At 25.1% G+C, this 144,179-nt stretch overlaps 4 protein-coding genes, 1 non-coding gene and 1 pseudogene across 7 annotated transcripts; 2 read left to right on the forward strand and 4 right to left on the reverse strand.

Moving 5' to 3' along the window:
• Window positions 1-33,825: 33,825 nt before the first annotated feature.
• Window positions 33,826-40,873, reverse strand: LOC145838270 (uncharacterized). 3 transcript variants are annotated; one of them, XM_082945836.1, is made up of 10 exons: window positions 40,652-40,873; window positions 40,029-40,224; window positions 38,661-38,898; window positions 37,986-38,398; window positions 36,096-36,268; window positions 35,942-36,012; window positions 35,678-35,783; window positions 35,306-35,470; window positions 34,551-34,672; window positions 33,826-34,434 (listed from the first exon to the last, which is right to left on the reverse strand). In XM_082945836.1, the coding sequence occupies exons 1-10, from the start codon at window positions 40,739-40,741 to the stop codon at window positions 34,350-34,352; spliced, it is 1,659 nt and encodes a 552-aa protein (XP_082801962.1). In that variant the 5' UTR covers window positions 40,742-40,873; the 3' UTR covers window positions 33,826-34,349. The 3 variants fall into 3 exon arrangements, with proteins under 3 accessions (XP_082801962.1, XP_082801961.1, XP_082801963.1); XM_082945835.1 differs by having other exon boundaries at window positions 35,678-35,789; XM_082945837.1 differs by lacking the exon at window positions 40,029-40,224 and having other exon boundaries at window positions 35,678-35,789; window positions 38,661-38,725.
• A 2,588-nt stretch (window positions 40,874-43,461) lies between these two features.
• On the reverse strand, window positions 43,462-43,786 carry LOC145838950 (uncharacterized; annotated as a pseudogene).
• An 8,627-nt stretch (window positions 43,787-52,413) lies between these two features.
• On the reverse strand, window positions 52,414-55,270 carry LOC145839468 (adenylosuccinate lyase-like). Its single transcript, XM_082947037.1, has 4 exons — window positions 54,408-55,270; window positions 53,501-53,718; window positions 53,102-53,245; window positions 52,414-52,887 (listed from the first exon to the last, which is right to left on the reverse strand). Exons 1-4 carry the CDS (start codon window positions 55,258-55,260, stop codon window positions 52,657-52,659), a joined length of 1,446 nt encoding a protein of 481 aa, XP_082803163.1. The 5' UTR covers window positions 55,261-55,270; the 3' UTR covers window positions 52,414-52,656.
• Window positions 55,271-68,887: 13,617 nt separating this feature from the next.
• Window positions 68,888-81,471, forward strand: LOC145838331 (cell adhesion molecule 2-like). The gene is made up of 10 exons (XM_082945905.1): window positions 68,888-68,959; window positions 72,132-72,315; window positions 74,045-74,184; window positions 74,445-74,553; window positions 75,025-75,233; window positions 76,001-76,159; window positions 76,805-76,939; window positions 77,867-77,908; window positions 79,587-79,718; window positions 80,380-81,471. Exons 1-10 carry the CDS (start codon window positions 68,899-68,901, stop codon window positions 80,511-80,513), a joined length of 1,305 nt encoding a protein of 434 aa, XP_082802031.1. The 5' UTR covers window positions 68,888-68,898; the 3' UTR covers window positions 80,514-81,471.
• A 3,064-nt stretch (window positions 81,472-84,535) lies between these two features.
• Window positions 84,536-91,598, reverse strand: LOC145838951 (chymotrypsinogen B-like). Its single transcript, XM_082946569.1, has 10 exons — window positions 91,535-91,598; window positions 90,800-90,905; window positions 90,651-90,722; window positions 90,318-90,475; window positions 89,980-90,078; window positions 89,562-89,737; window positions 88,745-88,901; window positions 88,140-88,279; window positions 87,126-87,255; window positions 84,536-84,669 (listed from the first exon to the last, which is right to left on the reverse strand). Exons 1-10 carry the CDS (start codon window positions 91,596-91,598, stop codon window positions 84,536-84,538), a joined length of 1,236 nt encoding a protein of 411 aa, XP_082802695.1.
• A 7,877-nt stretch (window positions 91,599-99,475) lies between these two features.
• On the forward strand, window positions 99,476-99,637 carry LOC145839635 (U1 spliceosomal RNA). Its single transcript, XR_014370083.1, has one exon. It is a non-coding gene; the product is annotated as a U1 spliceosomal RNA (small nuclear RNA).
• Window positions 99,638-144,179: the final 44,542 nt, after the last annotated feature.

A 144,179-nucleotide genomic window follows, 5' to 3' on the forward strand; every position in this document is an offset into this window, starting at 1 on the left:
ACTCAGCTCAATATTGTTTTCTACTTTGTCGTTAAAGCGTTCAACTAAATTGCAAGCTTCAGTAGCTTCGGTCTGGTTTGATGCAAAATCATCAGGAAATTTTGCCTTGATTTCAACTAAATTAACCACTGAGTTGGTGAGATCAGATATTTTTCCAGTTATGATACCATCCCTACTATGTGTCATAAAACTACTAATGTTGTCTCTAAGATTCAACTCTGGACACAACTGTTTTCCTGAACATGACAAGTTTTGTTCAGAATTGTAGCCAGTAGGTTTTTCTACTGCACTGATGTTTTCAGAAGCTTGAAAATTTACAGCTTGGAAAAGGTTTTTAACATATTGATTAGTAGCTTGGACAATTTCATTTGTGCATTCTCTTTTTGCTTTTATTTCTCTTTTTATCAAACTTGTACCTAACTGATGTTTAACCTCTGTTAACTTTTCATTGTTTTCATTAAGCTTAACGTTCGTTTTTGTAATATTGTCTCCTCTTTCAAAACTTTCACTGTTTTCAATCAAACTAGTATAGTATTTAGAATCTAAAACTAGTTTAGTATCCTTATTAACATCTAAGCATTTTTCTGTTAAAGTTTCATCATTATCAATGACACTTTCAAGTACTTGAGATTTTGTGTCTCCCTTGTCAAAGATAACATCATTTTGACCAACGTTCGCTTTTGTAGTAGATTTTGCAACGAGTTTAATGTCTTTGTACATTTTTAAGTCACTTTTTGCTGCGCTAGAGAACTGTTGTATTTCTGAGTTGAAACTTTCAGCTGTCTTGCAAACTTCAGTGGCTTTATTAGTTTCGTTTGACACAAAACTTACATCAGAGTTTTCGTAGAACTCGTCAGAACTAGTTTCTTTATATTTTTTATTTGATTTGAGTTCAGTAATAAAACTATCCGTATTGGAGATCAAATCAATGCAACTGTTGCTTTTTAAACCTAGCTCTGAACGCAACAGATTTATTGTGCAAATTGAACTACCAACTTCTGAGGTGAGGTAATTACATTCTGAATTTTCACTTTCGATTGTGTCTAACATTTCACCCATAAGACTGTCAACAACTTGAAAGTTTGTTTTATTGACAAAATCTAAATTAGCGCCATCAAGTTCAAAGCTTTCACATTTTCCATTTGAGCTTGTTTTACTTGCTGATTTTTTCAATAACTCCAAGTCGTTGCTTTCTTTCAAGTTGTTGTACACTAAGGTGGAAGATGGTTTCATTCTTGTTTCAAGACTTTCAAGTTGCTTGTAAGCTTTAGTTAAAATAGGATTTACAACTTCAGAAAATAGTAGACTTTCTGAGACCTGCGACTTTTTCAATTCTTGCTGATTGCGATCACTATCTGAATTTTCTTTTTCAATAATGGTGTCTAGCATTTCACTCATGAGATTATCAATAACTTGAGTATTTTCCATGTTATATTCTTCTAAACGTGCATTTTAAAAAGAAAGATAAATTAATTTATACAAAAATAAACCAACAATATTCGACTGACGTAATAATTGAGACTAAATTATATTTTGTTTTTAAAATAATTTTTGTATAAAAATCTAATTTTATCAGCGTTCGGCAAGCTACAGTAAGAAAATAAGACAAATAAAATACTAATGAACTTTGAGTTGAAACACGTTTTTTAATTATTTTGTTAACCTTGGACAAATATTACTGCTATTTTATAGTACACACTTAAAAAAAATTAAGTCGTTTTATTAGTTTTATTGTATTTTAGTTTAAACTTTGTAATTTTTGTTAAGCTACTTTAAGAACTTATAGAACGAATAATGAGCGAGAATCAATCAAAGGATAATTAATGACAAGTAAGATAACCAAATGCATATATTTATTTTTAATGACAAAACTTTATTTATAAACGTTCTAAGTTTCTTTTAGTAAAATTAGAATTAAATTAAGGTTTACTTATATTATTTAAGACTAAAATTTTTATTCGATTTGCATTCAAACTATCCCTATCGAAACTACGTTGTTGTTGTTAAACTTTGTAAAAGTGGAATATAGAATTGTTAATTATATTTTAATTTACAATTAAACCAATTGATGTTTGGGACCTAATCAATCGAAAAATTTTGGAGCATCGAAATTATCTGTTACAAGGTTTGGTTGTTATTATATACCAAACACTTTTTATCAAAATCGAGGTAACAAAGTAATACACTAAAAAATACATAAAAGAAAATCAACTTCAGTTGTTTTTTAAAGTAAATACTGTCAGCAATTTTTTTTAATTTTCAATTATTTTAGTCCAATCATTTAATGAAGACGGTGTAAATCAACTTCAAATGAGACAGTAAATAGGAAAAAGTTAAATTCTTCATTAATTTGTTAAACAGCAGAAAAAAACAGCGTTTTAATTACTAATTTGTATAATGAAAATATAATAAAAATCGATCGAAACTATTTTGAATGTGCTCTTTAACTCTGGTTTTAAGGTGCCAAGAGGTTTGACCAATATAACTGTTTGAACAACAGATTTGAAACGTGTAAACCACGCAACTTTCATGCTTGTTAGATATCAGGTCTTTACCTTTAAAACTCAAAACAGAACTTGATGAAAATAACTCTAGGTCTGGCAGCACGACATACTGAAGTGATAAAAGTGTTAAGAAGTTAACAGAAAAAATATATCGTGCTGCTAAACCTAGAGGTATTTCAACGTCAAGCTCAACATCTCAAAGACAGTTGAGCTTGTCTCACGGCATACGAAAGTCCAGGCTTCTCCTCTGCAGACTTTCGCCGATGTTTTTGTTGATTTAAAAAAGATACAAATATATTTTACTGATTTTAAATTATATAAAATGATTTTAATACAAAAAGTGATTTATGAAGAGAAACATATAATAGTATTAAGTCAAAATCTAAGTTATTAAATGTAACTTTCAGTAAGTTATTTAAGTCTTGCGTCAACAAAACCAAAATCACATTTTACTTTTGTAGAAACTTTTTATTCAAAAATTTGTTTGTAAACTACTGAAATGTTGTCTTAGATAACTATAAATCTTAGATTATGAGCCTCCCTCGAGCATACTTACTAAGTATCAAAAAAAATACTTAGCAGTTAGTTTTTCTGCAAATTAAAATTACTGGGTTTCCAGTAATTTTTTCACAAACTTCAAAATTTCTCAATCTCGACGAGTCTGTTGTGAAGGTAAGTTTATTGATAATAAACATTAAGTTGAGACTAATTATAGTTTAACGACGTTAAAAAGTTTTTAACTGTCAAAAATTATGTTTGTATTTTTGTTGTTTTATTATTTATTTATATTTTGTTTTACATAAAAACTTTTTTAGTTTACAGGATTTTCTTGAGGAAAATAAGTAGGCAAGAAGTTATCTTTCGATTTATCCTATTTTTAAAAAACTATTGAAAATATATATTTCTAGCTTTGTACAATGATCCTTTATACATTTTATTTTCTTACTATTTGTTGTATCGTTTACTTCAAGTTTTTTGTTCAGAGGATGGAAAATATAAGACCACTTATTAAAAATGTCCTGATGTTTTTTAAAATACTGTTTCACATCACTAAACAAACTTAAATTATAAATAAGCGTAATTGATCGGTTTATAATAAATAACTACAACACGGTTAAAAAGCAAATAAGTAAGCATTTTGTTAAGGATTAATCTAACAGTTTAAAACATAAAGTATCATAATGTTAAACTAGCTGTTAGCAATATAAAAAGCAACAATTTAGTCAACAACACTTTATTCTAAAATTTAGTGATTTTAAAACGACATTAACAACAGAATGAAAAAAAAATCCTTTTTTTACTCAAATTAAAAATAAATTAAAAATAACTTTGAGAAAAAAATGAGATTGCTACTAAATGTGATACTCATACAACTATATTAGAAAAAAAGACCTGTAAAAAAGAATTTTTGAGTCAATTTTGGTGAAAAAAGTAAAAAATAAATTAATCTCAATTAATTTAAATTTAAAATAACTCTGAACAGTTTAGTAAATTTAACGCAGTAAAATTTTTACAAAAGCGTTTAAAAAAACTAAACACCATTATCAATAAAGCTAGTTCTGTTTTACTTAAAGAAACATAATAATTATAAAAAAGATTAAAAAAGTAACATCTTGCTTAATTAACTAAAATCTAACTAGTGTTTTCTGTAAAAAAACTAAAAAACTAAATAAATTTAAAAAACTTACTCTAAATAAGATTTTTACAAAAATTTTTTTTATTACTTAATAAGAAAATCGTTAAAGTTTTATACTAATTACTTTAAAAAAAAACACTGAACTTAAAAACATTACTACTTTTAAAAACTAGTTTCAAACCAACTAAATATTCATAAATAGCTAACAATTGTCTCTGTTTTTTTTTAATAATATTAGCTAATTTTTGTTGTTTTTAAAGTTGATACCAAAAGTGTGTTCGATCAAGTAAACAATGTCACAAAAAAAATTCAAGTTAAAGTTGATTACTAGCTAGAATAGATTTGATAACTTAGAATTAACTAACTGAAACCAAAGTATTGTTGCAAATGTTTATAGTCAAAACCAAAAGTGTTAGTTAAAACATAATATAACTTTAAATTGTAATTTATTACTAAGAATGTATGTTCTATAAGATAAGCAGAAAATATCTAGGCTAGAGTAAAAATTTATATTTAAATATCTGGTATTATCTAAATAAAATAAACTGTAAATAATTAAGAAAATTATTTTTATAATCTTTAAAGAACTTGTACAAATTTGAGTTAAATTCATGATTAATAATTAAACTTAAAGTCAGTAAAAAAAAAAATATCACAGGCAGATAATACTACTTATGAAAATAAAATTACACTTTTTAATTTTAAAAGAATTAAATTTATTTATTGTCTAGCTAAACTATTTGTACTCAATATTTTCTTTGCATTAAAGAAAACAAATATTAACTGAGCTAGCTTTTAATTAAACAAAAATGTTTTTATTCTCTAAAAACAGTTTTAGTTTCAACAGTTCGTTGACTTTTTATTTTATTTAAATTACTCGCCTAACCTTTAAATTTAGTATTATTAAAAGTCAACTAGCATTTCTAATTAACCTTAACTGTTTTTATATTAGTGAACTATAAACTTTTTCCTTTTCAAAAATCTTTTTGCCATCGAAAACTTTTAGAAACCTTTAAAATTAACATAAATAAGTGCTACTGCGTTATTTTTGATTTGAATTAAAGTTTTTGATATACATACCCAAAATAAAACCTTATAAAATATAATTAAAAAGTTAAGCTTATTTACTAGTATTATAGTTATAAATAAAGATTGTTGAACTATAAAAAACGCTCAAAATATTTGGTTCTATGATCTGGTGCAAGAAGAACCTTACGGTTATCGAGTCGCACACTACGGATACCTTTTAACGTCTTGTTCAGGAGACCTATACTTTTCAAATATAAAAAACTTCAGAAACAGTTGTAAAATTTAAAAAGTATAAAACTAAATAAAGCAACAAAATGTCCACAGTCTCTTAGTACATTATGAAAAAAAATATTGATAAAACTTGTACAGCTCATAAAATTAATTTATATAAGGGTTGAACTACAACGGTTCATGTAAATTTATATGAACATAGTTTTGAGACTGATGAGGATTTTAAAAGTAAGCAAGTTATAGCTATTTTTTATGTATATTACTAAGATTTTTGACAATAGTTAGTACTAATTTTTGAATTCACATAGTAAACTGATAAATGTTACATATAAAATGTGATCAAACGCCAAAAAAAATGTAATTAAACAACCTTGCTTAATAAAATACTAAAAAATTAAAAAATGATTACAATTTTTTGTTTTTTATAAATTTAAAATAAACAGCTAAAAAAGTTTTTTTATTGTACTTTTAATGGGCTTTATTATCTTTACCAGTTCTTCCACTTTAAAAGTTAAGCATTTTTTTTTTGTTTTTTAAGCACAACTCCTGAATATATAGTGTAAGCTTAAATTTATGACCTCATGGTCCCCAAGGTGGTCACTTGGCCAAGTTTTGGAAACCCTGGTATACATAAACTGAGTTTTTTTTTTTCAAATAACTATGTTATACATTTTAACAAAAAAGGTATAAAATTGTTAAACAATTTGTTAAATTTGAATTTAATTAAAGTTAGTAAAATACAACTTTTATTAGTTACATTCCTTTTGACTAACAACACATACAAAAAATAACATTAAATATAAAACAGCTATTTTAATTAGCTTTGTTAAACCATTTAATCCTGTTATTTTAAAAACAAGCTATTATTTAATAAAGCTAAAAAAAATTAAGTTCTTATAAACCACGAGGTGTGTACAGAAAATGTCATAAATATCTTAATTTATTTCGAAAAGAAAATGTTAAAACTAGTTAAAGTAACTATATCATAAATGTTTTTAGAATCAATTTTTACTCTTATAATCTTGATTTGTTATATTTTTACTACAGTTACGACGTCATATAAATGTTTTAATCGTTTACTAAAATTATTTAAGTTAGGTTAACTAACTGAATTATCAAATAAAAGTATACTTTCTCTAGCAATTTTGACCTCTTTAAAGCACCATATTTAAAATAGTAATACAATTCGTTATTTTTTAGCAGTGATTGTTAAAATTAATTAAAACTTTAACTAAGTTTGTTTCGTAGGTTTTAGTATTAAAATACATATGAGTAGACCAGCAATTTATACTAGCTTTGACTGGCGAACGGATGTAATGTGTGTAGAGGACAAGGGTCGTGAAGAACTAAGGAGATCTCAATTGGCACAAATAGATGAAGGTGACTGTGATGTGGGTAAGAAGACAAAGAAAAGAAGACAAATTGCACGTGATGCAGAAAAATGTTGCGTTCGGAAGCATGTTTCAGAGGAAGATTTCACTGAATGGATGGAAAATTTATCTGAAGCGTTTTGCGACTTGATTTATGATAGATTAAAAGATATTGACAGTCAGCAGGTACTTGATGGTTACAAGGAGAAAGTTAATGAAGCTGCTTGGAAATGTCACAATCAGAGAATATTTCCGGACGATTTCGCTCATTTACGCAACTTGCCGAAAGATCCCAGAGAAAGTCGACAACTTCTAGACAACATTGCTGTTGTTTACTTCGCAGTTTCTCAGAAGTTTATTTTAATCAAACAAAATCAGCTTGCAAGCCAGGAGTAAGGCTCTGAAATTAGTATAATTAATGTTGTAAAATTTTAGTAAAAAATGAGAATATTGGATGTTGAAAAGCTTATTTTATTTTACTTTCAGTTGTTAATTAGTTACACTTGTGACACATTCATTTTACTCCAAACTTCTGCGTACAGTTAAATTTAAACAAATCATGTAGTGTAAGTAAAGGTTTTGATTATAAGTTACTGCTTTATCAATACTGTTTTGTTTTATATTTAGGTTCCGTAATATAGGCAACAGCATTATATTGATGATAATTAAGATAGCAAGTTACTTATTTGTTTGTTAACTATGAATAAAATGTTTTTTTGTACTTACTAGTATAAAATAAATAAAAACCATTGTTTTGTGTTTTATTTTAGTTTTTTTTGTTTTTAGTATGTTATTTGACTATTTATCGTATCTTAAGTACCTTTAAGTTCCATTTCAATTAAATTAGCATAGTATTTAGAATCTATGGGTCATTTTTGTATCCTTCTTTTCATTATGGCACTTTTTTGTTAAAGAATCATCTTCCTCAATGAAACTTTCAATCATTTTTGATTATAAGTTTACCCAGGTAACATAATTTTATCTCAGGTTAGCTTATGTAACATGAGCTGCAATGAATTTAATATATTTATTCAATTTTAAGTCACTTTTTGCTACGCTGGAGCACTTGCGTTTCTGAGTTGAAACTTTCAGCTGTATTGAAAGTTTCACTGGACTTATTTGTTTTGTTTAACACAAAATCAACAAAACTTCTCATAAAGTTTGTCAGAACTAGCTTCTTAATATTTTCATTTGACTCGAGTTGAGTAAAACTAACCGTATTGGCGATAACAGCAATATTATTGTTGCTGGTAAGGTCCAGCTCAAAACACAACAGTTTTATATAACAATAAAAATGATATATATCTTTAACTTATATTTAAAATAACATAGATTAGTTGAAAGTAAATTAAATCAACTCTTAAAATATTTTTTAACCAATTTTGAAAGTTCAACAGTATATATAAATGATGCCTTTCCTGTTTTTCTAAATGTTTTTAACAAATAAACAATAAAAAAATATTATTTAAAATTAAGCATACTGGAAAAGATATTTATTCAGTTGGAAACTGCTTTTAGTTTGAAATTTAGCCACTTTTGTCATTTTTTTCTGTCTAAGAATTACCTTTCATCAAAGCATAACTATAATATAGAGAAAATTGTAATGTAAATTTTTATCTCCATACTAAACTATTTATTACAATATAAAACTGATTAGGTTAACATAATTTTTTTATGATTAGGATAAAAATACCCTTTGCACATTTTAAAATGTATATTGTGTTAAATTAAGTAAAGGTATTAAATCAAGCGATAAATTCACTGCTTTAAAATTTAAAACCTAAGTCGTTCATTTAGAAACAAATTTTCCTATCATGAGCGTTGAATAGTAAGGCAAGGAAAAAAATTAAATAATTAGTAAAAGGACAATATCTAATAAATGGATAATTAGTTATTTTAATTTTTGTTAGTGGGCTTTTATGAAAATAAGCTTGGAAATCGTGTACTAGTTAAAGTTTTGTATTTTATCTTGTTACATTTACTTATTAGCTAAAGAGTGTGTAATATAAATTTGTTTGTGAATTGTAGATAAATTTTTGGAGAGCGCGATCGCTATTCCCCTAGTGAAATCAACAATTTGTTTTTTTTTAATCTTATCAGGTCGTTGGCTAACACTTAATGATTAAAAACAAGGACGGTAACTTATTACCAAAGATTATGATTAAGAAAACGATGTTAAAATAGTCCCATCGAATAATGTGTCATCATATAGTAAATATACTGGTTTTGAAATTTAATTAACTGCTCTTTATTTATAATAACATAAAAACATACAGGGGATATCTTTTAGCTAGTTGTTTTTATATTTACCTGTATAAGTGTTAAGGATACCAAAGAAAACATTTTGTTAACTTTACTTGTTGTTTTCATTAAGAACCATATACTTTTACTAGTTTTGTATTTATTTTCAATAAAGATAACTTTACCTAGAAATTTTCTACTTTATTCTTAATATGTATTTCACACAACTTTTAACCGCGCTTGTTTCGTTATGTACTTGCTTACATATTTTAAAATAACTATAAGTCAAAATATTTATATGAGGTTACTTATACCGATAAAAAAGAAAACTTTACAATTTAGCAGTTGAGTCATAATTTATAAATTTATTGCATTTAACAGAGTTCGGAAACACATTAACAGATATAACTAAATTTAATAAATTGAAACACGAAAGTAAAAATAACTTAAGGCATTAAATTAATTAAGAACAGTTTTGAGTCTACTGGACACATTGCAAAAAATATTATGTATTAAAAAGTTTATTGTTAGACAAAAACTAACTGTTACTTATGTGTTATTGTTTGTAATCCTAAACACAGGCTAATGGTCTGAACAAATTTCCATAATTTTCAACATATGACCAATTGTCTCGGTCTACATCATACATGTATACAGTTATGGATTTTAGGCCGGTAAAGTTCTCTAACAAAACTATTTTATTTTCAGTAGAAAAAGCTTCATTGTTCCTACTCATTCGTCTAGGTAGGTTAGGTCTTGGTTTTTAAGCTGTAAACTTTCTTGATAAAAAGTCAAATACTTCGCAGCTTGGGGTATTTTCTCCACCAACAGTAAACATTTTATTACCCATGCTAACTGCAGCATGTGAAAATCATTTTTCAATCATATCAGGTAAATAAGTCCATTTATTTTCATAATAGTCGTATGCTTCTACTGATGTTAATCTTAGACTACTTACACCTCAAGTAACAACAATTTTGCCTGACAAAAACTGTATAAGCTGCAACTACTCTTCCAACATTTAAATCAGCTATTTTACTCCATCTATCTGCTTGAATGTTGTAGTTATAGCTGAATTCTAAGTCTTCATAATTTTATTCTTTTCTAACTCTTCCCCCAATAATATACAGTTTTTTAAAATACCAAAAAATACAATAACCCAGTGGTCGGCACGCTATTTCGAATCCGTGAACCCTAAATCACAAAATTAAAATTCTGTGCACCCCAATTTGAATTCTTTAGCGCTGCTAGTGTTTAAGAATATGTAAACACTTTTAATCGTTTTTTTTACTAATAATTCGGTAACACCTAATTAATTTTTACACGCTAACTTTAAATTTACCAGTTTACCCTATCCATTTCAATAAACTTTTAATATCGATTATCTAATTTTTACAACAACCAGAGTTCTGGTATTTAAAATTTAACAAGTAAGTTTGACACTATTACATGTTAACCACTTTTTGAGTCAGAAAATAAGCCTGAGTGACTAAAGACTAGACTTAGTACACAAGCTAATCTTTAAGGGTGATATATATAAGCAAAAACTAATTTAAACTACAATGAAAATTAGACATTTATAAATCTTGAATTAGTTAAATATTAATGATTAATTACAAACTAAAAAATTTCAAGTAAAGCAACAGTTGAAGATTTTTAAAAGATGTCAAAATAATCCTTTTTGGTTACAATATCTGTTTTCATACAAAACTTTTGGTACACTTTAAAAAAAAACAGTTTGTTTGTACTCATGTTGAATCTGAACTATGCTACTAAAAGTTGTATTTTATATTTTAATTAGAGCTTTATAAATACAACAAAGAAGTTACACAGAATGGTGTTTTGTTAAAAAAAGGGCTTCCATGTTAGAAAAGTTATATTTAGTCAATTAATTTACAAATGAACGTTTTAATGCTTTACATTAGTTTATTATCTTATTACGATTGTTTGAATTTAAATTTTTTAAACAAACTGTTAATATTTTTTTTAAATTTGACTTAAATAATCATAAAAGTAAAATCATGTATTTTTACTTTCCTGTCTGTGTACCACGTAGATCCTTAAAAAACAAATAATTCACAGTAAATAGTAACAAAATTATTTTGGTATTAAACCTAATTCGTTAAGTTTTTTATTTTTATGCTTTACTTCGAATAAACTACCAAACATTTTAAAAACGTTATTACAAACAGATTTAAGTAACTAAACCAAACCGTTATCAGTTTTTAAAAAGTTTCGTTGTTCAGAAAATATTCTTTGCGTAGGAATAATACAAAGTTTATCTAATTTGAACGAACTTAAACTTTGTATTTGAAACTTTTATTTCGTTTGCATTAAAAACTTTCAACCTTAATTGTTTTCGAAGATAAAAAGCATACTGTAGTGTTTCCAGCAAGCATCAGTGAAATTTATTGATTTTAAAGGTTACTTGTTCGATGTAAAAATATGATACACATAATTATTGTTTAAAATATGTTTTACGAAACTATTCAATAAATTAAATTGTTCATATATAGTATGCATATTGTATTATTGCGGTATTATTAATTAATTATTTAGCTTTTTATCAGAATAAAGCTGTTCACAAAGCAGTAATTTTTTCAAAATATGTTTTTTTTTTTGCTTATCTAAACTTGATAATGATGCAGCAACTAGGTTTTTTAATTTTGTTGTTATTTTAACTCTTTCCATATATTTACTTTAAAGTTTATAAATATAGTTTAGTTTTTTACTAGAAATGCAAAGCAACACAAGGTGTTAAATTTTCAAACATAATTTTAGAGGTTCTACTTTATTTTATGTAGCTTAGTTTGTACTCTTTAAACACGTAGAAGTTTTAAAACCGTAAGTATTGAAGTTCAACAAAGATTAGTTAATTTTAATGTAACATTTTATTAAAAACATTAAAAATAATAAAGTAGAACAAAAATAGTTTAATCTAAGATCGCGGGCAGCCTGTCTATTTGGCCTGCCTTGTAAAAAATTGGCGTACTTTTTATACTTTAAACTACTTGTGTAAAAAGCAAAAGTTCGCCTTTTCTCAACAAAAACTTTATAAAATTTCTTTTTGTTTGACTTTCCATACTTCTATAATGATTATCATCAATAAATTCATCACAACTTAACCTTAAAGGGTTTTTATTTTACATATACAATAGCTTTTCAAATTGAGATGTCTTTGAATACTTTTTTTAAACAAATTTGGCCATGAAGACTTATTTGATAATTTAGCCCTTAGCATGATGATTTTTTTTTAATGCAAGTAGTTTTATTTCGATTCAAACTAGCAAATACACTTTTTGTCTAAACCGCTTTTATTCGCAGTTTTAAAAAAACTCTGATTTTTGAAGCAGTTACGTAGGCTGTATTTCTACAGTCTTGTTTAAATACATTCAATATATGTGTAGCAGTATATTAGGTTGTGATGTCAGCAAAAAAAGATAGAATTACATTAAACTTTCAAAATAAAAAAAAATTAATGTTTTTTTACGATTAAAAATCCAAAAAAACTTAGTTATGATGAATTACAGAGCACAATTTTTTTATTGAAATTATTCTTAAGAACAACCATAAGAAGAATAAAAAATATGATAAAAAAATTGTAATTATTATCGTTTAACTTTTAAAGTTTTGTAATAACGTAAATATTTGTTTATTTTTAAGTTCTGGTGAAACTAGACTATTTATTCAAATACTAAACTCATCTTTTTCTCTTTATTTGATAGAACTTCTTGACATTTCTTTCATTTAATCACATTTTAAGTTAAACTATTATCTTAGTTAAAAATTTTATTTTTAGCGACAAATGATAAACAAAAAAAGCTAAGATTACAGTAGAAATTTAGATACTGATAAAATTATATTTCAAAGATTGTTTAAATAAAGTTAAGTACTGATTTAAAAAATACTCACTTTTTTATCCCGGAAAACAAAACTTTCGGAAAAATCAAAATAAATTTTAAATTTTCATATTTTTTTTATAAAAAAATTGCAAAAAAGTCAAATAAATGTAGTTATTTTGATGTCATATTCGATAGTAACTTTAACAAGTCTATACGTTAAAAAACTCTTAAAACTAAACTTAGTTACTAAAAACACATGGTTTTTGTTACCTTGTTGTTTATTGAAAAAAAAGCGCTCAAAATATTTGGTTTAAGAACCTGGTGCATAAAAAACTTTTCGGTTATCGAGTCATACTCAACGGATACAGTTTAATGTCTTAGGACAGGACTTTTTCATAAAATATATGATAAAGTGTTTTTAAATGAAGTACTTTTATTTTAATTTTTTATCTACTTTTTATAAGAGAAGTAGTTTATTGTGTTGAGGTAAAACAAGAACGACTATAATTATTAAAACAGCTGACAACTTTTTAATTAATTATAAAAGTTACACATTGAAAAGTAAAGTGAAAATGCAACTAGCTTAAAAATAGCAAAAGTAATAACAGTTTCTTTAAATATTAGTTGGATCTTTCGAGACATTAAACAAAATGAAAATTTTTAAACATCAATTTTAATTAAAGATACAATATACAACCGTCTACCAGGCGTTTAAAAGCAACTTTTTAAGTACAATTTATAGTAAATTTTGTCATTAGTCCCTAGCTTTCAGGGTAGTAAGCAACGCAACAAAATACTTATTCATATCAGTTTTTTAAGAAAAATTTTCTAAAAAATAAGAATACAAAATCTTTTTTTTTTTGTTAGATAGACGTTATTTATATGCTAAGTCTAAGAGTAATTGTTATCCTAATCTAACCTCAGAATGGTTATTATTGAGTTTTTTTGTCCAGGTTTTTATAGCAAAGTTTTGGTATAGGCTGTAGTAATTTATATTAGTCCTTTAATACTGTTTTGTTTATACAGCAAGTCCTTTTATTTTATCATATCATTTATATTAGTGTAAGTAAACTTACCTACAATCGTTATGGTGAAAATTTTAACTAGTAAAACTTTTAGCTACAATTTCAGATTAGATATAAATTAGTAGTTTTTTTTAACAACTATGCTGCTCATTTTAAGCGGTTATGTTGTTTTTATCTGGTTACTTTTGAGTTTTAGTTTTCAAACGTTCGTAAAAATTGATAGCTTTAAAACAAAAAAATAAATGTTCTTTTTAAAAGAAACCTTAATAGTCTTATTTTTTAAAATTTTCGTATTTTATCATAATTACAAGTTAATATACTTGATTTTAGTTTTTCAATTAAGTTTTTAATACCTTTTTTTTATACAAAAAAATATTGTATTAAACTTCCTAATTTTTCTTTTTTGTAATTGTATTTTTTTGTTTAACTTTAAGATTTGTTTCTTTAGAAAAAAATATTATTTTAATGCCTTAAAGTTGTCAAAGAAAATAAGCCGTAACTTGATGACAAAAATGTCTTTTTACACACCAAACACATTGACTAAAATTTTGATTTGTTCAATAAGTTTATATCTAAATAAGAGTTTCATAAATTTATATAAGTATAAAACTTGATAAAAAAGTTTTTGTAGAGAAAACCAAAAACTTATATTCAAGTAAAAGTTCATTATTTTTTTTTTAAACATACCACAACAGACGACACGCCTTGTTGAACTAGTGGTTATAATTCCGTTTACAGAAAAATTCCTAGATTAGTTTTAAAATGTAGACTGTAAACTGATCTAACAGTTTATTTTATTTTTTTATTTTGAAAATTATTTACCTGGTTGTCTTCAACGTTTGATTAAACAAGTAGTGTGTGTTTCTGAATCAAACCTAGTGCAATATATGTTCTATTTGTTAATAATTACTTTAGCTAAATTTGAAAAATATTCAGGTTAACATTTTAAGCATTATATTCGTTAAAGAAGTTGGTTTTAATTTAGTTACTGATAAATATTAGACAATGCTTTCATTGTTTTAATTTTAAAGTCAATAAATAAACTATAAGTAATTAAATTTATTGTAAAAATTTAAATACTAGAAAACGAAATAGCTTTTATTAAAAACTTAATGATTTATTTTAAAAATTAAATTTCTATTTATAAAATAAACTAAACTTGCTCTAATACAACCAAAGTCGTATAAAAGTTAAAATTATTATTATTTAGCTTTATATATTTAATTAATGATACTTTAAACTAGAAAGCATATAAAAATATAATCATATAACTCTTATACGACAATAGGTATTTATAAACCTTTCATACAAATAGAGTATTTTTTTTAAATTACATAATAATTGATTTTAACTAGTTGTTTTTAAAAAAATATTTTTTTTTAAATTTCGTAATAGTACGTATTTAACTTTATACACAGTTTTTCTTGCTTTTTATTGTATTGTTTTATTTTAGACAAACTTCCAAATTTTCCAGACCAAAAGTATTTACTTTAAGTAATTGTGAAAAACAAAAACTTTACAATTATTGGTTTTGGTTACATTAAACAATAAACCTTGTTGTTAAATTCAATCTTAGATGCTTTAATTTGTAGAGCTTTAATTAAAAAAAAAGTTTGTGATAAATTATATTTTGAATAAAAAATGCTTCTATAGTTTATCATTATCTTAAAATAACTAAATTAAAAAACAAATCGCAAATTAAAAAAAAACTTTAGTTAAGATTAAATTTTAATTGTTGAACATAAAAGCAAAAACTTTATCTTTAGTAGTTATTTATAACATATAAAAACTTTGTTTTATAAAAAGTTTCGAAAATGCATAATCATCTTAGTGAATCCACTGAAGATATCTTACCCAGCGCTAAAATTGAAATGCCTTCATTTCAAAATGTAAACGCTCAACCTTCTCCAGTTAAAAAAAACACAAAGTATTTTAAGAGTACAGTCCGAGGTCTTGGGGTTAGAAATAAATAATAACCAGAACAAATAGTACTTTATTTGTCTAAAACTTTTAACTTTTTTTTTTGAGTTTTAACAATGATCTTTGCTTTTTTTTGCAGTTTACAACAATAGCCCACTCTGTCGTTTTGTTTTTTATGAGCATTGCTGAAGTTTTCATAAAAGCATGCAGGAATGAACGTTTGTATGATTACAGTTTACCCTACAACTATGATGATTATAATTATACCATTTGATGCTATTCTTATACTTCTTTCGGCGTTGGTATTTGGTGCTCAATTTTAGTAAGTTTTAAAAATATACACATAAAAAGTCAGGATTAAAAACTTTATCGTTATTTTTACAAAATACTATAAGTTGATATGTTTTTATAAGTAATGTTTTTGAACTTTTATTTAACTTTTTTTTTACCATATTTGATTTACGATACTTAGAAAAAAAATATTTTAGGTTCAAAGTTATATAAAATTTTAATCTACTGTACTACTTGCTTATAACTTGAGCTGTTTTAATTCTTAACAAACTTGATTTGAAGCTATTTTAGATTATGGTTCAGAAAAAAAAGATCAATTCTAAAAGTAAATTTTCTTAGTGTCTTTTATTCAAAAAATTTCATTCAAAAACTAATATAGTTTTTATTTATTTAGTGATTTTGAATAAAAATATGTATTAATTTTTAATATCAATCATAAAGCTTTTATTGCGAACTCTACTAAATTGTTTTCTTCTCTTTTAGTAACTATTTTCTTTAGCCGTTTATTGCTGGAATTTTCGGAGTTATTGCTGGATCAAAGTCGTCATCGCAATGTAAAGTAAGTAAAAAAAAATTATTCACTATTTTATTTTCTGTTTATTATTCTGCTGTTAGCTTATAAAATGCGAAATATGCGGCAAACTAATTGTCTTATATTTCTATTTAAGCTTTTCTACAATATTAGTGTTTTACTGTATAAGTTTTTGTAAAAAAAATCTTGGATCATATTTTTTTGATTGATAAGATATTAATTTTTAGAATGGATTATTAATGGGATTTAGAATCGTAGGAGCTTGTATGTCGTTTATTTTAATCTTGCTTCAATCAATTCTAGCTGTAAACCATAGATGGGTAAGTAGCTTAATTTTAAGTCATTAAATGAACTGAAATTTCCTATTGACTTTTATCTCAAAAAAGTTTTTTTTTTTTGACTTTTAAATCTGTCTGTATTTTAAATGAAAATAAAAACTTGAAAAAATAAAACATAATAACTGTTATTCTTAAAACTAAGTATAAACTTATTAGAATGACTGAAATCAAATTCAGTAAAGTTTTCAATAATGCTTAGTCTTTATCTATATAATAATAACTTTAGCTAATTTTAAGTCGGTTAACTTATCAATCAAATCATATTTAGCATATAAAAAGTGTCAGCAATAAATTGTCAAGTAAGTATAAAAACAATATTTAAGTATTTATATATTTGCAAATTTTTAAGCTCAAGCTTTCAATCATTTTGCTTTAACCTAATTTTTTAAGTTTATGTATCTTAGTACAAACATTTTTATCGATTGATTTCAAAAAAAATCAGAGGCCAATAAAAACAATCTAAACTTTAATTTGTTCTTTTTTCACAAATAGCTCTGTTTAAAAAAGGTAAATATTTAAATGTAAACAAGTTTTTCACAGAAAACTATCGAAACACCCGCAAAATACGGAACACAGATAGCAATAATGTGCACAACTGGTATAAATTTCATTTTGTTGATAATTTCTTCTGCTTGCAGCTGCTGCCTGTGTAAATCATGCTGTGGACAGGTATTTTAACTACTTTCTATAAACATAAAAAAAAGAACGCTTAGTTGTAAAATTTTAAAAAGGTTTCCAAGTTAATTATTTATAAAAGATGCTAGTATTTTTAACACAATGCTCAGAAAGTTTAACTTGCGTGTCTTTTTTTAACAATAATGCTGGTTTTTAAAGATGATAAAGAGTAAAAAAATTAGTTTTAATCTACATTAGTTATAAAGAAAACAGTTGTAAACAAAGTATTTTGTTGCATTATAAAACTTGTGCAATGTTTATTTTATATACTTAAATTTTTACTATATAAAAACTAAAAATCTTAAAAGATAAATATAGAACACTTTAAAGTTTATATGATAAAGCACAGTTTTAATAAATAACCATTTAATAAAAAGTAATGTAAAGTTAAAGTGATTTTTTAACCTAAAAAGATTAAAAAAAAATATGTTTTATTTGTTTTGCATATTTTGCTTTAAGTTGAAAAAAATGTAGGCCAACATTGCCGCCCATAAATTAAAAAACAACTGTTATTTACAATAATTATTTATAAGTGTAAGTGTTTGAATAAAATTAACTTTAAGCATAGCTATTTGATGCTCGTAATTTTCTAAAAATAAATTGAACACCTTACGCTTAAGTAATTTTTTTTAATGCCAAACTCGCGTTAAAAAACTGTAGCCTACTTATTTTATTTTTTGTTTAAATGTATCATTTCTTTTTTAGTCAAGTTTATTTTAACTAATTTATACTAAGAACATTTTGTTGTCAAAAATTAGGCCAAAAGTATGGTTTTTAAAATTTTTCAGACCTTTAGTTTTAAATGTTGTCGAGGCCTGTGCTTTAGCATAGTAGTAAGAGTAACTACTTTATAAGAAAATAGATACTTAAAGTTATTTCGTAGTTAAGTTAGTTGTTGAAGTTTCGATAACTTTTATATAAATAAACCTTTAGAAACTTAGATTAGTAAGTTTTTTTTTAGTTTGCAATATTTGTTCTTTTTTCAGTGATTAAAATATTTCATGAACAAAAACTCAAGGAAACTGTTAGGGTTTTTAATTTTTTAAGTTTACATACGATTTTTTATTTTCAAAAGTATTATGGTTGAAAATTGTTATACTAAAACTTATTTTTATTTGAAATAATAAGTTAAACAATTTTTGAAATCATCTTATAACCAACTTAGTGGTTTAAATTATTTTTATAAATACAAGTGACAACTTCTCAAAATATTAAATATTATGAATTACTCTAAAAAAGGCAAAAACTTTAAATAGTTCTTTTACAATATTTTGGAACAAAACTTTGAAAAAATACTAATAAGACTTTTTTGACAGCTGCAAATAAATGTTTATAAAGGTTTTTTGGCTACACATTATTATAATAATATTTATTCTTATTTGAAACAACAATAACAGTCAAGAAGGCCAATTGAACATCGTATTGTATACACATATGTGTCAGGTAATCCGAATCAACAAGTTGCCAACCAACCTATAACACCAAGTAATTCATTTTTTATGTTACATATTCAGTATTACTCGTTATTAGATATCCAGACAAAAAACAATTTAAAAGTTGTTTTTTTAATCGACTTTTAGAAATATAATAGTTTTTTTATTTTGATTAATGTACATAAAAATGTAAAATATACTTTAAGTTTTTAATCTATAAATATACATTTATAGTTTATAACTAAATGACTATTTTTTTATAACGCATGATAAATAATTTATAGATAATTTTAGGCAATTTTATTCAAACTTATTCTTTGTTTTCAGACAAACTAAATCAAGCTATTTACTAATTATAAAGCTTTGTTAGTTTAAATAGCATATCAAATTATCTTCGAGAAAACAAAACAGTTTTACTCAATCAACAACAAGCGATGAGGAATTTTTAACGAAAAATACTAACTTTCTTTCACTTTCCAAGCTCAAACAAACCATCAAAATCTTCCATTGTTTAAAAGAAGATCACCTATACTGAAAAACACTGTTGTAACTTCTTGAATATTTTTTGTGCTATTTGTTTTAAACCATTATACAAAACATTTATCGTGAATAAGTAGTCGTACACATTTATTTTTGATAATATTTAAAAAATAATAACAAAACTAACATATCTTTATGAAAATTCAAATCTTGATTTGACAAACATAAAAATTAAATAGAGGTAGTGTAGTTAGGCTAATATCAATTAGATATTACATTCTGTAACCTAAAGCACATCTCAAGTTTATTATTTAAATTTTCTAACACTTTTTTTTTATCGTCTGCTATCAAATAATTAAAAAAAAAAGTATGATGCATTACTGAAGTTTAACTATTGTTACTGTATTTATTGAAAAATAACGTTAATATTTTGAACAATTTTGAACTTTTTTCATTTATTGTTATTCAAATGTACAAAATTTATCTTTAATTTTTTTTATTGTTATTATTTTATGGTAAATATTTTTCAATCAATCAATTGATAGAACGTCATGAATTTCTAATCTACAATTTTTGAAGAGCTGTGTATTAAGATTTAGTACAACGATTATCAATTCATGTGTAAAATTATGATCATCATATCTTATTAAAAAAAATTATTTTTATACTTCAACAAAATCGTAATTAAATTTATTTTAAATGTTTACCAAAAGTTTTGAAATAATTTTAGTTATATATTATGAATTAAGCTCAACCTAACTTGATAAAAAGTATAAAGCAAGGATATTTAGTCGTCATATCTGCATAATAATAAAAACTTAAACTAAGTTGCTTTATCAAAAATACTTTAGCTTTTATCTTTTCAAAAAGTAAGGGTTGCAGTGTTGTCTGAAGTTTAAGCTAACAAAATAACGTTTTTTTTATTGGTTGCTTCTTCTAATTTCTTATTTGATTTCTTTGTATTTTGGTTTGGTTAAAAGTTTTTTTTTTATCAGTTTATGTTATTAAAAGTATTTCTAAACAGTTGTATTCAAGTTACCTAATGTGCTATAATCAAACATACCTTTGACAAGCACGTGTTTATAAAACTTGATATCACGTGGTCAATAAAACGCGCGTCACGCATCAGTGATTTGTATTTAGTTTGAGTACAATTTTTGTAAATTTTAATGTGCCTGTAGCAATTTTTAATCCTAATGTTAATCAAACTTAAAACTATGTTTTAAGTTTAAAACGAAATAAATAAAAATATGTTTTTTGAAACTAATATGTTTTAAAACTAACATATAAAACACGTTAATTAATTTATATAGAACTGTATAGAAGCATTAATATGAAATAAAAATGCATTATTTTTGATCTGTTATAATGCTTCTAAAACTAAAAAAAAACTTCATTTAACAGATGTGATTAATGAATAAAAATTAAGTTAAAACTTTATGATATTTAATCACAATAAATCTATAACAGTTTGTATAATTAACTTTAAATAAAAGCAATTAAATACATACACTTTGTTAACTGGAAAAACAACTTTTACATACATTTTAGACAAAATAAAAACTCTAAGTACTATCATTTTATAACAAGAAAGTCAAACAGCTTTAAGCAGTATGCGAAAACAATTAACAAACAACTACGTCAAAAAATCACAATTTTACTACATATTTACCACAAAATCTCTTAATCAACATCCACAAAATAATCAAACTAATTTTAATACACACCTGTAACTTTTCTGATATTTAATATAATTATTTTTAATAGCATCTAAAAACTCTTTCTGTCAATTTAGTGGTAAAAATTTATTTTTGACAATAACTTGAATCTAAAAGAGTTGATGGATTTAACAATTTAAAAAAACTAAAAAAACCGCTAAAGTTAGTGCAGTAAAATTAAAATCGGTGCCTAACGTATATTGTAGTCGTACACAAAAATAACTACGATGAAAGTTCGAGTTTATAAAGTTTGAAAACTTTACAAAACATATAAAATATTTTAAAGTATCAAAATTTCTAGTTTTTTAGTTAAAAATCAAAATAAACGAAATTTTTATAAGTAGAAGAGTAGTTTAACTGTTAGAGATGGTTATATATTTTTTAGTTTGTAATATATTTTAAGTTTTTTACACAGACGTTTACTCTTGTCGTACAAAATATAAGTTACTTTATTATTTTTTATACCAAACACTTCAACGAAAAAATTTATATTAATCTACATAAACCAAGTTTTTTATTGCATTAAAACTATTAAATAGTACTACTTGAGAATTTTTTTGTACAGTAACCTCTCGCTTATTTACGCACATTGTGTCCACAGAATAAGTGCGTAAAGATATGAAAGATCGTAAAGAAACGAGAGGTACCAAATATACTCACTAAAATGGCTGTTTTTTTAATATTGCTTCTAGTTAAAAGAAGACTGGGCACTTTCCCACTTTTAACAATTTGTTTACTTTATTTATAAATATGAAAACAACAGATAAAACTATACATATATTAAAAAAAAAAAAGGATTTGAATTTCTATAAAATAATAATTCGAGTAGAAATAATTTTACTATTTTAATAAAAAGTAGAAATTATCTTTATTTATATGTGACATTTGTATTCTATTCTACTTAGCAAATTCAATTTATAATTAAGCATTTCTTTACAATTATAAAATGGTGTTTATTAATATATAATGCAAGACTGCTGTATAATTTCTTTGTGTTTTAAACTCTCATTATTTCATTATACTTTCATCATTAAAAACAGTCATGTTTATTTCAGAATTTTGATTTAATCTCTTATTGTTTACAAAATTTCTGATATACTGAGGTATAACTAAATGTTTATCAATTAGTCAAGGAACATAAATTTACAAAGTCTAAAGATATAGAGAGGTGTGTTAGCATTCAAAAACATATCTTAATTTAAAAATATACATTAAACCTAATTTGTGCAAAATTTAAAAAAAATGAAATTTTTATTTTCTGAATTTTATAGAATTATGAAATGCGTAACTAAACGAGAGTGCGTAACGTCACGAGTACGTAAAGATCCGAGAGGTTACTGTACTATATTTTAATCAATATCCTCGTGTTAACGGCAACTTTCATACTGTAGTCTGATTTAATTGTAAATATAACTAAAAAGCACTTGACTTTTTATATTGTCCTTTGAAAATCTTAAGCTGTGTCTAACTTCTATGTTTAAAAAGCATTGTTCTACATTTTATTGCTAGCTATTGTAAAATCAACAAGTTTTAAAAGTACAGAAGTTATTATTATGAACTACATTATTCAAACAATAGAAAGGTTTAATAAAAGTTTTTTTTATCTTAATTCACAATTGAAATATAACATTTTTACCGTTATCTAACAAACTCTAGAATAAGTTATATCATGTTTGTTAAATTAAGTTCAATCTAACGTTGTAAAGAAAATCTTTTAAGGTTATAAAATCGTCATATATTATTACTTAAAGTAAAAAAAGTTTTTTACCAGCAACTGTTAAAACTTTTAACATTTGATTGTTTACAAAATTAAGGTTTCAAATTATTGACTAATCTTCTTGTTGGTAACATTTTCTTTTTATTTGAATTTATTACTTATATTTGTAAAATTAACGTTGTAATGTGTTACGTTAATAAAACTTTTATTATAGTTTGTCTCTGATTTTTAAAATTATTGATCATTAATTTAGAAAATCGCTAAAATTTTAAACAGTAAGTACGCTTAACTTGAATCTGTTTTAATTTCTTTTTAATTTATCTTGTTTTTTTACATGTTGTTTTCTTTTAACTGACTTGTTATTCCTCTTTGAAAAATTCAAATTTTTTGTTTTTTTATTTATAGCTATTAAAAGCACAATATGTATGTTCTATACATTTACACTGCATTTTAAAGTTTTTTATCAATCCAAACACTAATAAAACAAAAAGTAATATATGTTAATAAACTTCTATATGTTTTAAAAATACCTTTATAAGTAGTTGATATCTTAAAATGGTCATTACTAATTGAATATGTGATTAGACTAAAACAATATAGGCCAAGTTTGTATTCTCGTAATACCTATATCTTTTTTATTGTTTTTGTATTATTGTTTTGTATTAAACATTTATATTTTCTTATTGTAATTAAGTTGACTAAAGTTTTTGTTTATTTTGTATATTAAAAATAATACACAAATATATTTTTCCTTTATTTATTTATTAAATTTACTTATTAGTAAGTACAACAACGACTTGAAGGCTTTTTTGTTTGTGTTTACGTTCTTTATTTCTTTACAACTATGCTTTTAGATTTTTATTTAAATAAAAAATCCAAAATTGAAAGTTTTAAAAGAAAAAAAAATGATTGACATCAGATAGTTTTATTTCTAATAAATTATGCGCTTTTTCAATGATTGGGCTTAGAAGAAACTAAAATTCCTGAATTTGAATTTTAAAAAGTTTGTATAAGCTAAATACATTTTTTAGTCTCATATAAAACTGTTTTTGACTTAAGTGTCGTATTTTGACGCTTTCTTAACTTAATTTATGTGTTCTTTCCGCTTTATTTTAAGCTTTTTACATTGTTAAAAATCATAATATAGCTGATTTTGAGCATTATAGCAGAACATTTTAAAACTAATTGTGTGATGTCTATCTCGATAATCGAAATGTCTTTCACTCACTAGATAACTAAGCCAAATTGAAGGCGTCAATTTATTCCATGCTCATTAAGCTTAGCTGATAAAAAAAAATTATTAACTTAATATTTAAAACAAGAGTCCAAAAAGTATTTTTAGAGAACAATAAACAAACTTATATTTTAACAGGCGTGGCGGTAAAACATTGTGCGGCGGTAAAAAAAACCGTTTTTATATTGTGTGGTTATTAATCCGTTCACAGAAAAACTTTTACAATGATTACAAAATCTAAAAGATGATGCCATACAGTATATTTTTTGTTATTTTTAATTTTAAAGTTACCTTTTTGTATATAGTTAGATTAAACTTAGAAATTAGTTTAGCTTTTAGGTGAAGGTACTTTTTAACATTATTCACCGCTTAAAAAGTTTGTTTCATTTCGTTAACAAAAGTCGTTAACAAATTAACGTTTATTGATTAACAATATATTTTAAATAAAATTTTTAAAGAACTGTTTATCTGGTATATATTATTTTTTTAACAGTAACAAACTGTTTGTAACTCTTTATGTTATATATAAGTAATTTCTATATTTCGCATTAAATATAAACAATATATTTTGAAGTTTTGAACAAATATATTCTATATAAAATGCTTTTTTAAAAACCAAGTACATTTAAACACTTGCAAATTAAAATAGCTGTAAATTTTATTATATTAGTGTATTTATGAAGGAAATACAGGAAAAGGTACAAACTTGACAATTAACTATTGCATTAGTTTTAAGTAGGTTTTTTTAATTCCTTTTATAATTATATTTGTTTCAAATAAAAACTTTAAAGATACAGAGAGTTGATAAAAATTAATAATAGTTAAAAATTTAAACAATAATACATCAGCGTTTTATTTTTGTTAAAAATTTGATTTGTATTTCAAAAATACGACTTAACAACTTGAAAGGTACATTAAGTAGTTGTAACTTAAGAGACTATCTATAAATAATATCATTCAAATAAATTAAATTAATTAAGTATTGTTTATAAAGTAATAAAAAGCATTTGCTTCAAAAAGTTAAGCAACTTGTTTTGCTTCACATCAAAACTATAAGATATGCTTTTAATTTCAGCAGGGGCGTCGCGTTGGGTGTTGCACTACCGCAACTGCACCACCTTGAAATTTTGTAAGAAAAAAAAAAGTATCTATAAGGTTTTCGTTATTTTTTAGAACGAAATCTCTTTTAAAATACCAATTTTGAAAACGACCATTTTGCCCACTTCACTGCCGCAAACTCTTAGCTGACTGCCGCAAATGAACTCAAAAAAGCAAAATTTCTTCAAGAATTACCGCAAAATCAATATCTTGCGGTAAGTAAGTTAAGTTGAAAATTCCCTAAAACAGGACTTGCTTAAGTATCATCTACAAGCTATTGTAAACATTAAGTAAAAACAAAGCTACTGCAAAGTGCAAAGGATTAAACTTAAGTTTATGTACTCACATGATATTTTAAATTCAAGAGATCTCTTCTATTAAAACGAAACAATAAAAGAACAAAACTTGTCATAAATTACATATTTAAAAAAAAAATAGGTAAAAAACCTAAATCACCGTAGTTTTAAAAAATTTATTTTTTATTTTAATCTGCATACATAAACTTAACTATAACTTATTATTGTTATCATAAAATTAATAAAATAATTAATTAAATAATATTTAAATGTAAATTTTGAGTTCTGAAAAAAAATGTTAAGAAGTTTATTATAAACTTCTAGTTTACTCTTACAGAAAAATAATTTAGATTTATATTAGATAAAATTAGTATTATTAAAACAGTCACATATTTAAATAAAGTAAATAGCCTTAACTTAGAAACTTTGATTACTTAGAGTAGTTTAACATTTTAGGAAAATTTAGTCTACTTTATATGACTTTTGGTTCAACTTTTTCATAAACAAATCAAAAAATTTATCTAAAATTATTGAAACATGGTTGCCTTGCCTCATAATCAGGATAACTTAGATATAAAAAAAAACTCAAGATGACCCAAGATAAATTAAAACAGACCAAATTAGAAAAATATTCAGGCTGACTAAAGCAGTTTTAGTTTTTTACTCTGAAAATAACAAGCTTATTTAAAATTAAAAAATAAGTGTTTTACCCCTATGGCCACATAAAAACTAACTAACCAATTTTTTTACTGCTATAATGGTTACATATTTATAATTTATCTTTAATTTTCTTGAAAAGTTAACAGCCTCACCAACTAAACTTAATAAAGTTGAGCACCTGAGAAAAGTACTTTCATCAAAAGGAAAAACAAATTAAATTTGAATAAAGAAAAGATACCCTTAAAGAACTATTGAATTTTAAACCTCCAACAAAAAAACATTAAATTTAGAAAAACAGTTAATAAAAATTTTAATTTTTGTAAAAAAAAATTGTGCAAAATAGTGAGGGGTAAGGAGAGGGGGGTGTATAGGCTCTTTTTTTTCATGTTGTTCTTATTTTAACTTTTTCAGAAAGCTAATAGTTACTTTATAATAAACTTGAAATTTCCAATTAAATTTTTAGATACAAACGGTCAAAGCCAGAGAGTACAATAATTTATTAAACAAGGAGTAAACCAAAACAGCAAAAAAATACAGTTTTACTGAAAACCTATATTCTCCATAATTTTTAAAGCAATTTTTATCAAACTTTTTCATCCTACTTTTTATAAAATTTTATACTTTTGTTGAAGAGAAGTTTTAAATTTTTAAGTATCAATATATATTTTTATATATACAAAAAAAAATTACTCTTGTTATAATTTTTTTTTTATTAGTGTTTTAAATATCTATTTTAGCAAATTGTTTTGTTTTATAAAAGATACATCTAAAGATTTTGAGGCCAACTTATAAAAATAAATATGATTATAGTGATTTGATTTATTTGTTGTTTGAGTTTGTTTTATATTAATAAGGATTCTTTTGTACCTCTGACTGTGAATTACCATATCTCAAAATTTAATATGAATTTTTTATATTGATAAAAGATGACTTGTTGTTAAATTAAAACTGTATGAAATAATTTCAGTAAACTAATTCTAAATTTTGGCTGAAATTGTTTTCAGAAATTATGCCTGCAGTTGAAATTTTGTATAACATTATGCAATGCACAGACTTAACTGTTCAAAAAGTTAAACAGCATTTGGAAACATTTCAAGCTGCAGTCAACAGTATAAGGAATTCAAGTAGTACAGAGAATATTAAAAAAAGCCTTTCTTCTTCAACAAAAGAAGTCTGTGATAGTGTCAGCTTCAACATCACTGAATGGTTCAAGTTTTCAGGCCATTTAAGAATTTTGCAGTTATTTTTGGCAAAATATTTTACTGTTTATAAATCTTGTTTTCCTTTAAACTTATAGAAACAGTGAAGAAGTGTTATCCTATAGTTGAATGTAAACAGTTAGAAAGAGAACTGAAAACATTTTATTCACGTGAAGAAATGCATCAGGATGGTTTAGTGAAAATACTGTTATATCTTGAAGAACATAACCTGACTAAAATATTTAACGAAACTGCAAAGCTTCTTAGAATTTTGATATATATTCCCATGACTAGTGTAGAAGCTGAAAGAACATTTTCATCTTTGAAAAGGATCAAAACATTTTTGAGAAACACCATGGGTCAGTCAAGGTTAAATTTTTTAAGTGTAATTTCGATTGGTAGGGATTTACTTAATAACTGTACTAGTTTAAAGGAAGAGGTGATGGAGAAATTTATCAACCAAAAGGAGAGAAGAATGAATTTCAGTTACAAAGGTGAAAAGTAAGAGTTTAAGTATTTATGTTTGCAAAGTTAGAACTTAAGATTTATTTTTTTAGGTAGACATTCAGTAGTAACCATTTCTGTACTAAGAAAGTTTGTAAATTTGGACATAAAATTTTCTTTGTTTGTAGACTTGCCAAGTATTTTTAATTTACTTACCAAGCTTCATTATGCATTCCTTTTTTTGTTTAGCTAAAAATAAGAAAAAATATTATTTTTAGTTTGGTATTTAATCCAAAACTTTTCAAGTAAAGTTGAAGCTAAAATGAAATATTATTATATTTGCTGTGTTTTCTATTAAAAAATAAGTCTGTTATATCTAAACTGTAAGCTACTTTAAATTTTAACTTTAGAGCCTTTGTAAAACTTAGTATTATTTAGTTTGCTTGTTTTACTTTTGAGTTTTTTACTTACTCAAGCTTTTTTTTTAAATCTTAATTGTATTTTAAGATTCTTTAAAATTTCTTTACTGAGTAATGTGAGTTATTCTTTAAAAAAAATTTAATTTGTACACAACATTTTATTTGTTTGTAGACTTTTTAATTTACTTGCCAAGTATAATTAAATATTTTTTTAAATTAAATATTAGTAAAATAATTATAAATAGTTTGATGTTTAACTAATCCAATATTTTTTAACTAAAGTTGAGGCTAAAAGAAATATTATTGCATTTGCTGTCTTTTCTTATTATAATATTAGTCTGTTTAATCTAAATTGTTAGTTAGTAGTGATGTACCGGACTCACTATCCGGGTCCGGCCGGATATTGCCATTTTTGTCTGATATCCGGATCCGGCCGGACTCTAATTTGAAAAAATAGTCCGGATCCGGTTCCGGCCGGATTCTAATTTGAAAAAAAAGTCCGGATCCGGTTCCGGCCGGATCTTTATTTGAAAAAAAAGTCCGGATCCGGATCTAGTTAGTAAAAAAGAGCATACTGAAAAGTATTTTTTCAAAAACAAACCCTGTGTAAATTAATAAGAGTCATTTTCGTCAGTTAAAATTAAAAACCTACCGTGATTGGCTCATTTTGTACACGTGACTAATTTACATTTGTTTACATTTAAACTATGAAATAAACATTTTAGAAATGCAACTCTTTACATATGTTGTAAAATTGAAAACTTTGGAATGAATACTTGCATTATTTATTGTTTAAAGTTGAGCTCAGAGAATATTTAGAGTTAATACGGTTGAATGTACGAGCCAATGAGAATCATATGACGAAATGTTTAAAACTAAATACTGATGCAACAAAACATCAGAGCATGACAGGCAGTTTATATGTAAGCAGTTAGTTAGTTTGGTAGGCAGCTTGAAGCAACAAAATATCTTGAACTTTTTTGTAAATGCTTATTGTAAGTAGTGTTTTGTTTTAAAAGTGAATATTTCAACTAGTGTTTAATTGTATAAATATTTAAGCCAGGTTTATAGTTTGACTTTTTATTAAAAATTTTACAGTTTCTTCTTTACTAAAAGTTTTATTTAATTTTTAGTTTATTGTTTCAAGTCATTTAATATAGATTTAAATAGCTTCCAGTTTTTAAAGTGTTACCAAAGAAATTAATAATTTTGTATATGCTAGTATTTCTTGTTATGTTTTATATATAAGATTCATCACTCAAAACTGTCGTGTCTGATTATAGAAAGTAGTCTCAGTTAGGATTTAGTATTTGTTAGATATTAATTAAATAAGGTAGGATTTAATTATGATGGGTTGTACTAATAAGTCAAGTGTACCACAATCAGTCCACAACTTTACTACCAAATTGTCAACCTTTGCTAGCTGTTCTACTGATTATTAGATTAAAGTAATTTTTTTCAGTTTTTAAAAACATCATTCTGACTCAGGCTTGTTTATACTCACTCTTGCTAGTGTTATTGACTTTAACGGTGGCAACCCTGCTAGTTTGAATTTTTTTTGGAATTTTAGAAAATCTTGGACTGCCTCAGGCTAGTTTAGTTTTTTACAAAAACTCTGGCTAGTTTTCTTTTAAATTTTGATCGAGTTTGAGCTGATCCAGTTTTCAATATTTGGTAATTTTCTATTGTATTTTGTTCAAGAACTTAATTTCATATTTTTAAGTGTAAACAACACCTAAATTTGTAAACCTTGTGGCTAGCTGTTCTACTTATTATTAGATTAAAGTTCTTTTTTTTTTTTTTTTATAAAAACTTCATTCTGACTCAGGCTAGTTTATACTAATGATGTAGCGGACTCACTATCCGGGTCCGGCCGGATATTGCCATTTTTGTCTGATATCCGGATCCGGCCGGATTCTAATTTGAAAAAAAAGTCCGGATCCGGCCGGATTCTAATTTGAAAAAAAAGTCCGGTTCCGGCCGGATTCTAATTTGAAAAAAAAGTCCGGGTCCGGTTCCGGCCGGATTCTAACTTGAAAAAAAAGTCCGGGTCCGGCCGGACCCAAAATTGTGGGTCCGGTACATCACTATTAGTTAGAGACTTCGTAAAATTTGATATTTATGAGGTTGCTTATTTTACTTTTGTGTTTTCAACTTAGTAGTCAAACTTTCAAACATCAAAAGTTTTAATTAGTTATAAGTTGATACTCGTTAATTTTATCAATATTTAGAAGTAAATAAGCAATTAATTTCTACTTAGTAAAATAAATTTTACTCAAAATAAACTTGCAGTTTGTATAAAACATTTTTTTCTTTGTTTGTAGACTTTTTAATTTTCTTGCCAAGTCTAATAAGACATTTATTATTTTGTTAAGTTAAATATTAGTATATTAACCATTCTTAGTATGATATTTAATCAAATATTCTTTTAATAAATTTGAGGCAAAAAAAAAAAACAAATAAAGTTGCTGTATTTTTCAATATAATAAAAGTTTGTTTTGTTTAAATTATTTCTACTGTTAGTTTAAATTTTAAAGCCTTTTTAAAAATTAATACTCATAAGTAAGCTAACATTTTTTGAGTCTTTTAAATTATTTATTTTTTTTTAATATTCCTATATTTACTTTAATTTTCAAAGTACTTACCTTTTTTTTAAAGTTATTTTCTTAATTATTTTTTTTTTTGAAAAAATATTTTTTTTACTTTTTAACAAAATTTCCCAAGTTACATTAGCAATTTAATGTAATTGTAATAAAAAAAAGTCTTTATTAAAGATAAAAAAGAGTTTTAAAGTAGGGGATTTTTTTTTTAATTCTGCACCACCTAAAAAAAATACCACGCGACGCCACTGAATTTCAGTAAAAAATGCTTCAATTCACCGGTGTTAGTGCTTTCTCAAACATGTTACTAGTTTTTATGCTAAAACGTGAAACATTTTTGCCTTGCTTGTTTATAGCTTATGGTTATGAGCTTTGACGAAATTTTTCAGATTGAATCAAATTTTTTTTTAATTGTATATGAGTGATTTAGGTTAGATAACAACTAATTATAATCGGAATGAAAAAACTTTTTATTTTATTTGATTAGGATCAATATACTAAAAAGTTATATTTAAGTAGATCTACTTAAACCTTTATCAGTGCAACTTTTGATCACATTAACTTTATATAAAAAAGCTAAAATTTGAAAACGTTTAACAGATAAATTAAAGTAGTGTTTTTTAAATGTGGACACTAGACAGTAAATTGTGCAAACAAGTTTATTGTTTGCTATTTATACATTGATAATCTTACTATTTCATTACTAGTTCAAAGAAAATCGTTATACCTTTTTGTAAGTTTAAATGTTCCGTCTACTACCAAGTATACTAAAGTATAGGTGCTATAGATGTGTTCTTATAAATCAGTTATAGATCTCTGTTTCATAATAACAGCTAATTTATTGTCAACGTTATAAAAGTATATTGAGAAAGCTTACTTATGCGCTATGAGCTCGTCAGTGACTCAAATAATTCTACAAGACGTGCAAAAGTTTAAATTAAACTGTTATTTGTTATTTCGTACACTATATAAAACTTTTAAATATTTTTATTTTAGAATTAAGTATTAAATCACTGACGAGCTAAATTAGAAGTCAATAGTTAAAAAATAATAACTATGTTTTCTAATCTGTTGTGCCGATACTGTCCAGATTTATTTTTTGATAACTTTTAGTTCAACTTAAAAACATTTAAAAAAACATTAAGGTTAACTCAAGATAACGTTAATTCAAGTAAATTGAAATAGTTTTATACTACTTCTACTGAACTAAAAATCTACAAAGTTGATAACATAAAATTTCTAAAAGTAACTTATTGAAAGTTGTATGTCCAAGAAATACTTTTATTATTGTCAGAACTTTTTTCAAAAAATTTGTATTCTAACATGTTGTTATATTGTCACATACTTGATATTTTATACAGTTTAAATATTAACATATTTTGAGACAAGCACGATAAACTTACACAATCATAAAATAAAAATAAAAAACAGGAAATCATAATAGGTTCTTAAATAAAAAACAACCTATCTTAATGAACATAAAATTTGTTTGATAAAAACCCCAATAAATATTGTTATTGAATCCGGTATGGAGAATAACATTTTGGTTATTAAACTAGAAATATAATCTTAAGATAGACAACACTTAATGCATTTCTAACTAAAACTTAACCACAAACTAATTTGTGTTTAGCCTGTGGTATTCTTGAACTATGTTTGAAAACAATCTAATAACAAGTAGAATACAAATTAATAAACACCATAAAAACACTTTTGCAATTGTTTCACTTTAAGCAACTTCTAACTCCCCTTTTATCAGGTAGAGAGAGACTTCAAATTTAATACGTTATGTATTTGTATCTTTTAAAAATGATTTTTGTAAAAAATTTAAAATGGTGCAAGTAATAAATACTACAAATCAAAAAAGTTAATAAATAAATATACAATTTTAAATCAGAGTTAGAGTTAAAAAAAGTTGTACTGCAGTTTACAGTAAGCTGCCGCTTAGTTACGTATTTAGAACACGGCTCAAAAGTGCACCATAACAGTCTTTTTTTTTTTTTTGGTTCTGTTGTTTTGTTAAACACAGCAAAAATCAGACCTCATTTACTAAAAACCTGCAAACTAGTGCCAACCTGTGCCGTGTTCAAAGTGCGTACCCAACCGGCATTGCGTAAGTTGAAAATTTTAGTCTTCAGTTATCTACATTAAGCTTAATACAAACAAGTTTAGAGCCACTAAAGTTTGCAAAGACTATTGTACAAAAATTCAATCATACCTATATTACAATTATTATTTACTAATGTTATTTTATATACTGATTTTTTTTACAATTATTGATCATTATAATTTTAATATGGACTTTTATACCCTTTTTACAATTATAAAAAGTTACATAGAAAAAGAAAATTTAATTGAGCTGTTCATTATTTTCTTATATCTATTAAAATCTTTTTTATTCCTTTGCTTTAATGATGGCGAATGCAAGTTTAAGTTGCACTGTCTTTTATTTTATATAAATAAACAAACTATAGTATGTTTGTTTTAAATATTGGATTTGATATACAGTTTGTAGGTTCACGTCATTTTTTCTAGTTCCTTTAGTTTTAACTTGTTATATTTTAGTTCAACTCAACAGTTAACTTTTTTTTAAATAAAGATTTTTTGTAATACTAGTTTTAGGCTTTTTTTTATGCATATTGAACTCCACACTTTTTTTCGGCTTTAAAGTGCCTACCAAACCGGCAGTGCCTACCTAAGCGTTAGGATACTGTAATTAGAAAGTTAGACATGTGAAAGTTATAAAAGTTAGTAAGTAAAATGCTAGTTTTTAAATGTACAAAAAATACTTATTTTATTGAATTGTTTGTATTACGTACTAATCGAAGCAATAAAGAAACAACATGAACCTAATATTTCTTAAAGTTTTGTTAAATCTTTTATAGCCATACAATACAAAAGTATATAAAATTTCAAGCTAATCGTTGGTTGTTAAAGATCCTAGCGAAGCAAGTTCGCTGGAATATAAAAAAATAACTGTTTTTACAATACAAAATAATAAAATTTTAAAGACTAACAGCTCTTAAACAATATTTTTGATAAAAAAAAAATATTAAAAATAAAGTGAAAAATTTAAGTAAATCAACAAAAAGGAATAAAAAAATGTTTTTTTGTTTGTACTGTGAATCACAAACTTATAATATTTCATTTCGTATTACTAAATTTGCCGTTTCTAAAAAAACTTTAAAAGGTTTTAAATCTATGTAAAGAGGCTTTAGTTGAAAAAAGAATTTGTTTGTTTTATAACATAATTAATTGACGAACTATTTTATAGAAAATAAATATACTATATATTTTATTTGTCAACAAAAAATTTATATCTAAATTAACAATTTTAAAAAAAGTTGTTATTTTCAATTTAGATTAATAAAGTAGTTAACTTATCATAACTACAGCACTTATTTAGTTTACAGCGGTTTATACTTCAACAGAGCTTCCGAATTCGTAAATTGTGGCCAAAAAGTTATTGATAGCTTCTCTGTTAACAAGGTCTTGGTTTCCACTATTAATGAGAAAGTATTAAATTACTATAAAAGATTGTAAAGGATTAAACTAAAAACTAGCTTGTTTTGATAATTAAGAAACTATTATAAAGAATCAAATTTGAGAGTTACTAACTCAGATAAAAGGATGTAGACGACTAGAAAATTCTTTCCGGTTATTCTGAAATTGTTATGAAGATCATTAGTTGATGTTCCGTGCGAAAATGTAGGAGTTCCAATTATTTGAGAGTTCCAACTCTAAAAAAAGTAAGCTCATAACTTAAATAAAACAACAAAATCTTAACAATTGTAAAGTAAAGCTATACACCTAATTGCCACAAAAAAAACTTATTCTGTAAAGTATAAAAAATTCTTTAAGACTAGTTTTTAATAAAACATAGCAAAAATAGCTTTTAGCTTTTTTAAAATTTAAATTAAGTTTGTTGAAAACTGCCTTAGTTGAAAAACTTGTTACAGATTTGAAAATTTATATTGAAACACTAAGACTGTATAAAATCTCAATAAAAAAAAAAATATTTTTTTTTACGATAAATAATGCTGTTTGTAATGTATGAATGTTTTGTTAATTATTCTAAACAGTTCAAAAGGTTTAAAAAAGAAAAAAATTATACAATATTTCAAGAAAAACATTTTCTGACTCTTACTGATATTTAAGTAATACTTACTTTAGTAAAGATGAATCAAAATAAATTCACTTTGATTATTTGCTTAAAAGTAAGAGTTTTTGAAAGTTCAAACGTAAGCACAAAAGTTGACTATACAAATATTATAAAACTTTAAGGCTGCAGGTTTTCACTTAAATTTTCTAAATAAACTTTACTTAACTAAACTTCATTAAATATTAGAATAATTAAATAAACATATTTCAACCTCTCTGGCTATCACAGCGTAAACTTCACAAATGCTAGGATCATTGTATGGTTCATTATAAACTTGAAAATTAGCGGTATGCAACGTTGAATTACCGTAGTACAGTTGCTCAGTGTTTTGTGCAGAATAAGATCCTTCCCCGTCAGCTCCTGCATTGCCTGTGACCTTATAAAATGTGTAATTTACTATTAGTAGCTGTATTTTAACACTAATGTTAGACTAAATTATAGTAGTAATTATTATGTAGAATAATTTATCTTGTTATTTTTTAATTATTAATAAAAATAGTTAGCCTTGTCTTTTTTTCATATGATTTTTTTCTCGTTCATTGTTTATAACTTTATTTTAAAATCTAGAAAAATGATTAAAAACCGTTAAAGTGGCATCTGCAAAACTCTCATTTAGATTTGCTTCTCCCACCCATAAAAGCGAGATGAAGGGATGACTCTTTATGGATGTGTATGCAGCATCTACATCTCTGTTGCTTTTAGTTTATTATTATGGTTACTTTGAATTATAACGTACCAAGTTTTATATATTTATATCTATCAATGAAAGAGCTAAAATTTACTCTTACAACTAATTGAATGAAAAATACTTTTAACTATAACTATAAAAGGCAACAAAGAAACAAACCTGTACAGTTCGCCATATATAGTTGTATTTTCTGAATAAGAATGTCCATCGTTTATCACCGAAAATGACACCTTTAATAAATATAACTTTAAATAAATTAAGAAGACTTGAAAACACATCATACAAAAAACACATATAATTGTTTTATACTTACTTTGTTTCCTAAGTCATACATATCCCGACCACCGTCTCGAATCTCATAGTTTGTTTCTCCATCGTAAATGTATGCATAGCTATCAAAATTCAGTGTATTGTTATACTTCTCCCAAATATCTGAGCTTAATACATCACGACGTATAGCTTCCAAAACATTACTTGCGTTTCTCGCTGTGTTTTAGTAGTATTTTTTTAAATACACTTTACAAGAAGTCGTTATATTTATATATAATACTATTTGTTAAAACCCTTTTGTAGTAATATTTTGTATTTCGGTTTTTTATTTAATCTGGCTAAACTTATAAAGATATTAAGCATACAGATTGGATTAATAAGATTATATAAAACATAACTTCTGATTTCTTATTCTCGGTTCAAAAAGAAAATTAATCAAGCTTAAAAAATTTCTTAATTGGTTCAAAATAAAAAAATAAAAACAAACTGTAAGACTTAAGGATTTTTTATATAACATAAGTTATTATTTTGATAAAGTATTTTAAATATTTTTAGTTTGTACTTTAACTTACAGAATATGAGCTACTTCGGTACGGGCCAAATATGAACGAAGGGTCAAATATGTACGAAGGTACGCTTTTGCAAGAAGGGACATTTTTACACGAAGACATTTTTGAACGAGGGGTCACTTTTGCACAGAGGGTTACTTTTGCACGAAGGGTCATTTTTGCACGAGAGTAAAAAATAACAAAAGTTAAAAAATTAAAACAAGAAAAAATAACTAATTAATAAAAAAAAAACAAAAAAAAAGTTACCGTCCGAGGGTAAGGGTTAGGGACACAAGTGATAGTAAAATTGAAATAGATAAAATAAAAAGAAAAAAATTATAAATTATAAAAATGGAAAAACTTATAGGAAAACAAATAAAAACAATAAAGTTACCGATCGAGGGTAAATATTATGGGTAACAGTGATAAAAAATATCTAATAAAATTAATAATAATAAAAAAATCAGAAAATTAAAAATTAATTAAAATATATATTTGAAAAGTATAAAAAAATACCCACAGAGGGTAAGGGCTAGGGGTAATAGTGATAGTAAAAAAAATAACAAAAAATTAAAATTAATATAAGAAAATTAAAAAATTTCAACGCGTGCAAAACTGTATTTTTTAAAAATTACCCCTTGTGCAAAATTGACGCCGTGAAAATGTGTCTTCGTGTAAAAGCGTCTTTGTGCATATTTGACCTTTCGTGCATGTTAGACTCCTACCCGAGCTAGTTAGTTTTGATCTTATATATCTTTTTTTTTTCTTTTTACTTACAACTAAAGAGTTTTTCTCGTAGCTGAATAAAATCCTTTAAAAAAAACTAACTACTGAAAATCAATAAAACTTCTTCTAACAATCTTATATAACTTGAAAAATTACAAGAATTATAAACTTCGGTATATTTATCACTGAAACTTAATACTTAATAAAACAAAGAAGCTTAAATACGACTACTAGCCATGCATAGAAAGTATTATTTAAAATGTAAAAACTACGAGTTATTTAAGTTTATATATTTAACAATTTGATTTTATTGGCTTTAAAATGTTTGCTCTATATAAATAAATTTAGAGAGCGAATGTACAGACAAACAACTGTTGAAAATTTGTTGGTCCATTAAGACTCAAGTTTCTGATAGCTTCGAAAGCTGTCGTTTTCATTTAACAAACCATGTTTTGTTGCCATTAGGAGGCTTATATATTAAAACATACTGAAGCCTTAAATTAACACAATAAAAGTTTGAAAAAAAACTATGTTTTCCACTGATTCTGTACTTAAATTAAAGTAAAATAACTATACAATTAATTTTTAGCTTCAGAAAAATAGGATTTACGACTTTCAATAGCTGGGTTAATACTTTTTAGTTAATAAAAACTTAAAACCTGGATTACGGTCGGTATTAATTTCGGTAGTTAGTTCGGTAGTTGGAACATAGCTAGATGTTGATGTTGGTGTAATTGTTGTTTGTTCAGTTGTTGGAACATAGCTAGATGTTGATGTTGGTGTAATTGTTGTTTGTTCAGTTGTTGGAACATAGCTTGATGTTGGTATAACTCTTTCAGAAAATTCGACGATTGCTTGGAAGCCTTTGCCTGTGACTTCACAGTCAGATTTAAAAACCAAAATAAGTTCACTGCTCGTCGTTGCAAATTCGCCCAATGAAGTAATTTCTCCTACGAGACTGTTTCCGCCGTTTGTTGCGTCATACAACAAAACTTCTTCAAAATTTCGCTCTACTTGGTAACTTGTGACGTTTAGTTTTATGAAGTATCCTGGTGGACACCTTATTAGCCATCTATAAACAATTATTTATAAATAAAAGTAATATAAAATAATTACAAGTTGTTAAACAGCGTAAAATGTTTTCCTTAATCAAATATGTAAGTAGGTATGTAATCATAGTTTGATTTTTTGCATTTTAAAAATAAATCATCTAAAAGTTTCAATTTTTTTTAGTAATTTATTATTTTTGCTTTTTATATATGTATCAATTTTATATAACTATTTATGTCATCTTCTTAAACTTATACCTTAATTTAATATTTTTTATATTTTACCTGTGTCTAGACTCGTTAGGATAATTTTTTCGGCCAAAATTTGCAGAACTTATTGTAGCTGCTAACTGTTCAAGATTTTCACTGTTCAATTCAATGACAATAAGAAAACTGTTGACTTGTTTTTCTAATTTATCATTATTAACTAATTTGTAATTCGATTGGAATTCAGAAGTTTCTCCGTTGTTGAGATTAATTTTCGACATTCCAGATAATTGTTCGTCATTGAATAGGTGCTCATCTTAGCATTTATTTTGTTTAAAATGTTGAAACAAAACCAGTTTTAGTAATAATGATTTGTTTTAACTTCGTAATTAGTTAAATAATTATACTTAAAGTTACTTTAAAAATTCATTTATCCAAGTACTTTTATTAAAATCATAGAGAAAAGCTCCTATGTTATATTTTTAATTTGTTGTTAAATTCATTTATTTAGAGAGAACTAAAACTTTGCCATACGTTTTATTCAATATTAAGTTAAAAATAAAGAAATACACTGCAGAGCTAAACAAATTGAGCAAAAATTACAAAATAAGAAATAATGAAATATTTTTTGATTAAGTAGCAGACATATCAACACAAAAACTAAATAACTTTTTATATAATTAAGCAAAAAACATAAAGTCCATTAAAGAGTTTGAAAAAACTATTTAGCTTAAAACTATTTAAAACTATAAAAACTATCCATAATATTTACCAAGGTCAAGACAGTATTCTATTTTTCATTTAATTGCAGCAGCTTAATTGCAGCAACATCTAAATACCTCCCATAATTTTGAATACATCACATCAAATTATGGGCATAATTGATTGCAGCAATTCTACCCATAAAATAGTCCCCATAAAATACTACCCATAAAAAGTCCTACCGCTTATAAAAAGTTAAGTAACATGACGTAATAATCTTTATATAGAATTTGATAACGCACTGTTAGTTTGAAGCTTTTTTTTTGATTCCTTGATACAATGATAATCAGCATTTAGTTTAAGACTAGTAATATTTAACGAAGGTTGGTAAAATAAGATCAATTAAAACAGTTTTAGACTAGAGATTTCGACGCTATAAGTAATCAGAGTTCAAATAACTATAATTACCAATATAAGGTTTTTGAATTTTTATGCGTTTTTTATTTTGAAAATCACCATATTTTCGAGTCAAAGAGATCAAGTTTTTTGTAAACAAACATACGCTCTACATAATATTACGAAAAATTTTACAAGCAAAAAACAGACTTGTTTTTTCTTCCATGCACTGTCTGATATATAGTTTATGTACATAACACAGTAGTATATAACATATAAGTACACGTGCTACAATGTTTATAAAATTTACTAAAACTGTTATAACCGTTTAAGCATTAACATACTTACGTGTTAATATTAAAGGTTCTAGAGTTGTTTGGTTAAAAACTTCTCTAATTGAACTAATCTCGCGTTTTTCAGATTTGAAGTTAAGTATATCCAAATTTTTTGGTACATACAAATAATAAGTTATGATTTGAGGAAAAATCCCTCTATTCTTTACTTTTATTTCTATGCAATCGTCAGTAGTTGTTTTATTGAAATGCTATTAACATAAAATAAAAAATTTAAATACGGCTTTTTTTATAAATACGATTTTATTACTATAAAAAAAAGTATAACTAAATTACTTTAATTCCTGGTCTATACATTATTAAAATTATGTAGTAGATCTAACATTATGTTAATAAGTAGTTTGTAATTAAAAAGACAACAATTTTTATCATTTTTTAAAACAACTTTAACATAAATTAATTTTTCTTCTGAATATTTTAACTTTCACTTACAAAATATATGTTAGTTGTTGTAAAAGTGTTGTATTATTGTTGTAAAGTAAAGTAATAACTTGTCTTAATAAACTTAAATTTCAGTTCATAAAAACAGAATTAGTCTTTTATAAACTTGTTTAAAAATGAAAACAAATTTCTTAATGAATTTTCGTCTGTAGTATTTGATACAAAAAATTAACTAACCGTATGAGCTATTCGTTCTACTTCAGTAATATCCATTGAAATTGTCATAGAGACAGAAGCAATCAACAACATGTAAGATAAAATTTTCATTGTTTAAGTAAGTCTAAATTTTGGAAACTAATGAAGTTTTGTATCAGCAAAAAAATTATTAATTAAATAGTCAAAGTGATGAACGTCAAGCTTCTACAATTTTTATTTTGTCGTAAACTTTGTCCACTTCAGTTAATTGATACTTTCGCAAGATAATTCAGTCTTATATACTGTCTTTATCATGATATAAAGTCTTTTTTTATTGTTTTTCTCGTGTAAAAAAACTTATATGATAAAACAAAATTAAAATTACAACATCAGTTAACGCGTCATTGATCAACAGTAAAATTAATAAATATTTCAACCAGAAACTTTTAAATCTATGCAGTATTTTATCTTTATTATAATATGAAACTTGTATGATAAAATAAAATTAAAGTTACAACATTTTTTAACGCATCATGTATTTACTACAAAAACTTGTATAAATATTTAAAACAGTATACTCTCAGTTGTGTGTAGTAGAAAAGTTTTAAAAATGTTTTTTTATAGTTTGATTATCATACTATGATATAATTTTAATTTCATATAAAACTTCTTGTTGGTATATCAAACATCAAGACTAATTTAGATATTCAGAAATTACATACTTATAAGTTTTAGATTAGTATTTAATAAAAGTAATTTTTTTGTTTCATTTAATTTGCTTGATAGCATATTACTAATTTTATAGTTGAGCGAAGTTTTGAAATAAAAATAAATTCTCAAAAAACACTGATTTTTTTTTTGCATACTTTTGCTGTTAGAAATAGTACTACATAAAAACACTAAATAATATAAAATTAAAATAACAAAATGAGTAATATTTTTTACTTTATTTTTAAATTAGAATGTTGTTAATTATTTTTTATCTAAAATATTAGTATTTTCTTAAGTAATTAAAAAACTAAAAAAGTAAATTAGTTTTAATTATAAGTGTAATTTTATAAACTTAATTTTGCTTTTTACGAAAGTTTTGTACTAAGTAAGAAACTTTTGTTCTAACGTAGCTTTTGTAATAAATACAGATAAACAGATAACTTTTAACGTTATTAAAACGTCACAGTTGATATAAATCAAACAGTAAAGTTTAAAAAATTTCAAAGGTTTTTCATAAAATATCGATTAAAACATTTTTTATTTAAAAAAACAGTAAAAATTAATAAAACTAATGTTATTGTTTATTTTTAAATAGAATACAAACACTATAAAAAAAATTCCTTTATTCGTCAAATTAGAAATTTTTGATAAAAACAGATATTAATGTATGCTTATCATCTAATTTCATCTCTATTTCGATATAGATAACAAGGGTTATTGGCAGACAAAAGCTTGTGTGAAGAGAAAATTAATCGTATTTTAAAAGTGTAGACACAGTTGAATATTAGTTTACTTACATGTAAAATTGATTTACTAGAACTTAAATATATAGAACAAATTCAAATTTTTAACTTGCAAAAGTATTTTTTGCACGGCTTTAACTTGTAAACTTTAGTTCAAAAAATGAAATTAAGTAAAAAACATCAATTAAAAAAATATATATAAATCATAAAAATGTTTTAAACAAAACTTTGTACACCGTACGTTTTAAAAAACCTTTTTTAAAATAGGATTTATTAAATCTAAGTCTATAAAATCAAAAGAGTTTTTTTTATACATATAAAAACATATAATAAGTATTGCAAAGTTTGAGTTGACTTAAGAGAATATTTATTAAGATATTAAACAACGGTAAAAGTTTTAACGTTTTTTGTTTTTAGCAAAAACATTTAGTATTATAATAATACAAAGAAAAAATGTTCAACCAGTTTTTATTTAACAAATTATAATTTTTTTTAATCAAAATTAGTTTATTTACCGAAAATAAACATTTTCTTTTATTAGATAACATTTTTAACTAAACCTTTTTGTATGTCGTTTTAGTACTTCTGTGCAAAGTTATCATTTTCAAATATTACCTAGTTTAGTAATGCTAGAATTACCAGTATTAAATAATGTTTTTCATGAACAAATATAATAAAGAGTATAACTCTACTTGAAATCTTTATACTTAGCAAGTTCAGCTTTGAATAAACTAAAAAAACTGAGTTACTTGTAATCTATATAGTTTTTTTGCAACATAAATATGATGGGTCAGTTTTGTGATTTTTCGCTTTAAAACTGTACTATTTTATATCTTCTAATAGTTTTTCAATTATTTTGTAGCTTAATCACACGAAGTTTAAAAACTGATCAGTGACCAGTTAAAATTTAACTATAACTGTTTACTTATAACCCTTGGCCTGGGTTAAGGGATTAATTTTACTTATAAAATACAAATTAGTAGTTACTGCAAAATGTACATAACACTCTTAGTAGAAGTTGTTCAATAATGTGTTTATTTCAACAAAGCAATACAACATATGTTAACTAAATTTTTATGCAACTGTTAATACAAGTTAAAGCAAACATAAATACTCTTCAGCACCAAATTACAAAATAGTGTTGTAAATATCAAAATCAAAAATAATAAAGGACAATTTGTTACATTTTCCCTCTTCAAATCTTCTAACTGAAGACCATTGGAGGAGTTTTTTTTTTGATTTTTTTACTAAAAGATAAACTTAACGTTTTAAAATTTAATATTTTATACTCAACAAATTTTCATGTACAAATACAAAAAGTTATCAGAACAAACATAAACAATCATTCCTTTTAAGAGTTCCTTTTCTTTTTTCAGCATTAGCTGCTGCTTCCACTGGTTATCTCTCTATCCCAGGACAATCTCGGTCTCCGAATCCCAACAAGGTGCGTCCTTGACGCCTCAATGCGTATACAACATCCAAAGCGGTGACTATCTTACGCTTGGCATGCTCAGTATAAGTCACTGCATCACGAACACAAGTGAACTTTCAGCACACTACCAGTTTCTTCGTAAATCAAGCCTGAAATACGCTCGACACCGCCTCAGCCAATCGGCGAATGGCAGGCTTGGTGATACCTTGGATATTATCAGGAAGGACTTTGCGATGACGGTTGGCGCCTCCTTTTCCCAGACCTTTTTTCTCCTTTACCATGACCAGACATGATTGTGTAAAATAAACGACGGTTAAACAAATTGAAAATATATTTTCACATATTTTGATATGATGTTTGAGTATTTTAAATAAAACCGAATTCGTAATGGTTTTGTTCTCAAAAAAACTACCTTTAAGTAGGCATTTTACGATAAGTTATCTTTTATTAAAAAATAAACAGCTTGAGCTTGTTTTTTTTTACTTGTTAGTATAAAATAGTGTTCTAAAACTTAAATTTGATTTTAAATCGTCATTTTTCAAGTTTAAACCGTCAAAAGATTTATGCTTATATAATTATATAATTGTATATGGCTTCAATGTTGGTCAGGTCAAAAATATTTTTACAACTTCTTAAATTCTAAATGTCATTTCATTGTAACCTTTTCCACAAATGGGATTTTTAATTAAATGTTCTGATATTGAAGATCTATCCATTGCATTTGAAGTTGCAATTAAAATGTGTAAGAGACCACATTAGCAATCAGCCAAAGACAATTAGTATCGCATCTTCAAATGCAATGAATAGATCTTCAATATCAGAACATTTAATTAAAAATCCCATTTGTGGAAAAGGTTACAATGAAATGACATTTAGAATTTAAGAAGTTGTAAAATATTTTTGACCTGATCAAAATTTAAGCCGTATGCATTCATTTAAATAAACCAAAGCTATGTAAGCAGAGAGAATTTGACTATTTATTATCCTTGTTTAGTTAATTAGTTCTATTATGTTATTTTTAGCTGTTTTTATTAAGAACTTTATTTACTTTTTTGTTTTAAGTTTTGCTTAATTAACTAACTTCTGATACAATTATAAGGCTATATGAGTTTAAAATTTTCTTTGTTTAGTAACAATCGTAACAAACTGATGAAAGTTTGTTGAAATATATTTGTGCATAGTACAAGACCTTGTTTGTTTCAAGTAAAATAGCAGACTAATGTTTAAAACTATACATACATATGTGTTCCAATACAAATAGCAAAATATTCTAAAACTAAATAAGTACTAAAAGGAATAAAAAAAAGGATTTTGACAACATGCTGGTAATATTAAACGATAGAAAAAATTTTAGTCACTGATCCAGATGCAAGTGAAAATATTCACGGCCCGGATTTGTTAGAAAATCTTCACTGGCCGCGTACTTTTTAAAAAGTATTACTAAACCTATAACTAATTCTTTAATAGCTAAAATTTAAAAAAAGTAATCGTTTAATTAGCATTAGTTTGTACTATAGATCAATTAAGCAGCACATTTAAGATATTTTCTTTTTAGATAAATTTTATTTGTCTTTTACAAATTGTTTACAAACTAAGAAACTTGTCAAGGGCCAGAAATTTTTCTTAAGAGATCGGGTTCGGCCCGCAGACTGTACGTTGCCTACTTCTAACATAGTCATTTAGTAAAATACTAATATAGTATGAGTAAAAATATATAGAAATTTTTATTGTCAAGTTTCTAAAAAGATAATAAATTTGTTTACTTCTAGATATTTTATACCTAAAAACGTCTAAACAAAGTTTTGAATTTCGTAAAAAATATTGTTATAAAATAAATTTTCAAGAAACTCATTTATTAATCTAACAATAGAGACTTTCAGAACGATTGCTTAAAAGCTATTTGAAAATGTCGATTTTAAAACAGTCTCTTTACCAATACTTTTTTTTGCCGTAAATTAATTAAGGGTCTATTTAAAGAAGCCTTGTAAAATGTTTAATGAAAGCTTTTCGCTCTGTCTTGAAATTTTTATTTAATTATAAGTGTAGTAAATCTAAATTAGTAGGTTAATAAAAAAACAAAAAATAATACCAAATTGCAAAGGAAAAACTGTATAGTTTAAGCTAATTAAATAAGATTAATTAAAAACAGTAAAGTATTACATTTTAATTTTTTATGATATTTAAAATATTACTTTTGTATTTGATAAACATAGAATAGATATTTATAATCTAAATATAAAGTTTAAATTTTGATAGATAACAAATAAGTGATAGAATTAAGTAATTTATGTGCGCCTAGTTGCTAGTTTTTTTTGATGGAATGTAAGTATATTTAACTTACAAGTTCACTTCAAAGACTATAATTTATAACTCCTCATTTTGTTTTATTGAGTTCAAGTATACTATAAACAATTTTCTAGACGAAACGCTATACTAAAAGTAGTTCTATATTGTTGGTCAAATTTCTACAAACAAACAAACATTTTTTTATAGACTTGTTTATTTTAATAAATTTAATTAAATATTCAAAAAATCTTAAATCTTTACTTCTTAAAATTTCAATTTATTAAAACTTGTTCTCTATAAAAGATTAAAACTAACAAACTTGTTTAACTTTTGCAATGAACTGGATTCATGTTATAAAAAAAAACAATTACTTGCTTTTAGAACTTATTGTTTATGAATAGATCTAAAAAGCGTAATAAAAATATGAAAATAAATCGGGGCCTTTTATATATAAAGCAGTTCTATTAAACGCATCTAACATAAAGTTCTTTAGCTGCAGAACTAATGTTCAACACCCAGAAAGGATTTCAAAATTTATCAAAAAACATATGTGTTTCAACAAAACAATTGTTTTGTTGCACCTTTGTTATTTTAAATCACAGTATTATTTTTAACTTTAAAATGTAAAATAATAAACTATGACTGTTTAAACTTAGCTGAACTTAATAGTTGAGTTTTTATTAGCTTTTTTTTTATTTGTGACATGAAATTATTTATATAATTTTGAAGTAGTTTCTATGAGAACTAATAACTTATTACTCTTGATTTTTTGCTTATTACCTTTTTATTAAATTTAATTGTTTTGAGAAATAAAAAAGTTTATTTTGTTTATTATTTTCATATTCTCTCATAAAAATACCAAATCTGTATTTTTAAAACTGATATTAATTGGTAGGGGAAAGCTGTGAAAGTAGATATAAAATATATGGGTAGCTGTCAAATTTGCACGGGCGTACAAAATTGCACGACGGCACAAAATTACATGAAGATACTTTTGCACGAAGATAAAAATGCACGATGACACTTTTGCACCAGCAGACAACTTTGCACGGGTCGATTTTTTTTACAATTGTTATTTATCTTTTTATTTTACTATCACTGTTACCCCTAACCCTTACCCTCGGTCGGTATAAAGTCTGTTATCTGTGTTTAAAGTATTCACTTAAACATTTTTTATTGTATTTAACCGATAAATTTAAACTTTACAGGTATTTTATGTGTACTAGAAAAATTAAACAGTATAAAATCATGTAAAAAATGTTTTTTACCAAGAATTTTTGTTAGCCGTTTTTAATTTTTGTATTTTGAAAGTTGTTTCATTGTTGAAAATGTGACAAATTTTTAAAACGCTCATTTTTAGTGTAAACAACATAAAAAAAATTCCCTACATTGTTTAGCTTTTAAAAAACTTCCCAGTATTTATTTGTTGTTTTTACTTGTTTATATAAGTTTTTAAACATTGAACATACAGTTTTAGTTACTATCTAAAGTTTTGAGTTTTTACAGTCATTTTAGTTTTTTTATTTCCTTATAAATAATTTACACTCTCAGCTAGGCTTCTAAACTGTTTTTTGTCATTTAACTTGCTCAACATTTATGATTTAAACTTATACTTTTTTGTATAAACTACTTACGGACTTTTATTTAAGTTTAAATAACAAATTGTACAATAAATGTTCTAATATAAATAAAAGTAAATGTCAAACTATTACCTAAATTTATAAAACCAGAAATAACAATTATAAGCATAGTAAATAAATTTTAATCAAGGGTAAATAATCAATACTACAATTAACAACTTTACTTTATTATTTTCTTAATCAGTATATAACATACTAGTTTAGATTATGTCCTGAACTGAAGTTATTTACATTAATATAGTTAGGTTGTATTTTGTTTGGTTATTACTTAGTTATTAACTATTTAGTAAGATTGTAGTTTTAACTCAAACGCAGTTGTTTTATTTTCAGTGAAGTTAAAAAATTGATATCTTACCATTGTATATAAGAATTAAAATTGTTTTTTCCATTTTTGAAATTAACTTTATCACTCATGTTTGTTGTTTAGTTTCTATAGCAGCTCAATAAAAAGTTGTCTATGCTAATAAATTAAAGCTTTTAATTGTAAATGATTTTTTTAAATAGTATAGATATGAGTTTGAAAAAATGATTATACCAAATCACATTTATAAACCCACACAATGTTTAAAATTCATGATTATAACTATTTCTCTAAAACACCATTTAATTTTATAGAAGATACTTAAGCTGAATACTTTAAATACCCTATTTATATAAACAAACAAAAAATACTATTTTTTACTCGTTTTATAAAGATGATTTTTGTGATTAAAATTAAGGATTTTCAAGCTTTTAAATTTCATTGTGTAAGGATTGCCTATAAAATAAATAAAAGAAAAAGTAAACTAAACAGTACAAAATTAGTTCAAAACTGTTTTTTTTTTTGATAAACTGTGTACAACATTTATTGAAATATTTTTAAATATTTTACGTTTTAAAGTCCCTTCCTAAAAACTATTCTTTACAATCAAATAGTGAAAATGAACAATTAAACTACCTAAGCATGATACTATAAGAACAAAAAAGCCTTATAATTTCAAAACTTGTTTTATATATTGTGTATATTTTTATTAGTTAGTAATATTACAAATGTAGTATTTTTTACGTTATAGGTAAAATAAATAAGATAAGATGTTAAATTACCTGTCTACAGCACCATTTACACTGGCAGCAGCTACAAGCAAAAGAAAATTTTCTGTTAAAAAGCTCAAAAAAAGTTTTATAAAACAAGTAAAAATACTAATTACAGTATTTAATACCAAATCAAGTACATTTAAACTTTGAGAAAGTTTAATACCAATGGTAAACAAACTTGAACAGCTGGACAACAATAAATACAAAAAGTACATAACAATAGTAAGCATCAAAAAAAGCTAATGAAATTTGTGTTATACAACATTCTGTTAAAATTTTTTTTTGAGCACGACATAATTTTGAAAAATTACTGTTTTTTTCAACGTGAAAAATTAACGCATAATAACTAATTACGATTTATTAAAGCTAGAGAATGTATTACATTAAATAAAATTAAATTTGTGTGATAAAACTAAACAATTAAACTATTTTGCTTTTGCTAGTCAATGCTAATAAATGTTATTAAACTAAAAAATAACAACCACTAATTAAAATATTTTAATTTAAAAAATATTTTCTAACTAAAACCAATCACTAATATTTTATATTTTTTAATTTAAAAACCTTATAAAATATGAATCGGATGATGAATTGTTAAAGGATAAAATTATTGAACTGTGCACAAACCGTTTTCTAAAATGCAGTTTGAAAGCAAAACTCTGGAACAATATTGGTGTTGTGCAATGAATATGTTTCCAAGACTTTGTGAAAAGCACTAAGTACTCTTATTCCAATCGCGACGACTTACTTGTGCGAGTCTGGATTTAGTATTCTTTCTTCAATTAAAACGAAATCTAGAAATCAATGAATGCACAGGCAGACATGCAAATTGCTATCAGCAACAAAGAGACACGTTTTGGGAAAGTCTTGTGCAATAAACAGAAACAAAAGAGTCAATAAGTTTAAAGTGGATTTTAAATTGAACTCTTAATCTTTTAAAAATTCATCGTTCTACTTGAAATTATTCTTAAAAAATCACTGCATGTACTGCAAGGGGTGCGAGAAAAAATTGAAATATTTTAGGCGTGCGAGGCATCAAAAAGGTTAAGATGTTTTTGTCTAAAATGAATAAAAATTGTAGGCTTCATTAGTCTTATACGAAAACGTGTTTATACCGAACAAGTGTTTAAAATGCGCGAGTAACTGATAATGAATGTCTGTGAAACTTCAGCTTACTAAATATAATGAACTTTTTTATTACCAAAACTATAGAATAAAACTTTTTCTTTAGCATACACTTTAATTCACAGCTAAAAAACTAAAATAGTTTTGTTTGATTTCAAATAGATAAAAATTAATGTACTCTAATCTAGTTAATAAAAACAAACAATTTTCAACAGTTGAATATAAATTGTCGTCCCAACTTTAAGAAATTTAACAATTAAAGTAGTGTTTTAAACTTTAAACATCAACAGAGCAAAGACAAAAAAGTATACTTGTAATTACTTAATAGCTGTTCATTTGAAACTTTAATAGGCCACATTGTTATAAAAAATTCATCCATACATATTCTAAAGCATTGGTCGGCTCGCTACTTCGAATCCGTGAACCCTAAATCACAAAATTAAAATTCTGTGCACCCCAATTTGCAATCTTTAGCGCCGCTAGTGTTTAAGAATATTTAAACACTTTTAATCGTTTTTTTTAACTTATAATTCGGTAACACCCAGTTAATTTTTACACGCTAACTTTAAATTTACCAGTTTACCCGATCCATTTCAATAAACTTTTGATTTCGATGAACTAATTTTTACAACAATATTTTACATGTATCACCCAGGTCTAAAATACTAACTAGATTAATTTAATACATTGCCACTACCCTAACTAACAATCAGTAGTCTTGGTACTTTTTATTGAATTGTGAATTTAAATATTTAGTTAAAATAATTTAAATTAACATTTTTTTATTAAGCGATAACTATCTGTGTTTACCAAGGTATTGCCACGAACAATAAACGAAAAAAAAAAACGTCAGCAAAAAGTAACGAAAAAAAGAGACTTGAAAAATTATCATAGCTAAATCCGTTTGTTGATCTGGATTTGTGTTGAAGGTGGAAGAATTTTTACATAATGTAACAGAATAGAAATAGGAGAGTACAAAAATGGTCGTTTTATTAACAAAATGGTCAATTAGATATCAAGGTTGAATATGTCTTAAATGTAGAAAGATTTAAAAAAAACTTTAATTTAGTTTCTGCGCGAAAAATATCATGTACCCAAAAATAAGTTTCATGCACGCCAAAAGTCCCGTGCACCCTAAAAGAAATTTAATGTACACTAGTGTGCACCGTGCCGACCACTGTTCTAAAGTATGTCGTCTTTTTTCCTTCTATTATTTGTCTTAGACAAGACATTAAAAAGTACCTGTGGTGTGCGGCTCGATAACCGAAAAGGTTTTTTCGTGCACCATGTCCTAGGGCCAAATATTTTAATCGCTGTTCTGGTGTAAATTAAACAAAAATTCACTTACTTGTAAATACCAAACGTGTAAAATAACTACAAAATATTGTCTCTTTGTATTTGCAAGTATGATGTATATAACTAAATTATTTATTGTGTGGTCTACGACTCGATAACCGAATAGTTTGTTGTACACCAGGTCCTTAGACCAAACTTGTTAAGCTCTTTTTTATCGTTCAACAAACAATGTGTAGGTGATTGAAAATTATCACACAAAGCATATATTAAGTAAGATATGTTTTAAATTTTATCTAAAATCTCTAGTGTAAAATTGAAACTATCATCTTTAATTTTTTGATCTTGCTGTAATACAGGTTTTGAAATTTAGTTAACTTGTCTTTTATGAAGTTTTGAATAATAACTAACACTGTTCTACTATAAAATAATTTTAAATAAAGCTACTACTCTTTATTCTTCTCTCGAAAATAAACTTTAAAACATATTTTTAATAAATCAGTAAATATTTAATATCCTTCTGTTTGTGTTTTAATATTTTAAAAGTTACAGTTTATTTTAATATATACTATAAAAGTTTGATAAGAAAAATTAAACTAGATTTTCCAATGTATATATTAATCGTATCAGATAAAAGCAAAAGATAACATTAAAATGTCGCATTTCTTTGAATTTTTATCTAATATTATCTAATGTAAAGTTTAAACACCTGTTTAAATCTTGTTTTAGGATAAAACCTTTTAGCACATTTATGAAAATTTATAAAACTTTTTGTGTATATATCTTTTACTTAATGTAAGCATTATTAATAATCATAGTCATTTTGATATATCCATTACCAATTAACTTCATAATTAAATGTTTTGTTTTTGTATTTGAATTTCATAATATAAAATTCCTTATATTTACTAGTTCAACCTCTACATTCTAAAATAATTACTAGGAAATTTTTATAAAAATGAAGTAAGTAAGTTAAATAGTTCTATTTGTATTCTTTTTATTAACCATAAAATTAAAAACAGTAAAGTATTTGTTATACATAGCAAGTAGTGCTAACTTAACAAGACTATGTAATATTTTTATAATTGTTATATAAAGTTTTTAGCAGTTCATATTTTAGAAAACAGTTTATAAAAAAAAATTAATAAATTTTTCCTACTGGTAGCTGTTATGACTAATTTGTAAAATATATAACCTAATTAAAATTTTTGTTTTGAATTGTATCTATTTTTATAAAATTACTGCTTGTTTGAACTTTAATTTTGTTTGAAAAGCTCTAAATAATTTACACACATTTTAAAACCTCTTAGTTATAAAAAAATATTTAAACTATTGTTTATGCAAGTAAAATTATTTAAACACAAGTCAAAAAATTTGTGTAATTTTATTTTGTAGTGCAATAATAAAACATGGTTGAAAACATTAACCTATAATACAAAAAAAATACTCAAGTAGTTTACAGTTATTTAAAATCAGTTGATAAAAGTTTGGCTAATTTTTTTTTATATACAGAAGTGTGTTTTCCTATAGAAAAGTGCTATAAGTCGTAGACTTTTAAATAATGTGAAAAAACTAAAAAGTCGCAGAAGCTTTGATTATATTAAAAATGTAAACAATATTCCCAAGTTAACAAAATAGCTAGCATTGATTATTTCCACTAAATAGAACTCAAACTATTGAACAATTGATCTATAAACTTTAAAAGAACCTAAGAAACCGATGTAATAACAACAGCAGAAAACCCTACACGTTGACAACTGCTTCCTGATCGAAGTACTTCTTGTAAGGCTCCACCGCCGGCAGCAGCTCCTCCTCCAGGAACATCACCACCTGCTCCTCGGACCTCCCGATGAAGTTGCTCGGGTGCAGGATGTCCTCCACCTGATCCCGTATCGGCGCGAAGAACTCGTCGTTCCTGATCCTGTCCACCAGGTCGTTCCTCCCTCCCTCCAGCTTCACCACTTTTCCCGCCTCCTGCGACAAAATTACTTTAATTAGTTATATCTAAAAATCAATTAGAAACTCACTGTATGTAATCTTGTAAAACTTCATCTAAATATTTTTATTTAAAATACGGTACAACTTTGGAGCTAAAAACAGATACTTCAAGTCATAACAAGAACTGCAATACCGAATGTTAAACACCAATATTTATTTGTAAACATTTGCTTATCAACAAACATAAAACCTGGGACATGTCCCTGATGCGGTCGTGGACCACCTGCCGGCTGCCACCCTTCTTCACCATGGCCATGATGACGTTCTCGGTGGCGATGAAGGGCAGCTCCTGCTCGATCCTCTTCATTATCACCTTCTCGTACACCACCAGGCCCTATTTGTACAGATTAAAAGTCTTTTAAATTGAAAGTTATTAATTTAACAACCTATAAATAACCACTTAAAAATTCATGTAATAACATTGTTTTTTCTTTTGAATACGGTTTAAGTGATAAGCTTAAATTAGTTTAAAAAGAGTTTTAAAAAATTTCTAAGTTGACTTTTTCTAACTTAACAAAGACTGTGTATTAGTTAACAATCAATACACATCTTTTTTAGCAGCAAATTTGTAGAGAGAAGTTTAAAAAACCTCGCTGATGTTCTGGAAGGTGTTGAGGCAGACGTCGGCGGCGAGGAACGCCTCGGGAATCGTTATCCGCCGGTTGGCGCTGTCGTCCAACGTCCTCTCGAACCACTGGACCGAAGCGGTGTGCATCGGCCCGCTCACGACGGTCATCAGGTGCCTGGCGAGGGAGCAGCACCTCTCACTCCGCATCGGGTTCCTCTTGTAAGCCATCGCGCTCGAGCCTGTGATATTAGAGTGTCTGCCGAAAAGAGCCGAAAGTCGTATGATTTTCAAATAATGTTAAAAACTTAATTTTTTCAGAACTTTTGATTTCCATTGAAATGAGTTGACTTTTGCAAATTTACAAAGGTTAGTTGATAAATACAGATTAAAATCTTAAAACTGACTTGTATACATTTGTCTTTTTATTTTGAAACTAATTTTAACAAAATCTTGAAATACCTTCTACTATACAGTTTTTAGCAGTCCCTTTTTGATGAAACAAAAAAAAATTAAAATAATTCAAACTTTTCAAAACAAGTGAATAAAAAATTAGTTACATTAAAATTCAAATTCTTATTAAAACTTAAAGAAGCCTTATCTCCAAAACAAATTTAAACTTGAAAATTTATTAATAAGCATGTAGGTAAAAATTTCAAGATTACAGTGATAAAACAAATTTTAAATTATTTATTTATTAAAAGAAATATTTCATAACAATTCAGAATTATTAGAATTTGAATCGTTGTGTACCCTGAAAATTAGTACCTAGACACACGTATTCAAAAACATAACTAAGAATTATCAAACTCATGTCATTAACTTTTACAGTTTTATGTAAAGCAAAACTCAAACTTCGTTGAATCAATAAATATAGTACTGATTAATTACAGAAAAAAAGTTACTTTAAACAAATTAAGTTATAACAAACCTATCTGCTTCTTTTCAAACGGTTCTTCAATCTCTTTCATGCTGGCAAGGAGCCTGATGTCAGTGCAAGCTTTGTGGATAGTCACTCCAATACCTGCAAGAACAGACAAAACTTCAAAGTCTAGTTTTCTTGGGTAGGTCTGCCCACATATCTGATAGGAACTTTCAAAGCCGCAAGCTTTTGTCACATAGGCGTTCAGCTTTTCAATCTTGCCAGTGTCGTTTTCAAAAAGCTCCATGAAGCTGGCTTGGGTTCCAGTGGCGCCTTTGATTCCCCTGAAACGCATTTCCCTCGCCAGCCTCTGCAGGCTTTTGAAGTCGCTGAGCAGGTCTTGAGCCCACATGCAAGCTCTCTTGCCCACCGTCGTCAGCTGTGCGGGCTGGAAGTGGGTGAAGCCTAAAGTTGGCAGGTTGGCGTATTTCTTTGCAAAGTTGGCCAGCCTGTCCAGGCAGCAGCTGGCTTTCTTGATCAGTATGTGGATGGCGTCCCTCATCACAATGAGGTCGGTGTTGTCGCCCACAAAGCAGGAAGTGGCGCCGAGGTGCATTATCCCAGCCGCGTTAGGGCACCTCAGTCCGAACACGTGGACGTGTGACATGACGTCGTGGCGCCTTATCTTCTCTTCCTTTGCAACCAGTTCAAAGTCCTCTTCCGACAGCTCCAAGTTCCCCTCCATTTCTTCTATCTGCTTGTTTGAGATGTTGAGCCCGAGTTCTTTTTGACCTTTGGCAAGGGTGAGCCACAAGGTTCTCCAAGTTGAAAACTTCTTTGCATCGCTGAAATTGTACGACATTTCCTTGGACGCATACCTTGAAGTCAGTGGGGACTGATAGACAGATCTATTAGAACTCATTTTTTTTAAATATTACTGAAAGGTATTTCGAGTTTAGTAAACTCATAATTGTAGCCTAAACATTAACTTATGTTATATATCAGTAAACAATACATTTTTAAAATAAATTTTTGTAAAGGTAAATCCAAAACTTAAGATGAAATAAGAAAAGCTGCAAGTTAAATTTTCATATATTTATAAACAGTTTTAAAGTTAGCATCCAAGTCTACAACTATGCAGCATATCATAATATATAATTTAGAACCAAGAAATCAATGCATTGAAAAAAAATCAAATTTAATCTATATCTAAATTATCTTTAAAAAGTTCTTCAAATGGCTTTAAGACACTGCTAAAACTTTTAACAAAAGTATCTCTCTCATTTCTGTTCATAAGAATTACACAGATTTTTTTATGATAGGGCAAAATATAAAAAAAAATTCAACACATGAAATTATAAATAGCATTTTTTAATAGTATTGAAAATATATACAGTATCAAATTAATAAGTATTATGGTTGCTCATCTTTTGAGCAAAATAAATTAACATGAGTAGCTAAATTTGTTCAATTTTAGAGTAGGAATTCAAAAACTTAAAACTTCAGATTTTAGTTTCTGATGTAAGTTAACAATACAAAAAACAAGTTGCAAATATGATACCTTTTATTCTTATGTTTTTAAAAATAATTTTTAAAATTTCTAAGTTTATTCTAATCTAAGTTTAATAAATTAGCATAGAATTATTAAAAAAAAATCAGGGGTAGTATTTTCTTTTTATATATTTAAATTCATTATTTTTGATTTGATTTTAATATTTTAACTAATTTGTTGAAAATCTAAGTATCTGTCAACAAAACTTAAATGATAAATTTAAGTTTTAAACTTAAAGAAAAAAAGTTAACATTAAATTTTTGTACATAAAGCTTTTAACAGAAATTAATATATCTAAAACGCTAATAAATACTTTAATAATGTTTTAAAACTGATATGATGTATAATTTATATTTCTTAAAATAACAGCTAGGGTAAAAATAGCTTTAAAAAACTATAGTATCCTTTTTTCATGACTTTAAACAAATATTTTTACCAATTATTACAACTTCTACAGTGCACATAAAACAAATACCTTTTTTAAAAATTTTAAGGTAGCTACATCAAAGGAATAAAAGAAAAAACTATCAAGCACATTTTTTATGACTAAAAATAAATGGTTCACTATTTGTATACAATAACAAACAGTAAAAGACCAAGATGTATATTTTTTTTAATTACTTTTTTGATAGTTTTTTTGAATGTGCCTCAAATACTCTACAGCTATCTGAATATTTGGTTCCTTTTTTGATAGATCACTAAAATAATAATTTATTCGTAATTCTTTATAGTTGTGTCATGTAGTTTAACAACAATTGAAGAAACTCAAGTACAACTATAATTTTTTTTTCATATTGAAATGTTGAGTTTAAGTATTAATTTTGACTGACATTCACATAAAACTAGTAAATTAAATCAAACAATTATGAGTAGTAAGCATTTAAGATTTCAAATTCAATAGTTATGAACAAAAATCATTTTAAGGCCATAGTACACAAATTCTTTTGGTCAAATATATAACATCATGACTTATTTTTAGGTCAATTTCATAATCTATCCCATAATGTTTTTTAATTCGAAAAGCATTAAGCATTTTTTATATATGAGGTATTCAAAGAGGGTATTGGAGACATATGTAAAGAAGCAACCAAAGTAGACTGTTTAGTACAAATTAGAAAACTTATAACAATTAAACATCAAACTGAAAAAAATTATGTACAACAAACTTACACTTACACACACTTTAAGCCTAAAAAATATTTTATATTAAAATGATGACATCATAGTCATCAATTCCTAATTATACTAATTTTTCTTTTTTTTAACACTTTGTTTAACATAAACTAATCCTCTGTATTATAATACAAATGTATTTAAGTAACTAAAGTAGAACATATAGGTTTTTGAAAAGAACTGCAACTAAAAAATAGATGACAGAAACAATAAAATATCAAAAACTTCTGGTCTTTTTTATGCTGTTACTATTAAGCAGATGCTGCAAATGTTTTGTCCTGGCTACTTTTTTGTGAAGAAGGTGTAGTAGAACCTGGTAGTAAAGGCACATTAAGTAAGTCTGAGAAACTAATAAAAAATTTTGATGAAAATTCCCAACACTGAGTTCATTTGAAGAATTTTACGAATTATTATAATCTGAAAAAACCCAGTACTTAAACATCAGGCAGCAAACCACTTCAGACTGTTAGACAAAACAACATACTTCCCAGCAGTAAAAGAGTCAGTCATAGTAAAGAAAAAAAAGTTCTTTAGCACACTTAAACTATTTCTTTTTTTACCTGCTCACCCTAAGCTCTAAGCTTTCAAATAAGACAGGGTTAATTTAAAAATCTTTCCAAGCTTTCTAAATTTCTTACAGGACTTTGAAAGCACTAGTTTTTTTTTTTTAGTACAAAATAAGGTAGACGGTAAAAAAACTGTACTAATGAGTGTAAAAATATTGAAAGGATGCTGTATTGCTACTTTATATTTTTTTTATAACAAATAAAATTTTAACTGATACAAAAAAAATTGTAAATGATATAGTTTTTGTAATTAAAAATTTCATCATTTCACATGTAAAAGTTGTTTGAAAATACAGATTTTTCTAGGGTTTTTAGAGATTTTGGATCAAAATTCCAATAATTTTTAGGATTTTCTAAGTATTTTTTTGACTCAACGTTTTTGAGGAACCTTTAATAAAAGCTTATGTTAATTTTTGTTAAAAAATATGTTGGACTGCTCCCCTGTGCCTTTATTTTAGTTCTTGTTTATTAGAAAAAATATTGTGCAAAATTTAATTTGTCACAACTTTTTTTGAAAAAGCCTTTAGTTTTAAATAATAGAACTCTTGCTGCAAATTACTCACTTTGTAATGTTTTTTTTAATTTAAACTATGCTATGTTCAAAAATTTATTTTTTGACACAGTTGGTGGTTTTTAATAAAAAGATTTATAAAAATAAAATTTACAAATGTGCAATTTTACTGTTTAATAACTTACTTATAACTTTTTAGACAAAATTTTAGAAAAATTTTGTAAGAAAAACCTTTAAAAAATAGTTTTATCAATATATAATTTAATTATTTTAAAATGGAGTATTTTGCTTCAGGGTTTGGTGAACATTTTATTTCTACTGTCTGTTAAAAAATCACACATTTCAAAATGATAAGTAAAATAGTTAATTTTATCTTCTTTAAATTAGCCTGAAACTTGAAAAAATAAGTTGGTCTGAGTTTTACAAAAAATAAAATAAAACAAGATTAAGAAAGCCTAAATTCTAAAGTACTCTGAAAAACTTAACTAGACTGAGTTTTTCTGAAATTAAAAAAACAGCTAGAGCGGCCTTACTAGCAACTATCTTTACAAGATATACTAGTTTACACATTATAAACTAGACAACTTCATATTTAGATTCTGTAAAAATAACAGAATAAAACAGCAACTTAAATCACTATGTAAACTTTAGGATACACTATTTGATAGTTTGCTTATTTTAAAATACAGTTGTTTATTCATAAATATGCAAGTTTAACAAAGATAAATTTTAGAACTATATAGTAGTTATAATATTGTTTGAAAGTTACAATTTACTTTACAAGTTATTTTTTTTGTCTAAATAAACTTAATAAAATATTATAAATTTATTTTATATTTCCTATGTAATTTACATTTTAAGAATATATTTTGTATTTTATATTTAAGTTTCACTAGCTTTCAATTTGTTTATTTTTTAGTTTTTTCTCATTAATATTACAGTAAAGTAGTTGTTATCAGTTTTAGATAGTTTTCACGGATAGTGTATTTATTATAATACTAGTTTAACTGTTCAAAAAAAAAATGATTATGAGTGGTGACAGTGATCACATGGTTAGATTAGATTTTTGAGGATTTTAGCTTCATAATTTTTTCTACTTAGTGGTTTTAGTGTTGAGACTATAGCCTTGTGTACGTTGTTGCCAAAGATATTTTTTGATATTTTTTTCTTTTTTGAATAACTAAAAGATAAATTTTACTGTGGCAGGTAAGATTACACATAGTGTAACACACTTGCTAATGCATGGAAAATGTTACTTGTTTAAAAGGGCAGAGTAATTGATGTTTCCTTACAATATAAATATGAACAAAAACAATTTGGTGTGTATTTTCTTTTTTTCTAATAGTAATTAATTTAATTATTTCTATTTAAAAAGTATTTCTATGACTTTTTTGTTTTCTTAAGTTATTTAATTAATGCAATGACAAAACTTTGTTTTCTTAATGTATATATTTTATGCATGTTTTGACAAATTTTTAATAGTTTTAAATAAATAATAAATATTTATTAAACATAATACTTATATGTTAACCATATATATAAAAGGCAGAGTTATTTGAAAAAATTTTGGTGTTTTGATCCTGCAATGTTAAACTCAGAGAATTTTTTAAAGCTATCATTAGGACCTCTTTGCCATTAAGCCACATACTTTGTTTAAATAAAATTGAAATTCTCCAGAATTTTAAATGAATTTTGGTAACTACCTAGGATGATGTTGCACCACTATAAAGCTGAAATTATATTGTATTTGATGTGTTTGTTAACCATAATTCTAGGCAAAAAATCAATGTTTAAAGCCTACTAAGTTTAATCTAAAAAGATACTTTGTTTTAAACAAAATATATAAATACATAGTAAGAATTAAATTTATCTATTATATACTAAAATAATTAATTAAATTTATTTTACAATATCGTAATGGATATAAATTATTGTATTGATATATCATTTTATATTGTCAAATAAAAGCAATTAAATATTCAAGTTTTATTAGTTTTTAAATAAGTCTAATTTTATTCATGTACTTTCAAAATATATATTTTTAGATTAAAGTTACGGTTAAAAAAGACATCAAATATAATATAACTTCAGCTTAATATTGGTGCAACATCATCCGAGGTAATTACCTAAATTCTTTAATAAATTGTTCAAAACTTGAGGCTTTCCCATAGCTTTTGTTTAACTTTTCAGGTTTTCTTACGAAGTTCTAATTTCCAGGTTTTTTTAAACTAAATTTTCAAACTACAGGTTTTTCCAGAATTTTCAGACTTGATTGACCACTCAAACTATGAGAAAAGCTTAATAAGCCTAAGTTTTCAAAGTTCCTAAAAAAGCCCAAGTTTTATAAACAATCTGAAAAACTCAAATTAGCCTGAGTTTCAGACAGGGTTGCCACAGATCAAACTGATAAAAAATTTCCTGAATTTTTTAAATATAAACTCTTAATTTTAACTTATTTTAAAATGCATAATCAAACACTGGAAACTATATAAACCTTTTAATCTTATTTTTATACAGGTTAAAACAACAGTTTTTTTTGATTAAATCAAACATCTGACTTCCATTACATTTATTGAACCATCTGTGTATGATTGATGTATTTGCAATAAACAGCTCTATCAGCAAAATACTTGTATTTCCTAACTTAATACAGTTCTAGTTTGTATGCATACATATAATCTTAAATTCTTCTTCTGGGTGTAATAGTTTCTCCTTTCATATTGTTTTCAAGCAAAGCTTTGTTAATACTAAACCCTTGTTTGACCTCAGCCTTTCATTGTGCAACACAAATAATGGTTGCAACAACTTTCCAAGAGAAGATTTGGCAGAAACTTCAATGCTTCAAAATAGAATTGGTCAAAACGATCTTCACTTTCCTTGAAAGTTTTGAACTTAAATGCATTCATTGGAAAAACTTAAGTTCTAAATTGTTCAATGCTAGCATCAACTTCAGACTTGGAACTTATTTTTTACTTTGTTAAGTAGTGCACAATGTTGGAAAAACACTTAACAACAATTGTTACTCCTATTTTTTCTTTGTTAAAATTTAAAACCTTTTGTTCCTCAACTAGGTTTATTTTCCTAAAATTTGCAAGCAAATTGGTTGCAGCACAACCAAGGTAAAGGGAAGGTTTTAGGGAAGCTTGATCATTCAATTCAACCTTGTAAAACTGGTTAAGGCTGAGATTTGTGTCTTTCATAATGATGCACATCAATTTAATTACCAAGCACAAAATGTCCCCATGCATGAAGGCAACAACAGGCTTGATACTCTGGTACAATGTCAAAAAAGGCTGTATGAGAGATATCACATAACTTAAGAAATGAAAGAAAACTTTTGTGTATATATCATGGTTTCAGTATGGAAGTGTCCTTGTCATAGATCATTAATACTAAAAACCATAAAAAAACTGCTTGTTCAAGTAGGGTAGTTGTTCAATATGTTAATATAAAAATTTTGCACTTTAATAAAGGATATTTTATTAATTTTTACCAGATGAAGGCATTTGAAATTAAGCAATTTTGAAAATTTCTGAAAATTTTGCAATTTTAGTCAGATTTTAAAGGACTTTTAATTATTTTTTTGCCACTTGAAGGCTTTGAAAAATAAGAAATTTTGTAAATTTCAACTGAAAACATCTGAGTTTTTTTCAAACTTTGTCAAATTTCCTGACTGTTTTTAAAACCCTCATTTATTCCTGACTTTTGTAGTTTTTTTTTAGTTTTTCCTGTCTTTTTCTGACTTTCCTGACCTTGAGGCAACTCTTTAATGGTGAGTGTGAAAACCAAAAAAAAGTCTGTTTACAACTTTTTTCTGAATGCACAGATTCTTTTTTATATATTATTGTCTATTGACCACACTTGTAAGAGCATTGGTATTTATATTACACGAAAAATAAAAGTTTTTAGTTGACAAATAAGTCTGAAAATGATTTTTTTTTTGTATTTTTCAATTAATATAGTGCATTAATTATCTCATGAAATTTTTTCAAATTTAAAAAAGTTGAAAATAATTGTAAAAATCATTTGGTATTCATAATTTATTCAATACCAGGTTTAAATCTAGACAATGTAAGTCATGTGTAAAAGGTTAACTTTTTTTACAAAAGATAAACTTGATTGGTGTCATTCTGTTCTCAATAAGTTTTTTACTACTGACATTAAAACTTCTAAAAAAGTAGAAAATAAATTTTCTTCAATCAATATAACTTTTATACTCGTCTTAAAGTGTTGATTGCTCTCTTAAATAATGTTTTACGAAATATAGAAAAGTATGTTAAAAAGTTATTTTTTACATAACAATAATTTCAACAATTTTTTTTCGAGTGTTAAATAAGAAAAAAAAAATTTTAAAGTCATCTGCTAGATGTGCTATTAAATTTTAACTTAAAGTAATTCAAATTTAACCTCAAGTAGTACTATTATAAAGTATTAAGAAGAACAATTTCTGATAAGTTTTAAAATTTTCATCAAAGTTACGTCAGGTTAGATTTAGAAGAATACTGCTCTTTTTTTTTTTGTGTATGGTGAAAAAAAAACACAAGCAATTGAAAAACTATTAAACAACTAATAAAAGTAAAAGTTTTAAACACTCTGATTTTTCTAATTTTAATGGTAAGTTTTTAAAAAAATATAAGAAGTAAATTAAAACACCAAATAAAACTTTATTTTATGTTATTGCGAGTACACTCAAGCTAAAGCTTACTTGTAATAAATAATTTTTTTGTTATAGCTGTTTACTCAAGCTGTTTTATTTGGATTGTTTATTAATCGAAAGCTTGTAGTTAAGTATTCTTTTGATAAAAATAGATAAAATTTAAAAACGAATGGCATTCTGGAAATTCTGCTCAAGGTCTAACTAAACCAGATTTTTTGACACGGAGTTGCTGTAGAAGCAATTTCAGTGTTACAAAACAACCCAAATCAATAATCGTTTTAACTTATTAAAAAGCGGTTTTAATCTTCTAATCGAAAATGAACAGTTCGGTAATTTAAAATAGAATACTTGTAAATTCAAAACTAAAGGAATATTTTAAATAAGACTTTTTTAAATAATAAATAAAATGAATGTGCCAAAATAAAGCTTTACAACAAGGCTGCTTATGACAACTAAACTCTTAGAAAGTTAATTTTTTCTTTAACGTCATTTTTTAATAGTTTTCAAAAACAAATGTTAATGAAAATGAAAAGCTTGCTAATAAAGCTTATCAAAATTAAGGAAACATAGTTTTGTAAAAAGTATGATTTAAATACGTTTAATTTTTTTTTGATTGTAAAACGACTGCTCTAATTTGTTCTTGTTAATTGTTAGTAAAAATTTCTTCTTTTTTTTTTGTTTAAACAAAGTTTACTCCTACAAACTTGTTATAAAAACAAATTCCTAAACTAAACAATTAAAACTTTAAGAATAACTAGCTAAATTTGTATTCTAATTTTTATAAACAGTTTAAAAGTTACTTTTTATAACGTAATTTAGTCTAAAAAATAAGTAATTATGGTTTGATTGATTAAAAAATGTATTGAGCAGTTGTTTTTAAAAATAAAAATAAAAGAAGTACCAAAATTCGTTTTTTATCTATTTTAATTAAAAACTTGATATACAAACTTTGTTCGAAAAAGTTTATTTTTACTACTAGAAAGAAATTGGATTTTTACTGTTTAAATTACTTAAGTCGTTTTAGCTTTAAATTAATTCTATGATTTAAAGTTTTGATAGTGTATTAAAAGCAATTTTGACTTAAAAACTTCATTTTACACTTATAACACAAAGGTTAAGTTTAAACAACATTATTAAAGTACTTATTCTTAATTTAACTTAAAATATTATAAAATTTTATTGAAATTCTATTTTTTTAATTAAATTGTGTTAGTTTTTGCTGATTACGTATTATATTAATTTTAAAACCTTAAATTAATCTTCAAATTCATAAATAAACTTGAAAGTTAAGATTTTATAGAGTATAAAATTGGATTTTATTGCTGTTAAACAAAATTTAAAGCTATAACATGTAATTAAATAAGCTTAAGCTGTTTTTACAAACTCTTATTAAGCTAAAAGGTGAATATTCTAATCACTATTTAATACGAAAAAAGTTAATCCTTTATTTTATGACTTGATGTCTCAAAAAATCTTTGTAATAGCATAAATTTAAAGTCTTTATTTAATAAGTTAAACAAAAAGTAGTTAGTTGTATTATTGTTCAAGTTTTAAAGCCATAATAAACTTTTAAAAGTGTAAAATTTAGTATTTTAAATTTTTTGTAGCTGTAAAATTTCTTATTCAATTCTTTTTTTTATTCTTCTAAACGTAAATTACTTTTAGAAGTTGCAGGTTTTATTAAATTTAACAAGAAATATGTAATAATTCTGATTAATAATTTTCACAATTTCTGTATGTAAATTATATTAAACTTGTTATTGTAAAACTTAAAATATTACAAATAATTCACAAATTCTTTTTAAAACAAATTTATTTGTGTAAAAACTAAAATAACTCCGTTTAATTATAAATTAGTTGACAAGGTTGATGTATGAGTAAAAATGGTATTTACTTTTAGCTAAACTGTTTAGATACGGACCTGGTTAATGCAAAACTAAAAAAAAAGTCCCCAAAGATTTTATGAGTAACATTTACTTTAGATATATATAGATGATAATTTCTCTTAAATTAACAAAAGAAAATTAATAATTGTTTATTTAGTGTTGGAAATGGAAAAAGAATGATTAAAACAGTAAGGGTTGAAAAAATTTAAATTATCAATTTTTTTCTTTTTCAGTAGTTTTCAACAACTGTTATTTATATTTTCTCAAGTTTAATTTTCTATTAAAAGGGACAAAAAATTTAGGTAATACCTAGGATGATGTCGCACTATTATCAATTTGAAAATATATTACATTTGATGTCTCTTTTAACTATATTTTTCAGCTGAAACTTTATTTTTAAAAGATACATAAATAAAATTAAACATATTTATCATAAACTATTAAAACTTATATATTTTATTGCTTTTGTTTGACAATATAAAACAATTATATCAATACAATATTTTATATCGATTACAATATTGTAAGAAAAAGTTGATTAAATATCTAAGTTTCTTATAAATAAATTTAATTCTTACAATGTATTAATATGGCTTGCTTGCTTTTGCTAAAACAAATTAACTTTTCAGATTAAACATATTAGAATTAAAACATTGATTTTTAGCCAATAACTCAGGTTAAAAAAGACATATATCTTTTCAATTTGATATTGTTGCAATATCATCCTAGGTAATTACCAAAATTTAATTAAAAATAATGAATAAAGTCTAAAAAACTTATTTTTTTTTTTGAAAAAATCTGTGGTCTACCTGTCATATAAATTTGTTCTTGTTAAAAGGTATCCAAGTAGTGTTAGACTCGATAACTGAAAAGTTTTTTTGTGCACCAGGCCCCAGGACAAAATATTATGAGTGGTTTTATTTTTGTCGTTTTATAAACAATAGTATTGCAATAGTATTGTACTGTTAGTTACTCTTAATATTAAGAACTAAATGTAATTACTTTAAAGTTTTACCAAATGTTATGAAATACTATATTTTTAGATTTTTTTTAAATCCAAAAATAAATATACATATTTTAATATTTTTTGATAGTTATTTTAAAATTATGAGTTTAGAGTGCTTCTATGTAAGTAAATTGTTGGAGTAGCAAAACATATCTAATCTTAAAAAAACAGGTATTTGAAACTATTTTAGTTGTTTTACCACTATTATGGATTCTTAAAGCAAAAAAAAAAAAATTAAAATGGGCCTGGTGGTATAGGGGTCTTGTTATACTTACAATTCTCACCCATGATCAAATCCTACCCAAACTGTTTTTAATTTAATTTTTAATATTTTTTTATAATTTTTGATGTTTTATCAAATGAAAAGGTAATAAATTTATCACATTAGTATTCAGAAAACATATGTTCACTGGTCAATATCTAAATTTCCAATCTTATTGTAGCAAGAGGAGAAAAGTTAGTTTAATTAAGACCTCATTTCACAGAGCTAAGGAAATATGTTCTCCAGAAGTTTTTGAAATTGAACTTAATGTTATAAAATAAATGCTAATTAAGAACGGATATCCTAATCCATTGGGTGATAGAGTTTTAAAAAATGAAATTTATAGATTTCAATAAATTGATTTACCTAAAACCGTATGGTCCTGAGAAATGTCCAGTTCTTTTAATTTTGCCTTATGCAGGTGAAAATTTATCTCAGATTGAAAGACATATAAAGAAGATAATGTAAAAAGTATATTGTGCTGCTAAACCAAGAGTTATTTTTACAGCAAGTTCTGTTTTAAGTCCTAAAGGTAAAAACCTTACATCTAACAAACATAAAAGTTATTTGAATGCTGTTGTTCAAACAGTTATATTGGTCAAACGTCTAGGCAAATTGAAATTAGAATTAAAGAGAACATTCCAAAGTGTGTTAGAGAACATATCAACAATCGGCCAAAGACAATTAGTACAGCAACTTCAAATGCAATGAATAGATCTTCAATATTGTAACATTTGATTAAAAACATCATTTTTGAAAAAAATTATAATGAAACAAATTTTTAATTATTAAGAAGGTGTAACAATATTTTTGACCTGGTTAAAATTGAAGCAATATACGTATATTTAAATAAACCAAAATTGTGTAAGTAGAAAGACTTTGATTATTCATTACACTTGTTTGGACAATTAGTGCTGTTATGTTGCATTTAATTATGTTAATTTAGAATTTTTATTACTTTTTTTTTGTGTTTTGCTCCACAAATTTCTGATGCAATTATAAGACTTTGTAAGTTTAGTTTTTTCTTTAGTTTGTAACAATTGTATCACACTGATGAAAATTTGTTGAAATATATTTGTGTTTAGTATAAAACCATGTTAGTTTTTATTTTATTTTTTACCACCTCTGTTACTTCAATCCTTACCCTTGGTAGGTAAGCAATTCTTGGATTTGATTGGCTTGCGGGTTGGAATTGAGTGGTTCTCAGATGTCCTAATGATGGATTTTGAAACTCTCTAAGTTAAAGTTGCAAGATAAAAGCCAGTCAACATTTATCCAAAAAAAGTTACATGTTTATTAACTTCTTAAAAAAATTGTTTTTTTGTCATATTTCATGCTTCTGTTTTTTTTTAACTTCAAAGTCATGTTTAGGTAATTGTGTGTCAATATGCTCAAAGCCAATCTGGCAACTATGCAACAGAGTATTATGCAAGTATTGTTACTGTGTTGTTTTTGTATTGTATGGTGTTTTTTACATTGTTGTTAATGGTTTTTTTACATAAATCTGTTTTAGTTTCATGTAATTGGTTGTAAAAAACTCATGTGGCATCTATTTTTAAATGAGAAATAATCTGCACTAAAATTAACCAAATAGTAACATTACCAAGAGTGCCACACAATCAGGATTAATCAGGTCAACTCATGTTAGTATTTTGAGTATCTGTTATAAGCATAAACTTATAAATAAAATTGTCATGTTTTCAACAAAGATTTTTATTTTTGAAATTTGTCATGCAACCACTAAATTCCTACTGACCCCTCAATAATAACAACCCCTGAAAAGTAAGACCGTTTTGAAGCACTGAACTAATTTAATTCCAGCATCTGTTTATACCTTCACAATTTTATATTTTCTTTTAATGTAAGAACAATTATAAAGTTTTACAAAACATATTATTTTAAATGTAACTGTTCAAAATATAGTTTTAATTGTTTGTTAACAAAAGATCATAGTGATACAGTAATTAATTTTAGACAGAACCCAGTTGAAGTGTGTTGATTCGTTGACACACAGAAACATATGTTGGTAGAATAAAGGAAGATTACTGTATAATTTGTTTTTATTTTAAATGTATTAATTTTGTTGTATTAATATATTATTTCAAATAGTTGTACTGAAATTATAATTATTTTACAACAAGTTATTTATACTTAAAGAACTTTTATATTAATTTTTATATCTAAATATAAACTGTAAGGAGGAATTTAAGTTATATAACACCTTAGTTTTTACCAATATTAGTACCATAGGGGGGTAAACACTTTTATTTTTACAAAAATTAACTTTGCTTTTATATGAAAGCTTGAAGTACAAACTACAAGCTAGTTTTTATAGAATTCAAAAGTATCATTTAACTTTTGAAATATTTTTTTGTAAAAAGTTTCCAATAAAAACGTATGGATGGCAAATATTTTGGGGTCAATTTTCTTGGAAATTTTAAAACTCACTAAAAATCTTTCTCCTCCTTCATTTTCAAGCAATCTTCTTCAAAATTTTAGGAGATGTTCCTTATAAAAATAAAACATTACTTATGAGTTTTAACGATTTAAAAAAAAAAAGATAATTAGTTTATGGCAAAAAAATAAAAAAATACTTAAATTTTTTCAAATTTCAAATAAGCGTTTTTTTATTTAATGTATAATGATTAGACTGTGAAAGTTTGAAGAAGGTTGCTTGAAAAATGTGGGAGGAGATTTATTTTAAATAAAGTATTCTTTTTTTGTTGTTTTAGTTATCCCTTTCTATAGGGAATCTATAATGCAGCCCGACTTTGACTAGTCATATCTCTAAAAATAAATTTAATTTTTTAAAACAATAAAAAGCATCTTAAAGCTTGAAAAAAAATCTATAAAATAAGATCAACTTGTAAAAACATAGCTAACATATTGCTTAAAGCTGTGTTAAAATAAAACAATTTAATTGTTTCAACTTTTACAGACTTAAATAATGATGCTGCATAATTCTTCGTTCCAAGCAATATTGTTGTTTTTCTGTGTATGTTTTTCAAGTAAGTGTGTTTATTTAAAAGTGCTTAAAGCTGTATGATTGTTTAAAAATTTTTTTTATTTATTTAATGTTTTACTTAAATTGCTTGTGTATGAGTTTCTGTTTCTATAAGTTTGAATCATTTTGCAAAATTTTAGCTTGCAAAGAATTTCCTAAAATAAAACAAGCGTGAACTTGGCTTGAATGGCTTTTTTTGTAACTTTTTTTAAAACCAATTATATTCAATTTCTTTAATGTAACTTGGAACTTTTTTTTTATTCTATAGAACGTTCTTTTGCCTAGCTTTTCGCAATAATTTTTAATCGAATTGGGGTTTTACTTTTGTAGTGGGGCGCCTTTAAAAGATTAATGTTTTTTTGCATTTTTTCGCTTTGCAATGTTTTTATCCAATTTTTTTATTAACTTACTTTTTAAACTAAGTTTTAAGGCGTTTTTAATTTTTTTTCAGAAATATTTTTTTTATAACATATGCTTAAATAAATTTTTCAGAAAAGTTCCAAATTTGCACGGTTTTGGTTCTTTTTTTACATGGTTTTATAGTAAAAGTAAATTATTTTTTAATAAGTTTTATTTTCAACAGACTTATATAATTAAGTTTTATAACGTCATTATATTTTTTCCCAACTTATTATTATTTTTTCAATATATGACCCATACAAGTTTTACCTAAATTTTTTGTTTATGTAATTTGAGGGATTTCTTGATCAAATACTAAGAATTTAGGTAAAGTTAAACTGGTCATATATTTGAAAAATAATAATACGTTGGGAAAAAATACAATATTGTTATAAAACTTAATTATATAAGTCTGTTAAAAATAAAACTTATTAAAAAAATAATTTACTTTAACTATAAAACCATGTAAAAAAAGAAACAAAACCGTGCAAATTTGGAACTTTTCTGAAAAATTTATTTAAGCATATGTTATAAAAAAAATATTTCTGAAAAAAAAAAAACGTCTTCAAACTTAAATTAAAAAGTATGTTAATAAAAAAAAAAAAAATTGGATAAAAACATTGCAAAGTGAAAAAATGCAAAAAAACATTAATCTTTTAAAAACGCCCCACTACAAAAGTAAAACCCCAATTTGATGAAAACTATTGTGAAAAGCTAAGCAAAAGAACGTTCTTTAGAATAAAAAAAAGTTTTAAACTAGCATTAAAGAAATTGAAAATAATTGGTTTTGAAGTTTGGTTTAAAAAAAATACAAAAAAATCCATTTAAGCCAAGTTCACGCTCGTTAAAATAAATCAAGTGTTAAAATTAACAGTTGACAGGTGTTTTTAATCACATAATAAAAATTCAATGTATTATTTTAGTACAAGTATTAAAAGTTTATGTATAAGGTATAATTTAAAAGGGGACATGTTTACACAAGGAGTCATTTTGCATAGAGGGTCAATTTTGCACAAGTGACTATTTTGCATAAGAGTAAAAAGATATTTTTATTTATGACCAAGGGTAAGGTTAGGGGTAACAGTGATAGTAAAAGAAAAAAAGTAATTAAGACTAATTATACAAAAAAAACCCACCAAATGTAAGGGTAACAGTAATAATGATAAAAAAATTAAAATTAATAAAAAGTTTTAACCCATGCAAAAAAGTATTTGTGCTAAAGTGACATTTACTAAAAATAGATTGTTTAAAATAAATGAAAGTCTACCTTAAATAATATACCTTTTAGAGTACCTTGAAAGTTATTGAGAAGGGTTCAACATTGTTTTTTTTTGCAAATACTAGTCTTGGCTTTTACTTAAAGCTTTGAGTATATGTATAAGATATTTTTTACACAGAATAAAAATTTCAAATAATTTATGAAATATAATTATTTATATATAACAAATCTGATACAATTTTATGAAATGAAAATTGTTTATGGCAATTTTTTTATTAGGAATATTGAAAGACTTATTCCTTCATTTTTAAAGCAATTTGTTAAAAATTTTAAGCTAATTTTTATTTCAAATTTATAACCATCTTATAGAAAGTTGTTTTTTTTGAAAAAATTGTTAAAAAAAGTTAATTATTAAAATTAAAAATTGTACTTTTTTTTTTGTTTTTAAGTAAAATTTTAAATGATCTTTTTGCTACAAGTTGTTCAATATTTATTAAAAATAAGACTGTTAAAGTTTTAATACAATTGCTTAAAAACTAATGGAGAAGATAGACTTTAGTAAAATAGTCTGTTTTTGCTCTAAAACATAAAGCGTCTCCCATAAAGTACCTATTGAACTGTTTAATTTGATTGCTTATATTTTAAAATTTACTTAAGAGATTTTATAAAGGGTAGAAAACAACTGGTAGCTTAGTTTTTTATGTAAAAAAAGACAACTTAAAAAAAAGTGTAAATTGCTATTAAAATATTAGTTTATTATAAAAGGTGGAAACCTAATTATTAAGTGTATTTAGTTCATTAAGTTGAAAAATATACACATACTAAACTTTTCGTATTGGCATAGTTTTTGATAACATATATAACATATGATATTTAAATATGCTTATTCATTATAAATTCTATATGTTTTAAACCTTTATACCTGAATTTACTAATAATGTCACATAAACTGTTTTTAAGCAGTTTTAGAATTTTACTGATGCATTTATAAATGCAGCATTTGTGTTTTATAGTTTATGAAAAGCTCTGAATGTAGTTACATGGTTAAAATTAGCAACAGATAAATTAAAGTCGTCAGCTTTAATCATAAGCTTTTAATTTTTTAGTTTTTTTTTTGCAAAAACTGAAAAGTGTTTAAGTATTTTTATAAGTAAATAAAGCTTTTGTAAGCAAATATATTTAATAACATTTATTGAAAGATTTTGAGAATTAAATCAAAAATTATCGTTTAAAAATTATTGACATTCCATTTTTCTGTTTTCTAATAATATTATTAAGTGCTTAAGAGCTTAAACTTTAAGTCTCATAAAAAACATCTTAAAAAAATAATACATTATCATTGTTAGCTATAATAAATATTTTTTACTGTTATAAATAAGCAAGCTAAAGCAAGATATAGATATAAAAAGTAGTCCGGTAGCAAATATTTTAGAATTATCAAAAATGATTATGTAAAATTAAAACAAAAAAAAAGATTATATACAAAAATTTAATACCATAAGACTCAGACACTTTAAAAAAAATAATTAGAATAAACGTGTATATATTAATTATATAGTTTGTGGAGCGTTGGGTGGAAAATTTGACTATGAGGTAGTTGCGGTTCAGAGTGGAATGGCAGAAGGTTCACCAGCAGTCATAAAATTTGAAGATGTAACAGCCAATATGTTTTACATACAGTATGGAAGCAACAATAGTCTTATATTTTATGGTACCATACCAGCTCAAGTTGATGTTAAAAGGTTTTAATTGCTAGGTTTTATAGTTTTAATTCTTTTTTACCATTCTAAAATAATTGGTGTAGTTGTTAGAATATAATTAAATATTATTAGTCTGAAAGATGTTTCCATCAGAATATTTTTTTTAAAATTCATTTAGCTGGGAATTATTAATTCAAAAATTTTTGCAACAAATACGATGAAATAGTTAACTGAAGTATTTTTAGATCTAAAGTTTTTAATATAATTCTGACTCACTATAGTTCTACAGTTTGATCTTATTTTTATATTTTAAACAAGCTAAAATATTTTCCTAAAAATTTACCTCTATATCTATATCTTATCTAACTCAGCATAGTTTTTTAAGGTTTTTAAAAATTTCAGGTCAGTTTTATTCTTGATTTTGAATGAAATTTAGTTGATTTAGTTGCAATGTTTTGTTAATTTATATCAAGTTTTTTCGAAGACCTTGGTTTTTATTAGATATTTTTTTAAAGGATTTGAAAAGAAAATCAAAATGACTCAGGACAGTTTAAGGTCGCTTAGGAAAGTGTTTTTGACTCGAAGAGTGGCAACCCTACTCTCAGTTAAATCTTAACAATATGATGTTTTTTAATTTTAAAGTGATAATGAAAAAAAAAAATATATATACTTTATTTCTTTGTCAAACATTCATTTTTTTTTTAAAACATCTTAGTATTGCACAGAAAGTTTAAAAAAGTCAAGGTATGTTTCTTTAAATTGCACAAAATGATAGATTTTTAATGTTTCAGTCTTATTTCCTGTTTAAGTTGGTGCCTTTTATAAATAACTTACCAATCTCATCAAATTTGATTTGCTCTATTACAAAAGTTGTATAAAAATCATTAAGAGGGAGTTTAGTTAAAAATTAAAAAAGTAAATGTAAAATTATAACTCAAAATAGTTGTGATAATATAGTTTGACCTCCTATGGCCTAAAGTTTGAACTGATATAATTCAATCAAAGTTTGTAACATTTTTATCTTAAAATTGGCTAGTTTTATTCTTAAAATTGTAATACTATCGAATTGAAAATGAAATAACTTTGTAGCATTATATTTATAACTTTACAATGTTAAAATTCAGTTTTAATTACACTGCCTAGCTAGAACTTTTACTTGCTTCTCAGATACAGGTATTAGAAAGAATAAAAAAATTGAAATAAGTTTTATACATAAAAAGAATAAGCCGCACCCAGTGATCCTTGTGATAAAATAATAATCTTTCTTTATTTTGACATATTATTATGTTTGTACCTTGTATTTGTAACTTTTATACTTCAAGTGTTAAATAATTAATCATTAAGAACTTATTTTGCCTTTAAAATTATATAATTTTATGCTTATAAAAGTATTGTTTTGTGCTTTAAATTAGCGGTAGCTAACAGTGTAACATTAGATAGTTTAACATTGGGTTGAATTGAAAGCTTTATATATGAATCATAAATTAGTTAATATGAATTATAAAAAAAATCATTGACTTTTTCAATTTTTATATTTGTAAAAGTTTCCAATAAAAACCTATGGGCTGTAGTTTTCTCATTTTCAATTTTCTTAGCATTTTCAAAATTTACTAAAAATCTATCTTTTTTAAAATTTTCAAGCTATAGATCTGAAATTTTCAGCAAATATTCCTTGCAATGTATCAAAAAATCTGTTAGAACAAACTAAAAACAAAAAAAAAAAGATAAATTGAAATTAACTAATGATAAAAGAGTTATAATATTTTTACAGGTACAATAACACTTTCGAAGACGGCACAAGCACGATTGTGATCGACCCCGTGGTGCAGTCCGACGCTGGTGTTTACAAGTGCCTGCAAAACGGCGATCTGAGCGGATCGAAAACAAAGCGGACGAATCTGGTGGTCAACAGTGAGTCTGAATGTTCTAATTTAGTGTTAAGTTTACCATTTCGTAAAGACATAAATTAGACACTTGGCATTTTACTTTAGGTATAACCTAACAGCATTTAAAGAATTTAGAAATGGAATTGAAAAAAAGTTACAATAAGTTGTGCATTGAGTCACGTATACTAAAAAAGTACAAAATGGGATTGATAAGCTTGTTTACAATTAAAGTCAGTTCAACTAAAAACCCATGAAAGTTATTTTAATTCAAACATATTTATGCAGAGATTCCAGACTACAGTTCTGAAGTTGCGACGAATGTTGTCAAGAGCGGAGATGCCGCTTCAGTGGCCTCATGCTCAGCTGTCAACTCCAAACCCGCTTCGAACATCTCGTGAGTTTATTTTGTAATAATATATTGGGAAAATACTTGAAAAATTTGAATATTTTTTTTAATGAATAACTACATAGTCATTATACTTTGATAGAGTTTTTTATTGTGTTTTACAGCTTAAAAGTTTTTCTCTCAACTTAATTGATGGTACTAAGTTTTAGAGTTCATAATAACGCTAAGTAAGATTTTTGCGTTTTCAGTATGTATCCATAAGTTATAAATTTGGTAAACATTAAGTTTTAAAAAGGAGATGTACACCCGTTTATTAAAAAAAACAGAATTTAGTAAAATCTTTTCACAAAGCTATTTTAAAAGCAACTTTTTAAGCTGAAATTTTTTTAATGGTGCTAAATCGTTAATGAATTGTGTTTTTTTTCACTTATGCTAAATCAAAAGTCTCGTATATATATTTTTTGTGTTTAATAACTTCTTAAAATAATTGATACTAACCAAGAACCACTATTTTAAAAGATTTGAAGACGAGAACGGTGAAGCAGTTGAATCTTTGGAAGAAGAAGTCGTTTCAACTGACGAAAACACTTCGCTCACCAACACCACGAAAACGCTCACTCTCAATTGGGACACCTCTATGGCTGGAAAGTCGTACTATTGCGTCATAAACCACGCTAGCGTGCCGGAGCCGATGAAAAGAGAGCTTGTCAGCGATATCAATGTTCTGTGTAAGTAAGCTCTATGAAAAAGTTTATATACAAATTAATCTTTAAGAAATAAAAAGTTTAATAGAAAACATTAAAGCATTGCCTGAGAAAACTAAACAACACTTGGGTAGCTATTTTTGTCTACATTTATTTTTTAATAAATAATGTGTGAAACTTAAAATATAAAGTTGTACTTTTTGTATCATCTAAGCTTGTTAAATAATTTATTTTTTAATTACATGCCCAAATCTACTAAAAACAAACCTTTTCTTAAAATATGATGAACATAAGTTTTGCTTCAAGTTCCTTAAAGCTAATATTAATAATTATAATTTCCAAATACCAAAAAAAAAAAAAACAAAATTGTTTTTTAAACTTAAACTTAAGTTACAAAGGTTAGTTGATGCACCTTTAAAGATATTACTTGGTTCTCATAAATTTATATGATGCTTTTGTGTTTTTAGTGTTTCATATCTGAAGTAGTTTTAAAACCTCAAGTTTTACTTAGACTTTACTGAATTATTTATCTTTTGTTTTCGCTTTCAGTTTAAAAAAATTTCCTACTGGTTTAGGTAAAGGCTTTTGAATTTATTCTTATATGTTTTATAGATAGATAACTTTTTACATTAATTTAGTTTATAAGAAAATTAAAATTAATAAGCGTAGTAAATACTAAAATAACGAATATTTATATATGTATATATATATATATATTTATATATATATATATGTACTAACATAAACGAATATTTTAATCATGTACAATAAATTGATAAAATATGTAACAGACGAGCCAACAATAGAGATAAGTGTGGGAAACACAACCCTGCCTGCTGGAAGTTATTTCTCTGCTTCCTGCGAAATCGACGGAAACCCGAAACCTGAACTTTCCTGGACATTTACTTCTGATAGCGGGGATTCCCTTAAACCGGATAATTTTGTGACAGGTAATTGAGTTCAATTTCTCAAAGTAGTAAATTTCATCAACAGCAAATTTTTGTAATTTTAATATATTTATGTTAAGTTATATAATGTCTGTATGTGTGTTTAAATGCTATAGGATTACTTGCCTAATTAGGTCATTACATATTTTCATTACAAAGTTTCTCATTTTTTTAGTTGATTAAATTTAGTATGCAGTTAGATCAGATTATTGTAACTGTTTTTTTTTTTTAAACTGTTATATATTCAAACTTTTTAAGTTAAAAACTGTTTCACCTAATAATCAATCTTTAATTTTTTTAAACGGTTAGATATAAAGCGATATTTTTTTTAACTTTTTTTTTTTACAAACAATTCACAATGTACTGATGTAAGATGATTTTGAATTTTCCCAATTTTTCCAACTTAAACATTGGACATCTCTTTTGTCCTTAGAACTATAACATATTTTTTGGGTTAAAATAACTTACTTTTGTCTTTAAAACTTGTATCTTCAGTCACTTAAACTAAATTTAAAAAGTCTATTTTTTTTATTTTTCAAGCCACATAATTTACATAAACTGACTTATTTTTACAGAATTTAATGAAATAAACTATCGATAAAATTTATATGGAATAAACTTTTAACATAAACTAACTTATTTGTACAGAATTGAACGAAGGTGGCAAGCTGGTACTGTCAACTGATTCCTTACTGACGAGCAACAATGGCACTTGGGTGTGTCGCGCCGAAGAATCTGAACATTATCCGGCAGTTGAAACGTCGTTGAGCTTGTCTGTTTACGGTGAGTCTGATTTTTAGTTTTAGTCTTCTTTTGCTGCGTATGAAACTGATATTTGTTTTAATTAAAATTGCCGTTTTTTTATACAAGTTTTAAATTTAAAAAATAAATTCATGATGTTAAATGTTATATTAAAAGAAGTTGGTTGAAATAAGTTTAAAGCTTTTTTTTTTTTTTGAAAAACTCAGTCTAGCTTTTAAATTTTTTTTTATAGATTATTTTAAGTCATATAATTAACTTTATGTACATTTTTGAAGTTTTGAGTACAAAAGATTAGCTATCATTTTTAGTTCCAACTTGTGGCTGCCACAGATCAAGTTACTTGAAATTTATATTTTTAATCTTCAAATTTTAGGCTTTTTATTGCTCAAAAGAGTTGAACCACGTTTAAAGTTGAGCTTTTGCCATATGTTTTATGGTAAACTATAAAAAGTTTGTATGAAGCTAGTTTTAAAAAGTGGCGAGTTTTTAAAAACGAACGGCATCCAATGTAGAATTAGCACGACTATTAAGTATAATAATGTGCAAGGTTGGAAATGCAGTTCTATTGTGAATTTTTAAATATTAAAAAATAGTTATTATTAGTCTGCGTAACAAAGAAACGCATATCTTATTATATTATTTAAAAAAAATATCATCTTAACTTTTATAAACTTAGTATTTTTAGTATAACTAAAATAAAGACAATGTATGTGAAAAGTAAAAAAAAAAATAAATTATTTTATTATACTCAAAAATTTATGAGTTAATTTGTAAAATTGTAGTTTGTAAATTTTCACTTTTAATGAATAAGTCTTGTTTCAGAAAATTAAAGTAATATGTTTCATAATCATAAACAGTCGAATGTTTTTACTGTTTAGATATAATCTTAAAACTTTTTTTTTATTGTTTTTTACTTTAATTGCTTGATGTATATTTTTTTTACTACAGAATTACCCACTACTACACCAGTCACAACTACCACTTCAACAAGTTAGTTTTTTTTTAAATATATTTAAAAATGTTTATTTGTATAATATTTTTATAACACTATTTTGTTCTTCTGCTTGTAGTAACAGTTATGTTTTCGTTTTTATCTTATAAGGTTTTAAAAGTTATATTGAATAAAATCAAAGTTAAAAATATACTACAAACTTCAGAAATAAACTATAAAAGTCTTATGAGTTCATGCTAAAGCAAAATGCTTGTTTGTTGTTTGCACGTGTACAATTAAGTTAATTGAAAGTATTTTTTATTAAAAACATCCGTTCTAAATGATATGTATAATGCAATACTTTTGAGTTATTCGGTTCATAATAAGCTATTATAGATATAATAAAAGCTAAATCTTAAAGTTTTTTTATTTTTTGATTTATATGCCTTTGATTTTACTGATGTTGCCTAAAAGATGTTTTTTAGCAAATTAATATATACTTTATTACAAATGTACTTTACAACATCTAAAAAAGAAATAAAAGTTAAAATAAATCAATTTATAAATGCATCAATGTTAATAAAAAATATTTTTTTTATGATGAAAATATATTTGAATTAGTTTTCGGCGAGTATTTTATTAGTTACCTTGTTGAATAATAACTTAATTTTGTTAAAATGTTTTATTTATAATAAGTAGGTTTTACATTATTTTGTTCTTCTGCTTATAATTCTAGTAACAGTAGTGTGATTTTTCGTTTTTGATTTTATTTTATAAGTTTTAAATGTTTATGTTTGCTACAATTGTTTTGGATAAGATTTTAGTTACAAGTTTACTAAATACTTATATATTTTTTTATAGTTCTAAAATTCTTACAAATGCATGCTAAAGCAAAATTCTTGTTTATTACTTGCACGTGTTCAATTAAATTAATAGCCAACTGTTTATTATTAAAAACATCTGTTTTATATAATATGAATAATGCAATATTTTTGAGTTATTCGGTTCATAATAAGCTAATACATATATCATTAAAGCTAAATCATAAAGTTTTATTTCTTTGATTGATATGCTTTTGATCTTAGAGATATTATCTAAAAATGTTTTTAAACTTAAATTAAATTATATTACAACAACTAATAAAGAAATAAAGCTAGAAATAACTACAATTGTAAGTACATTATTATTTATTAAAAATAATATATTTTTTGATAAAATTATAATTAAATTAGTTTTTTGAGAACATTTAACAGGGTTGCCACTTTACCTGGAATCCTGGAAAACCTGGAATTTGAAAATTTAGGCAAAAAAAAAAACTGGAATTTGGGAAATTTTGAAAAAAAATCTGGAAGAACCGGGAATTTAAACAATTTTAACATGTTCAGTAGTAAAATTTTGATTTGACTCAAAAAATCTACCATAAAAATAACTAAATTTTGTCATCATCAAAAATTTTTTATAATTAAAAATATATTTTATTTAAGTAGCTTTACAGTGTCTTTTCAATGTTTTTATACTATTTAATACAGTTTCTTACCTTAAGCTTAACTTTTAACTAAAAATAGACCCACAAATGTGTACCTGGAAGAAATTTGAAAAACCTGGAAAAAATTGCAATTAAACGAGTGGCAACCCTGATTTAATTAATTCTTTTGATAAGCTGTAAGTTAAATAATTAAAAATTAATACAATTTACCAGAAAAGTAATGATTTTGAACAAATAACTTTTTATTACAGACACAAACGTGCAAACATCCCCATCTACCGGAGGAATGAATCCAGTTTTAATTGCTGTTCTCGTGGCTGCGATTTGCTTCGTTTGCATCGTCGCCCTCATTGCTTTGTTGAGACATTTCGTCACTCACAAAGGTATCATAAAGTTTTACTTTTACTTTGTAGTTTTCAGTTGAAAATAAGAAGAACGTTTTTTAACAGGCTTAAATTTTAAAATAAAAGTTTTCCAATATATTATACTATACTTTTTTTAAAACTCACAGTAAGTCACATGAGAGCGGACATGTAATTTCATAATTCATATTTTATTGAAGTCAGCCGTGAAAATGATAGTTTGCTGTGCTGAATGCAATGCGTGAAATGTTTTAATAAAGCGCTTAACAGTTGATTAAAAGTAACTAACTATAAGATGTTTCAGCTTTTTTGTTTAACTTTGATAATAATACATCAATCTTTTCAATTAAATTGATACAACTAATGTTATTAAACTACTAACTTAATGTTTGTTTTACTGAAACTAAGTTTCTAAAGTATATTGATAGATTTATTAAAAAATACATCGGTAATTTTTACAGTTGAACAATATTGTCAGTTTTTCAAAAGAGTATTCAATTTAATTTCTCAAGAAAGTATTTAATACAACTTATTCTTAATTTAACATTTTTCTATTTACGACAATTTTTAAATATTTTTACTTTTGCAGGAGAGTATTTAATTTAACGTGTTTTTTACAGGAGAGCACTAAATTTAACTTTTATTTTCAAAGAATAATGTTTAATCTAACATGTTTTCACAGGAGAATACTACACAAACGAGTCGAAGCAAACGGAGTCGATGCAAGGAGAATCTCTGCAAGCCCAAGTTGATTCAGACAACGAAACATTGGACGGTGAACTTTTGCAAAGCAGAAAACCCGAACATTTCGTTTGATTTTCATTGAAACTTTCATATTATCAGTTTATACTTTTTGTTTTGAAAGAAAGTCGGTGCTTTTTTAACTATTTGAAACTAAGATAAACAATTACATTTTTGGTCGATTCATTTGTTTGATATTTATGGTACACATTTTTTATGTGTTGAACTTTTTTGAGTTATTTAACTTTTTTACAGTCTTTCATATCAATCGTGTCATATAGATATTTTAAATGTGCTTTTTTTAATCTTAAGTGAAAATTTTAAGCTTTTTCCGAACTGATTGAGTAACTGTTTCAAGAATGTCAGTGACTGTTTGCATTTGTTTTATAGAAAATTTATTCTAATTAGAATCAAGAAAAGTGTTTGGTACATTGTATTGTTTGAACTGTTTTTTATGGTACACGCAAAAAAGCATATATGAAAATTGATTGGTATTAATTGTGACACTACTTTTTTATTACTTGGTAATTTTTTGAATAGACGAACTTTCTTTTTTATCTAGTTTTATCTACACATGTTTTGAACTTTCGATTAATTACAATTTTATTAGTTCACAGTCAATACTTTTTGTTTATACTTGAATCGGCTTTGTTCAGCTAATTTATGACTTTATTTCGTCTGATTTCAAATACCTAGACACTATCAGTTTTTTTTACAGTTTGTATTTTAGAAAATTTTTTTGGCATGTACATTTTAAAAACATAAACTACCTATAAAATCGACAAGTTTATAAAATATTTCTTTGTTACAAAGTTGTAAGTTCTACAAATACTTTCTTAAAAATTATTTTTTATAACACCTACTTTATATCAGAAATAAAAATAATTACTATTTATAGTGTTATTTTTTATGCTTATAAATAGCTTTTTTTCAACGATTTTTTATAGATGGCTGCTAAGTTTAAAAAAAACAAACTTTTGTCATTTATACACAATTTATGAATAGTTCAATTTATTTAAGATTCTAATTTTTTTACCATCTAAGTTTTTATAAACTTTAATAATTATATTTTTGATGGTTATTTTTTAGAATTTCGACTTTTTAACTTTAATAAAACAAAACTACTGCAAATAAAAGTGTTTTGATATTTTATGTAATTTAAGTAAAATTTAAATCAATAAAATTTAGCTTTGTTTTTTGTAATTAAACTTATAAAAAATTATCTATTAGAGCTTAATAATATATAACTCTAATAAATGTATTAGCTGTCATATGAAATGCTCTTTTAACTGAACAAAAGTATGCACATTGATTATGAGTATAAAGCTTATAGTTTGAGCTTTATACTGGACTATATATAAAGTTTTTATTAAGTTTATTTTTTAAATAGACCAGCTAAAGTACTATTTAGGAAAGGAATTAATTAAGATATACCAACTAAATATGATTATTAATAAAGAATCTTAGAGCCAAAAATATAAACTTCAGAGCAGAAAACAGTTTAAATTTCATACACATTGGAAACTTTAAATGTGCTATTAATATGAATCTTTACATAAAATTTATTAATAATTGTTTTGAATTAAGATTATTATTCTTACTCTCTCATTATCTGAAATAAAATACTTTTTAAACTGATAATCTGTACCATAATTGTGATCTTGTAGCTATACAACAGCACAAACAACAACTATAAATACTACTGTTGTTCCTCATATTTCTTAAATATTTGATAGTTTTACGTATAAATTTTTATATGTTTCCCTCTAACTATTTTGATTTTTAGGATACGACAAAGATTTATATATATTTTTTTTTTGTGTTTGAAAATTTCGTTTCCAAAGTCGCGCGGAAGTCAGTAAGTTGCTTGTAAAAGGAATACTTTGTCTCTTAATAAAACAACTTTTTCGTGTTGTTATTACAGCTTAGGAACGCATAAAGGTGATTGCATTTTTTTTGTATGTTAGCATCGTGTTTTTGTTAAGATGCTGACGCGAACATTATTTATAACAAAAAATATCAGTTTAAACCAATGTATTAAGTTTTAAACTTGTCCAACATAATAAGTTCATACTTCTACTAGGTGTTAATGATACCATTAAAATATATTGTAAATATGTTGGTTTAAAATACTAAAATCAAAAGTAAATCATTGATTAGTCTTTTTAAAACTATAAAAGCTTAAATAAAGACTTTGGTAAGACTTTGATTATTACGCTTTTTAAATTCTTAACTTGGTTTTTAACATTATACCTGCATTACTAATTTTTATATAAATTATATTTAAACCACTTTAAATAAACTAGTAGAACTTTGTTTTCTTTGAAAATTAAAGAGCTTTAGATGAATTCACTGAAGCTAACAAAATTTTTCTCAGTTTAAAAATCAAAATGTTTATTGTAACTTATAACCACTGGTAGTGTTTCCACTTGTAGTTATGCAAAATCACTAGTAAATCGTTTTTTAATTTTTCATACGTAAATAATTGTATTACTGAGCTTGTAACTTATAACATAGCTAAAACTTAGTTTAATTTTATGTCTTGATTACATTATTTTAACCAAATTAGTTTAAATTTTAAAAATTAAGAAAATTAGTGAGAACATGTTTTATTTTTATTTATTTAAGAGATTTTTAGTGTACAATAAAACAAGTTATTTGTTTTTAGAATGAAGACCAAATTTTGATGTCAAAACTAAAAAGTAAACTGTTGATGTTTTTTTTGTCAGAAAGTACTTAGTTTTACAAAAAATGTTATCTAACTATGTGTATCTATAAGTATATATATTAAAAAAAACCTAAGATCAAAATACTAAATTATATAATTAATAAAGTTACAGTATTGAGGTTTTTCTTATACATAGCTGGTAGAAATTTAAGCAAAATTTAAAAGTAAATCTGGATACTAGTTTTCTGCAAACTTTTTTTGGAACTATTCATTTGGTTACTTTTTTAATCTTTTAGTTAAAGAAATACAGTAATTCTCAAACTATAATATTTATAGTTACAAATATTATAAACAATTTTGAAAACAACATTTAGCTTTACCGAATTGAATATAATTTAATACTTTTTGTTTATAAATGCTAAAACATTAAAAAACAAAATGCATTTGTTAAGCGCGAGCCCTATGACTATATTTTGATTTACTAAAAAAGGTATATTATTTCAAATCAATGCTAGTTACCACTTTGTTTTTTATTTATATAATTTTTTACACAACTGCATTACACGAGAATCTAGACAAGGGGTCGGCAGAAATAGACTTCCTTTTTTTGCCATTCATTTCTAACCTCAGAATATTCAGTGTGCATTTTGCGGGATGCAGGTTGTACCTTTCATAAGCCGCATCCCATTAAAAAAACATGCTCGCGGGCCTTACTTTTACCCTTCATGGGCCGCATGTGGCCCGCGGGCTGCAGTTTGCCGACCCTTGATCCAAATATTTAAACTTTTAATTATAGTTAGACCGCAATGCGTATGTTTTGATAAACTTAGTGCAATAAAGTATTAAGAGCCTCTACATTTTAGGAAGCTTCATTTATATTGTTCGTGCTATGAAAACAATTTAACATTAGCTACAATACTTTAGCTTATGATCCTAAGCTAAAAATAATTGTTTATTAATCAACAAAAAATAAACGCTCTAAAAGTTTAATCCAAGAACTCACTAAATAGTTAAATATATACTTGAAATTTTGAAAATTCAATTGTAATTTATAAAATGTTTGTTTTTAATTTTTTTCAAATTTAAAAATAATACTTATCAAAGTGCTGAATAAGTAAAAACTTAAAAACAGCATTTCATAGCATTAAATGCTATTGTAAAACTACTCGGCAAGAATACTAAGTCTACAAAAACAGTTTTTAAAAACAGTTTTTTAGAGTAATAAAATTGTACTTGAACTATTTAGCTTTACATAGAATCAAAAAATAAAACGCATTACAGTTATTGATAGTTTATTAGAAGCATACCAAACTAATACAATACAATGTAAAATCAAAGCTTACTAAGTTTTATTTAAATAATTAACATTAGAAAGTTTTAATTTTTTGTAAGACAATATAAAAAAAACTTTCAATAGTTAAAAACAAGTTTAAACTACTCTGAACCGTAACTTAAACCCCTTGTAATGAATACTGTTATCAGTTAAGAAATGAAACCTAAGCGATCCCGTTTTGTTCAAAACACGAATTGTTTTGTTTGCTAAAGATTTTCCACAGTAACTTCCTGTAGAAAAAAAAAACTAATGAGCAATATTTTACATTGTATTTTAAACAAAATCGTGAAAAAAACTAATACTTTATTCTTTACAAGCAAGTTAATACAAATCTAAGTGTTTTTTTTTTTTAAACCTTGTTCTAAGTTTTGTTAAATGTATTTAAATGAAATAAGTTAACAGTTAAAACCTGGTGTTAAAATAAAATATATAGAATACAGTTTAAACAACAAAATGAGTTTCTGCTTTGTACACTGAGAGCCCAATGGAACAGGCTTTTGTGTAGGTTTAACTATAAAGCAAAACTAAAAAATAATTAATACAAATGTTTCACTTTTTCGATCCTCAGCTATCTAACTTTAAAATTGTAAAATTTAATAGATAAAATATTAAGTTCAAAAGTTTTAAAAGCAACTTATTAAAGTTTTGTGGACTTTGTTTGTTAGTCTAAATTTAAATATATTTTTTGCTTTAGAATTCTTAAATAAGTTATTAATTACGTCGTAAAATTTTTAATTTTGTATATCTGGTTTTCTTCTATTTTGCGTTTTTTGAGTCTAAATTTCTAGTTTAAATAGCTAAGGATTGATAACATCAAACATTTGTACTGGTTTTTCTTTATTTTTAGTTTTGAAAGCAACTTGTATATGTTATACTAAATATTTTTATGTTTGTATAATTAAGCATTACTAGATCTTACGTTTAATTTACTCTTACTTCTATTGAAAGCCTTAAATAGATAAAAATGTCTCGTTTTCTGTTAATATACTTGCTTAAAAAATTGTTTCGTATTTTGCATAACTTAAAAAGAAAAAAGATGATTTTTTTCTACTGACTAAAAAATAACGCCTAGGCTATTAGCTACTTCGAAGCATGAATAAAAAACGTGGTTTAACTTCAAGTTTTTAGCTGGATTTTATGTTAATACCTACACAGGAAACAAAGATAGTTACATATATTATGTTTTTAGTCTGTTGTTGTAAAAAAAAGTTTAAACAATTAATATAAACAATAAAAAGTTAAAATTTTGTATTCTAAAAGACATATATCATATACTTCTTGGTAACTTCACTAGCTTCTATATAAAAACATTAAGTTATCATCACTTTTTTAGAAACGGTAACTAGTTTAAAAAATAGCTCTAATTAATTATATTTTAAAGAAAAAATGTTTTAAAAGTTAGTTGAAACAAAATGATAAAATAAAATTAGTTACAACTACTTTTAATTTAACAAAAAAAAAGAAACACATCAAAGTTAAGTTTATATTAAATATGTTTTTAATTAAAGATAGTTCCAAAGCCCACTTAGAACTTATGTAATAAAATGACAGTATAATAATTAAAATCATTTAAAAGTTATTTACAAAAATTAGCAACAGTTTATATCTAAAGCCTTTATAGCAAGAAACATTTGCTAGATTGGTAATAAGACTATTTTGAATAATTTCTAGTGAAAAGGAAACTTAAAAAAATTTAGTTTAAAAAACAAACTTAGTATATATACTTTAAGAAGGTACGAAAGGTACTAACAGTAGAAATAGTAGAAGATAACCTAATTAAACAAATTGTAAGCACACCATAAGCAATTCGTTTACAATATTATTTTACCGTTTAAAATTATCTTTTTTTCTTATTAAAAGCATAAGTTTTACAGTATTTACCTTCATATTTTATAAAAGTTAAGTTCAGTTATTGTAAAAATCACTTCTTTAAAATTCTTAAAAATAATTTACAATAGTTTTTTTAACTGTTTAAATGTAAAATTGATTTTAATGTTCGAGATTAATTATTAAATAAAATAAAAAGTTACTTTTTTAACAAAAATACTTATTAAAAAAAGCTTTCGTAGAAAAAATTTCAGCGTATTACATTTTACTTTCTTTAAAGAAGTTGTAACCTATAATTCAAGTATTCACACGTTTGTTATTATTGTTGTTTATCTACATTTAAAAGTCAATTTAAGGTGTTATATATATTTTTTAGTTCATATGTTACTAAGCAAGATTCATAGTACATTATTAAACATAAAATTCAGTTAACTTTCGTTTAGTTTTATTTTCTTTCATTATTATTTTCGTTCAACTGATTGTTTATCACTAAAGATTTAAATATTTAATTGTTAAAAAAAACTATGTGTAATAGCTCGTAAGAAATTTTATAAGCATATGGTGTATGACTTGACAACCGAAAGGTTCCTTTGCACACCAGGTCCTTAGACCAAACTTTTTGAGCGCTTTTTTTATCGTTGAATAAACAATTAAAAACTACCTTTGTATTAAGATTTAAATACAAATAAAAAAGAACTAAAGGCTTTTCGCAACATTTCAACTGTAGCTAACCTTATGAAATTCACAGTATCACAGTTTTTTGTTATAGTTTTTTTTTACAAAACATTCTGCATTTATTTCTTTTTTATTCCTTTTAAAAATTACGTAATTAAAAAAAAGTTTTTATTTTATTTCTTACCATAAAGCTGGTCGTAGTGTTCTCCAGTGTAAATAGATAACCTATCACGATCACAATCACCTGAGTTTTGCACATCAACCTCAAAACTGTCTACTTTAATTAAAATTTCTCTCCCTCTGTACTTTGATAGCTGTAATATAAAAGAAAAGTAGTTTTAAGATCAATTGGTCAACGTTGAAAGTGCAGAGGCTTTGCTAAAAGAAAAATATAAGAGTAACGATTTTGATAGCTTCCGCATTAAAGATAATTTTTTATAAGTAAATTTCATTTAATACTCAACTATCTTATGATATTTGAAGACAACGCTAATAGTTAAAAAAGTTTTTCTCAAAATAAAAGACAAGCATATGTTTTTTTCAATAAACTATGTAAGACAATATTTTTAAAAACAATTTTTAACTTTTTATACCTATTAAGCTGTTTTCAAAGTTTGATTTTGTTTTTGTTAAACATACTCAACTACAAAAATTATATCTATAGACATATAAGTAGTTAAAAGTTCTTTAATCAAACAAGTTCGATATAACTTTACTAACATTTACAGAATTAAGTAAATAACCCAGTTAAAATTTTTCTCCGTATCAAACTAATCACACGTTTTTAAGGTTTCTGGTACTTGAAAATTTCGTAAGACCGTGTGATAAGTCAAATATTGAGAAAATTTTTTAAGCCTACTAACTGAAGTAGTTTAAAATTTTGTGGCAATAAAAATTTTGAAAAGCTTATTTCATAAGGGTTTTTATCTATTATTGTTTAAAAATTCTATAAGCATTAAAGATTTTTGAATTTAAACAAAGTAAGATATTTTGAAAATTAATAAACAAACACTATCATTTTTTTAAAAACTAAATAATTAACTAAAGTTATTATCTTAAGATAAAAAACGTATAACGTTTTTGCAGCTTACCTATAAAGACACAAGCTACTGATTTTCTAAAAAATGTATTCAAAATAGTTAATAAGCAACAAAATATTCAAAAGTAATACTTTAAACACAAATAAAACACAGCTTACGTCATACCGCCACGAACAATCGCGGTTTCGAGAGTACTTTGATTTTCCGTAGTTCGGATTTTTTATCTCGTCGTTTCGGATGTTGATCTTTACCACTCCTCTCCATTTACAGGGATCATCGTTGTACACAGGTTCACTACCTGATAAGAAAATAGAACACGTTAACCTATTTGATATTTTCCGAATAATACCAAAAGGTTTCAAAGATGTTAATGTTAGAGTTAAACATTCTATTATGTACAAAAACTTGTTTATAAACAAAATAATACTTGTTAGGATTGTTTAGTGTTGTAAAGATTTATGGTGCTACATGTTTTTATACTTCTAACTAAATTCCACCACATATACTGTTGTAAACGCAAGTTAACATACTAACGGCATTTTAGTTGATAAACATTATTTGCATAGACTGTTTAATTTAAAAACACATTTGCTGTTTATTAAAACTTAAATATTTATTGATTTATGACCAATAAAAAGTAGGTCATTAGAGACACCTAAACTCAAACTGTAGTATAACTTTATGTATATGAATGAGTTAAAATATATTTTACGAAGAACTTTGAAGTCAGTTATAATATGCTAATTACAACAAGATTATTTACTTATGATATTGTTGATCCATCCAATGTGACTTTCGACTCTGGTGAATACCGGCAACAAGTTTTCATCCCTGCAAGTTGAAGCGTAAGACACAACTCCTGCTAGAACCTTCTCTCCGCTAGAGGGCCTCGTGCAAGTCAACGGACCGCCGCTGTCACCCTGAAGAATGTTTGAATGTTAAACATTGAATGTTAAATTTATATTTAATGAAATTATAAGAAGTTATTCTTAATTGAAGAAGCTATATTTTTTTATAAAAACTTTAATTTTTGTAAAGTATGAAGTTTTTGGATGACGCTATAGTTTTAGTAATACTTTTAAGTTTAAACTTAAATTATTTTTACATTTAATTTAAAATATGTTACAAACGTTTGCAAATAAGTTTAAGATTTCATTTAGTTGTGAATTCCGTAATCTTAAATAAGCATTGTTAAATACCTTTACAAAGACGTTCTAATTTTATACCTTTTACAAAAATAATTAAAATAATGGTAAAAACTAAGTTTCTTGCAAAATTTAGTTTTTTGAAGTATTACTCAGCTAAGTTGAAATCTTAAAAGCTGTATTTTGTAGTTTTTGATGATTATTTGAAAATTCATCAGCAATATTTTACCATGTAGCTTTTTAAGTTTACCTAATACATACTTTATAAAAATTCAGATTTAACGGTGTGATAACTATACGCCCAAACGCTAAAAAAACTAAATGCTGTGTTTGTAAGTGTTAGTTTAAAATAAAACTTTATTCGATAGCAATACTATAGGCAAGTTGTTAAGTAGAAAGTTCTAAAAGTTTTTAGAGTACATAAACAAGCTTCACCTTGCATGTTTTTTGACGTGACAATACTCTACCAGCGCACATCATCTTGTGGTCGAACCTGCTCATTCTGCCCTCGCGCGGATGGTATATAAGCTCGCAGTGCTTCTGCGGGTGAACTGGCATCTCGAACATCTTCATCTTGTTCGCTCGCGTGTTCCTGTTCGCGAACCCCCATCCTGTTGGTCGGTTAATCGAAGTTCGAGTTTAAGATTTTACGGCAGATAAATTTTTAGTTACATCTATATAGAAAAGCTCATGGACAACCGAAAAGTTATGAATACTTACTTGTTGAACAAAATATTATTTGCAATATTGACAAGGTAATCATAAATGTATTGAGTTAGTTTTGAAATTAAAAACTAACACATTAGTGAGTATTTGAAATATATTTTAAATGTAAAGTAGTTCGAATATTAACCAGAAAATGTGCAGTCTGAAAAAGGAAAAGGTGTTTCGTCAACGTCAGGTAAGCAAGCGGGTCTAACAAAATTTGTTACGTAGAACTTCTCTTCTAGTTCTGTTGATAAAATCATTTTTATGCCAGCAAAACAGTTATGCACTTTGTAGTTTAAGCAGTAATTTATTTACTAGAAAATTTTGTTTTCGTAGTAAATTAAACGTTCGTTTTTTATCACTAAGCTTTTAAAAAATATATAATTAAACTTACCAAAGTCTATCTTATAAAATTTAACTTATAGATTTTTAAGGTCGTTTATATAGGCGCACCATGTAATGTAAATGCATTAGAATAAATACCCAATAAAGCGATGTCGTTCTCGAGGGTGATGTGAGAAAATTCAGGATGGACAACGACCCTGATCGCGCGACGATTTTGTTCGTATTTGTCGTCAGAAAACGCCATAAAGTCCCCTGCTACGAGCTTGAACTCGAACTTCTTGTTGTCGTTTAAGAAGCTGTTCAGAAATGTTGTTATGAGAGTGAAGTTTTTCAACTAAAGGTTTGCTCATTTCATAAATAAAAATATAATCTTGACAATTGCTAAAGATTTCAGCTCAAGAATAATTTTTATAAAATATTTTGTATATTTATAAAAATGTAAAATCTACAATTATGCAAAACTCAATCTACCTTCTGTAAACGCAATGTGCCGCAGTTGCCACCCATTTAGTAGAAACCAGCGTGGCTCCGCATTGCCGCTTTCTGAAGTAATAAATATTTTATGAATAAACTTTTACCAAGTGGAAAGTTAAATTAAACAATATCAAATATTAGCAAACCCGTCTTCTTCCAAAGCGACCATCCAAGGCACTTTTCCGTAGTAATTTTCATCATCTGCGCCTTTTGGAGGTTTCTGAACCTTCACAACTCCACACTCCTTGTCAGCTGGAAAAAAATGAAAAATCTTATAAAGAAAAATTCAATTGAAAAAAAGTCAACCTTTGCTCTATTAATGTTTTGTTTGCTAAAGGGCATTATTATAAAACTTTTAGATTCGAAGAAACAGAAGACTAAAAATTTTCGTATTTATCGAAATAAAAAACATGAAAGTGTTAAAATGCAATAGTTAAATCCCTAAACTAAACAAATCAACAATTTATAATAAAACGAAGTAAATATTTTACACAATTTAGCAATTAAAATTTAAGTATAAAAAGTATACTATATTTTAAAAACAGCTAAAAGAAGCTTAATTTTTATGAAGTTGGATATAGCTTATAGATAAAAACACTGCATTATTTTTTTTGTAAATGTTCACTCGTAGTGGAAAATAAAACCAATAAAATATAGACAAAATTTTGATTTATTGTTTTGTTTATCCTGTAAAGTTTAATAATCTGATATATACTTTTATTTTTTTTAATTTGCTTTACAAAATAAGAAAGTTTTTTTTTAAATACTTTTAAAATGAATGCTTATAAAAAAAAAACAAGTTTTAAAAATAAAAAACATCAAAAAAAAAACAGTTGTCAGTTTTATACTTTTTTCAAAAGTAGAATGTAGTTATAACTTACCTTTTATAGTAGTAAAAGCTAGAATAGCTACTAAAAATATTGCTCGAAATATAGTTGAATTCATGCTCAACGTTCAGTATTTGATAAAAATTTTAAAATCTAAAAATTTTCAAGTAACAACAAAAGCATTTAAAATCTTTATTATAATTATAACTAATGTATCTCAAGCTACTATTAAAAACTTCTAAAACATCTCTGTATATAGTTTCAAGCCACGTTAGCTATAACTTCAAACTATTTCTACATCGATGTAATAGAACGTTTTAAGAAAATCATTTTTTGAGTCATACTTACTTTTACTGATCTTAGTTTTCTCATTATATTTAAAATTTCTAACTTTTTTATTAGATTTATAGTATATAAAAAATAAGTAAGCAATCTGTATTTAGATCTTTAAATATTCTACTATTAATCCCTTACTGTTTATAGATATATTCTGTGTAACTTCAAAAATTACTTTGACTTTGTTGTATACTGCACTACGTTGAAAATAGATTTCATTTTAATTTCGAGAACTGATAAAAAAACAATTGTTTTTGATACTAAAATAGCTCTATAAATTTTAAAGAACTTATTTTTAAACTACAAGAGAAAATATGTAACAGAAACTAGAACTATGTATAAGCTAAATTAGCTACTAAAGTAAAAAGTTCTTTCAGACTAGTGGAAAACCTATGACCCGCGATTATCTTTTAGCTTTTAGACTACTTGTGAAAAACAAATAAAATTGAGCTTTTTTGTCAAAATTTTAAGTATTATCTCAATTAGGTTTCAGGTTTTTTGTTTTTATTAAAAGATCATTTCATTACAATTTTGCTAATGAGTTTTTTTTGTTTTTGTTCTAAAATTTAAAACATTAAAGTATTTATGAATATAAAAAGGTTAAACGTTAAAAATTTTAAACCTTAACAAACGAAAACTATTCCTACATTAAAAAAACTGTTTCAAACTTTACCGTTAAAACTTTAATTTTAGATATAATTAATAACTATAGCTATTAAAACACCATAACTTTTTTTAAAACTTATAAAAAACATACTCAAATTATATAGTTAAGTAAAAAAAAGTCAAGTTTGCTTAATTTCATAATTTTTGATTGTTACTTTGTAAATTATTTTATTTTAAGTATTCATTTAAATAATGTCCTTGACAAGACGTTAAAAGGGATCTATTGTGTGCGACTCGATAACCGAAAGGTTCTTCGTGCATCAGGTCTTAGGATCAAATATTTTGAAATTTTTATTATTGTTGTTCAATAAATTATAACTAATGTAGTTTTTTTGCTAATAAATGTGTTTATGTTTTTTGTTTTCAATTATTTTATTATTCAAATTACTACTTAAAACTTTACAATGAATTAGAACTAAATAAAAGAATTCAGACTATTTATATATATTGAAATATTCTAAATTTAAGTTTTTCTGCTTAAGTAATAATAATGTGTTAATACTTTGACCACTAACTCTTTCAAGTTTAATATAGATGTTTTAACAACTTTGTAAAAAATTATTCGTACTCTTTTAACTTTTCATATAAAAGTATTTACGTTGATTAGCTTTAGATTTCCTAATAAAAATATTTCTAATACAATTATCTCTTTATGAAAAAAAGTTTATTATTTACTATTGATGAACTAACTTTTGTAAATATTAATAACTAATTAACTAAAAAAACTTAACAAAATACGTTTAGAACAAGTTTTTAAGTTTTAGTAACTACAGAAATAATTTTTGTAAAATAAATTTAACCTCTTATAGTAAGATTTGATATATGGTTAACCTAAATAAAATTTATGATTTCTAATTGATAACTTTTAACAACCAAAAAAAAAATATATTCTGTTTAGTTTGTTTTTTTAATATATAGCTTTTTAAATTGTGCGATACTTGTCCCATAGGGGCCAGTATTAACTAAATAGATAGGGACAAAAAAGTAAACGGGCTTTTAACTGATGAGGAGCAATATCTTATAAGGGGGGGGGGGGGATATTATTATAAAATTTCTGCGAAATGGGCGATTACGAAATTTAATTTGGCAAGCCCTGATTTAGAACCTGTTTAGTGCACAAAATTGTTTTTTTTTATTTCTTTTCTTATTATGTTGTCATTAAATTTTGATATCGTGACGTCACCATACCAAAAGAACAAATGATCAAACACAAAAAATATCATAATAAAACTTGCTCAACAACTACTCAACTGTGATCAGGCAGGAAGTTAGTCTAAAGCGAGACTTCACCATTGCAATTTGGTGAAGCTGAATTCTGCGATTGTTCAAAATTGAGCAATTCGGTCGTAAACATCTGTTAGTGGGTTGGCTGCTTTCGCGCGGCTCCCACTCAATTTGCATTGTAAGGACAGTCTTCCACCTGTCCTTTTTATAAAAGCATATTCTCTAAAATATTTGCCGTCTTATTAAAAAATGACATTTTCCAGCCTTTAAAAGTGTGTTTTAAGCACTTAATTAAAGTATGGAAATTTTTCGCGCAAATGAAAGTTTTTCCGAAAGAAAAACGAATTTCTCGAATCAATTCAGCACATACGACGAGTTTAGCTGATTTGGCACTTTTTATGCTCTATTAGTTCTATGCGTTTTTTCGTTAACAGAGCTTCAAATTCGCAAGACATTAAATACGTTTAAAGTCACAGTTTAAAGTTTCAAAGTTATTTTTATATTTCATATATCTCCAGTTCGAGCGATTTGACGGTCATCCTATATTCAGCACTTTTTATTTCAGTACATTTTTTTGGTCAATTGGACCGTGTGATCCGTGTATCAAGATCCGTGTATCAAGTATTGAGTCTAGCTGACTACTTAGTTAGTAAATTTGTTTTTGTATTTTTATTAACTGTTTGAAGATAGTTAGTAATATCGTTACGCTTTTTAAGAATTTTGTAAGTAATTGTATATCATTTTCTAGTGTCTTGCAAGTATTTCTTAGAAGTTTATGATAAATTCGTTAGTGTGTTAAAATTGTTTAAACTTTGTAACATACTTATATTATCTTGAGCTTTTGAATAATAATAAATAAGCTTTTGAGAAAATCACAGGTTTCGAAAAATAGTTTAAAATTTTTAATTTAAGTTAAAATCTGTTTTTTAGCAAAGTCTAAAACTTCCTTTAATAGTTTTAGATTTCCTTTTACCGTTTAAATTAGTATATACTTAATATTTTTATTATTTAGCTTATTTAGAGTTTGCTACGAAGACCTTATATTATTTTATTATAAGCCGATTCACAAGTTATGAGTTAAATTGCATTCATATAATTACTTAGTTTTTAGTAACGCATTAATAAAATTATAACATTGTGGGCTACAGATGTTGGTGGGCCAACACCTAAAGCCTTAGTTGGGTCAGGTTGACTTTCTGTGGGTAGATTGTCAACCTGACCTTTTTTTTTCATACTTTTCCTGCAGGCGGGGTGACCTTCTAACAGGCTTGTGTTCAGGACCCGTTGCAGGCAACTTATCATTTATACTATCTAAGTTGGACATAATAACTTTAAACTAATTATAACTGCTAACTTGTAAATTATCAGTGGATTCTATCTATAAAATACTTAATACTATTCTAGGCTACTTTATATAATCAGGTAAGATAGTTTGGAGTGATGAATCTATTATACAAAGAACCACAAAACAATACAAACAAAATAATGAAAATGTGAATTACTATGATAAACACTTTAAGAGCTGGTAGCTATTTAAATCCATCTCAAATGACTTAAAACAACAGACTAAAAATTAGATAAATCTTTTAGTAAACAATAAACTGTAAAAGGTTTAATAAACTATAAAGCATGTAAATCTGGCTCAAATATTTAAACAATTAAACACTAGTTGAAATATTGACTTTAAAACAAAAAAATACTTACAATTAACATTCTCAAAATAAGTTCAAGATAAGTTGTTGCTTCCAGCTGCACACAAAACTAACTCTAACTGCTCACATGAAACTGTGTTGTCATATGTTTCATTGCGTCATGAGCCTTGATTCTCATTGGCTCGTTTGTATGCGAGTTAACATTTCGTCAGATGCTTCTCATTGGCTCGTTCATACAACCGTAAAAAGCTCTAAATACTCTCTTGAGCTCAACGTTTAAACAATGACAATGCAAGGAATTTGCAACAGTTCATTACAACATTTATAACACAAACTTAACAGAAATTCATAACTTAACAGAAATTGTATAAAAATATCACACTGCTGCACACCAAATGTTATGGCCCTTATAGATTCACACAACAAAAAACTCATGAAAAATCAGATAAAAACAAAAAACTTTGTAATTGTAGATCAAAAACAAACGGCCCCGTGGATAACAAGTGTTGCCTAAATAACGTCATATATCAAGCTAAGGTTTCCACATCCGTAAATAACCACAAAATTTACATTGGTTCAACCAAAAGAACATTTAAGTCTAGATATGTTGAACACAAAACCTCTTTCCCTAAACCTTTTAAAAGCAAACCCAAAAATTTTACCCAACTTACAAATCACCTATGGGTACTATACAGTAACCATATAAAATACTCAATTGAATGGAAAATAGTAGAATCAGTAAAATCTAACTCAAACCATACTAACATGTGCATTTTATGTAACCTAGAAAGACTCCATATAGCCCTAGCAGACAAAATTAAAACCTTAAACAAGAGAAACGAACGGATAACCCAATGCCCACATTACTTAAATGAATATTTATAGTTTATATCTAACATAGGTATACATTTTATTAAGATATTATATTATTTGTACATGCATTATAATAGTATTCCCATTCTCAGCCTTAAATTATATTAAAAAAAAAATATTTTTTCTCTTTTACAAGTCTGTTTATTAGTAAAATATATTTCATTAAGACATTAGACAAATTGTACATGCTTTATAACATACCCATTTCCAGTTGTAAATTATTATTATAGTATTTTTTTTTACTGTAATTCGATTATTAGTAGATTATGCTTCCTTTATTTAATTTTTTCTCAACTAAATATATTTTATTTTTATCTTATTTTTTAGATTTAACATCTGAAATCTAACCATCATTCTATTTTTCGCTTATCAAATATTTTTCACAAAAAGCTATTTTATTCTTTGTTATCATAATATAACTGTGTTAACAACAACAATGCTTTCATAAATTTTCTAATGTTTACTTCCTGATTTTATTTTAAACATTTTTACATTATAAATTTATTATTAGAATTATGTGCTTAATAATATTTATCTACTACTCAATAATTTCTAACTCTGTAAAGGTTTTGTCTTTTTAAATCCATTAGATATCAATACCCCACAATATACTATGGTTTTATTGTTTTTGTTTATGGACTATAATTTAATAGTTTTTAAATTAAAAGTTGTTTAGCATCAATATAATTCTTAACTTATTTATTATTTTTTTTGTAAAAAAACTTAACTCAAACCAATTTTTAATTGTTTGTCATTTTTACCATTATTATTTTACTACAGATTTACAATTTGAAAATCCGCTCTGCGGTGAAACTGAGTAATTGTTTTTTTCTCAAAAATAATAAATTATTAACATTTATATTTCCCTATTCGCTCCCTAACATGTCCTTTACCCCTCGTAACCATTATAGACCTTTTAGTTATAACGACAGTAGACCTGCACCTCATAATAATACTAGGACAGACGGCTACAACGCCAGTAGGTCAGTTAGTTACAATGTCAGTGGGTCAGATTGTTATAGCCGTAGGTTACATTGGTATAACACTATTACAGGTGGTTGCAGTCGCCTTAATAACAGTAAGTCAGATCGTTATGACACTGGGTCAGATGTTTAAAATGACACTAGTTCTCTCAGTTATGACCTTAGTTCAGATCCAGGGGCGTGTCTAGAAATTTTTCATAAGGGGTTCACAATTTAATTTTTGTTCTTAATTTCCTGCTTAAGTACGCATTTCTTAGGTATGCACTGCCAGTTAAATACGCATTGTGTGTACTACGCAATACTTAGCTAAAAAATTATGTGTTTAAAATGCTTTTTTCTGCTTAAAAAATAAAAAAACATTTAAGTAGTAGTAGAAAAACATTATGTTTTTTATTTATTTATTATACTGTATTAAATTTAGATAAATTAAAACTAAAAGAAGCAGAAAAAATTTATGAACTTACAAATTGTATATTAAAATATTTGAATTTTTTCTTCCAATGAAAGGTTTAAAAAACACTTATTTTCTTCTTCAACTGTTACAGAAAAATTAAAACATAAAACATAAAATATAAAAAATTGACCTTTTTATCAGGAAACAATATTATAAAATAATTAAAACTAGAATAAATTTTTGTAAAGAGAATTTAAATTTTCATTTAAATGTTTGTATAGAAGGAGTTCTAACAAATTTCTTTTAATGTTTAAACTCTTCACATTAATATATATATATATATTTATAATAAAAAAAAAATTCATGTAAGAATTTGAAGTTTCACTAATAAAATGTTTAGATTTATAAAATTAAATTTAAAAAAACTTTAATTCATAATTAAATGTTTGCCTGTTAGTGCAGGGATTCTAATGTTGGTTTTGAAGTCTTTCTGAGTTGAAAATTTCAAAAAATCAAGAATCAACTTTGTGGCCAACAGATAAACAAAAATAAAATAACTAAAATAAAAATATCAAAATACCATTAAATGATGCAAGAATAAATTTCACAAAAAAATGTTTAGACTTATACAATTAAATAAAAATATCCTTAAACTATAATTAAACTTTTCAAAGTTTAAAAGCTTCACAAAACTTTATTATATACATAAACTAAGTAAAATAAAACTTTAGTGATCATGTTTGACATTTTTTAACCAAAGTACTAACTGGTTGAAAAACAATACTTAATAAAAAATTATTTAAACTAATTAACAATCTATACTAGGAACTAAGAGCATCTTAGTGAAAAGTTTCCCAAAAAAAAATACTACTTTAAAACTTTTACCTACTATCACGTCACGATTAAAATTTTATTTGCAATCTATTTCAGCTGGGCAAAAACGAGCATTTTTTGTTACGGAAACTTATAATCTTTCAGTGTTATAAATTTAACATTCATTAGTCAAAGTTTATCAAATAACCAAAACAAAGACAATAAACAACGTGTTTAGTGATATTCTAAGAATATATTTTTCTTTTTTCTTTTCATTCTTTTCAGGGGGTTTATAGGAAACAGGAAACCAGTCAAAACACACCCCTGTTCAGATAGTTATACTACTATTAGGTCGGATGATTATAATTTTTTGATCAAATATTAATTCAATTATTTAGTTTAGTACCCCTTTTGTAACGCTGTCGAGCACAAAAATGCGATAAAGCAGTTAATTTTTCGTATAATTATGTTTGTATTTTATTTGTTTCTTCATTCTAACGAGCATGTTTTTATTATTTTAGTTATTATATCAATGCTTTCTAAAAAAATTTTAATTGTGTATAAATCTAATAATTTTTTTTTCTCATTTTACAAGCTACAAAAATAAACAAAGTAAGTTATTGATAACTTTTCTTATTTCTTGTTTTCTAATCTTTTTTTTTATATTGAACACTTTTTAACTTTTTCATAAATGTAATTAACAATAAATTATTGAAATGATTATAAAACTATTTATTTAATAAAATACCTTTTCCTGGCCAAAACTTTAAAGGTATCCGTGGTATGCGACTTGAAAACCGAAAATTCCTTTGTGCACCAGTTCCTAAAACCAAATATTTTGAGCGCCTTTTTTTCGTTCAATAAACTAACAAATATTAGATTTTTTTGAACAGATAGTTATGATAAGTCAGTTCAATTGAGTGCAACAAAATTTTTTTAGTTCTATACTTGTGCTCTCTCATTTTGAGTACTTCTCATTTTATGACCTCACAATAAAAGCCGTAAACTGACGCCCCGTCTTTCTTGGTTGGGTAGAGGCAGCTAATTGAATATTAAACCTTGAAAGGAAGTCTTAACAGCGTTCAGGCAGGCTGTTGACTCAGGGCGAGGTTTCATCATCGCACATTGATGAAACTGACCTCTGCGATTGTTCCAAATGTGAACAACTCGGCCGTACAATTTATCACACGGGGAACACGCGTTATCGCAGTCCCCTCCCAGCAGTAGCGCAAGGTGGTGTTTTATTTTGGAGCTATTTACAATCATTATTTTAAGTACTTCAATTGAAATAGTTTTAATATATAAAAGTTTTAAGTTTGTTTTCAAAAAAAAAAAATATTTTAAAATGTAGAATTTTTTAAACACTATAACTCCTTTTTTCAAATTAATATTTAAATACAGTATTCTGTTCTTGCACAAACATAAACTTACTAACATAAAACTAATAAATAAATAACTAGTAATAAACAACATCTCTTATATTGAAATAAAATATTTTGCGAGTAACAAGAAAAACAAAATAAAATTATTAGAATCTTATTTATTTTAAATTATTAACATGTTATTTATTATTAAACAGCTAAACACTTTTCCAGATAAATATCAAAATAAAAATTAAGTTTTAGCCAGGCTTTAAAAAAAGTTTGTAAAACATACTATAGGTAATAATATATATTATAAAAAAATTATCTAAGAAATGTAATATTTAAAAAAAAATCAAAACAATTCTCAATTCAAATAAAAAAAAATACGAAGTTTAGTCAGACTTTGCTTCGAATAGACAGAATTAACAAATAATACCAAATCTGTTTACTAGTTCCCTAATTGCAAACTTAAAAAACTAAGTGTGTAAAATAACCTATAAAATAGATTTAACTATTTTTTAAATTGATTTATACTTATATATATTCTAATCTAAAATATACACAACTTTTGTAAAACAACTAAAAAAAGAAAGCAAAACTAAGTCAGATTTAGCTTTTAATACACAGAAAAAAAAAGTAAATCAAAACATATAAATTAGTTCACTATTTGTAAACTTACAAAACTAAAAAATTTCAACAACCTATAGAAATTAAAACCTGATAATAAGAAACTTTAATAAAAAAAAACCTTCTAAAAACTTTCTAAAACAAAAAAATTGACATTGAAAAATTTTAATTGTTCATTAGAAGAAGTTAAGAAAACAAAAATTAATTGATTTTTTTTGCTTTATTATATAATATATAGTATCTTTTAACTTTGTTACACTATAGATTTGTAAAAACATGTAGAAGGAAATTTACAGTAACAGTAACATAACGATCTTTTACCATTAAACTGCATTCTTTAGTTATAGAAACATCTGGTGTTGGTCTGCTATTTTAGAACTTGATCTTTTAGCCTTCGACATTAGCTTATTTAAAATATTTTTTTAATTTTGCAACATTCCATACAATATCACTGACACTGATGTCCATATTTGTTTTACTGAGAGATTTTGAAGAAAATTTTTCATTGTATGTTTTGTATACCATAATACAATTTTTAAAAAACAGAAAAATCAGTTTAATTGAAGATATCAGGGTTGCCCCTCTTTAAGTCAAAAAAAGTGTAGTGATTAAATTGAAAACTGCTTTAAATGCCTTTAACTTTCTTAAGTCATTATAAACTTTTACATTTAAATTTTTTTAAATTATTTTCTAAAGTAAAAAACAATTGATTTTATGCATTCATTCTCATTCAACATCTCTAAAAAAGTGTCCTGTAATTAAAAAAAAATTAAACTATTTTTATCTTAATTTCTTATATAAAAATAAACTATTCTGAGTCAGCCTGAGTTTGAAAAAAACGTTAGAATACTGAATTATCCTGAGCTGTACTGAGTCATACTGACAATTTCAAAAACTACAATACATCCTGAGTTATCCCGACTCGGGATTCCCGAGTGTCCTGAAAATCTTGAGTGAGTGAAAATCTTTAGATTTAACTAATTTAATAAAAGTTTCTGATACAAAACAAGGGTATAAAAATCTAATTTTTAAAGATATTCTTAAAATGTACAAAAAATCTTAATTTTTCTTTATTTTAAAATCAACTTATTTAAAACTATTAGAAAGTAGTATTTTCAGTATCACCAACATTTCTAAGAAGGAAAAATTTCAAAAGTAACATTTTGAAAGTTTATGACTAAAATTAAAACAAACAGTTTTTTTTTGTTTTATATAAAAACTTACTTGATAAAAACTTAAAAATATGCTTCTTACAAGTTGTTTAAAATTTATGATTACTCAGCGTTAAATTATCTTATTTCCAATATATTAGTTTGAATAGAATTCAGAGACCACTCTTTTGCACTAGTGGATTTCAAATAACCAAATACTTAGTCAATTATGAAAAAAAAAGTTTCAATCACAATACAAATTTACTAAATTTTTGATACTTTAGCAACCAATAAAAAAAATTCAATATCCTCATTGTCATAAATCACTATTTACTAAAAAAAACATTTAAAGAAGGGTCAATGTAATTGACAAAAAATAAATCTTTAATTAAAATAAATTTGCATCGATAATCATATTTAGAGTTATGCTACAAATAATAAGGTTTAAATTAAGCTTAAAGTAATGTTTAACTTAATTATATTTTTTAGAGCTTGTTTTTTTTTAATTCATACAGCCAAGTTCTATTTGCTTTATTTGCTAGGCACTATCTTTGTCAAAAAAAAAAACAAGCTAAATTAGTCTTGATTTAAAACCGGTTTTCTTTAAAAATATCAAACTTATATAAAAAGTATCATCACGAATTTAAAATTAGTTATAGACTTAAAACTATCTTAAATTATGTTAATGAAACTAAAGTATATCAATTTTTAAAGAGTCTTTTTTATAAAAAAATTGTTCGATAGACTGATTCGATTAAGTTATCATTTTATGCATAACTAATTTTAATCGAAATTCTAAAAAGAGCTTATTCCGTCTAAATCTAAAAATTTTAAGTTTGTACAGTATTAGGGACTAAAGCTAACTTGTTTATAAAACTTTTTTTACATTACTCTAATAAAAGTTTCAAGTTCAACATCTCTCTAAATTTATTGGCAATACTTTTCCTTAACTAGAGTTATACATTTAGTTCATGTTATTAGTGGAAAATATTGTTAGTTTTGTAATTAGTTAGTATCTATTTGTATATTTATCTGTTGGGAATATACTTGGATAACACATAATGGAAGGCTATGCTTTGAAGAAACTATTTTATTGAAAATTTTATGTGCGAGAACAAAGTTTATACTTAAAGAACTTGTTTTGAAAAAGTTATAAAGTAAACTAGTAAAGCTAAAACTGAAAAACTATGAGTACTAATTTGCATTTTAGAATAAAAAAAGCTAAAAAAGGTTTTAAACAGTAAGTTTGGTGAAAACTATCAGTTAACCATTAAATACTAGTCTCTTAAACGAGCATTGAAAAGCTCCAAAAGAAAACAGCAGTTTGAGCGCGTAAACACCTAAAAGAAAAGCATTGTCAAAATGCAGGCAGTGAAGACGTTGAATATTTTCGAAGCTGCTTTAGTTCCTCCGTTCGCTATTCCTTCAGTTCCTCCGTTCGCTAATTTTTTCTCGTGTGCTTCTTGCGCCTTGATCATTACTGAAACTTCATTGTGCTGATTGCACCAGTCCTCGAAATCGCAACAAGCAACTTTGATGTCTCCTCTGTTGTTTAAAATAACAAATTTTATTTGGTTGTTATAGTGGCTCGATAAAGTGAATAAAAAGTTAATAGTTTTTTTTGTTTGCATTTGCTGAAAGCGTAGTTGTTGTTTTAAAGTAAATAGCTTAAAAAATAGCTTAGTAAGTTTTAAAGAATAATAATTATGTCAAAGTAACATTTTTATTAATTTTAAAAATAAATTGTTCTAGTTTTATATAGCTTTAAAGTCAAACTGTGTACAAACATACTTGTAAACAGAACATGTGTTTTTTCAAATTAAAAACTAGCAATGAAATATTTTTAACAGCAATTTATAAGCATAAATCCGAAAAAATAGGTATTAAATATACATGAAACAAAAAAATTCTAAATAGATCAAAACAAAGTGATATAGATTTGATAAAAATAGAAGTTTTTTTTTTGTGGTACTTTAGTTACAGTTTTAAACGGAAGTTTGAAAATATAGTAGCGTTTCTTTTATAAATTATGTATGATAAATGTAAACTTTTTTATACTTTGTAAATTAAAACCTAGAAAATAACTTTTAGTCATACATAAAGTTTAGTGTATATTAAAAGAAAAAACTATATCGCGGTTCAATTTAAAAAAATAACTTAAAGTTTTTAAAGTTTACCTTCTGCGAGTCGTACGTTGGTCGTCTCTGCTTTAAGTAGCATATCTCTAATTAGTTTAAGTAAAGTACAATAAGCTGTTGGTATTTGTTAAAATTTATAAATACAGTATTTATTAACAATTTTAAAAAGTATTGAATGCTAAACATTTTAGATTGTTGTTTGTTTTATTTGCAAAACTCCTATTTCATAACTAGAAGCTACTTTTCCTTTCACTGAAACTTTAAGTAACGCTTAATTCTCTCTATTATTCTGTTTGTAATGTTTGTTGTAATGCCTAACATAAATTTAATGTTTTATCAAATTTAAATTATTGTTAGTTCCTTTTAAACTAAATAATCTTCGTTGTTAAGTTTAGACTGTTATCAAGCAATTATATCAATTTATTGCTTAAACACGATAGTAAAAACTTTAAAAATACTAATGTTTTTAAGTACAATTTTTTTGTTTAAGCTATAAAGTGTATAGCTTAAAAACGAATTGTTTTAAAATATTCTAAAGTAAATAAAAGTAAATACTTGTATAAAATATAAAGTAAAAATCAAACTACTACACATAAACTTTTTATGATCCAAGTATGCAAAGCATAAGCTGATAAAGAGCAAGTAAAACGGTTACATGACAATTCAAATTCGGACAACTCAAATTCCGACAATTCAAATTCTTAAAAAAATATCTAAAAGACTATATCTCAAAAAGTAATATAAATTTGAGAAAAATAAAAAATGTATAAGTAGACCTTGTTAAAATCTACAAGCAACTTTTTTCTTTTTTGCAAAATCTTAAATGTTTTTTTAAGATATTTTGAAATTACTAAAAATAACTATGTGTTTTACTTTAATAAAGCCATATCTCAAAAAATATTTAGTTTTATGCAAAAAGCAAAAAATGGCCTGTAGATATTAATATGATTCACATATGCATTTTTTATTTTAGACAAATATACATTACTTTTTTTATTTTAGCCGTTTCAAATTTTTATTAAGAATTTGAATTGTCGGAATTTGAATTGTCCGAATTTGAATAGTCGTGCATCCAAGTAAAACACAGGTCTTTATGTTTTCAAATAAGACTTTTGTAACTTCTACAGCAACTAAAAACGATTTTTAATTGTTTGTAAACCCACTTGATAACGATTCTTAAACAACTAACAATATATAATTACTTTTGCCTCGTGCTCATTTTTGTCTTTTTACGGTTCATTGTAAACAGAACACGTTTTAATTTTTAAAAAACATTATTTCAAGTCTTTTTAAACCGTTGGATCCAATAGATCACCAGTCTGAATGTTACAAAAAATACTTACTCGGGAACCGACAATTTCTGAGGGCCTACAACTGATTTGAAATTCGTCACTGCCCTTTGAAAATCAATGGGGCTCACAAGTTGTTTGTTAGTTTTACACTCTTCTTTCGCCAAACACCCCACTAAGGTTATGTTTGTCGCTGCAAAAAGTTAAAAAAAAATTAGAGTTTACAGCTCGATGCCAAATTATTAAACAAAATCTACGGCATAGGCCGGTGGGGTTTTAGGCTCGAAAACAAAAGTATCAAGCTATTTAAGTGTTTAAAAGTATTTAAAATAAAACGAAACAAACTCAAAATTATTAAATATATATAATTACAACTATCTACCCTGCTTTCCTTCTCGGATCATTTTTGGAACTTCGAACCTCACACACATTGCGCCATCCCCGCAATTAGAATCCTTAATGTCACTTTTTGGTTGTCCTTCCACTGAGCCTTTGTAACCTTTCACGCATGTGATTTCAGCGTCACTTTGCAAGAGTAAACAGGATAAAAGGATGAAAACTCTTTTTCTGTCCTCAGTTTTCATTTTTAAAATTAGGTAATAATTTTTTCTTTGAAGTTTTGTATTAACATTTTGTATAACTTTTTCTACTTCATAAAACTAGTATTTCAATTGTAATTGAAAATTTAGTTCATCATACTGTTATGTTATTTTTACAAAATACTCCATACTGACATTTTGAGCTTGTTCATAAAGTTACTAAATTGAAAACATTTTTTCTTTCTTAAAAGTTTGAACAATTTTTTATTTGATATTCCTTAAAGTGTCAAATTTCTTAAAGCGTTGATGCAAAAAGTTAAGACTCTAAAATAAAATAAATTTTTTATTGTCTTATACATTAGTTTTGATTAGGTAAAAAACTAAACAACAATTTGTGTTTATTGAGAGACAGTTAGATAAAATTTTTAAAAGTTTTCCTCCCAAAAAAATATACATCTATCATTAACAGTTTTAGCATTAAACATTATTCCATTAAGCTTACAAGTTAACAAAATATTTTTTTAAATATAAGTAGCGCATAAAGTAAAACTAGTTAGAAACCTTTTTTTCAAAAATTAGTTAATCAATAACTAAAATCAAAAAGTCAAATTAGTAAAGTTTTTCTGTAAATTCATAAATTAAAAAAAAAAAAGCATCACAGCTTTCTTTTTCAGTTTTATAAACCATTTCTTTAAGATAGCAAATAATTTAAAACTGAGTATAAAATAGAAAGATGTATAGTTAATTCAAACACTGTTTACATCTAGTAAACTATTCATTTGAATAAATCATATAATAACAACTATACTTAACATTTCACTTAAACTGACATTTTAAATCTGTTTCAATTAAATACTGCAATTAAAAGGAAATGACGCTTTTATTACTTATAAAAAAAGAAAAACACAAACATGTTTGGGCGTTTGAACTAAGTAACAATTACAATTATGACAAAAGTTAATTTGAGTTTATTACTTAACAATTGTTTCACGCTAGAGCAATGATCACAAGTAAAAAAGTAAACAAACTAACAAGTTGCAACGGACAAGCAATTTATATAGTTTTAGATAAGTTGATAATTGATTAGGTAATTAGTTAATTAATTAAATTTTAGTAATTTTCAGTAAGATAATTATCATTAACGTAAAATACAATAATAACAAAATCAAACGACTAAACAAATTACATAATTACATAATGAAAACAAAGGTAAGTCAAATTTAAATTTAGTAAATTAAGACTTCAAATAATGCATTGTAAAATGTCTACATTTTCCCACCAATTCTGATCTCAAATTTAGAAGTTTGTTGTTGTTGTCTGCAAATGCAATTTCGAGTCTCTCCAAATTACAGAGGGTGTAAATTTTACTAGGTTTATTTTGGTTACTGCGATGAATAATCTCCCATTTTATCATTTTTCTCCAATCAGCGTTGCAATTTTTGATTTTGTGAATAAATCTACTTAATCTTGTACTTTCTTTCTTTTTTTTTAACTCAATTTAATTTTTGTCATAATTGAATAAAGGCTCCTTAAGTGTGAAGCGCTCTAGAAATTTATTATTAAGACTCCAATAAGTAACAATTAACCAAGGCATTTTTTGAAGAGCAAAGTTATATTAAACTGTTAAATGTTTTAATTAGAACCTTAAACTTGTTTTTATAAAACTTTGGAAACCAATTTTTAAGAGAAAATAGTACTTCACTTACTCATTTATTTACTTTAGTATTTCTAATATATTAGACTTAAAACTAATAAACGCTTTTTTTGTGTAAAAAGGAAACATTTTTCTGGTCAATAATAAGAATTATAAAGTTAAGCACAATATTAGGATGTTTGCAGATATCCTCCCTACCTTATTAAATTTATAATGGTAGTGGGTACAACACATTTGTTCATTTTATTTGTTTTAAGGTGCAGTTTTCCATTTATTGTAGCATTTATAGTTTATTCACATGTTAAATACATTGACTTTCTAGGCTAAGTATTACTGTACTGTTAAACAGCACAGATACTATAGTAGTTTTACAAAATTAGTACTTTGAAACATATTGTTGTTATATTTTAAACTTATTTAGTTTGAAACTTCTACTAAAACACAACAAATATTTCAAGCGTTACATTACAAAATTTACGAAAATTGTTTGTGATCTAATTTTTGAGCTATATGGATTATTTTTGATTTAATAAATTGACTAACCAAATTTCTTTGGTTTAACAAAGTAATCTATTATCAAAAGTTGGAGTTTTTTTAAACCGTTATGCTGAAACTCCAATTGCTAAAAATTATATAATTTTTTTTTGAAATTGAAAAACTTAATCTTATATAAAGTTTAGTTGATTATAAACATGTTTTTCAAGACCATTGTTTACTTTCGTTAGCAGTATAAAACAAAACTTTTAAAACTATTAGACATTTACAAGGTTAATTTGGGATTATTTCAGTTTTTTGATATAAATAAAAGTAAACAATCAGAAAGTTTTAAAAGATACAAGTTAAAATTGCCTGTAATTCAAACCTTTCGTGCAATAAAGTGTTGTTGTGCTGGCTAAAGGTTGACTAAAGCTTGTTTGAGTCATTATTTGTTTTTATTACTCATTGTCTTTTATGTGTACTGCTATTATTTCTACAGTAACTGTAATTTGAAAACGTGTAAATTAAACGGTTTATGTAAACTCAATACACTGTTTGTATACAAATTTAAATTTTTGGTAAAAAACTGTCGAATAAATAAGAAATAAAATATAAATGCGTCTAATTATTTAAAAACAATGTGAAAATTTAGGTCTTTTGATTGTTTTAATTAATTGTAACAAAATAAAAATAAGTTATAAATAAATTATAAATGTTGGAACATCTTAAACTGGTTTTTCGAACAAATGATACTATTTTTGCTTTTATTAAATTTTAGTTTTTGAAACAAACAACTACGATAGATTTAAATAGATTTTAACTAGTTAAACAAAACAATCATTCAAACGTTTAGCTTTTTATTTAGTTTGTAAAATTTTTAAAGTTTATTAAACTAAAAAATACCTTGAAATATAGAGTTTTATATGATAAAGACAATAAATAAACATTAATTTTAGTAATTTGTAACCAAAAAATCTACCTCCTAAAACATGGGAAATTACCCTGGTTAAGAATTGCTTTTGACCTTCTGATAGTTGGATATTTTTATATTTTATGGGTCTTACTATTTTAGTTTAAGTTTTGTTTTAGTTGTAGTGTAGTACTACAAAATTAGAAGAGTGAGTAAGAAAAGTCTGATGAAATTAACTTTAATATTTTTTATATAAGTTGTCAAATTCAATGAAACAAACTTTAAGTAGATTTAAGCTAATTACGTGAGTGCATGTTATGAACATTTAGTTAATTTTTTTTTCAAAATATTAATTCTAGAAATTTAATTATTATTCATTTTATTGCGCTTTGAATACAGTTGTTTATGGCTTTATAACAAGCAATTACAATGGTAAACAAGCTCACTTAAAAGATTTATCACAAAAAAATTAGTTAACAATATGTACAAAATAAAAATTTCATTTATTAATATTATTAAGAAAATTGAAAAATATTTTATTTAGTCAAAAAAGTTTATATGACAATGAAGGTTTGCCTAATAAATAAAAATGAAGTTTAAATTAATATCTTTTTTTGAACCACTAAAAATAAGTTTTTTTTACAACAATAAATTTTAATGAAATTAATTTTATTTTTAAAACTAAGTCAAAAGAACTGCTCTAACATCGATGTGTTAACCGTTAATCGTTATTAGTTAAAATTTAGAGTTGCCATGTATTTAATTTTTTAAATTCAGCTGTTGTAAATGCTAGCAGTTTTTATACTTAGATAGACATGCAACTTGCCTAGAAAAGTAAGGTGAAAAAATTGAAGTTTTAAAACAACTAGAATAGATTTATGACGGCTCTGCACTAATAAAAGTATCTATTTTTTATTTACTATTCAAAACTTTAAAAACGAAATAATGTATTTACTTCAATCTTTAAGTACTTTTTTTTACCTAATTTAATAAATAAAATCACTGTCACCAATTGACCAAAATTAATTTTATTATATGATTTTATAAAATATTTACTATCTGTTAGACATTATAAAAAAAATAGTGATTTTCAAAATGAGGTTTTAGTAAGGGGTCTGCAGGTATATAAAATAATAATTTTAATATTTTTAAAACAAAATATTTTCTGACAGTTTCCATACAAAAATGGCGTATACTAAGTTTACATTAAAATAGATTTTATAAAAAAAACATATCAATAAAGTTTAGTTTTTGATGCAGTAAGCAGTTTTTTCTCAAGCATGATTATTTCAAACAAAATTTTCAAACATACCAAAATATATGTTTTCTGCACTATTTCTATCCGCATAATTATTTTTGTTCTGCACAAACTAATTTGATTAGCCAATTTTTATGAATATTTTAAAAGGTAAACAATAGTTTACATTAAATAACTGAAAGTTTTCTTCAATGTTATTTTGTCAGCGTTTTGTAATGTCACAAAAGTTTGTAGAAAAGTATAAAACAATATATTATGAAATATATAAATATGCGGAAGGCGCGACACAGCCATTAAAAAAAAAAAAAAATTATAAAAAAAGTAACTTGAAATTTTTACTTAATCTTTAACCTTAAAGCTTTTAAAACGTATAACAACTCTATTTTACATCAGCTACGTTGTTGTAGTTCTTAACAAAACTTTACTCACTACTCAGTCGAAAATGTTTGAAAAGTGTAAAAATGGTAATGAACTACGTCATTGTTAGTTTATAGAAAAATCGAAGCTACGTGAAATTCTAAAATAAGTTAAGTTTATGCTATTAAAACGTTTTAAATATCATATAACTCATAATATATTTTCTTGCAATGTTTTGTGCACATATTACCTTCAAAGAAAATTCATTTAAAACTTGGATCCACAATACATTATATTAGGGATGGGCAACGTAAATAATCGACGAATCGGACCCGGAAAATTTAGTGCTCCGCGGGCCAGAAAATTTTGAAGTAGAGATCTACTGAATCCAGCTGGATCGTTGTTTAGATCCTTATCCCAATTTGAAAGTATAATCCAGATTTGTTTAAGTACTATTTTTAGATGAAGATCTGGATACGACTGAAAACAATGAATCGGGTGTTTTAGAATTCTGAATCCTTTCAATAACTACTAAGTTTCTCAAGTATGGAATTTAATTTCAATGTTTACCAAGTTTTTATAATTCTTTATTATTATCCTGTATTGGCTGAGTTAAAAAAAAAGAAGCTAGCAAGAGTTACAAAAGGTAAGTTTACAAATATAAATTTTTTTATATTGTGCTTTTAATATTTAATAAATATTGTTCAAAATTTAATTGATAGTAAAATACTATTACAAACATACACAAATAAATTTGCTAAACAAATCATACTTAAAGTTATTAATGTATTACCTTGAAATATTTATTAAATGAATTTAGTAGATTTAGTGAATTAAATGGTAGTAGTTGAGATCTCTTTATTTGTTTTCTAAAAATCAAAACATATAACATTTATTAAATGATCATCACGAAACTTAACCGTTTAATTAATCAACAAATCCTTAATGAAAAAAATCAATAGCATAAAAGAGTGCAAACTGTAGTCTCAATTTGAAATAATTACTGAAATTAAAGTTGAGCAGTTTGTCTTAAAATAGTTGTCAATAATTTGTTAAAAAAAAAACTTTTTACTTTTGCTAATATTTATAAAAACAACTCACTTCTTATCCGGAAAAGACAGCAATTTTTGACACTTCAATTTTTTATGAAAGTCATTATGGTAGGTAAGATTATCAAATATAGTTAACTACACAAAATGTTTTCGGATAAATTGAGTAATAAGTTTTCCAACTGACTAGAAACAGAACAAAATGGTGTTTTTATCACTAAACAAAAATAAAAAGCCATATTTAAAACGTTTTCAGGGTCAAAGTTTTAAAGTTATGTTTGTGAAAATTATGAAACAAAATGTTTTGTACAAACTTTGTAGTGTGTACATTGGATAACCGGATTTCATAGAAATTTTGAAAATTCTAAGCGGGCAGGTAATTTTCACTCACGGGCCGGTCATTTTTGTCCGCAGATCATACGTTGCCCAATCCCTACTTTGGAGCAACAAACAAACTTTACCCGATTAGTATTCTATTGTTAGATGGTACAATTAATAGTTGCTATCAGACGAGGAACTTTTTGAAAAAGTACAAATAAAAAGTTATTAGCATAAAAACACTATTTCGTCAGTGTAAAAAGAAAATACTTCTTACTTATTTAAATGATACTTTTTTAATGATACAGTTTTTTTGAATTATCAAAATTTAGCTGAACAAGTTTAAATAAAAAAAAGAAATAACGTTTAAATAACTTAGGTATATTTACGTTTTTTTAAAGGTTTTATTTCGTTTCAGTTATATATATTTTTCTTTTTTTACTTTTTTCAGTTTTCAACACAATACTCACTGAAGTCAATTTAAAACATTTAAGAAATTTTTTTCTATTATAATTTTTTTCTTCAGGGAAAAACCAAAAATAAAAGTTAAGTTTTATATTAGGGTAAGTACGTACCCAATTGGAGTTGCTCAGTTGATCAGCTATCAAAATTTTATAGTTTCCTGAAGTAAAAAAATACTTCAAACTTGATGTTTATAGCTCAAATATAAAAGTAATTTTAGTATGAAACAGTATTTTGCTCTAAAAAGAAACCTACTTTTCGAAAAAATTATAAAACGTAAAAATATTATAAATAGCACAGAAACAGTATAATAGAATATTTAAGAAATATAGTACTATTTGTACTTTTTAGGTTTTTAAAACAATAGTAAATAAAACAATTTTTTGCTAAATGTTTAATTTCAACTTCAAATATAGTACAATTTTTATATTTACAGAAACAGTAGTTTTCAAACCTAAAAATATAATTTTTTAAAAATCGGTTGTAATATGAGGACAAAAAGCAATTTAAAAAAAATACAAACAAGGTCTAAAAAAAAAGAACTTTTGCAATTTAGTAAAATATAAAATGAATGGAAAAGCATAAAAACAATCGATTATTTCTGCTTTATAATTTAAAGTACTCTTTTTTTTAAGAGGTATTTAAACACACAAAATTATAATTTATTTTTCTTCAGCAAAATACTGAAAGTGAAAGTCAAGTTTGGAACTAGGGTAGTTTTAAATAACCTAACTAAATGGCAATTGCTAGATTGATGAGCTATCAACTGTTCATAATTTCCTCAATTATTATTTTTTTCTAAAGCTAACTTTGAACTTTACTTAAATACAATAGTTTGAAAGTAATTTTGTTTTGAAACGTTATTTGTTTGACAGATGTACAACTTTTTTCTTAATTGTAATAAAGTATTTGTTTCTTAGATTTTTCTTTTGCTTAAAGACATGTTTAGTAATAAAGCTAAAGTATTGAATTTAAGTTAGTGATAGTTTAAAAATTTGTTTGTGTTTTAAAGGCAATAATAAACTAGACTAAGTTTGAAGTTAAAGATACACCTAAGAATACATTTTTTATTAGGCTACTAAAGTAAACCGTAAAGTAAAAATTACAACTTGTATTGTTTTATTGTATTGTTATTAAGTTGTTTATTACAAAAAAGTGATTGAAGTGCGAAAATAATTAAAAAGTTTAAATATAAGTAAAGTTTGAAAACAAAATATTCAAAGTTTCTTAGTGTTATTACTTATAGTAAAAGTTATCTATATATTAGAATGCGTAAACAAACTTTAGTTCTTGTTTGTTTTATACTAGTATAGGTAAGGTTTAAAATAAATAAAAGTACTTAAAGTGCATATGTTGTTTCAATAAAAAACGGTAATAATTTATATGCTTTAAGCAAACAAGTTAAAAACTGACTCGATGACCAAAAAGTCATTTTGTAAAAAAGGTCCTTAGACCATTTTTTATGAATTTTCGTTTTTGTGATCAATAAACTTATTATTATTTTCAAAACGTACGGTAAAACGTCTATCAGTGGAATTAAAGTAGTTGCAAGACTTATTAATTGTGTTGACGAACTTTTTCAGTAAGTAGTTATCGCATTCACCGAATAATTACACTTCAGTGTTTCTTTTTCCTGATAAGTTTTAAATGTAAAGAATTAAAAAAAAAATTGTTAGTTCTTTATTATGAGTTAAGTGTTTTATTAGTAGATTTTGTAGTTCACGTTTCACCTAGTCAATCATTCAAGCAATTGATTATAAAACAAGTATTACTTAATAAATATTGATTAGTTTTATTTTAAAAGATACTGAATACACTTTAAATCAATGACTTCTTAAGCTTAAGATAGCAATTTAAACATTTACGAGAAGTAAAAACATATAATAACAACTATACTTAACATTTCACTTAAGCTGACAATAACTTATAAGAATGTTTAAAAAAATACTGCAATTAAAAGGAAGTGACGCTTTTATTACTTATAAAAAAAGTGAAGCCCAAACATGTTTGGGAGTTTTAACTAAGTAACAATTAACCAAGGCATTTTTTTTAATAGCAAAGTTATATTAATACCTATAAATGTTTTAATTAAAACCTTAAAAATTAAACTTGTTTTTATAAAATTTTAGAAACCAACTTTAAAAAAAATATAGTACTTCACTTACTCATTTATTTAATTTTGTATTTCAAATACATTAAACTTAAATTTAATAAATAAATTTTTGTGTAAAATGTGAAAAAATTCGTGGTCAATAACAATAATTATAAAATTAAGCACGATATTAGATGTTTGCAGATATCCTCCGTACCTTATTAAATTTATAATGGAAGTGGGTACAACACATTTGTTAGTTTTTTGAAAGGCTGTTTTAAAGTACAGTATTGCATTTATTGTAGCATTTATAGTTTATTCAGATCTTAAATACATTTAATTTCTAGGCTCAGTATCATTGTACTGTTAAACAGCACAGAATACTATAGTAGTTTTAACAAACTTAGTCCTTTGAAACATATTGCTGTTATATTTTAAACTAATTTCGTTTGAAGCTTCTATCAAAAAACAACAAATGTTTCAAGCGTTACATTAAAAAATTTACGAAAATTATTAGTGATCTAAATTTTGAATTAAAATTTTGAATATCTACCTATCAACATTAGGTTACAGGAATTTTTTACTTTTATTTTTTGGATAGTAGAGTTAGCGTTGTAAAGTTGATATGTAGCCATCAAAACTTTAAAGGATATATAATTGAAACATGCATTTTTTCAATAATATACGGTCAATATATACAATTTTTTGAACTTTCAATTTGCACACATCGTGTTACGGACCAAAGCAACTCCCACAACTTTAAATTATTCTTCAATTAAAGTTTAATTATAATTGTTATTGTTCGTTTAAATTAACAAATGCAAAATATGATAAGTTCTACAAAGCTTATTTGTTTTATATTGTACAAACACTCTGGAACTTTTTTTTTTTAATATTAAAGAGTCTTCTCCTTTAAAAGTGAGCTAATGGGTTATTTTTGATTTAGTAAATTGATTATCCAAGTTTCTTTGGTTTAACAAAGTTGGAGTTTTATTAAACTGTTATGCTGAAATTCCAATTACTAAAGTTTAGATGATTTTTTTTGAATTTGAAAAACTTAAACAAAAGTATTAACTTTATATAAAATTTAGTACATTGGTAACATATTTTTCAAGACCATTGTTTACTTTCGTTAGCAGTATAAAACAAAACCTTTAAAACTATAAGATATTTACAAGGTTAATTTGTGATTATTTCAGTTTTTTTTGATATAAATAAAAGTAAAAAATCAGAAAGTTTAAAAAGATACAAGTTAAAATTGTCTGTAATTCAAACCTTTCGCGCAATAAAGTGTTGTTGTGCTGGCTAAAGGTTGACTAAAGCTTGTTTGAGTCATTATTTGTTTTTATTACTCATTGTGTTTAATGTGTACTGCTATTATTTCTACAGTAACTGTAATTTGAAAACGTGTAAATTAAACGGTTTATATAAACTAAATACACTGTTTATATACAATTTTAAACTTTTGATAAAAAACTGTCGAATAAATAAGAAATAAAATATAAATACGTCTAATTATTTAAAAACAATGTTAAATTTTAGGTTTTTTGATTGTTTTATTTTTTTAATTAATTGTAACAAAATAAAAATAAGTTATAAATAAATTATAAATGTTGGAACATCTTAAACTGGTTTTTCGAACAAATGATACTGTTTTTGCTTTTATAAAATTTTAGTTTTTGAAACAAACAACTACGATAGATTTAAATAGATTTTAACTAGTTAAACAAAAAAATTATTCGAATATTTAGCTTTTTATTTAGTTTGTAAAATTTTTTAAAGTTTATTTAACTAAAAAATACCTTGAAATATAGAGTTTTATATGATAAAGACAATAAGTAAACATTAATTTTAGTAATTTGTAACCAAAAAATCTACCTCCTAAAACATGGGAAATTACCCTGGTTAAGATTCGCCGATTTTAGACCTTCTTATAGTTGGATATTTTTATATTTTATGGGTCTTACTATTTTAGTTAAGTTTTTTTTTTAGTTGTAGTGTACTTACTGTAAAGTTGGAAGAGCGAGTGGAATAAGTCTGATTAGATGGACTTTAATATTTTTTATACAAGTTGTCAAATTCAATGAAACAAACTTTAAGTAGATTTAAGCTTATTACGTTAGTGCATATTATGAACATTTAGTTAATTTTTTTTCAAAATATTAATTCTAGAAATTTAATTATTATTTATTTTATTGCGTTTTGGATACAGTTATTTATGGCTTTAAAGCAAGCATTTACAATGGTAAACAAACTCATTTAAAAGATTTATCACAGAAAAATTAGTTAACAAAATGCACAAAATAAAAATTTCATGTATTAAAATTATTAAGAGAATTAAAAATATATTATTCAGTTAAAAAAGCTTATACAACAATGAATGTTTGCCTAATAAATAAAAATAAAGTTTAAATTAATATCCTTTTTTGAACCACTAAAAATAAGTTTTTTTATTACTACAATAAGTTTTAATAAAATTAATTTTGTTTTTAAAACTAAAGCAAAACAACTGCTCTAATATCGATGTGTTAACCGTTGATTATTATTAATTAAAATGTAGAGTTGCCATGTATTAATTTTTTAAATTCAGCTGTTGTAAATGCTAGCAGTTTTCACACTTAGATAGACATGCAACTTGCCTAGAAAAGTAAGGTGAAAAAATTGAAGTTTTAAACCAACTAGAATAGATTTATGACGGCTCTGCACTAATAAAAGTATCTATTTTTATTTACTATTCAAAACTTTACAAACGAAATAATGTATTTATTTCAATCTTTAAATTCTTTTTTTTACCTAATTTCATAAATAAAATCACTGTCTCCAATTGATCAGAACTAAATTTATACTGTGATTATAATAAATTATTTACTGTCTGATAGACATTATAAAAAAATAGTAATTTTCAATATGAGGTTTTAGGAAGGGGTCTGCAGGTATTAAATTAACTTTTAATATTTTCAAAACGAAATATTTTCTGACGGTTTCCATATAAAAATAGCGTATACTTAGTTTACATTAAAATTGATTTTATAAAAAAAAACATATCAATAAAATTTGGTTATTAATGCAGCAAGCATTTTTTTTCTCAATCATGTTTATTTCAAAAAAAATTAAAATATACCAAAATATATGTTTTCTGCACTATTTCCATCAGCATAATTGTTTTTGTTCTGCACAAACTAACTTGATTAGCCAATTTTTATGAATATTTAAAAGGCAAACAATAATTTACATTAAATAACTGAAAGTTTTCTTCAATGTTATTTTGTCAGCGTTTTGTAAAGTCACAAAAGTTTGTAGAAAAGTATAAAACAATATATTATGAAATATATAATTATGCGGAAGGCGCAACACAGCCATTTTTAAGAAATTTAATATATAAAAAAAAGTAACTTGAAATTTTTACTTAATCTTTAACCTAAAAGCTTTTAAAACGTATAACAACTCTATTTTACATCAGCTACGTTGTTGTAGTTCTTAACAAAACTTTACTCACTACTCAGTCGAAAATGTTTGAAAAGTGTGAAAATGGTAATGAACTACGTCATTGTTAGTTTATAGAAAAATCGAAGCTACGTGAAATTCTAAAATAAGTTAAGTTTATGCTATAAAAACATTTTAAATATAATATAACTCATAATATATTTTCTTGCAATGTTTTGTGCACACATTACCTTCAAAGAAAATTCATTTAAAACTTGGATCCACAATACATTATATTAGGGATGGGCAACGTAAATAATCGACGAATCGGATCCGGAAAGTTTAGTTCTTGGCGGGCCAGAACATTTTTAAGTAGAGATCTACTGAATCCAGCTGGATCGTTGTTTAGGTCCGGATCCTAATTTGAAAGTAAAATCCGGATTTGGTTAAGTACTATTTTTAGATAAAGATCTGTTTACGACTGGAAACTAATGAATCGGGTGTTATAGAATTTTGTATCCATTCAATAACTACTAAGTTTCTCAAGTATGGAATTTAATGTCAAAATTTACCAAGTTTTCATAATTCTATATTGTAATCCAGTATTGGGTGATTTAAAAAAAAAACTAGCAAATGTTATTTAGTAGTCTGAGTGCGAGGCCACCTTTTTCGAATTATCAAGCATAATTACAAAAGTTAAGTTTACAAACATAATTTTTTTTGTATTGTGCTTTTAAAATTTAATAAATATTATTCAAAATTTAATTGATAGTAAAATACTATTACAAACATACACAAATAAATTTGCTAAACAAATCATACTTAAAGTTATTGATGTATTACCTTGAAATATTTATTAAATGATTTTAGTAGATTTATTGAATTAAATGGTAGTAGTTGAGATCTCTTTATTTGTTTTCTAAAAATCAAAACATATAATATTTGTTAAATGTTCATCACAAAACTTAACCGTATAATTGATCAACAAATCCTTATTAAAAAAAATCAATAGCATAAAAGAGTGCAAACTGTAGTCTCAACTTGGAAATTTACTAAAAATATTTAAGCAGTTTGACTTAAAATAGTTGTCAATTATTTGTTTAAAAAAAAACTTTTTACTTTTCTAAACATTTATAAAAACAACTCACTACTTACCCGGAAAAGACAACAATTTTAGACACTTCCATTGTTTATGAAAGTCATTATGGTAGGTAACATCATCAAAGTTAGTTAAGCAAACATATTGTTTTTGGATATCAAATTTAGTTAACTACACGAACTGGTTTTGGATAAATTGAGATAAAAATATTCAAACTGACTAGAAACAGAACAAAATGGTATTTTTATCACTACACGAAAATAAAAAGCCAAATTAAAAACGTTTTCAGGGTCAAGTCTTACAGTTTTGTTTGTGAAAATTATGAAACAAAATCTTTTGTACAAATTTTGTAGTGTTTACATTGACTGGCTGGATTTCATATAAATTTTGAAAATACTTAGCGGGCCGGTCATTTTCACTCACGGGCCGGTCATTTTTGTCCGCGGGCCATACGTTGCCCAATCCCTACTTTGGAGCAACAAACAAACTTTACTCAATTAATTTTCTATTGTTAGATGGTACAATTAATAGTTGCTATCAGACGAGGAACTTTTTAAAAATAGTACAAATAAAAAGCTATTAGCATAAAAACTTTGTTTCGTCAGTAAAAAAAGAAAGTAGTTCTTACTTATTTAAATGGTACTGTTTTAATGATACAGTTTTTTTGAATTATCAAAATTTAACTGAACTAGTTTAAATAAAAAAAAAAGAAATAACGTTTAAATAACTTAGGTATATTTACGTTTTTTTTAAAGGTTTTATTTCGTTTCAGTTATATATATTTTTCTTTTTTTACTTTTTTCAGTTTTCAACACAATACTCACTGAAGTCAATTTAAAATATAAAGAAAAGTTTTTCCATTATAATTATTTTCTTCAGGAAAAAACAAAAAATAAAAGTTAAGTTTTATATTATGGTAAGTACGTACCCAATTGGAGTTGCTTAATTGATCAGCTATCAAATTTTCATAATTTCCTGAAGTAAAAAAATACTTCAAACTTGATGTTTATAGCTCAAATATAAAAGTAATTTTAGTATGAAACAATATTTTGCTCTAAAAATAAAGCTACTTTTTGAAAAAATTATAAAACGTGAAAAATATCATAAGTAGTACAGAAACAGTATAATAGAATATTTAAGAAATAATGTACTATTTGCACTTTTTAGGTTTTTAAAACAATAGTAAATAAAACAAGTTTTTGCTATATTTTTAATTTCAACTTAAAATATAGTATATTTTTTTTATATTTACAGAAATAGTAGTTTTCAAACCTAAAAATATTATTTGTTAAATTGGTTTTAATATGAGGACAAAAAGCAATTTAAAAAAAATACAAACAAGGTCTAAAAAAATTGAAGTTTTGCAGTTTAGTAAAATATAAAATGGATGGAAAAGCATAAAAACAATCGATTATTTCTGCTTTATTAATCTAAAGTACTCAATGTTTTTAAAAGGTATTTAAACACACAAAATTATAATTTATTTTTTCTTCAGCAAAATACTGAAAGTGAAAGTAAAGTTTGGAACTAGGGTAATTTTAAATAACCTAAACTACCTAAATAAATGGCAATTGCTCGATTGAAGAGCTATCAATTGTTCATAGTTTCCTCAATTATTATTTTTTCTGAAACTATCTTTGAACTTGACTTAAACACAGTAGTTTGAAAATAATTTTGTTATGAAACGTTATTTGTTTGACAGATGTACAACTTTTTTCTTAATTGTAATAAAGTATTTGTTTCTTAGATTGTTCTTTTGCTTAAAGACATGTTTAGTAATAAAGCAAAAAATAGAATTTAGTTAGTGATAGTTTAAAAATTAGTTTGTGTTTTAAAGGCAATAATGAACTAGACTAAGTTTTAAATTTAAGATACACCTAAGAATACATTTTTTATCAGGCTACCAAAGTAAACCATAAAATAAAATTTACAACTATTATAGTTTTATTGTATTATTATTAAGTGGTTTATTACACAAAAGTGATTGAAGTGCGAAAATAAGTAAAAAGTTTAAATATAAGTAAAGTTTGAAAACAAAATATTTAAAGTTTTTTAGTGTTATTACTTTTAGTAAAAGTTATTTATATATTAGAATGCATAAACAAACTTTAGTGCTTGTTTGTATTATATTAGTATAAGTAAGGCTTAAAATAAAGAAATATACTTAAAGTGCATATGTTGTTTCAATAAAAAACGGTAATAATTTATATGCTTTAAGCAAACAAGTTAAAAACTGACTCGATGAGCGAAAAGTCATTTTGTAAAAAAGGTCCTTAGACCATTTTTTATGAATTTTCGTTTTTGTTTTCAATAAACTTATTACTATATTCAAAACGTACGGTAAAACGTCTATCAGTGGAATTAAAGTAGTCGCAAGACTTATAAATTTTGTTGACGAACTTTTCAGTAAGTAGTTATCGCATAAAACGGATAATTACATTTCAGTTTTCCCTTTTTCGTGATAAGTTTAAAATGTAAAAAGTTTTTCACAAAAAAAAATGTTAATTCTTTATTATGAGTTAAGTGTTTTATTAGTAGATTTTGTAGTTCACGTTTCACCTAGTCAATCATTCAAGCAATTGATTATAAAACAAGTATTACTTAATAAATATTGATTAGTATTATTTTAAAAGATACTGAATACACTTTAAATCAATGACTTCTTAAGCTTAAGATAGCAATTTAAACATTTACGAGAAGTAAAAACATATAATAACAACTATACTTAACATTTCACTTAAGCTGACAATAACTTATAAATCTGTTTCAAAAAATACTGCAATTAAAAGGAAGTGACGCTTTTATTACTTATAAAAAAGTGAAGCCCAAACATGTTTGGGAGTTTTAACTAAGTAACAATTAACCAAGGCATTTTTTTTTAAAGCAAAGTTATATTAAAACCTATAAATGTTTTAATTAAAACCTTAAAAATTAAACTTGTTTTTATAAAATTTTAGAAACCAACTTTTAAAAAAATATAGTACTTCATTTACTCATTTATTTAATTTTGTATTTCTAATACATTAAACTTAAATTTAATAAATAAATTTTTGTGTAAAATGTGAAAAAATTCGTGGTCAATAACAATAATTATAAAATTAAGCACGATATTAGGATGTTTGCAGATATCCTCCGTACCTTATTAAATTTATAATGGAAGTGGGTACAACACATTTGTTAATTTTTTGAAAGGCTGTTTTAAAGTACAGTATTGCATTTATTGTAGCATTTATAGTTTATTCAGATGTTAAATACATTTAATTTATAGGCTCAGTATCACTGTACTGTTAAACAGCACAGAATACTATAGTAGTTTTAACAAACTTAGTCCTTTGAAACATATTGTTGTTATATTTTAAACTAATTTCGTTTGAAGCTTCTATCAAAAAACAACAAATATTTCAAGCGTTACATTAAAAAATTTACGAAAATTATTAGTGATCTAAATTTTGAATTAAATTTTTGAATATCTACCTATCAACATTAGGTTACAGGAATTTTAAACTTTTATTTTTTGGATAGTAGAGTTAGCGTTGTAAAGTTGATATGTAGCCATCAAAACTTTAAAGGATATATAATTGAAACATGCATTTTTTCAATAATATACGGTCAATATATACAATTTTTTGAACTTTCAATTTGCACACATCGTGTTACGGACCAAAGCAACTCCCACAACTTTGAATTATTCTTCAAATAAAGTTTAATTATAATTGTTATTGTTCGTTTAAATTAACAAAATATGATAAGTTCTACAAAGCTTATTTGTTTTATATTGTACAAACACTCTGGAACTTTTTTTAAATATTAAAGAGTCTTCTCCTTTAAAAGTAAGCTAATGGGTTATTTTTGATTTAATAAACTAACTAACCAAATTTCTTTGGTTTAACAAAGTTGGAGTTTTATTAAACTGTTATGCTGAAATTCCAATTACTAAAGTTTAGATGATTTTTTTTTGAATTTGAAAAACTTAAACAAAAGTATTAACTTTATATAAAATTTAGTTCATTGGTAACATATTTTTCAAGACCATTGTTTACTTTCGTTAGCAGTATAAAACAAAACCTTTAAAACTATAAGACATTTACAAGGTTAATTTGTGTTTATTTCAGTTTTTTTGATATAAATATAACTTAATATTATAATAATATAAATATAAGTAAAAAATCAGAAAGTTTAAAAAGATACAAGTTAAAATTGTCTGTAATTCAAACCTTTCGCGCAATAAAGTGTTGTTGTGCTGGCTAAAGGTTGACTAAAGCTTGTTTGAGTCATTATTTGTTTTTATTACTCATTGTATTTAATGTGTACTGCTATTATTTCTACAGTAACTGTAATTTAAAAACGTGTAAATTAAACGGTTTATGTAAACTTAATACACTGTTTATATACAATTTTAGATTTTTGATAAAAAACTGTCGAATAAATAAGAAATAAAATATAAATACGTCTAATTATTTAAAAACAATGTTAAATTTTAGGTTTTTTGATTGTTTTAATTTTTTATATTAATTGTAACAATATAAAAACTAGTTATAAATAAATTATAAATGTCGAAAGATTATAATCTGATTTGTCAAACAATTGATACTGTTTTTGCTTTTTTTAAATTTTAGATTTTAAAACAAACAACTACGATAGATTTAAATAGATTTTAACTATTTAAACAAAAAAAAAATATTCGAATGTTTAGCTTTTAATTTAGTTTGTAAAGTTTTTGAAAGTTTATTTAACTAAAAAATACCTTAAAGTACACAGTTTTATATGAAAAAGACAATAAGTAAACATTAATTTTAGTAATTTGTAACCAAAAAATCTACCCCCTAAAACATGGGAAATTACCCTGGTTAAGAATCGCCGATTTTAGACTTTCTGATAGTTGGATATTTTTATATTTTATGGGTCTTACTATTTTAGTTAAGTTTTTTTTTTAGTTGTAGTGTACTGTAAAGTTGGAAGAGCGAGTGGAATAAGTCTGATGAGATGGACTTTAATATTTTTATACAAGTTGTCAAATTCAATGAAACAAACTTTAAGTAGATTTAAGCTAATTACGTGAGTGCATGTTATGAACATTTAGTTAATTTTTTTTCAAAGTATTAATTCTAGAAATTTAATTATTATTTATTTTATTGCGTTTTGGATACAGTTATTTAAGGCTTTAAAGCAAGCATTTACAATGGTAAACAAACTCATTTAAAAAATTTATCACAGAAAAATTAGTTAACAACATGCACAAAATAAAAATTTCATTTATTAATATTATTAAGAGAATTAAAAATATTTTATTCAGTTAAAAAAGCTTATACAACAATGAATGTTTGCCTAATAAATAAAAATGAAGTTTAAATTAATATCCTTTTTTGAACCACTAAAAATAAGGTTTTTTGTACAACAATAAATTTTAATAAAATTAATTTTGTTTTTAAAACTAAGTCAAAACAACTGCTCTAACATCGATGTGTTAACCGTTGATTGTTATTAGTTAAGATGTAGAGTTGCCATGTATTTAATTTTTTAAATTCAGCTGTTGTAAATGCTAGCAGTTTTCACACTTAGATAGACATGCAACTTGCCTAGAAAAGTAAGGTGAAAAAATTGAAGTTTTAAAACAACTAGAAAAGATTTATGACGGCACTGCACTAATAAAAGTATCTATTTTTTATTTACTATTCAAAACTTTAAAATCGAAATAATGTATTTATTTCAATCTTTAAATTCTTTTTTTTTACCTAATTTCATAAATAAAATCACTGTCTTTAATTGATCAGAACTAAATTTTTACTGTGATTATAATAAAATATTTACTGTCTGTTAGACAATATAAAAAAATAGTAATTTTCAATATGAGGTTTTAGGAAGGGGTCTGCAGGTATATAAATTAACTTTTAATATTTTCAAAACAAAATATTTTCTGACGGTTTCCATATAAAAATAGCGTATACTAAGTTTACATTAAAATAGATTTTATAAAAAAAAACATATCAATAAAATTTAGTTATTAATGCAGCAAGCATTTTTTTTCTCAAGCATGTTTATTTCAAAAAAAATTTAAAATATACCAAAATATATGTTTTCTGCACTATTTCCATCAGCATAATTGTTTTTGTTCTGCACAAACTAACTTGATTAGCCAATTTTTATGAATATTTTAAAAGGCAAACAATAGTTTACATTAAATAACTAAAAGTTTTCTTCAATGTTATTTTGTCAGCGTTTTGTTAAGTCACAAAAGTTTGTAGAAACGTATAAAACAATATATTATGAAATATATAATTATGCGGAAGGCGCGACACAACCATTTTTAAGAAATTTAATATATAAAAAAAAGTAACTTAAAATTTTTACTAAATCTTTAACCTAAAAGTTTTTAAAACGTATAACAACTCTTTTTTACATCAGCTACGTTGTTGTAGTTCTTAACAAAACTTTACTCACTACTCAGTCGAAAATGTTTGAAAAGTGTGAAAATGGTAATGAACTACGTCATTGTTAGTTTATAGAAAAATCGAAGCTACGTGAAATTCTAAAATAAGTTAAGTTTATGCTATAAAAACATTTTAAATATAATATAACTCATAATATATTTTCTTGCAATGTTTGTGCACATATTACCTTCAAAGAAATTTCATTTAAAACTTGAATTCACAATACATTATATTAGGGATGGGCAACGTAAATAATCGACGAATCGGATCCGGAAAGTTTAGTGCTTGGCGGGCCGGAACATTTTGAAGTAGAGATCTACTGAATCCATCTGGATCGTTGTTTAGGTCCGGATCCTAATTTGAAAGTAAAATCCGGATTTGGTTAAGTACTATTTTTAGATTAAGATCTGAATACGACTGGAAACTAATGAATCGGGTGTTATAGAATTTTGAATCCATTCAATAACTACTAAGTTTCTCAAGTATGGAATTTAATGTCAATATTTACCAAGTTTTCATAATTCTATATAATAATCCAGTATTGGGTGAGTTTAAAAAAGAAAAAAACTAGCAAGTGTTCAGATATATTTAGACTTAATGTAATTAAGTACCATTTTACTACAAGACAAACAATTTTTTTCATTATAAAGGATTCAATAAGTCACTTGTATTAAAGTTGTATTGTCTATAAATTTACGTGTCCAGGTTATCTGAATAACCAGTACATTGGTGAGACAGAAAGACAACTTTTCGTAAGAATTAAAGAACATGTGACTCCAACCAACAGTGCGGTATTTAAACATATTGAAAATTGTGTATTTTAAACTAATTGTAAGAACATTTATAATTTTTTGAAGTTATTAAAACGTGCAGTTCGTATAATGAATTATTATCTTCAGAAGCTCTACTAATTAAAAAACTCCAGCCAAATTTAAATAATCAGCTTGGTCCTGATAAAGGATCAAGAGTAACTATTAATATATTTAAATAATCCATTTTGTCTAATTTTTTTATAAAAATCCATTTTTGTTAATTACTTGTCGTTTTAATTAGTTGTGTTTTTTACAAATGATATAATTTCACTCTATTTATTTTGTGTTTGTTTAACTAGGGAGTGTATAGCATTCTCATAAGGAAATTTGGATATTCCGAAAGCGCTTAAGTTTTTAATAAAGTTTATAATGAAAAAATTTGTTTGTCTTGTAGTAAAATGGTACTTAACTAGCAAGTGTTATTTAGTAGTCTGAGTGCGAGGCCACCTTTATCAAAATATCAAGCATAATTACAAAAGTTAAGTTTACAAACATAATTTTTTTTGGATTGTGCTTTTGAAATTTAATAAATATTATTTAAAATTTAATTGATAGTAAAATACTATTACAAACATACACAAATAAATTTGTTAAACAAACCATACTTAAAGTTATTGAGGTATCACCTTGAAATATTTATTAAATGAATTAAGTAGATTTATTGAATTAAATGGTAGAAGTTGAGATCCCATAATTTGTTTTCTAAAAATCAAAACATGTAATATTTATTAAATGGTCATCACAAAACTTAACCGTATAATTGATCAACAAATCCTTAATAAAAAAATCAATAGCATAAAAGAGTGCAAACATTAGTCTCAATTTGGAATAATTTACTAAAATTTAAAGTTGAGCAGTTTGACTTAAAATAGTTGTCAACTATTTGTTTAAAAAAAAAACTTTTTACTTCTGCTAATATTTATAAAAACAACTCACTACTTATCCGGAAAAGACAGCAATTTTTGACACTTCAATTTTTTATGAAAGTCATTATGGTAGGTAAGGTTATCAGATTAGGTTAACTACACGAACTGTTTTTGGATAAATTGAGAAAAAAATATTCCAGCTGACTAGAAACAGAACAAAATGGTGTTTTTATCACTACACAAAAATAAAAAGTCATATAAAAAACTTTTTCAGGGTCAAAGTCTTACAGTTTTGTTTGTGAAAGTTATGAAACAAAATCTTTTGTACAAATTTTGTAGTGTTTACATTGGCTGGCTGGATTTCATATAAATTTTGAAAATACTTAGCGGGCCGGTCATTTTCACTCACGGGCCGGTCATTTTTGTCCGCGGGCCATACGTTGCCCAATCCCTACTTTGGAGCAACAAACAAACTTTACTCAATTAGTATTCTATTGTTAGATGTACAATTAATAGTTGCTATCAGACGAGGAACTTTTTGAAAAAGTACAAATAAAAAGTTATTAGCATAAAAACACTATTTCGTCAGTGTAAAAAGAAAATACTTCTTACTTATTTAAATGATACTTTTTTAATGATACAGTTTTTATGAATTATCAAAATTTAGCTGAACAAGTTTAAATAAAAAAAAGAAATAACGTTTAAATAACTTAGGTATATTTACGTTTTTTTAAAGGTTTTATTTCGTTTCAGTTATTTTTATTTTTCTTTTTTTACTTTTTTCAGTTTTCAACACAATACTCACTGAAGTCAATTTAAAACATTTAAGAAAATTTTTTCTATTATAATTTTTTTCTTCAGGGAAAAACCAAAAATAAAAGTTAAGTTTTATATTAGGGTAAGTACGTACCCAATTGGAGTTGCTCAGTTGATCAGCTATCAAATTTTTATAGTTTCCTGAAGTAAAAAAATACTTCAAACTTGATGTTTATAGCTCAAATATAAAAGTAATTTTAGTATGAAACAGTATTTTGCTCTAAAAAGAAACCTACTTTTTGAAAAAATTATAAAACGTAAAAAATATTATAAATAGCACAGAAACAGTATAACAGAATATTTAAGAAATATAGTACTATTTGTACTTTTTAGGTTTTTAAAACAATAGTAAATAAAACAATTTTTTGCTAAATGTTTAATTTTAACTTCAAATATAGTACAATTTTTATATTTACAGAAATAGTAGTTTTCAAACCTAAAAATATAATTTTTTAAAAATCGGTTTTAATATGAGGACAAAAAGCAATTTAAAAAAAATACAAACAAGGTCTAAAAAAAAAGAACTTTTGCAATTTAGTAAAATATAAAATGAATGGAAAAGCATAAAAACAATCGATTATTTCTGCTTTATAATTTAAAGTACTCTTATTTAAGAGGTATTTAAACACACAAAATTATAATTTATTTTTCTTCAGCAAAATACTGAAAGTGAAAGTCAAGTTTGGAACTAGGGTAGTTTTAAATAACCTAAATAAATGGCAATTGCTAGATTGATGAGCTATCAACTGTTCATAATTTCCTCAATTATTATTTTTTTCTAAAGCTAACTTTGAACTTTACTTAAATACAATAGTTTGAAAGTAATTTTGTTTTGAAACGTTATTTGTTTGACAGATGTACAACTTTTTTCTTAATTGTAATAAAGTATTTGTTTCTTAGATTTTTCTTTTGCTTAAAGACATGTTTAGTAATAAAGCCAAAGTATTGAATTTAAGTTAGTGATAGTTTAAAAATTAGTTTGTGTTTTAAAGGCAATAATAAACTAGACTAAGTTTGAAGTTAAAAATACACCTAAGAATACATTTTTTATTAGGCTACTAAAGTAAACCGTAAAGTAAAAATTACAACTTGTATTGTTTTATTGTATTGTTATTAAGTTGTTTATTACAAAAAAGTGATTGAAGTGCGAAAATAATTAAAAAGTTTAAATATAAGTAAAGTTTGAAAACAAAATATTCAAAGTTTCTTAGTGTTATTACTTATAGTAAAAGTTATCTATATATTAGAATGCGTAAACAAACTTTAGTTCTTGTTTGTTTTATATTAGTATAAGTAAGGCTTAAAATAAATAAAAGTACTTTAAGTGCATATGTTGTTTCAATAAAAAACGGTAATAATTTATATGCTTTAAGCAAACAAGTTAAAAACTGACTCGATGACCGAAAAGTCATTTTGTAAAAAAGGTCCTTAGACCATTTTTTATGAATTTTCGTTTTTGTGTTCAATAAACTTATTATTATTTTCAAAACGTACGGTAAAACGTCTATCAGTGGAATTAAAGTAGTCGCAAGACTTATAAATTGTGTTGACGAACTTTTTCAGTAAGTAGTTATCGCATTCACCGAATAATTACACTTCAGTGTTTCTTTTTCCTGATAAGTTTTAAATGTAAAGAATTAAAAAAAAAAATGTTAGTTCTTTATTATGAGTTAAGTGTTTTATTAGTAGATTTTGTAGTTCACGTTTCACCTAGTCAATCATTCAAGCAATTGATTATAAAACAATTATTACTTAATAAATATTGATTAGTATTATTTTAAAAGATACTGAATACACTTTAAATCAATGACTTCTTAAGCTTAAGATAGCAATTTAAACATTTACGAGAAGTAAAAACATATAATAACAACTATACTTAACATTTCACTTAAGCTGACAATAACTTATAAATCTGTTTCAAAAAATACTGTAATTAAAAGGAAGTGACGCTTTTATTACTTATAAAAAAAGTGAAGCCCAAACATGTTTGGGAGTTTTAACTAAGTAACAATTAACCAAGGCATTTTTTTTAAAAGCAAAGTTATATTAAAACCTATAAATGTTTTAAATAAAACCTTAAAAATTAAACTTGTTTTTATAAAATTTTAGAAACCAACTTTTAAAAAAATATAGTACTTCACTTACTCATTTATTTAATTTTGTATTTCAAATACATTAAACTTAAATTTAATAAATAAATTTTTGTGTAAAATGTGAAAAAATTCGTGGTCAATAACAATAATTATAAAATTAAGCACGATATTAGGATGTTTGCAGATATCCTCCGTACCTTATTAAATTTATAATGGAAGTGGGTACAACACATTTGTTAATTTTTTGAAAGGCTGTTTTAAAGTACAGTATTGCATTTATTGTAGCATTTATAGTTTATCAGATCTTAAATACATTTAATTTCTAGGCTCAGTATCACTGTACTGTTAAACAGCACAGAATACTATAGTAGTTTTAACAAACTTAGTCCTTTGAAACATATTGTTGTTATATTTTAAACTAATTTCGTTTGAAGCTTCTATCAAAAAACAACAAATATTTCAAGCGTTACATTAAAAAATTTACGAAAATTATTAGTAATCTAACTTTTGAATTAAATTTTTGAATATCTACCTATCAACATTAGGTTACAGGAATTTTAAACTTTTATTTTTTGGATAGTAGAGTTAGCGTTGTAAAGTTGATATGTAGCCATCAAAACTTTAAAGGATATATAATTGAAACATGCATTTTTTCAATAATATACGGTCAATATATACAATTTTTTGAACTTTCAATTTGCACACATTGTGTTACGGACCAAAGCAACTCCCACAACTTTGAATTATTCTTCAAATAAAGTTTAATTATAATTGTTATTGTTCGTTTAAATTAACAAATGCAAAATATGATAAGTTCTACAAAGCTTATTTGTTTTATATTGTACAAACACTCTGGAACTTTTTTTAAATATTAAAGAGTCTTCCACTTTGAAAGTAAGCTAATGGGTTATTTTTGATTTAATAAATTAACTAACCAAATTTCTTTGGTTTAACAAAGTTGGAGTTTTATTAAACTGTTATGCTGAAATTCCAATTACTAAAGTTTAGATGATTTTTTTTGAATTTGAAAAACTTAAACAAAAGTATTAACTTTATATAAAATTTAGTTCATTGGTAACATATTTTTCAAGACCATTGTTTACTTTCGTTAGCAGTATAAAACAAAACCTTTAAAACTATAAGACATTTACAAGGTTAATTTGTGTTTATTTCAGTTTTTTTGATATAAATATAAGTAAAAAATCAGAAAGTTTAAAAATATACAAGTTAAAATTGTCTGTAATTCAAACTTTTCGCGCAATAAAGTGTTGTTGTGCTGGCTAAAGGTTGACTAAAGCTTGTTTGAGTCATTATTTGTTTTTATTACTCATTGTGTTTAATGTGTACTGTTATTATTTCTACAGTAACTGTAATTTCAAAACGTGTAAATTAAACGGTTTATGTAAACTTAATACACTGTTTATATACAATTTTAAATTTTTGATAAAAAACTGTCGAACAAATAAGAAATAAAATATAAATACGTCTAATTATTTAAAAACAATGTTAAATTTTAGGTTTTTTGATTGTTTTAATTTTTTATATTAATTGTAACAATATGAAAACTAGTTATAAATAAATTATAAATGTCGAAAGATTATAATCTGATTTGTCAAACAAATGATACTGTTTTTGCTTTTTTAAATTTTAGTTTTTAAAACAAACAACTACGATAGATTTAAATAGATTTTAACTAGTTATAAAAACAATCATTCAAACGTTTAGCTTTTAATTCAGTTTGTAAAACTTTTTAAAGTTTATTAAACTAAAAAATACCTTAAAGTACAGAGTTCTATATGATAAAGACAATAAGTAAACATTAATTTTAGTAATTTGTAACCAAAAAAACAACTAGAATAGATATATGACGGCTCTGCACTAATAAAAGTATCTATTTTTTATTTACTATTCAAAACTTTAAAAACGAAATAATGTATTTATTTCAATCTTTAAATTCTTTTTTTTTACCTAATTTCATAAATAAAATCACTGTCTCCAATTGATCAGAACTAAATTTATACTGTGATTATAATAAAATATTTACTTTCTGATAGACATTATAAAAAATAGTAATTTTCAATATGAGGTTTTAGGAAGGGGTCTGCAGGTATATAAATTAACTTTTAATATTTTCAAAACAAAATATTTTCTGACGGTTTCCATATAAAAATAGCGTATACTAGGTTTACATTAAAATTGATTTGATAAAAAAAACATATCAATAAAATTTAGTTATTAATGCAGCAAGCATTTTTTTTCTCAAGCATGTTTATTTCAAAAAAAATTTAAAATATACCAAAATATATGTTTTCTGCACTATTTCCATCAGCATAATTGTTTTTGTTCTGCACAAACTAACTTGATAAGCCAATTTTAATGAATATTTTAAAAGGCAAACAATAGTTTACATTAAATAACTAAAAGTTTTCTTCAATGTTATTTTGTCAGCGTTTTGTAAAGTCACAAAAGTTTGTAGAAAAGTATAAAACAATATATTATGAAATATATAATTATGCGGAAGGCGCGACACAGCCATTTTTAAGAAATTTAATATATAAAAAAAAGTAACTTAAAATTTTTACTAAATCTTTAACCTAAAAGCTTTTAAAACGTATAACAACTCTATTTTACATCAGCTACGTTGTTGTAGTTCTTAACAAAACTTTACTCACTACTCAGTCGAAAATGTTTGAAAAGTGTGAAAATGGTAATGAACTACGTCATTGTTAGTTTATAGAAAAATCGAAGCTACGTGAAATTCTAAAAAAGTTAAGTTTATGCTATAAAAACATTTTAAATATAATATAACTCATAATATATTTTCTTGCAATGTTTGTGCACATATTACCTTCAAAGAAATTTCATTTAAAACTTGAATTCACAATACATTATATTAGGGATGGGCAACGTAAATAATCGACGAATCGGATCCGGAAAGTTTAGTGCTTGGCGGGCCGGAACATTTTGAAGTAGAGATCTACTGAATCCAGCTGGATCGTTGTTTAGGTCCGGATCCTAATTTGAAAGTAAAATCCGGATTTGGTTAAGTACTATTTTTAGATTAAGATCTGAATACGACTGGAAACTAATGAATCGGGTGTTATAGAATTTTGAATCCATTCAATAACTACTAAGTTTCTCAAGTATGGAATTTAATGTCAATATTTACCAAGTTTTCATAATTCTATATAATAATCCAGTATTGGGTGAGTTTAAAAAAAGAAAAAAACTAGCAAGTGTTCAGATATATTTAGACTTAATGTAATTAAGTACCATTTTACTACAAGACAAACAATTTTTTTCATTATAAAGGATTCAATAAGTCACTTGTATTATTGTCTATAAATTTACGTGTCCAGGTTATCTGAACAACCAGTACATTGGTGAGACAGAAAGACAACTTTTCGTAAGAATTAAAGAACATGTGACTCTAACCAACAGTGCGGTATTTAAACATATTGAAAATTGTGTATTTTAAACTAATTGTAAGAACATTTATAATTTTTTGAAGTTATTAAAACGTGCAGTTCGTATAATGAATTATTATCATCAGAAGCTCTACTAATTAAAAAACTCCAGCCAAATTTAAATAATCAGCTTGGTCCTGATAAAGGATCAAGAGTAACTATTAATATATTCAAATAATCCATTTTGTCTAAATTTTTTATAAAAATCCATTTTTGTTAATTACTTGTCGTTTTAATTAGTTGTGTTTTTTACAAATGATATAATTTCACTCTATTTATTTTGTGTTTGTTTAACTAGGGAGTGTATAGCATTCTCATAAGGAAATTTGGATATTCCGAAAGCGCTTAAGTTTTTAATAAAGTTTATAATGAAAAAATTTGTTTGTCTTGTAGTAAAATGGTACTTAACTAACAAGTGTTATTTAGTAGTCTGAGTGCGAGGCCACCTTTATCAAAATATCAAGCATAATTACAAAAGTTAAGTTTACAAACATAATTTTTTATGTATTGTGCTTTTGAAATTTAATAAATATTATTCAAAATTTAATTGATAATAAAATACTATTATAAACATACACAAATAAATTTGCAAAACAAACCATACTTAAAGTTATTGAGGTATCACCTTGAAATATTTATTAAATGAATTAAATAGATTTGTTGAATTAAATGGTAGAAGTTGAGATACCATAATTTGTTTTCTAAAAATCAAAACATGTAATATTTATTAAATGGTCATCACAAAAGTTAACTGTATAATTGATCAACAAATCCTTAATAAAAAAATCAATAGCATAAAAGAGTGCAAACATTAGTCTCAATTTGGAATAATTTACTAAAATTTAAAGTTTAGCAGTTTGACTTAAAATAGTTGTCAACTATTTGTTTAAAAAAAAGACTTTTTACTTTTCTTAACATTTATAAAAACAACTCACTACTTATCCGGAAAAGACAACAATTTTTGACACTTCAATTGTTTATGAAAGTTATTTTAGTAGGTAAGGTTATCAGATTAGGTTAACTACACGAACTGTTTTTGGATAAATTGAGAAAAAAATATTCCAGCTGACTAGAAACAAAACAAAATGGTGTTTTTATCACTACACAAAAATAAAAAGTCATATAAAAAACTTTTTCAGGGTCAAAGTCTTACAGTTTTGTTTGTGAAAGTTATGAAACAAAATCTTTTGTACAAATTTTGTAGTGTTTACATTGGCTGGCTGGATTTCATATAAATTTTGAAAATACTTAGCGGGCCGGTCATTTTCACTCACGGGCCGGTCATTTTTGTCCGCGAGCCGTACGTTGCCCATCCCTACTTTGGAGCAACAAACAAACTTTACTCAATTAGTATTCTATTGTCAGATGTACAATTAATAGTTGCTATCAGACGAGGAACTTTTTGAAAAAGTAAAAATAAAAAGCTATTAGCATAAAAACTTTATTTCGTCAGTAAAAAAAGAAAGTAGTTCTTACTTATCTAAATGATACTGTTTTAATGATACAGTTTTTTTGAATTATCAAAATTTAACTGAACAAGTTTAAATAAAAAAAAACAGAAATAACGTTTTAATAACTTAGGTAAATTTACGTTTTTTTTTAAGGTTTTTTTTCGTTTCAGTTATATATATTTTTCTTTTTTTACTTTATTCAGTTTTCAACACAGTACTCACTGAAGTCAATTTGAAATATTAAAGAAAAGTTTTTCCATTATAATTATTTTCTTCAGGAAAAAACCAAAAATAAAAGTTAATTTTTATATTAGGGTAAGTATGTACCCAATTGGAGTTGCTCAATTTATCAGCTATCAAATTTTCGTAGTTTCCTGAAGTAAAAAAAATACTTCAAACTTGATATTTATAGGTCAAATATAAAAGTAATTTTAGTATGAAACAGTATTTTGCTCTAAAAATAAAGCTACTTTTTAAAAAAATTATAAAACTTGAAAAATATTATAAATAGTACAGAAACAGTGTAATAGAATATTTAAGAAATATAGTACTATTTGCACTTTTTAGGTTTTTAAAACAAGAGTAAAACAAGTTTTTGCTCTATGTTTAATTTCAACTTCAAATATAGTATATTTTTTATATTTACACAAACAGTAGTTTTCAAACCTAAAAATATTATTTTTTAAATTGGTTTTAATATGAGGACAAAAAGCAATTTAAAAAAAAAAACAAACAAGGTCTAAAAAAAAAGAACTTTTGCAGTTTAGTAAAATATAAAATGGATGGAAAAGCATAAAAACAATCGATTATTTCTGCTTTATTAATCTAAAGTAGTCAATTTTTTTTAAGAGGTATTTAAACACACAAAATTTTTTTTTTTTTGAGCAAAATACTGAAAGTGAAAGTAAAGTTTGGAACTAGGGTAATTTTAAATAACCTAAACTACCTAAATAAATGGCAGTTGATCGATTGATGAGCTATTAATTGTTCATAGTTTCCTCAATTATTATTTTTTTCTGAAACTATCTTTGAACTTGACTTAAACACAGTAGTTTGAAAATAATTTTGTTATGAAACGTTATTTGTTTGACAGATGTACAACTTTTTTCTTAATTGTAATAAAGTATTTGTTTCTTAGATTTTTCTTTTGCTTAAAGACATGTTTGATTATAAAGCCAAAAAATTAAGTTTAAGTTAGTGATAGTTTAAAAATTTGTTTGTGTTTTAAAGGCAATAATAAACTAGACTAAGTTTTAAGTTTAAGATATACCTAACAATACATTTTTTATTAGGCTACTAAAGTAAACTATAAAGTAAAATTTACAACTATTATAGTTTTATTGTATTATTATTAAGTGGTTTATTACACAAAAGTGATTGAAGTGCGAAAATAAGTAAAAAGTTTAAATATAAGTAAAGTTTGAATTTAAAATACTTAAATTTTCTTAGTGTTATTACTTATAGTAAAAGTTATTTATATATTAGAATGCATAAACAAACTTTAGTGCTTGTTTGTATTATATTAGTATAAGTAAGGCTTAAAATAAAGAAATATACTTAAAGTGCATATGTTGTTTCAATAAAAAACGGTAATAATTTATATGCTTTAAGCAAACAAGTTAAAAACTGACTCGATGACCGAAAAGTTATTTTGTAAAAAAGGTCCTTAGACCATTTTTTATGAATTTTCGTTTTTGTGTTCAATAAACTTATTACTATTTTCAAAACATACAGTAAAACGTCTATCAGTGGAATTAAAGTAGTCGCAAGACTTATAAATTGTGTTGACGAACTTTTTCAGTAAGTAGTAATCGCATTCACCGAATACTTACATTTCAGTTTTCCTTTTTTCCTGATAAGTTTTAAATGTAAAGAATTTTTCACAAAAAAAATTGCTAGTTCTTTATTATGAGTTAAGCTTTTTATTAGTAGTTTTTGTAGCTCATTTTTCACCTAGTCAATCATTTAAGCAGTTAATAATAAAACAAGCATTACTTTATACTTATTAATTAATATTATTTTAAAAGATACTGAATACATTTCAAATAATAATTTCTTAAGCTTAAGATAGCAATTTTAACATTTAAGAGAAGTAAAAACATTCGTTTTATCAAGTTACCGTACATTTAAAACGTTTCTATTTCATATTTTTTGTCTTGTGTGTTTACTCGAAGTGCAACGTTTAAACAAAATCATACAGAAAAGTTAATCGAAATGACATTTATAACCGTTTGCTTGCTGGTGAGCATCGTCGCGTCCATTTCCGCGTCTAGCCAAAACCTGCAAGTCATCTGCGAGTCCGGTCTGTCCTACCACCTAGCGTCAGCGCCTCCAAATCAGCCTGCGGTCGTCCCTGACAACGCGAGCCCCGTCGTCAGGGGAAAGAAGGGTCCGAGGGGTCCGAAAGGAGAGGTCGGGGAGAGAGGAGAGCAGGGTCTGGTGGGGGAGCAGGGTTTGAAAGGAAGAGAAGGTGAAAAGGGAGAGAAGGGGCTGGAGGGTCTCCAAGGTTTGAAGGGAGAAAAAGGAGAAAGCAACGAAAAGTTCAGAGAGGAAATAGAAGCTTTGAACGCGAAGATTTTGAATCAGTCGAATTCACATCAACTGCATGTCGCACTCATCAAGAATATTTCAAAGCTTTTGGATGATCAAATACAAATAAAAAAAGAACAATATCTTTACATGAACAACCAATCTAACCTCTTAGCTGAAAACAGTGAACTTATCAAGTCACAAGCACTTTATATTGAAGAATTATCGAGTAAGTAATTAATAGTTTAGTTTTATTACGTTTTAACCAATAAATAAATGTAACAAATAAAATGAAATATTGTTTTTAAACTAACAAAAACAAATTTTTGATGATTTGAAAAAAGGGTAGTGTTCTTTTTAACAACTTACTTAAAACAATTAAATTTTAAGTAAAATAAAGGTAAAAACGCTAAAAATTAATAAACTTTTATTTTCAATTTTTTATTTTAACAGTTTTTTTACTAAAATGGTCATCAACTTTAAAATAACTTACACAACAGATAACTTAAGAAAAGTCCTGTATATAGTACATTAGTTAGCCTAAGTGTTTTATAAAACTTTCTTTTTTAAGATTACATGTCTTTATAATATAATTATTTTTAATAATTGTGAACGTTAGTTTTACTATTTATTAGTTATATATACAACTTAAAGTTTAGAAATTTAGAAAATAACAAAATACTTTTTTTTTCAAAAACTTTTTAATATTTGAACAAACCTTTTGTTATCAGTATATAACTAATGTGCACAGGTGCAGACTTTGATAAAAACTAGTCTGTGTTTATATGAAACAACTATGCAGTAAAACTTGTTAAATCTCGTACAAAATTCTATTTACATAAAAATTCACGTAGCAAAAAGTAAATTAACTAAAAAATATGTACAAATATTACTTTTAATACCCTAAGTTTTTGTTTTTGAGTTTAGCGAGTACAAACTTAAATATAAAAGTATAAAAGAAATGAGTTAGTTTTTTTGTAGCATGCCATTTAGAACCAATAGTAAATGGGAACTCAACTCTATCGTTACGTCACAATGAAAGCGTAAACTTGTCTTGCAATCCTTTATCTTACCCTGTTGGAACTGAGAACAGGGTATGTGTTGGGTCACAAATTGTTCCGTCTCTCCAACTACCTTTGTGTGCGGTCAGAACTATTTGAATGAAACTTTTAACTGTTTTTTTTAAATTTAAAATAAATTTTTTACACAAAATAAGAAACAGCTTAATTGAATTCAAATCTAGTACTGTTTTTTGCAACAAAATTTATCAACATGGGTTTTTTTAGTCTAATTTATAAATTAATGTTCTAAAAAACAGCCTCGAAAACTGCAAGTGATGTTTTGGAAGATATAATCCGAGATTTATCAAGCTCAGATATTTGGGAAATGTATCAAAATGACCGATATTTAGAAAGTTATAACTACAAGTATGATAGGAGTAATACAGACAAACACAATTATATTTCAGACGGGGGTAAAGATATGTATGACAATGGAAATAAAGTAAGCACAACAAACTTATATAGTGTGGTTATTTTTAGTATATTTAGAACAAACAGAAACATATTCATTAAAGGTATCATTTTCTGTGGTTAACAGTCCATCTTCTTTTTTAGAAGAAGACATTGTATATGGCAATCTTTACAGGTTTTTTTTCTCAACACTTTTAATGAATTTATCTTAAAAGAACTTTTTTATTTGTATAATTGTATGTGTAAATTATTTTTTAATGTTAAACAAGCACCTTTAGACTCAAAATGTAGCTAAAATAAGTGAGTTCTTTTTTCTTTAGAATAAAGGATAATTAAAAAAAACAGCAACAACGACGTTCATTCTGCAATTAAAACAATAGCCAAACATCCGTTTTTAACAGTATTATGGGTCGGAGAGCCAAATCAAAATGAAAATTTTATAGATGCTAAAATAACGGTTACTTTTGTTTCGTTTTTTAAATAAACTTTTAGTTAACCAATAAAAAGTAACAAAATTTGTTACGTGTTTTCAATTGGAAACGGATATTTCATTACAATTCAAATAACTAAATTTCAAGTAAAAATGATTGAAAAAGTTATACTTGTGTTTTTAAAGTACAGAGCTTTTATAAATCTTTGAATGTTAACTACATTTAATAAAAGTATTTTTTAATATTTGTTTTTTAATGACAATTATTTCAACAATACTATAACTTTATTACCATCAAATAGTTCATGACCAGTTATATTAAAAAGACAAAAATAGATATTTTTCCCTTCTTTTTAATCAAAATAAAAAACAACATATAAACTTGCTTGCAACTTTATTTTTATAAAGTAAGCTTAAAATTAAATGAATTAAAAAAAAATAAATAGTAAAATATTTTTCTTAATAATTAACAGTTTGAAAAATTTTATTTGTAACAAACTGTTTAATTAATAAAAAAATAACTTTTTTAACAATAAAAGGTGAAAGGCGCTGCAGGAGCTGACGGGAAAGGATCTTATTCTGCACAAAACACTGAGCAACTGTACTACGGTGATTCAACGTTGCATACCGCTAATTTTCAAGTTTATAATGCACCAGGCGAGGATCCTAGCATCTGTGAAGTTTACGCTGTAATAGCCAGAGAGGTTAAATACCGTTTAGTTGTTTATTTAATTTAAATTTAAGTTTTAAGAATATTCGAGTAAAGACGTTTACAAGCTGTACGCAGTTTTAAAATTTGCTCATTATTTCCTTAATGTTATAATGATGCTTGAAAGCTAACACTGTTTTCAAAGGAGATAATTGGAACCGTTGTAATTATAGTTTTTTTTTATAAGAAAACATTTAATTTTTTTTTAAACTTAAAAAGCGGTGTTTTCTCAAACTAAATTTTTTATCAATATTAGTTTCTTGTTGCAAAAAAAGGATATAAAAATAATAATAATAAAAGTATTACTATTTTAGTTTATTTTAAGCTTGATTTAGTAAATAATTTTATAAAAACATGTAATACTGTTCTTCTACTATAAAATCTTATCAAATTACTTTTTAAAATTAATTAGCTTGTGATTTTGTTTTATCTTTCATGTAGTACTTACCATTTCAGAAATGGAATTCTTACATTGTTGGTACTCCAAAATTTACATACAGAAACGAAACTGATGTGCTTACAAGTTCCTTCACAGTGACCGGAAAGAATTTTTTAACTGTCTACTTTCTCCTTTCTGAGTGAGAAATACTTTATTAGCTTTTGAGTATTGTAAATAATATAAGTATTATAAACAAATTTAAACAACGTAATTGCCTATCAGAACTAAGATAGCACGTAGTACACGTTAAATTTAAATATAGTAAATTAATATTTTCTTATTTGCAGGAGAAACCAAGCAGAAATTGACAAAAAAACTATCAAGCACTTTTTAGATGTCATTTACGAGCTCGGAAACTCTATTTAAACACAGTTTGACAAAAATATAAATATATCTAAAATTTGTTTATTGTTATTTTTTACATCTTTCTAAATAGTTGAGTTAAAAATTAAGACCTAATCATGTCATTACAGCTACGAAATCGTATCTAAACAAATCGTTTCTTTTATTGGTAAAGTTCAAAAATTAAGCTAAACTTTAATTACAGTATAACTAAACTTTTTTTTTATATTCTAGGCAAAAGACAGCTTTTGCTTAATGAAGATTTTAATAAAAATACAGTTTAAATAAAAAATTTAAACAGTTTACATAACGTATTTATCATTTCAAACAAAAAAGTAATTTTATTATTTATAATTTATTAGCTCCAACAAACTTTTTTCAATAAAACTATCTTGTGCAATTGTTCATTTTAGACAATAGTGGGTTCGTTGCACATTTTAGCATGCAAATATAAAAAATAATATTAATTATGTCCTGAAACTATAATGAGTAATAAAACTTAAGTAACCAATAAAACTGAAGTACTGCTATTAAACTTTATATTACAAAAATATCTTTTGTTTTATCCAAGTATAAGAAGTTAAATGGCAGAAATTTGAGTTTATTTATTTTATTAACACACTTTTAATTTTATCTAAATATTATAGTATAAAGCACCTGTTCAGGAAAACAATTTGTGTTTTTAATTGATAAAAAATTATCATAATACAGTTTTAGTAAAATTTATCACCTTTGTATATTCGCTCTTCAGTGCATTCATTTACTAAAGTTCTATTTCATAAGAAAAAAAATTACAATCTAAAGAGCAATATTATAAACTTAATTTAAAATTTTTAACTTCTTTTTTTTTTTTTGAACTATAATTAAACTAATATTTACACTGATTACAATAAACAAATGTTGTATACAATTGACTGTAATGTAATATTTAAAACTTGAAGGTTATTTTTAAATTAAAGACTATTGTAATTTTAAGTAAATCAACAAAAATTTGAGTAACTTTTTTTTTGAATAGCCAACAAAAGTTAAGATTTTATCATACTTAGACTTTTTTTGTTTAGTACAGTAGACTACCGCTTAAGTACGCACTTTTTTTGGTACGCATCTCGCCTTAAGTACGCACTTACCTAGAAAGACAAAAAATTCTAAATTTTCTTAGATTTAGATTTTTCTAAAGACTTGTTCTATTGAGTCATTTTTTTACGCTATCCATCCATTTTTTCTAAATTTTTCTTAAATTTCTAAATTTTTTTATTCAAAAACTTTCAGAATATCTGCAAAAGAAAGGCTAATTTTAATGTGACATATTACATAACTAGTTAACCACAATAACTAGTTACAATTTTTATAAAGTCAAAATAACATATAAAAAGAATCAACAACAACAACAAAAAAGTAAAGTTATATAAAATTAATGAGCATCTTATCATTGTTCACTTATACTATAAATGTTTCTACTGATATAAACTTTCTTACAAAAACAGTCCTAAATCGTTTTTCTTTCAAATAAAAAAAATCAAACACTTTTTAGCTAATGGAAAATTATAATAAATGTATTAACTAAACTAAACTTAGCTTGACTAGCAATATGTAGAAACTTTTAATAGAAAAAAGAAATCATTTTAAAATCTATTAAAAAAATTTGCAGTTTAGAATTATGTATCAAATGTTTTTTAAAATAAAATGCTTGTTTATAAGGCTTAATCATTTGGTGGCTAGTTGTAAGAAAGAAAACAAACAACTAAATTTCATATTATACTATGTCGTCAAAAAGTACGCACTACCCGTGCTAAATACGCACTTTTTGGTCGAGTTCAATTTGCGTACTTAAGCGGTAGTCTACTGTATATTCGTTTTAGCTTCCTAGAATCTTTAAAAGTTGAATAAAATACGGCAATACTCACTAGAAAATTACACTATTAGTTTATCTGGCTTACGCAGTTTTGCTTTTGTTAGTTTTGAGATTTGTAAACACAAATTTGTTAACGATATTTTTGTTTTACGATGCAGAAACACCGGCACTCGTTTCTTTATACTCTAGATCAGTGGTCAATCTTCTCAAAAGCTGTGCACACTAAATTACTGGAAAATAAATTCTGTGCACACCAGAATACAAAAATACATAATAATTATTAATGAATAATATTTTGTTTGTATATTCAGTGTCTTAGTATAAAAATAAAGGTTTAAAATTTGTTATTATATGTTATAATTACAATATCCCCATAGAAATAGACAAAATAAGCGTCATCTAAAAAATATATTTTCAGCTTACTAATTTTCTGTGCACAATAAACAAAAACCTATGTACACTAGTGTGCACACTTTGACGACCACTGCTCTAGATAACAATTTTTATGTTTTATACATTATTTATCATTTTGGTGAAATTATTAAGACTTTTAACTAATTTAAATTATAAAAAAATACCAAAACAAGGTAATATTTTAGCGTTCGTAACTTTTTGTTTTAAGAATTTAGTTTAGTTTTTCACTTCTTGTCATTTGTAGACCTTTGTACAAAATAATGTTATGCTAGTTATATTTACTTTTTAGATGAGCTAGTGGACGTAAGCTTTGTATATAGTTTATGAGGTTTAAAAGTTTGATACATGTAACCCTTGTAATAGACAAAGTTAATCAAGAAATAAACACTAGTCAGCTTTAATTGGTATAATCAATTTCATAATTGTTAATAACTAAATTATTACAGTTATGCATGTTTTTTTTCCACATTAGTATAAACTTAAGACCACAACTTTATTTTGCCAGTTGTATTGACTGGTTGCTTTACTCAAACTTTGTTACGTGTGTGATCTTTCTGATCAAATTAACGTTTTAGTATAACGTAATTTACTTTGTACTAAAAGTTTCGAGAACGGTAAACCTTTTGGTATGATCTAATAATACATATTTAACTGCTCAATTTAAATTCTTATAGTGTTTTCATTAAGAGCTTCAAGTATTTAAGTAAAGAAGTGAAAAAATATATTATCTTTAACAAAACTTAAGTTAAATAACAATTTTTATAATTCAATGACTATTAAGATTACGAATGTGTTATTTGTTAAGTTGAGTTTAACAAAAATTGACTTTTTAGTTGCTGTATTTATACTTACACTACTAAACTTTAACAACAACCACTGTTGTTACTAGCATCTCACTGTAGTTAAACACTCACAATGGAAAAATTCATCATCGACAAGTGCAAAGACTGCTGTGCTCACATCGTCAAATATAATCAGGTAGAATTGTCTTACAAGGCTGACAAGCGTCTACTTACCTTGGAAGAGCTAAATCCAATTTTTGAAATCACCACCAAAAAATCTTGTGATCGCTTTAAATCAAGCTCTAAAATTTTGATTGAAGCTGTCGAACTGTCTGGCGAAATGAAAGAGATGCTTGAACTGTTAGAAGAGATGAAAGAAAATTTTATAAGTTTTATCGACTTCGAGTATCATCACAAGCGGGCTTTGGTTGTCAACAAACTTAAAACAGATGTTGATGTTGAAAGAAGAGTTGTGCTGGAATTGCTGTCAAGTGGATGTTAGATGGAGTAAAGTAAATTATAATTAAAGTTGTTTGGTTATGCTGAGGCTAGTTGAGCTTGTAAATTTTTGTTACTTTTCAATCAAACTGCTTTGTTTTACAAATTTGTTACCTTATGTTTTTATTGATCGCTTATTTTTATGTTGGTG

Source organism: Thalia democratica, chromosome 6 (genome assembly GCF_965202585.1).
Source record: "Thalia democratica chromosome 6, ktThaDemo2.hap1.1, whole genome shotgun sequence".
NCBI lineage: Eukaryota > Metazoa > Chordata > Thaliacea > Salpida > Salpidae > Thalia > Thalia democratica.

Bases quoted from the DNA above. Each gene is read 5' to 3' on its own strand.
- LOC145838270 (XM_082945835.1), bottom strand. From the start codon at position 40,741: ATGAAAATTTTATCTTACATGTTGTTGATTGCTTCTGTCTCTATGACA. The intron at 40,225-40,651 runs GTTAGTTAATTT...TTATGTTAATAG, and splicing joins TAGAACGAATAGCTCATACG to CATTTCAATAAAACAACTAC. The intron at 36,013-36,095 runs GTAAGTATAAAA...TATTTATTAAAG, and splicing joins TGTATGACTTAGGAAACAAA to GTGTCATTTTCGGTGATAAA.
- LOC145838951 (XM_082946569.1), bottom strand. From the start codon at position 91,598: ATGAATTCAACTATATTTCGAGCAATATTTTTAGTAGCTATTCTAGCT. The intron at 90,079-90,317 runs GTATTTATTCTA...TTTTATCAACAG, and splicing joins GAACGACATCGCTTTATTGG to AACTAGAAGAGAAGTTCTAC. The intron at 89,738-89,979 runs GTTAATATTCGA...ACCGACCAACAG, and splicing joins TTCAGACTGCACATTTTCTG to GATGGGGGTTCGCGAACAGG.
- LOC145839468 (XM_082947037.1), bottom strand. From the start codon at position 55,260: ATGAGTTCTAATAGATCTGTCTATCAGTCCCCACTGACTTCAAGGTAT. The intron at 53,246-53,500 runs GTTTTTTAAACT...CTGTACAAATAG, and splicing joins CCTTCCAGAACATCAGCGAG to GGCCTGGTGGTGTACGAGAA. The intron at 52,888-53,101 runs GTTTTATGTTTG...ATTTTGTCGCAG, and splicing joins GCATCAGGGACATGTCCCAG to GAGGCGGGAAAAGTGGTGAA.
- LOC145838331 (XM_082945905.1), top strand. From the start codon at position 68,899: ATGATGCTGCATAATTCTTCGTTCCAAGCAATATTGTTGTTTTTCTGT. The intron at 74,185-74,444 runs GTGAGTCTGAAT...ATATTTATGCAG, and splicing joins GACGAATCTGGTGGTCAACA to AGATTCCAGACTACAGTTCT. The intron at 75,234-76,000 runs GTAAGTAAGCTC...AATATGTAACAG, and splicing joins CAGCGATATCAATGTTCTGT to ACGAGCCAACAATAGAGATA.